The 144,179-nt window shown below is 41.8% G+C and overlaps 1 protein-coding gene across 1 annotated transcript; it reads left to right on the top strand.

Annotated features, from left to right (window-relative positions):
• Positions 1-82,545: 82,545 nt before the first annotated feature.
• LOC124722169 lies at positions 82,546-83,019 on the top strand. Its single transcript, XM_047247370.1, has one exon. The coding sequence runs from the start codon at positions 82,546-82,548 to the stop codon at positions 83,017-83,019; it is 474 nt and encodes a 157-aa protein (XP_047103326.1).
• Positions 83,020-144,179: the final 61,160 nt, after the last annotated feature.

Genomic DNA, 144,179 nt, shown 5'->3' with positions numbered 1-144,179 from the left:
GGGTGATGCTAAACGTTTTTTAATGTGTTTATACACATCTTCGACCTTTTGCTAAATTCTCTTAATCGTTTCGTGAAATTTTTCAGAGACTCCACATTAACACGTAATTTACGTTTCAGAACCTCGAAAGGAGGTGGCATCTATCTACCATATACCATTTCATACTGTGATAGACCTGTACTGTGTGTACTTTAAAATTATGCGCTAAGACGACGTATTAAAGGTAAGTGTGCCTGTTTTGGGTTGACTACTCACATAGTTGCTTAACATTTTCGAAATTGTACAATGAAGCTTTAGGAATAGCCATTTGCTTTTGGATGGAAGGGACTAGTGCTAGGTTTTTGTATATCAGGCAACACAACTCCTCCCAGTGTCCGCCCCGGTCGCTGAGTGGTCAGCGTGACAGACTGTCAATCCTAAGGGCCCGGGTTCGATTCCCGGCTGGGTCGGAGATTTTCTCCGCTCAGGGACTGGTTGTTGTGTTGTCCTAATCATCATCATTTCATCCCCATCGACGCGCGGGTCGCCGAAGTGGCGTCAAATCGAAAGACCTGCACCAGGCGAACGGTCTACCCGACGGGAGGCCCTAGCCACACGACATTTCCATTTATTTTACTGCTCCCAGTGGACAATCATAATATTTGTACTCTGATCTGTAATTACCGTATGAGGAACACGAAATGTTAGTATTCATTTATAAACCAGCGTGCTAGCGATTGTGTTCGCACGATGGTCCGGAATCGTTATCAGTGCCACTACCGGAAAAAGTCATCTGTTAGGATATTCTTATTTCCAGCTTCTGCCCTATTAAATAATCCTATAATATTGAAGTGAAACGTTTCTAAAGGTTTTGTCGCTTCTGGCAATTTTCGTAACGGTGTGCACTGGTGACTAAGATTTCCTCTTTGCGCACATGGTACACAGTCTATCACATAATGTTCAACCTCTTACTCTCTGGTTCTTCACCAAAATGTGTCAACCACATCTCTATCTGTCACTCTGTGTCCACCATGACTGGCCAACAGGTGGTCATGCGCCTGTTGCAATATTTTATTTCTCAGTGATGTGAAACGACCACTCTTGATCCGTAGTATATAGTTTTGCTTAGCAAGTAATCGTGTGTCACAAACAGTGGCTGGAACCTGAAAGCCCGCCAGTTTATATCAGGTACATGTGCCTTCTGCCTCTCTGACAAGTTCTTGCCTAGTGCTTTCAGGGTTCCAATTATCCTCCTTAACATGCCTGCACTAGTGTGCATGCTACCACACTTATGACTCACTTTATAATTAAACTTGCTTAGTTTCAAAGCCTACCATGTTAATCTACTGGAAGCGTCTTTCAATCCAAATGGTCACTTCAGGGATACATGATCTGTAATTATCTTAAATATTTGTCGGCAGAAATAATAGTGAAAGTAGTTATAACCCTAAATAACAGCTATCATTTCTGTTTCTGTCACTGAGTAGTAGCGTTCCAGCTTGCTCACTTGTCTAGAGGCATACGCCACTTTATGTTCCCTGTTATCCATGATTGGCTCTACATGCAGCTGACTTACTTATTGCTTGCGTCACAGGATAGGATAAAATCTTGATAAAAGTTAGGAAATACTAACACTGGACTCGATAAAAAAAAAAAAAAAAACATGTTTTAATTTCTCAGATGCAGCTTGATGCTCCGCTCACCATTCAGATTGCACTCTTTTTCTTAATAGATTATTCAAGGTCTCGACAGTTGATGCCTAAGAACGGCTGTGACTGCTTTGTAGTCTGCGGGCTAATGGCATACCACTGATAATTCACTTCTGTTTGAGAGAAATGGCACTTATTGACACTGAGTGTTAGGCGTGCTGCCGGTAGTCATTTAAAAACTTCTTCCAATTGATTCATGTGTTCTTCTAAATCCACTGAAAATACAATTATGTAATGAAGAAGCACCATGTATTTTTTAGATTTAAATTTCTCAGCACTCTATCCACGAGTCTCAGAAATGTAACCAACGCATTTTTCAGTGCAAATGGCATGTTACAGTACTGGTAATATCCCCATAGCGTGCAAAGAGTTGTCTTCGGCTGATCTTCTGGAAATACTTTGAGCTAGTGGCAGCTACCTATCTAACCCACAACATTGAGTGTGTACGTAATGTTTGGGATGCGATATGCATCAGTGACAGTCTTTGCTTTTAGGAAGCAATAATCACAACAGGATCTGTCTCTTTTGGAACCGTCCAATGACTTTTTTGAGCGCAAGGCCAATGTTTACACGCCTGGGCCTTTCACTATCCCAGCAGATTCCATCAATAAATTGCTGGTCAATGAAAGGCTGTAAACACTTTGGGACTTTGTAAGTCTTCATATATACTGCAGCATCGGTTTCTGTTGCTATCCTATGCCGTCAGTGGTAATGGACTCCCTGGATTGGACAAATCCGTTAATCTAGGCAGTGAAGCTTCCAAATCTTCACTATGTTTACCTTGCAAGTGTTTGAGTTTGCCATGTAGTGCAGAGTGGTTAACGGTATGCTGGTTGCTGACATCGTCCCCCGACACATCAGTATCGTCTTCTTCCAAGTCACTAAAACTGACAACCATTACTCCATTTGGCAGAATAACCTCGCCCTTTCCAGACTGCCCAAACTCATGTGAACCACACGCTCCTGTGCACCATACACATACTTATCTAACTCTACATTGCAGGTATATAGTTCTATCAAACATAACACCCCCGTTGAAAGTCCGGACGTATACTAACCGACATCAATTTTCTTGTACTTATCAATACTTTATCCTACGAAGTAATCTTTAGTGTGGAAGTAAGCAGTATAACTGCTAACACCTTCATGACTGGCACACCTTGTCACATTGATTCCCTAGCAGATCTCATCCATATAGAAACAGTCCCACCAAGTTCAGCCTATGCCGCGAAAGACCAAGTATAGCACGATGGTTATTCAGAAAATCGAGTCCGCAAATTGCACACTACCTCGCACCAACGTCTGGCGACTTCTCCGTACGCTCCTTAAGCCTCTCGGCTCAAATGATAAATGTGAGCATTGTTTTCGTCAATGATTCCACCTCACTGTTACCCACCTGCATAACTTATACCACTGAGAATGACATATTTTTCTACCTAAGTGGTTCAGCCCAACAACTAACACATAATGTCACTTATTATTCACCACGCCAATGAAGCAGCCGTCCGTCTCAGCAATCGTCATTGCAGCATACTCTTTTATTGGTTATAATCTCCGAAAGCGAAGGCACTCCCGTTCTCGTTTAACGGAAGCTTCTCCTTAATACACTTTCCTGCTTTCTGTGTTTCCAGTCACGCGACATACGCCCAACACAATCACATTCAAAGCACAGTGGCGGGCTACAATGCTTCTTCACGTGACCTCCTCGTACGCATCTGTATCATTTGACGTCAGAGAAGAAGACACCATGGTTCCGCCGTTTCTGGGTCACAATTTCTATCTCCTCTAGCTGTGTGGCTATTCTGACAGCTGAGGACAAATCATGGGATTTAGTATCCTCACCTGTTGCGGCATATACGATGATATAACCTTCTCGACTACACCTAATGTGCTATTGTCTGCCTCCCGCAAAGAGACTATATCGGCCTCTACATTGAGTGTCAGTAATTCGGCGAGTTCACCCTGCAAACTATGTCAGAAAATACGTCGCTGACGTACGGGGCTTTTGCATCAATCCCATAAGCCTTTCCCTGAAAAATCTGGCACTATTTTGCTAGTGATAGCGTTGGGTAAGACATTCGGCCAGATGGTCAAATGTCTGTATCTTATTAAAGATCCCATGGTATGTAAGATACGTTTCATCGTCAGCCGTTAATCGTAACGTCGCCAGAGACAAACAAGTCACATCAGAATAATTCACTAACCGAGCTGTTTCCCTCACATCGTCCTGTAAGGCTGATAAATCATCGGAATGTGTCCCAGACAAAGGCGTAATGAGACTAACTGCCAAAGGATCACTGCATTGGACAAGCATGTTAGTATTCCCTTCTTGCGATTGCGCCAACCCAACTGCGGAATGCACTGCTCATGCTTCCCTCTGAATCTCTTCACCAGCCTGATTTATTCTGGAATATCGCGGTTACCTAATGTTTCAAAACCTCAGTGGTCCCAGTTAATGTTGCTGCACACGTTTCTGTTCGTCGTATAACTTCCATTTCCAAATATAATATGGAACAAGTAGGAATCTCGTGTACCGACAGAGTATCAAAAAGCAGAAATCATTGCATTAATCTTTCCCACGTGTCGTTACCCAGCGGGACTCGCTACACATCACACTTAATGACCACAACTTCCACAAGTTTCAGACGTTACTGGCACTGCCTTAGTATACGGTAATTCGTGCCCTGATAAATTACAATACTGATATGTAGTCGGCCGTAACTACACTTCCCTACAGTTACCCCGGAACTGTGATAGATCTGCAGGTTCTCGTGGTCTAAACAATGTCACTTTCCAGTGCCTATCAACACCCTTCCGACTCAACATCATGTTGTCTAGAAGGAAGTAGCAACGCCACAAGATAATATAAATTTGCAGAATGACCGGCAGAGAACTGATGGACGGTGCAGGCTGTGGCAGTTGACCATGCATTGCAATGCAACATATTTGGCATACATAGGAAAAGAAATACACTATTTTACAAGTGTGCTATTGATGAAAAATTTGCAGGAAACAGTATCTACTGTAAAATATGTAGGTTTAACTATCCAGATCGACCCGAACCGGAATAGCCACATGAAACAAATAGTAGGAAAACCAAATGCCAGATAGATTCATAGGAATAATCTTAAGGAAATGTACCTCATCCACGAAGGAAGTGGATTACAAGGCGTCTGGTTCACCGATTCTTCAGTATTGTTCATCAGTCTGGGACCGTCACTAGGTAGGAATGATAGGAGAGATAGAGATGATACAAGTAAGAGCGGTACGTTTCGTCATGGGTTCATTACTTCGCTGTAAGAGCGTTACATAAATTTTCAACAAACTCCAGCGGCAGACGTTGCAAGAGAAACGGCGTACATCACGGAAAAGCTTACTAACGAAATTTTAAGTGAGCACTTTCCGCGAAGGGTCGGACAGCTTATTAATTCCTCCCACATACATCTCACGAAACGACCAAAACGAGCAAATTCGAGATATTATAGCTAATACGGAGGCTCACCGACAATCACCTTTCCCTCGCGTCATTCGTGAGTGGAATGGGTAAGTGGGGATAAGTTAGCGGTACCATTAGTACCCTCCACCGCACACCTTTAGATAGCATGCGAATTATGAAGTAGACGCAAATGTAGAGATTCGGAGGCATCAGAACCTTTCCAACTGTTATATAATCTTAAGACCGTGGCTTCGGAACCAGATTTTAAAAGTAAGACATTATCAGTGGCAGATGTGAACGCTGACCACAATATGAACTGCAGATTAAGACAGAAGATTCAGCAAAACTCTATCATTAAGCACACGTATCCTAGATAAACTGAAGGCATTAGAACTTGGTGAGGGTTTGAAGGGAACGATAAGCAACGATTGACTGCAACAGTAGAAGTTGAAGGGCAGGCTATGAGGGATGAAATACTGAAGGCAAGAGAGGATCATGTAGGTAAAAGGACCAGACCCAGTAAAAATAGTCCGTTATTACAGGAGGTACTGAATTTAATTTATGAAATGAGAAAATATAAAAATGCAGGAAATGAAGCCGATGGAACGGAATACAAGCGTCTAAAAATAAGACTTACCGGAAATGCGTAATTGCTAAGCATGAATTGCTAGTGGACACTATAATGACACACAAGCAAATTTAGTTCGGAGGAAGATAAATACCATACACAGGAAAGTTAAAGAGACGTCTGGAAAAAAATACAGCAGTTGCATGGATTTGAAAAACTCAAGACGAAAACGAGGACTAAGCAATGAAGGAAAAGCTAAGTGGAGGAAAGGTATGTAAGAGGGTAAAACAAGAGAAATTTTCTTAAAGGGTTTACCATACAAAGAGGTGAGGAAGTGAATAAAGATGAGAATGGTGATATGATAGTGTGGTAAGAATTTGACAGAGATCTGTAAGACTTTAGTCGTAACAAGGCCTCCAGAGTACATGACGTTCCCTCAGAAGTACTGATATCTTTACGAGAGCCAGCCATAAGAAAACTGTTCCGCTGATATGTATTACATAAGAAGCCGAAATACCCTCATCTTTCAAGAAGAATGTAATAATTCCAATTCCAAAGATAGGAGATGTAATACATTATGAAAGCCGACATCGAGAAGAATCACTTTGGATTCCGAATAAATGTAGGAACACGCGAAACAGTACCAATCCTACGACTTATCTTCGAATATAGGTTAAGTATAGGCAAACCTATGAGTAAATCTCTCCGTCAGAACAGGCCTCGGAGGGACCAACGGTTTCGTCCGACCACCGTGTCATCCTCTACCGATATCTGTCACTGTATGCCGCTAGAGAAGGGCATGTGTCTAGCACACCGCTTTCGCGGCCGTTCTCAGTTTTCCTGATCTAAGCCGCCACTTATTAACGCAGTAGCTCCTCAATTGGCCTCATAAGGACTGTGTGGACCCCTCTTGCCAACAGCGCTTGGCAGACATGGACTGTCATCCATTCAGCTGCTACCCAAGCCCGAGAGCGCTTAATTTCAGTGAGCTCACTGCAACCGGCGTTACCACTGCGGCAAGGCCGTTTGCAAACATACTTGTAGAGCTTTTGATAGTAGAGCTTTTGATAGTGTTCACTGGAATAAAGGTAAATGAAGTCCCATGCTACTTGAGAAAGCGTAGGGGAACGGTGCCGGAGAGCCACACCGCCCACGCAAGGTCCTAAAGGAGGTGGTTTGCCGTTGCCTTCCTCCGACCGTAATGGGAATGAACGATGATGATGAAGACGACAGAACAACATCCAGTCATCTCGGGGCAGGTGAAAATCCCTGACACGCCGGGAATTGAACCCGGGACCCCATGCACGGGAAGCGAAAGACTACGAGCTGCAGACTCATTGGAATAAACTTTTCAAAATTCTGCAGGTAACAGGAGCGAATGGTCTGTATAGAAATCAGACGGCAGCTTTAAGAGTAGAAAGGCATGAATGGAAAGCTGTGGTTGAGAAGGGAGTGAGACAGAGTTGTAGCCTATCCCCTACGTTATTCAATCTGTTCATAAAGCGAGCGGTAAAGGAAACCAAAGAAAAAATTGCAGAAGAAATGAGAATTCAGGTTGAGGCAATAAGAAATTTGTCACAGACAGTAATTGACTTTGAAAACCAATTGAACGCAATGTCCAGTGTATTGAACATCAACAAAATCAAAATAATGGTAAGCGAATGTAGTCGAACTAAATCATGCGCTGCTGAAGGAATTAAATGAGGAAACAAGATACTTAAAGCAGTACAAGGGGTTTGCTATTTGGGCCGTGAAGTAACTGATCATGGTCGAAGTAGAGAGAATATAAAATGAAGACTGCAATGGTGAGGAAAGTATTTCTGAAGAGGAGAAATATGCTAACGGCGAATAGAAATTAAAGCGTTAGAAAGTCTTTCCTGAAGGTATTTGTCTGTAATGTAGCCCTGTACACAAGTTAAACATGGACGATGAATATTTCGGACAAGAAGAGAGTCGAAGCATTTTAAAAGCAGTAATAAAGAATAATATTGAAGATTAAATGAGTAGATCAAGTAACTAATGAGGAGGCGCTAAACAGAACTGGAGAGAAGAGAAATTAGTGGCTTAACTTGACCAAAACATGTAATCGGTTGACAGGACACTTTCTGAGACATCTATGGATCGCCAGTTTAGTACAGGAGGGAAGTGTGGGCGGGATAAAATAATAGAGCGAGACCAGGAGGGGAATACAGTAAGCAGGTTCAAAGTGATGTAAGTTGCAATAGCTATTGCAAGATGAAGAGACTTGCACAGAATAGAATAGTGTGGATAGCTGCATCAAACCAGTCTGCGGACTGAAGACCGCAACAACAGCAACAACAAATGTGAGCTGTATGGATGTACTGTGAGTATCCTCCTGTTCCCTAAGGAATACTTCTATCTCGCACGTCCCCTTGGCAGTTTGGTCCACCAAGGCCGTTATGCCTCTGCTGTCTGCAGATTGTATGGATGCAGCCGATGTTCATCGACAACGCGCCACACGGCATTTCCACCCGTTGGCAGCGCCTTTGTCACCTGCAGAACTCTGGTGACTGGATACTCTTTGAGCATTGTCAGCAAGACTTTCTCCTACTGTAGAGCTCGAGCCAAGGGTTGACGACCCGCATGAAATGCACGAAGTGCTTTGCAATCCGCTTTGCCATAGGCAAGCACCATGTCGACCATTTTCGCAGCTGTGTACTGGTACATGTCACACTGCCTCGAACAATGTTACTGTACTGGCAGACCACACAAGGTCCACAGTAAGACGCACACATGGGCTGTGCAGGGGAATGTAGCGCATGCGCAGGAATGGTATTAGGTTCAGGTCGTCCATCCAAAGTACACACATGGCTAAAGGGTAGCACACTGTAAGTATTGAGACACCAAAACAAACTGTCGGAAGCGTTTGTTCTCAGATTTCGACGCTCTCCAGCGCCCAAGCCCTGAATTTCCGAAAAAGTGTTCCTGTTTAAAACCCGACCAGTTTTCCTCCTAGCACAACATACTAAGCGTTGTCGACGTTTTTGGGTCAACCTGCATACAGGCGAGGGCACTTACTACAGACCTTTGCACTCTGATGACATTGAAGTTTCACTTCAATCTTCTGTAGGTACGTGAGTGGTTGTGTCATGTATGCCGGCTTCTGAAAAGACTTCTGATGGTATTTTGATAGACCCAGAAAACACCGAAAATCCATGTTCGTATAGGCTATTTGCTGCTATAATTAATCTGGGATCAATCTCGACGCAGTTGTGACTAAGTGAATGTCCTAGATACTGTAACATCTGTAGCATGATGTGGCGCTCGTCAACACTAAGTGTTAGGTGAACAATGTGCACTGCGATAAACACTTCTTTTTGTCGTAACTGAAGCTCTTCCATGCCTAACATATAATCGCTATAAAGCTGAATCAACGCGGCACTGAAATGTTTTGGTGCACTTCTAATTCACATGCCATGCCCCGGTGCTGATAATGTCTTGGAGGGACTGTAAATGCTCTCTTTGGTTGATACTCTGGCGCTACTTTCTGATGAAGAGAAACACTCCGCAGGTCCATTGTAGAAAAATATCTACAATAACCATTATTATCCCATGTTTCCTTTACATTTGGTGCTGAATAATCTTCTGTAATGGTGCAATTAATAAGCTACTTATAACCACAAAAAACCATATTCTATCACCCCATTAGAACTTATTTTTGCAATGATAAGCACTGACGTTCCCCAGAGACTGGTACCTTCCTCAACAATACGGTCTCGTGACTGATAATTAATAAATTATTCCATTACCGGTAGGAGGAGATGTGGTATTCTGTGTAGTTTATAATACACAGGTAACTCATAGTCCCTTGAGATTTTATGCTACGTCATATGAGTTGCTGTAAAGACTCATGAGTTTCAAATAGACCCCATACTGTAGTAACTGCTACAATGTTAACTTACCTGCTCCTTCCATGTGTGCTAACTTCTTCATCTAACGCTGCATACGTAATCCGTAAGCTACCATACATTCCATGGCGCATGGTCTCTTATACCAATACTGGTCATCCCTTTTCCTGTTACACTCGTAACTGGAGTGGGGGAAAAACCACTATCTATATGTCTGCGTATGAAACAAATTTTCTTTTCTCTGGTCTTCGCAAATCTTACGCAATCTGATTGCTGGCGCTGGAAAATCGTTGTGCAGTCACCAGAAAAGCCGGTTCTCTAAATTTTCGCAGTAGCGTTTCGCAGAAAGAACATCATCCTCCCTCCGTGGATTCCGATTTGCGTTGTCTAAGGATTTCTGTAATATTAGTGTGTTCATCCAGCCTACTGGTAACATGTCTAGCAGTACACCTCTGAATTGCTTTCACATCTTCCATAAATTTGACCTGATTAGGATCCCAAATGCTCGGGTGGTACACGAGAATGCGTCACACTTGTGTTGTGTAGGTAATCTCCGTTATAGCTGAGCTACACTTTCCCAGATTTCTCCCTATAAACAGGTCACTCGTTTGCCTTAGCTACTACCGGCGATAGGTGCTCGTTCCATTTGATATCGATCCTAGCTTCAAATTTTAAATCTCTAAAAAAATTCTTATTCTTGTAAACTAAAATTACAAATTTCGTACCCCGGACTTGGAAGCCTACATCTAACCTAGCCTCATCTTTCAATTTCTTTTAGGAAATCATTTTTTACTTGACAAAATTGATGCAAATTTTAAAAACAAATTTTCAACATTTTAATAACTATTTCAACATTTTCAAATACAGGTTTCATGAAAATCTTTTGAAGTTATTTTTTCGCTTTTTTTGTTAAAAGGTACTGCGATTGGTGTCCTTCCATTTAATAATGGTATTTTATCCTGCGTTAGCCCAAGCACATCACTATAGCCGTCACATACATTTCCCTGGTTTTTGATTATGGCACCTTTGCATATCTCCGTTCTCCACGTATCTGTCCTTCCAGGGCTTACTAGTAACGTTGTCCCTGAAACCATACTTCTGTCTAAGACTACTTTCTATACATACATTCTAACACACAATCAGTTATTATTACAAGGAATTATATAAAAATTTTGTATTTCGTTTAACTTGATTTCAAATGAAAGTAAGTGAACAGAGTATTGCCTTTTTCCAGCAACATCACATGTACTAGAAAGTTTTTTCAAGAATTTATTTCCTTTAGAAGACTTACTGAGTTTTCTTTTTTTTTAAAAAAAAAAAAAAGTACATGCTATTGAAAGCAAAACTTAAACTTTTTCTTTACTTTAGATCAACCCGAGAAAATTTAATTGTGAAAGACAAATTTCACAGAAAACTATCATTTACAAACAATCTATAATACATAGTTACTACTTTTATGCAGTGCCTCTTTGCATCACTTCCTCTCCATATTTTTTTACCACTGTTGAACAGAAATCAAAAGTTTTTATTTAAGATTATATATATATATATATATATATATATATATATATATATATATATATATATATATATATAGTCTACACGATACAAGCCTGGAGAAAGTTAAACAGCCATAGAACACAAGGAAAATGGGAAGAATTCAACAATATACAGAAAAAAACCTAAAAAATGACGCTTCAAAAGACAAGATGGAACACTGGAGACAAATCCGAAGAAAAACTGTGAAATATTAGCTCGATACGTTGACACATTACTGAACTGTGATGAACCAAAACAGAGATTACAGTTTACAAAACAGAACCTAACCAAGACTCAGAACTCCCAACACACGAAAAAATAATGAATATAATAAAATCATTGAAAAATAAAAGAGCACAAGGAGAGGATGGACTGATTGCAGAAATATGGAAATCATACCATCTAAACATTACACCGAATATACACAGAGTAATCAAAAACGATACTGACCCTGCGACATATCTTAGAAGATAGATCGAGGAGAGGCAAACATTCATTTCTAGCATTTGTAGACTTAGAGAAAGCTTTTGACACTGTTGACTGGAAAACTCTCTTCTGAAGGTGGCAGGGGTAAAATACAGGGAGCGAAAGGCGCTTTACAATTTGTACAGAAAGCAGATGCCAGTTATAAGAGTCAAGGGACATGAGACGGAAGCAGTGGTTGGGAAGGGAGTCAGAAAGGGTTGTGGCTTCTCCCCGATGTTATTAAATCTGTATATTGAGGAAGCAGTAAAGGAAACAAAAGAACAATTCGGAGTAGAACTTGGAAGAGGAGTTGAACGGAATGGACAGTGTCTTGAAAGAAGGATATAAGATGAACATAAAAAAAAACGAGGATTATGGAATGTAGTCGAATTTAGTCGGGTGATACGGAGAGAATTAGATTAGGAAACGAGACACTTAAAGTGGTAAAGGAGTTTTGCTATTTGGGGAGCAAAATAACTAATGATGGTCGAAATAGAGAGGATATAAAACGTAGACTGGCAATGGCGTTCCTGAAGAAGAGAAATTTGCTAACATCGAGTATAGACTTAAGTGTCAGGAAGTCGTTCCTGAAATTATTTGTGTGGAGTGTAGCCAAGTATGGAAGTGAAACATGGACGATAAATAGTTTTAACAAGAAGAGAATAGAAGGTTTCGAAATGTGGTGCTACAGATGAATGCTGAAGATTAGATGGGTAGATGACACAACTAATGAGGAGGTATTGAATAGATTTGGGAAGAAGAGGAGTTTGTGGCACAACTTGACTAGAAGAAGGGATCGGTTGGTAGGACATGTTCTGAGGCATCAAGGGATCACCAGTTTAGTATTGGAGGGCAGCGTGGAGGGTAAAAATCGTAGAGGGAGACCAAGAGATGAATACACTAAGCAGATTCAGAAGGATGTAGGTTCCAGCAGGTAGTGGGAGATGAAGAAGCTTGCACACGATAGAGTAGCATGGAGAGTTGCATCAAACCAGTCTCAGGACAGAAGACTACAACATCAACAATGAAAAACATCTGGGAAACAGAAGGGTGCCAGAAGAATGGAGGTCAGCCAATATACACCCCCTCCAGAAGAAAGGATACAATACTGACCCTAATAAGTATAGCGGAATTTCGTTACTGCCTGTGACATACAAAATGCTATCCAAAGCTCTGTTAAATCGCCTACAAACTCAGACAGATCGACATATCGGAGAGTACCAAGCAGGGTTCAGGAAGGGAAGATCGTGCAGCGAACATATCTGGTGCCCGAGAACAATATTAACAACGAGAAAGTCCAGAAACACCACAATGGCATTTTTTGATCTCAAGAAGGCCTTCGATTCCATAGACAGAGAAACACTTTTCAGTACACTGGAAGAAGTTGAGGTAAACAACAAGACCAGGAGACTAATCCAGCAAACATTAGCAAATAAAGAATCCAAAGTGAAGTTCATGGGAGAGTTCTCGGAACCGTTCGAAATCAAGACAGGAGTGAGAAAGGGAAATGGCCCTTCACCTATTTTATTTAATGAAGTTTTAGTGAAAATAATCAGGACATGGGGCATAGGAGTCAATGGGGTAAATACAGGGAGACACAAAAATAGAACCACCAACATAAAATGTCTGCCCTTTGCCGATGATATAGCCATCATAACAAATAATAGAAAAGAAGCCAAAGAAGCCCTAGAGGCACTACATTAAATCAAAGCCAGAACAGGTCTACAAATTTCGTATGGTAAAACCCAGTACATGGACACAAAATCCACAGACAGAAACTCATTGGTAATAAAGTATGGAAAGATAGCATAAGTAGAAAGTTTCAAATACCTGGGAGAGAATATACAGAAAAAAGGACTAAATTCGACAGCCAATGAAGAAAGAGTTGCAAAGTTACAAAAAGCCTACAGACTTACGTGGAACCATTACAACAAAAGAACTATTTCCGTTAATGCCAAATTAAGACATAAAAAACAGTAGTCTTACCTGAAGCCCTGTATGCCTCAGAAACGACAGTAATCAGGAAAGAACGAAAATCAAGGAAATGGAAGAGCAAGAGAGAAATATTCTGAGAAAGATCTGCGGGTCAGTTCAGAGACAGGAGATATGTATAAAAAGACCGACAAAAGAACTGTAAAAATAGTCAGAGAAAATTACAGACAACATCAGAAATGGAAGGGCTAAATTCTATAGGCACATTTATAGGATGGACGAAAATAGGCTGATCAAGAAGTAACTGGGCAAAGGAAACCATGGAAGACCTCAAGAAACTAAATATCTCCACAGAAGAAATAAGGAAAAGTGAAAAATGCAGAGAAAAAAAATCAGGAAACACAAATTCGAGGAAACACCGAAAGAGAAGAAACCAGGAAAGAAGTGGACAGAAGAGAGGAAGAAGAAACACAGTGAATATATGAGAGGTTTTTGGGAACAGAAAAGAAGGAGACAAAAAAATATGCTATGGAAATTAATTGTGTTGTAATGCTTCCCTAAATGGGGAATTAACGATAACAATTATAATAATGTAGTCTCCACATTCATTCATATTCCTTTCATTAATAAAAGTTCTTCAGCTTTATTGAAGTGTATTTTTCGTCATGTTTGTTAAACTTCCTTTCACCTATGTGGCCAATGTGTATCCCATTCATCAATACAACATGCCTTTTCCTGACCACTAAACTTTAATGTTCATTATCAGAATTTCCTTTATTAACTGCACTTATCACATCCGGTTACTTTCATTTCCCTACATTTCACTCAACCCCCATTTTATTTTTACATATTAAAAAAACTGGTTCAAATGGCTCTGAGCGCTATGGGACTTAACGTCTGAGGTCATCAGTCCCCTAGAAATTAAAACTAGTTAAACCTAACTAACCTAAGGACATCACACACATCTATGCCCGAAGCAGGATAAGAATCTGCGACCGTAGCGGTCGCGCGGTCCCAGACTGAAGCGCCTAGAAGCGCTAGGCCATACCGCCCGGCTTTTACATATTCCAACGGGATATTTCTTCTTATCTACTGTTATTTTAATTGATACATTAGTGCTTCGTGCATTTCCAAATACCATGGAATAATTTCTCATATTAATAAATTCAGTCCTTACTGTCAGCCTTCAGCAGGATAATACACCCTTTTCCTACTTTCCCTTTCCGTCAACACCTTCGTACCTTAATTATTTTCCTACGTCAACATACCTATGTCGTCACTTGACTCCATTACAATTTGACCCCCATTTCTCTCACCATAAATCTTATTTCGTCATAGGACACCATAACACCCTCTGATGCTCTCAAACACTTTACCTTCACTGATGGAGAAGAAAATCAAAAATGATAAATTGTCCTCAGAGTGACAGAAGACGAAGATTGATAATACGAGAAGAAACTGAAATAGCATTTTCAATAACTCGAGCACCTGGTATTCATTAAACACCTGACATTGCATAGGTTGCAACACCTTTTGAGACTCTCAAGCGTAGTTCACATCTACCCTCGGACTAAGCTATCTTTCCAAATCGACTTTTTCTTTTACTACCTTCATTTCCCCAGGGTCCACCCCCACATTATCTCCATAGTCATAGTAGCCCTCTTAAATCTTCCATCCCTCTACAATACCTAATTGATATACTGCCTACTTCTCCTTTGGACAAATTATTTTTTCAAAAAAATGGTACAACTACATCTTCCCCATTTATTTAAAAAATTACCACATTGTCATTAAAATTTAATCTCCCCTTGTTCTAGTGAAAGTAGTCTACGCCAATTAGCATTTTTATTCATAGATAAGGGATTATAAGGAAGTTGTGGAGTACTACTACACCATTTATTTTTAATAGCAACAGAACTTCGTGTTTAACAGGTTTTTTTAACTTTTCCTGTAGCTACAATTATCTGCATCCCCGTTACTGGTAACATCACAAGTTCGTTATTATTTGGCAACGATTCTAACTAACTCTTGCTCAGAGCACATAAATCACTGCCACTATCTGCTAAACACTGTACTTCTTCGTTACACACTTGCAGACTAATAACTGGATGGCTCAACATCTTTCTCTCATTGCTAGTGTCGGAACAGTCCTCCAACATATCGTCCACAACCTCCCTTCTATCAAAACCTTCCCTGTTTCCTGAAATTACACAGAATTTTCCAGAATTACCCTCATCAGTATTCTCCCCCATACTAACTATTCTGTCCATCAACGACAGCTCAAAATTTTATTCCGGCTTTTCTCCATTCTTTTTCCCTCTCTCTCTTCCTTTTCTCCACAATTAGTTGACTGAGCCCCATTTTGGTCACCATTTTCCTGCCTCTCCCTTATAGCATCACAAATGTCGTCATTCATAGACGCTAATACTTCCTTTACACTGCCATCACTAATCTCCCGTAATTTAGCAGCTTCTGTACTTTCTTCTTCCCCAGAACATGACTCGACTTCAACGTGGTTGCTAAAGACTTTTTTGCCAGTCTGGTTCTCTTACATTTTCCGCTAACACATCACCCATTTCCTCAGCGATACAGTGCTTATTTTGCTTATGTCTGTCCAAAATATCCCCTACACCACCGTTAAATGTAAGGTTCTTATGTAGCTTGTTTCGTCTATTGTTACTACCTTCTTCTGCTCCTCACTTACAATCCCTGCCTGTTTAGTGCTAATATGCACAAAGGGTTTTCTCAGTGAGCTCAAATTACTACTTACCGTCTTGTAAACGCTAGCCCCTTCACAGACGGCCTTTAGTTTAACAGATTTTGAGATTTTGTCCCATTTCTTAGTTTTACCCCCATTTGCTGCCGCCTTGGTGCAACCTCATATTCTCGCGCCGGAGAATACGACCGATAATTCGGCACCTGCTCCCCATTATTTCGGCTATGATTTGTTGGTTAGCGTCACCTCCCGGCACATCTCCTCTTGCTGTTTCCACGGTAAACACCAGTTCTGTTAACGTTACATTCTACCGCGGTTCTACATTATTTGGTTGTCTAACATTACGATTTGCATGCGCAACAACTTCTCAACTCTCTCCAAATAAGTAATGAATTTATCCCTTGGAGCAGTAATATTTTTTTTTTCGCCAGGCCATGGTCAGTTTACCTTCCAGACCCGTAATAATTTGTTCTGGCTCGACTTTATGGTTTAAAAATGACATATTTGTCATCCACATTAGTGCAAACTTTCTTAGGCTTTCGTTTCTGGGATTAAATTTTTCCCCAGCCCAGAAGCTATTTAGCAACTCCATTTGGTTTTGCTTGCCTCAATATTCCTTAAATAGGTCTCTTTCAATTTATCTAGAGTATCATGCTCTTCAGTAGCGATAATCCCCCAAATTGTAGGCTCTCCTAAGAATTTAGGAGTAATAAACCCTACGTTTTGTCTGCCTGGCGATAAACTACGTAGAAGCCCTTCAAAGTCATTTCTTTTGGTTGTACGTTTCTTGTTCGATCAAAATGTAAAAATCGCCTGCTAGCGACATATGATATTTCAGACGATTCTGCTACAAAAGTACACCCACTACTGTTAGTTCCATGTCAGAGGTTAGTTTCAACTTGGCATAATCTACTGCTACGCTCATCCAACTTATTTTCAACCTCTTCTACCTGGTTAGTTAGCTGAAGAACATTTTCTTCAGACACACCCACTCAGTCAGACACACTTCTTACTTTATTCATACATTTGGGGTATTCAGAACTGATTTTGCTCTGTAACAATTTGTGATCATTTACACATATACACTCTACCGCCGCTATTTTGACCTCTGCTTTATGCACACTTTCTTTTATCAGATATACCCTTTGTTTGTTTCCATTAGCAACTTTTTTCAAGGTGTCTGTTAATTCACTTTTTACAGTCTTAATGGATTGTTGGCAGTTATTCTTAAGTTGAGTAATTTTGTATCCACTTTACTTTCTAACGACTTCAAATCATTCTTTTAAAACCGCAGTCTGCTTTTCAAGTTTTTCAGTAAAATCACTGGTTACGTTTTGAATTTTTCCATTAAAATCACAAGGGTTTTTCGAGTTTTTCATCGAGTTTACAGATTTTCTTAACACTTGTGTCACCAAAATTAGTATGTCCATCTTTTATAGAACCCATAATGCTGCTAACATTTCTTGCATGCTTCCAGGCTCTATTTTCTGCATTACTGTTTCATGTTCACCTTGTTCCACAAGTACTTTACCAAATTTGTTATCCACATGTAACACACTTGTTTCAGTAACAATACCAACGTTGTCATCACACAATTGGTTGTTACCGATTTCACGCTTAATGTCACTTTCAGGATCTACATTATGTCCACTAGTTACATTAATTGACATACTTGAAGCAGATTCTACTCCACTGTTTTTAAACAACAAAGAAATATCTTTTTTTTTTTTTTTCTTTATTGTAATTTGGACACCCCATACAAGGTGGGCTGGCAGCGGAACAGTGTACTCCGCTCTTCAGCCATAAGCAGTACAATAAAAAAGAAAGGGAGACAGACAAGTAACAGAATGGCGGTTTAAAAAACAGGAGATACAATAGTTAAAAAACATGAAGCCGTTCACACTTGACGAAACACACAAGAAAAACCGTCGGCACTGGGCACAAACACTGACGAGGTAGATGACACACGTGAACGAAGGAGCGTGGACGGCGAAAAACACTGAGGCACAGACACGACGGCACAGACACTAAACCGAGGGCGATGATCTCCGGCGCGCGAAAGTTCACGATGCGTGTGCGAGTCCGGGGACCTGCCAAGAGAGGAGGAGGAGGAGGAGGAGGAGGGAGAGTGGGAAAGCGAGAGGGGAGAGCAGGGACGCCACGGGCAGGGGAAAGAGGGGGGAGAAAGGAAGGGGGAGGGGAAGCCCGGAAGAAGAGGGGTGGAGGGAGGGGACGGGGGAAAAGGAAAGAGAAGGGAAGGGAAGAGAAAGGAGGGAGGGTGCCGAAGGGAAAGGACACCAGGAGGGAGGGGGGGCAGGGTCAAAGTTGATAGGAGGGGTAGATGGAGGGGACGAGGACATCATCAGGGAGAGGGAGCTGGCGGAAACCACCTTGGGAGAGGGTAAGGAGGGTGGAGAGGTGGAGACCGGGTGGGACATGGGAGTACAGGCGCGGCAGCGGGCGGGGGTGGGAGAGGATCGGGGAGACGAGCGGGTGAGGAGGATCGAGTTTACAGGAGGTGTATAGGATTCGTATCCTTTCGAGGAAGAGGAGGAGGTGGGGGAAGGGGATAAGGTCATACAGGATCCGCGTGGGGGAAGGGAGATGGATGCGATAGGCAAGGCGGAGAGCATGGCGTTCAAGGATTTGGAGGGATTTATAAAAGGAAGGGGGGGCGGAGATCCAGGCTGGATGGGCGTAACAGAGGATAGGGCGGATGAGGGACTTATAGGTGTGGAGGATGGTGGAGGGGTCCAGACCCCACGTTCGGCCGGAAAGGAGCTTGAGGAGACGGAGTCGGGAACGTGCCTTGGCTTGGATTGTCTGGAGATGGGGAGTCCAGGAGAGGCGACGGTCGAGGGTGACGCCAAGGTACTTAAGGGTGGGGGTGAGAGCGATGGGACGGCCATAAACGGTGAGATAGAAATCAAGGAGGCGGAAGGAGGGAGTGGTTTTGCCTACAATGATCGCCTGGGTTTTGGAAGGATTGACCTTGAGCAACCACTGGTTGCACCAAGCGGTGAACCGGTCAAGATGGGATTGGAGAAGGTGTTGGGAGCGTCGCAGGGTGGGGGCAAGGGCAAGGAAGGCGGTGTCATCGGCAAACTGGAGAAGGTGGACGGGGGGTGACGGCGGCGGCATGTCCGCCGTGTACAACAAGTACAGAAGGGGGGAGAGGACGGAGCCTTGGGGCACACAGGCGGAGGGGAAAAAGGTGTAGGAATCGGTGTTATGGATGGTGACATGGGAAGGACGGCGGGAGAGAAAGGAACCGATCAGACGAACGTAGTTAATCGGAAGGGCGAAGGTTTGGAGCTTGAAGAGGAGACCGGAATGCCATACGCGGTCATATGCGCGTTCGAGGTCAAGAGAGAGGAAGATTGCGGAGCGACGGGAATTGAGCTGTTCGGAAAGGAGATGAGTGAGGTGAAGGAGAAGATCGTCGGAAGAGAAGGACAGCCGAAAGCCATACTGGGTAACGGGGAGGAGGCGGTGCTGGCGGAGATGCTGGTGGATGCGGCGGGTGAGGATAGATTCCAGGACCTTGCTGAAGACCGAGGTAAGGCTGATGGGACGGTAGCAGGAGACGGCGGACGGCGGTTTGCCAGGTTTGAGGAACATGTGGATATGGGAGGTTTTCCACAGGTTGGGGTAGTAACCGGTGGACAGGACTACATTGTAGAGCCTGGCCAGGGTGGAGAGAAAAGAGACAGGAGCTTCACGAAGGTGACGGTAGGTGACACGATCGTGACCAGGAGCGGTGTTGCGTTTGGTGCGGAGTGTAGTGATGAGATCCTGTGTGGTGATGGGGGCATTAAGGTCCGTGTGTGGAATGTTGTCCAAGTACTGGAAACCAGGAGTGAGGGGAGGGACAGAGGTGTCAGTTCGATCACGGATATCTGGGAAGAGGGAGTAATCGAACTGGGGATCATCAGGGATGGAAAACACATTGGACAGGTAGGAGGCAAAGTGATTGGCCTTACTAAGGGCGTCAGGGAAGGGGTGATCATCGTGGAGAAGAGGATAGTAGGGGGAGGGTTTAGTTCCGGTAAGGCGACGGAAGGCGGTCCAGAACTTGGACGAGTTTATAGGGAGGGTAGCATTTAAACGGGTGCATGTCTGTCGCCAGTCCCGGCGTTTCTTAGCCACGAGCAAATTTCGAATGTGTCGCTGTAGTTGCCGGTGGCGTCGTAGGGTGTCCGGGTCACGCGTGCGGAGGAAGGCACGGTAGAGACGACGGGATTCACGGAGGAGGAGGACGGCCTGTGGTGGTAAAGTAGGACGGTGGGGGTGGATGGCAACAGTAGGGACGTGGGCCTCCACGGCCTCAGACAAGGTCTGCTGGAGAAAGGAGGCGGCATGGGTGACATCATTGGGACGGCGGTAGGCGAGAGGGTGGCTATCGACCTGAGTGGAGAGGGTATCCCGGTAGGCATTCCAGTTGGCATGGGAACAGTCATGGATGTACTTAGGGGGAGGGTCATGACGAGGGTCGGGGCGGGGGCGACGGCCGTCTGAAACGGTGAGGAGGACAGGGAGATGGTCGCTACCAATAGGCTCCAGGACATCCACCGTAATGCGACCAAGGAGGTTGGGGGAGGAGAGAATAACATCGGGAGTGGAGTTGGATTCGGGACGGGTGTGCTGGGGGATGGGGATGAGGTCGCCTTGAAGGGAGGAGAGGAACCGATGCCACCGCCGTAACTGGGCAGCGGAGCGACTATGGATATTGAGGTCGGCGGCGATCACATAGGAGGAGAAGGTACGGTCGATGTGGGAGAGGAAGTCGAAAGGAAGAGGGGCGTTGGGGCGGACATAGATGGTGGCACAGGTAATGGTAAGGCCGGGTAAGAAGAGACTAAGGATCAGGTGTTCGGTGGGGTCGGGAAGAAGAGGTTGGAGCCGAACGTGGATCTGGCGGTGGTGGCCAATGGCAACTCCGCCACGCGCAACTGGGAGGGGATTATCGGAGCGGTGGAGGAGATAGGGGGAGGTGTGGATGGAGTGGTGGGGTTGGAGGAAGGTTTCATTGAGGAGGAAGGCATCCACACGGTGCACAGCAAGGGTGTGCAGGAAGAGGTTCTTGTTGGCGGGAAGGGAGCGGATATTGTTGAAAAGGATACGATGCTGTCGCGCCATGATAAGGACTTATACGAGGGTGTCAAGGCGGGAGAAGGTGAAATGGGCCTGGTTATTGGAAAAGGTGGCGTACATTTTAAGGTGGAATATGGAACGGGCGGCGAGGGAGATCTGTTGTAAGGTGTGGGGGCGCTGAAAGGGATGGACGGTTTGGAGGACAATGGTGAGGAACCTGATGATGTCCTCAGCAGTGGGGGGGGGGGGGACGAAGGGAATTGCCAGGAGGGGTGGGGGCGTCCAGGGGACGGACAGGTACGGTGAGTTCAGGAGTGGTGGGAGGGGGTCGGGCTTTACACTTTTGGGAGTAGGTGGGGTGGGGGAGGCTGCAGGTATTACAGGAGGGAGGGGATTGGAGGTTGGGGCACTGCCAGAGGAAGTGCACTTGCCGACAATGCGGGCAGGTGGGGGCCTCGCGGCACTCTGCTGTTGGATGTGCATTGTAGCGCAGACATCTCTGGGAGCGCAGGGATTGAGGGGGGGAACGGGAGGGGTCGACCTTGGACCGCTGATTGAAGAGGAGGGCACCCTCCTTCAGGAGACGGTCAATGGAGGGGGGCGTCCTCAGAGAAAACCCGCATAAGGCGGGTGGGGCCGGTCGCGTTGAAAATGCGGCAGACTGCCCGCACCTCCAGGGTGGGATGGGCCTTCAGCTCCGCCAGCACCTCCTCCTCCGTGATCGACGGGCTAAGCCGAGTGATCACGGCGGTGAGGGTCGGCGGGCGACGCGGGGGTTGGGGTTGGCGGGTAGGAGATGGGGAGGGAGCAGGGGTGAGGGAGGCGTGAGGACCAAAACGGGTGATGGGGAGGCGGGAGAGGATGTCAGTATGGAGGGTCGGGCTGGGGGAGGAGATAAGAACAGAATCCCGTCTGGGAGTAAGGAGAGAGATGGGGGCGCCAGGGAAATGTTGGCGGAGGAGGAGGGAGAGATTCCGGGCCTCGAGGAAGGAAGGATCGGGACGGGACAGGAGATATTTGTAGAGACCGGGTGGGGAGGAGGAGGAGGAGGGAGCGGGGCCTGGTGGGGAGACGTCCATGGCATTTTGGGGTGGGGATGGGGGGCGGGGTGGAGCCTTTTTAGGAGCAGAGGAAGTGGAGGCGCCACTAGGGCGTTTGACAGCGGCAGATGGGCGGGTGGTGACATGAGGGACGGGAACGATGGGGAGGTGGTGGGAAGGGACAGGTCCCGGCACGGACGCAGCAGTCGGCGCCGGAGATAGTGACTGTGACGGTGCAGGCGAATGTGGCAGTGATGGTGATGGCGACGATGATGACGGTGGTGGCGGTGGCGGTGGCGGCGGTGATGGCGATGGCGACGGGGAGAGCTGGGCGTGGGCAGTGGCCCGACGGGCCACCACCCTAGCCGGAGCTGCAGTGACAGGCTGGGGGAGTGGGGGGAAAGGATCAGAACGAGAGGAAGAAGCGGGAGAGGGGGCGACAAAGAGCGAGGGCGAAGGGATAGAGAGGAGGGGAGGGATGGAAGGAGGGGGGTGGGACTGGGCACACCAAGTGATAGTGGTGGAGGCGGCGGAAGGGGACGTATACATGATGGCGGTGGTGGTAGTAGTGACGGTGGTGGTGGGGGCGGACATGACGACAAGAAGAAGAAAGAAAAAACACAGCACTAAAAGGACAGGACACACACTGGGAGACGATGGACGGCGACGGCGACGGCGACGGCGACGGCGACGGCGACGGCGACGGCGAGAGGCAGGGACGCTGCTGCCGCGGACGGGGCCGGGGCGGCGGCGGCGGCTGCTGCTGCTGCTGCTGCTGCTGCTGGCTGGACTGCTGCTGGCTGGACTGCTGCTGCCACCGGAGGGCTGGCGGGCTGGCTGGCTGGCAGGCTGGCTGGCTGGCTGGCTGCGGGACCACTGCTGCAGGCCGGGACCGGGAACTGCTGCTGCTGCTGCTGCTGGCTGGCTGGCTGGCTGGCTGGCACCTGGAACCCCTAGCACTTCGATGAGCGCGAAAATTGCACTATCGAAGGGCGGCAACCTTTCGGTGTACCGCCGGAGATGAAGAAATATCGTCAAAAACCTCCTATTTTACTTTAACATCTTCTCCTTCTCTCTGTTCAGACGTGCTAGCTTGTGAAGCACTTACCCTGAATGAGAGTCCCTCCTCTTTTATAGCACTTACAAAATCTTTATCACTTAGCATGTTACTCAGTCTTTCAGCACACACACACAACAAATGCAGCAACCTCGGCGTACTGAAACTGCGAGTCCGACCTCCTTCACCTGCCGTACGAGTATCATGGTCCCCGCTCGTTCTGCAAGACGGCAGCGCTGCCCTGCCATACTGCTGCTCGTAGATAGCGCTATGACGCCGTATGCTGCTTCTATGCGCCTTCGTTATTATTATGGCTGTTTAACATCTTCTTCTTTCTTGTATCTCCGGTGATTCAAAACGGTTTCCTTCCAAAATTCCGCCTCTTCCGATTTACAAAATTTTTCACTGTCGGTCGCTATACGGTCTTTCACAAAACTTCTCTCACCACGGATTCAATGTACTACGGCTTTTTAATGTTTTCTCGGCACATATGCACCATGTACGGTGCCGCGGTTTTTTCCGTCCTTTTTACCAGCAACTACCTGTGAACTGATCCCCAGTGGGAAAGCCGAGCAGAAACCTACCGTACTGCTACTCGCGCCAGGCTACATACAACGTAAATATTCTATGTTTCGGGAAAAGGTTTTAATTTTGGATGAAATGTGAAAATACTGGCAAAACTTTTGTATATTCTGAAGTCTAGAATTACAAGTTCACTGCCAAGCTCGTGTTATTCCTGACACAGTCATGCACAAACCTCACGTTAGCAAGTATATGGTAACGTATGTCCCGAAATCTGAACAGTTACTAAGCACGGATTGTTCTTAAATGAAAATGCCCGCCACATTATTAAGTTTATCAGCGTCTAATGCACTCAAGATTTTCGTCACTGATCTGCGCAATATGCCACGCGGAATTACTGTATTTTATCATACACAAAATTACTTAAAAAATCTGTACTTTCTAAAAAAAACACACCGGAATAAATATGTCTTCACTTTAAAGCACGCTTGAGGCATGTAGCACAACTAAAACCGGCGGACTATAACTTTCTTCGGAGCTCATACTACACACGACCGTAGCATTCAAAGGCTGGTCTCCGACTACCTAGACTGCTGTGAGCGCTCTCTATCTCCAAGAGAAAAGACGCGCGAAAAATACTCCGTTCTGATTGGTAAGTTTTCTTTTAGGCCATTAGCAAAACGTTATTTTCCCGCGTTAGTCGGCGCTTTTCGTGACTAACCAATCAACAAAATACACACTTTCGAACTGCACTTTTTCCCAAATCAAATATTTAACATTCTGAAATTTTGATTATACTTTACGTAAGTAAGTACTTGCATTTGCGCTCTAATTGACTTTAGTTTTACCATAAACTTATTTAACATACTGTGAGACAAAATTCACCGTCGTCCGCAATCACACTTCTTAAAAAATTCTCACGCTAGTTCGTACGGCGTTTGTCAATATGACAACGATTCACATATTTACTTTGGACGACATTCACGCATCTTCTTAGACGAATGATATTTTAAACGTGAAATTTAAAACTAGAGCCGTCATTCCGCTGTGTTCCATTGCCACACCAGACCGTTCGACGAATGACTCGTCGTGTTCAGGGCAAAGGCGTTTGCTAGGTGGAACGTAATCTAAATTTATGTTCAGAATGTGTCAAATTAAAAAAATTACGAGCAATTTCTTCTACCAGCTGTATGCCTGTCACGGAACATATCTGAATAAAGGTATTTGCCGGCCGGAGTGGCCGAGCGGTTCTAGGCGCTACAGTCTGGAGTCGCGCGACCGCTACGGTCGCAGGTTCCAATCCTGCATCGGGCATGGATGTGTGTGATGTCCTTATCCTGCATCGGGCATGGATGTGTGTGATGTCCTTAGGTTAGTTAGGTTTAAGTATCTCTAAGTTCTAGGGTACTGATGACCTCAGAAGTTAAGTCCCATAGTGCTCTAGGCCATTTCAAACATTTTTGAAGGTATTTAATGCAATAATTGTTAATACTTTTAAGCTGATTCATATTTGTCATGCTGTGAAAAACACTGAGTGACGTCATCTCAGGTTTAACAGATTTCTTCCAGTAAAATAATGTAAATGAGGTTATGAATGGGATCCACTTTGTGTTTTCCTTTTGTTGGACAAAGTGACCTTGCAACGTCGAGCCATGTGCGGACAGTGAAAAGCACATTTACAGATAGATAAGAAGTGGGTGCGGACGCGAGTCGATTTCCTCCCCACATTTGTAATGTTATGATTCCACAACTAGTGCGAGCAGATCTAATACCGGAAGTGGCAGCAGCAGATGGTGGTAAAAAATCGTCACTATTATTTAAGACACGCAACGCAAGATTTTCCGAACTAAAATACACTGCTTTCCAAAATTAGAGCAACGCACGAAAGTTTTGAAACGTTGTGTTTATTTTGTCACAAAACAGTATAAACAGGTGACAGCAAACTAGAAACAATGTAAAGAAGACATAACATGAACAGCTGCAACATGGTCTACCGTATCTTCCTTCGTCGTCGGCGTTGTCGATGTTGCCGTGAGGCACCGTTATACCAAGTGGAAAGGCGCGTCGATCTTAGAGCATGAGATATGGTAACCTTAAGTCATTGACAACACATAACGGTCACGGTAGCACCTGATTCCAGAACAGCTGCAGTAGTTAGGATCTACGAACTACCCCCTCTTGACCAGGTCCCCAAAACTTAACTCGTAACGAGATCCCTTCGAAGAAAGTTGTCATAACGATCGTCTATAAAGGCTTCGTACAACGATAAGAAATGTTACAGTTTATGGAATAATAACAGATACGACCAAAATGTCGTGTTCCTTCTGTTCCATTTAACATAACTATGTTCACCACTCATTCACCGAAACCCTTTCATGAACAGTTTTGGTTGCTTGACACCAACCGTCAATGATAATGACACAGTTTTTCTCCTTGTCATAAATTGAAGCCCGCTCTCCGTGATATAATAAAAACAAAAACGGTCTCAATACCGCGTCCCTGTAGGTGTATTCAGTTTAATGACCACACTTCGCTATCTGCGATTTCGTGTAACTAAATGTCCATTTGTTAGTCTGATTGTATAACGTAGTTATTTAAAACTCGCCCCTATATTTTTTCACAACGCACAATTAGCACTTCTTTACTTGTTTGTTTCTAAGAGTAAACGGAAAAAAAGACGCCGTATCATCAGCTTCGTCGATGTAAAGCAAAACACCTTAATATGCCCAATTTTACCTCTTCTTATAGGATCGACTACCTTACTCATTAATTTACCACATATTATTTCCAATAACACTAAACAGATATCGCCGTTATATTTTTTAATTGTATTCAAAAGCATGTTATTATTATTATGACTGACCAAATTGTAACAAATCACGCGGCGTGCGTTTTTAACGATAGCTTTACACTCGCCCAGCCTTTATTCAGGCAATGTTATATATAAATATATAGACAGGACCGAAATATCGATCTCTCTACCGTAACCAATAGAGGCAAATACGCTATTCAAGTTCCGTTACATTTATCTTGACTTGTAATGTTACACGTCCCCCCAGACTGTGATGTCTTGAAGTGGGTTCCAGACAGAACAGGCTTTTTTTTGTGTACTGTGACAGGAGAGGGTATTTGTTTCGGCGAATACACTCACTCTCAGATGCACTCAACAAATCAGTACATATATACTACAATATTTGAGTTAATGGGCTAGACAAAATGCCCTTAACTGAATTCCACATTTGTTTATAGGTTGTCTTAGAAGTACTTCGCACTAATCACTTCATATTCACACCACATTTTGTCTTGGATGAAGCCCTCAGTTCTTCAACTGACTGTGCAGGGCAGGGATCACAGCCGGGTTCGACGATTGGCATCCTAGGTCAAGACCCTTATCAAGATTTGGTCCTTTTCTTTTCCTCTTAATTCCACTTTTAAATCATCCATCCTCGCTGTTCGGTGAGAGGATAAATCGTATTTCAGCGTCGTCATTGTTGCTGATACCAAGAAGGTATCTCAGGGAAACCTTCGGTACTTTTTTTTATTTTCTTTGTAAGTTAGTATAAGTATGTCTATATCCTCAAGTGCTTTTATTTAGTCCACTCTGAGTGTAGTCTTGGTATCATTCAGTGCTTCTTGAATCTATATTTCGCTCATTATTGATAATACTTCTTCAGGTCTATGTGAGGGAACAAACCTTTAATCACATCAGTATCACAATCTGCCAGGAGGTTTCTCCCTTCATGAGGTATTTTCATTATTTTGTATGGACAAATATTGCCATATCTTATTCAGTCTTTTCCTGGTCGATGCTTTTGGGTGATTTCTCAATAAAAGTTCTTCCCCTACATCATATGTGACTACTTTCTGCACATTTTTATCAAAACGTGTTTTTCTCAATTGGGCTTGATGTTTCAGGTTTTCGTAGACCTTCTTCACCATATCTTCTTTCTTGATAATCTTTTGTTCTATCGCAGGCAATTTCTTCATCCATTCTGGCACAATGCTTTCACCATATACTATTTGGTTTGGTGAATAACCTGTCGATAAGTGCGGTAAGTCATTATACACTTTCTCAAATTCATAAATGCAATCGATCCATTTATAATGTTGTTTGGGTATGTACGTCCGTAAAAATAGGTTCAACTCTCGGAAGATTCTCTCAACCGGATTTCCACAAGGGTAAATTCTTGAGATGTAAATGTGCTGGATTCCTTGTTCTTTCACAGTGTCTCTCCATACTTTGCTTGTATAATAAGCAGCGTTGTCTGTCAAAATCATTATAGGTTTGCCAAGCTCAGTTATATAGTTGTTGATAAATTTGCGTAACATAGGTCGAACATGGAGATTTTTCAAAGGATATAATTTCACATATTTTGAAAAGAGATCATAGAAAGCCAAAACATATTTCAACCGTCCACGTGTCATGGGACATGGCCCACAGACGTCACATGACACCAACATTAAAGGTTGTTGTGGGATGATCGGATGTAATTCTATCTTCCGACAATAGTTTATGGGTTTTGCCTTCTGATATATTTTGCACTTCTTAAGAATATTTGTAGCTAGACGTCCCAAATTTGGATGATAGCAGTATTGTGCTATTTTGGCTGTACATTCAGCGGCACAAAAATGACCCCAATTCTAAATATTTATTTGGAACATAAACTTTCCAAACATCTTCTTCATCCTTCCTCCGATACAATATTCCGGATTTTAATTGACACTGTTCTTGAGAGTGACTTAGCATTTTGCTTTAAACAGCACGTCTAATGGCTTTTCACAACTTATCATCTTCTTGCAGTTGTGGAAGACTTCGACATAGCTGTCAAATCTGCCTCTCACAATATTGCCTTGATAAATTCATGACTTTAAAGTCAATAGTCCGTTCTTCACACTCGTCGTCATACTTTCTTTTCGGTAGTCTTGAAAGAGCATCGGCTATGATGTTGTCTTTCCCTCTGATGTATTTGATCGTAATATCATATTCTTGCAGTAGCAAGGCCCACAGGGTTAAACGTGAATGGAACATCCTTCCCCTTAAAATAAAAGATAAAGCTTTGTGGTCGCAGAATACAATCATCTTCTTTCCATATACAAAATAGCGAAACTTTCTAAGGGACCAGACCACGGCCAGTACTTCCAATTCAGTAGTACAATAAGCACGTTCACAGCTAGAGAATGTTCTGCTGGCAAACCCAATTATTTTGATGGTACTGATATCTTCTGGATTGTCCATCTGGAAAAGAGTGGCACCCAATCCTGTTTCAGAAGTATCCGCAGCAATATAAAAATCTTGATCAAGTCTCGGATGATGTAACGGTGGAGCATTAGTGAAAGCATTCGGAATTCCACTCCCACATGACATATTTTCTTAACAGCTGTAAAAAACAATCTTGGCTTCCTAACTGATTGGGTAAAAATCGTCGAAAAAAAGAAACTAAGCCGATAAACGACTTTAATTCCGTTCTATTCTTTGGATAAGCACATCTGTTAATTGGATCCATCTTTTTAGGATTTGGTTTCATCCCTTCAGGAGTAATTATATGTCCAAGAAATTTCAATTGGTTATGGGCAAAATTGGATTTGCTCAAATTTACAGTAACTCCGTATTCCAAATATTCGCAAAAACTCTTCTTAATAAGTCCAAATGTTCCTCCCAAGTTTCAGGAGCAATTAGCGAATCATCCACATATAAAGTAACTTCATTGAAAAGGTCTCTGCCCAGTACGGTATCTAATGCCGATATGAAAACACCACCGCTTATTTTCATCCGTAATGGCATGACGGTAAACTGGTAACCTTGGCCCAGAAAAACGAATGCAGTATATTTTCGAGATTCTTTCGATATTCTAGTTTGTCAATATGAATTACGCATATCCAAAGAAGTTAAGAAGCGGGCACCATAAAACTTTTGTACTAACTCTTCTATGTTCTCCGGTCGCGTTTGTAGAGGTATAATGATCTTATTGATCTCTCTGGCATCCAACACCAATCTGATGTCACCATTGGGTTTAATTACCGCCACAAGAGGGTTACAATATTCGGAATCTGAGGGCTCAATAGTACCCCATTCAAACATTTTATTGATTTCCTTTCTGACTACTTCTTTCTTTGTCCGTGGGATAGAATAGGAAGTACGACAAAAGGGTTTATGTGCATACGTCTTTATATGGTATTCAAAGTCTTTTATTATACCCGGACGTTTACTAAAAATCGATTGATATGCTTCCAACAAGTAGTACAATTAGTCACTCTGGATAACAGAAAATATTCTGATTCTAACACCTTTTCCTGCAATGACATTTTATCCACCATTTCTTCAGAACATGCAATAAGGCAGATATCATAAACATTTTCATCATCAATACTGACCTATTTTACCATTAGATTCATACACAATTCATTTGGAATTACTCGGCCCTTTCTCATGGTGGCTGTCAAAACATTACCATTGGAATTAAACATACATTCACCTTTCTCTAAATTAATGATTGCACCGGTCTCACATAAAATATCCAAACCCCAGATACATGGTACTGTCATTTTAGGAACAACCAGGAATGTACTTTCTACTTGAGCCCCCGGTATTGTAACGTCGACACGAACCTGTTTCACAACTTTTTGCATTTTTGCGCTGAACGCCCAAGACACGGTACATCCTGTGATAGGAAAAGTGAGCATTTTTAGCCCTCGGCTTATCTGTTTTAAACAGTCCAGCGTCATGACTCTAATAGTCGCTCCAGTATCAATTAATATTTCAGCACCAACATAGTTTATACTTGTTGGAATTATAGCCTGTAAAATTTGTCCGCATTTATTAGAGACTTCGGGTTTTTCTTCAATTAATTCATTCCTTATATCCTGATCATTATTGTACCTTAATTCTCCCAGTTCAAATTGATGCCTGCTTTCCTTCTCCTTTCCAGTCATCCTAAGAAGGCATTTGATAACTGGTTTTAGTTTAATCTATCTCGTTGAGTCATCGGTGGGGGTTCATGAACTTCCACAATCCGTACAGTATGATCCGAGTTATGGTATTCACCCCGTCGCACATTGAAGGATCGTTCGCCCATTGGTATAACTCCTTGTGCTGGATGAGGACTTGAGGCATTTGTTCCATCCTGTTGATGAACATTATACTTCGAATTACCTTCCCAAGGTCGAATACAATTGGGTTCATTACTTGGGTACCTGTTACTCATATTAATATCACTACTATGCACATTCGCGTCACCATATCGATGTTTACCTCTAGCACAGTAAGTATCTCTTCTGTATTCATTATAATCATTGTTTTTATTGCATCCAGAGGACGAAGATTGCCCACGCTCCTGTGGTGCGGGTTTGACCTGGTTTTCGGTATTATTATTATCATACATTAAATTATTATTATAATTATTCGTATTACTATGAGTGTGAGTCGATATTTGATTACTACTCATTTGTCTTGCGTCTTCCATAATCATATCTATAGAGTCAATCACCGACAACAATTGTTCTACATCGTGGTCAGGAACATTTATTAACTTTTCACGTATGTTTATGGGCAACCTTCCCTTCAAAATTCTGATCACTTCCTCGTGAGAAATCGGATCACTCCAGTAACGTGTCTTATTTATGTACTTTTCAAAATATTGCCTTAAAGTACTCCTTTTACTGTTAAAATACTCAGGTTGATAAACCTTTTTTCTTAATTTCTCTTGTTTACTCGACGACCACATAACACTTCTGTCCGCTACTGCTATACCATAACCTTAAAGTTGGAAGCAAAGTTGGCAACAATATGTATTCAATTGAAAACAAACAGTTCCTAAGCAAAGTCAAACAGTACACTACAGTAAATAAGCAACAACCTGCCAAAGGCCTCAAGATCAACAAAACAATAATTCACTTTCAGGTAACACTCAGATAGAATAAAGTTTAAGTCATGTATAACATTAACAGTATATATACATACAGCAGCCTGCCCCCAGTCTCTTTATTAACCAGGCAGTATTTTATGGTTCATAAAACAGTTACTTAAGTCTGATGGCTTTTTAGGCCTCCTATTTTCTACATCTTTCAGTAAGCTATTCAGATCTTGCCAACGTTTTGTTTCATCAGGTGGCTTTTTAGGTTTTGGAATTTTAATGTCTTTAGCAAGGTACAGCATCACCTGTTCTGCTATTATTTTATCAGGTGGTTCTTTTTGTTCCTGTATTTCACACTCCTTCAAAACATTTGTTAAGGCTTGGCCCAGTATAGTATCATCTGGAGGTTCCTGCAACTTCTGCCCCTGTGTTACATTACAGAATAATTCCTTCGGTTTTGGCCCAGTTTGACTTTCTGTATCTTTCTTTGGTAAAATGTCACTAATGTTTTCGTACCCTCTGCCAGTAAAAGTATATTCACTTTCGTTTACACCTGAAAAATTCATCTTCACTGGAGTCGTCACTACTCTCTTCCTCACCACCAGATTCAGTAAGTATGCGACTTTTGAACAATAGAGAAGGTTAGTATATTCATTCTTATCTGTATTCATATGCCCTTCATCATCTGAACTGTCACTGATTTCATTTTCGTAATCAGATTCGAGCAGGAAAGCAACTTTTAAACAGTGGAGCAGATTACCACTAGATGTTTCAGCCACTTCGTTTTTCGACTCATTTTCTACACACTGCACATCGTTTGGACACTCAGACACTTCAGCTGTATCACTTTGAACGATTTCAGCCTTAACTCCATACGTAGTATAATCGTCATGTACTTCGATAACCTTTATTTCATTTTCCCCTTTGTTATCATTCTCAGGTAAACGTGCGAAATTCCTACTAGGCCCTTCTGCATTAGAATCACAAAACACCTTTCCATCAACAATAACTTCACCTGCACTGCTTATAATGTCATGTTTACTATCGTCCTCCTTTACATCACTATCACCTATCATTAATTGAGCACACGTCTTTTGCGTGCCGTATTCTACCTTCCTTTCCTCTTTATTCATCATAACTTCCCCCATATCTACGTCTTTTACCTCATACACATCATTAACAGTACAAATATTCGCCTTTTCACTCGCCTTTTCTGGCTCCATTTCATTCTTTAATGATGCCTTTTCGCACGATTCCGATATTGAGTTATCTTTATCATATGAAATGTTAATTTTATTTTCAGTTTTACATTCATCTATTACTGAAACCGGCCAACGGAAGTGTCCGATCCCGCCTCTTCTGTTTCTCTCTACGGCAGCCATCTTGTTCTGACGTCTGCCATTTCTGTGTGCTCCAGCAAGCGCTGCCCCGAGCACAAACGGTCACGTGATTTCGCACTAGGCACGCCACTATGTATCACTCCGCGCCCGTCTTCCATAGGCGCGTCCTTAACCTTCCTGCCCCGTATTTTACATCTTTTCTTCTCGAATTTATTATTTGACATCTTTTCTTTGGGCTCAAAACCGGTTTCCGCGTGAATCTGGCCCGTGACACACGCGGTTTTCAGTTTTCCATTTCGTCTCTAGTTTGGAAATTCCGCGCCATGTATCCTCTGCCGCGCGTCGTATAATTTTCCCTACCTCTCGCACGACCTCTTTGAATCGTGTTTACACGAAATCTATCGTTTTCAGGTCGTTCGTTTTGCTCATTACTTTTACGCAAATAATTGTTATTGTGGGGACGGGTCTCGCAATTTCTTTGCCAGTGATCTTCATCGTCTACCCTTTCCAAGAACGCAGAAAAACTTCTGTGAGTACTCCCAACATATCGTTTAGAATCCTCAGACAGTTTATGCCAAAGAGCCCAAACGATCTCGGCTTCAGTCCTTCTTGCTTTTAGGTGTATCAGTTTTCTATACCACGATTCACGAAACGCTTTCATGGTTTGTCTACCCCTGGTATCATACAGCCTGGTCATTAGGAACTCACGCCACAACTGGTCTTGATTTTTTTCCGAGCAGTATTCGTCAATAAATTTTTGCTTAAAGTTTTCAAAAGACATCTGGTCAGTATCCAGATTCAGCCCCCACCTTTTTGCTTCTCCCGTTAAGGCATTGATTACCACATTAATTTTTTCCTGGTCAGATAAATATTCAGGAAAGTTTCTTTCGCAAATCTTCACAAAATCTAGGGGGTGCCATCCGTTATGCCTCTTTGCAGGGTCGAATTTTTCCTCGCCCTCTAAGATTTTACTGAAAGGCATTTTTTTCAGTAAAATGTGTAGGTCCTGATTGTATTTTTCTTTCCAAGTCATACATTTTGCCTTGGATTTGCGCAAGTAACAATCTGTTTGGTTAATTCTCTACTTGTTTCTGTTACAGATTGTTTAATCTGTGCAAATTCCGCATTACATTCTGTTTGTATTTCGGATTTAATACCGAATACCTTTTCGTCCACTTTAGTGATGACTAAGGGTTCTATTTGATATTGAATTTTAATTACTTCAGTGTCAAATCTTTCGTTAATGTCATCAATTTGTCCTTGTACATTGACAATTTTGCCATTGATGACAGCAATTTCGCTTTTAATACTTTTGATTTCCTACCTTTGAGTTGACTTCTTCAATTTGTTTACTAAGTCTGGTAACCTGCATTTTGATTTGTTTACTTTGTGTAGCATTTTGTTGCCCCAGTGCTGCGATTTGTGCCTTAATATTGTCATTTTGCGCAGACAGTATTCTAAGCAAGTCAGTCAGATCTAGCGTCTTTTCACTTTTAGATTCTACTGCCTTTTCGTGTTCAGATCCTACACCCCTTTCTGGTTTTGGTGCTCCAAACATATCCCTCGATTCATCAGCATAGACACTGTCTTCGACAACATCGCCTACATTGTCTTGCTTAGTACGCGCGACGTTCATAGCGTCTATCTGTTTATTTACCTCCGCGTGATAACGTACGTAATTTAACTCGCGCGTAATGCCATCTGGTGGTGTGCTGCCTGAACTGGTCTCGATTGCATTCTGTTCTCGCGTGTCTAAATTTATTTGTAGTTTCCTGTTCATTTTAATTACTGTTAAGTATCGATACCTTTTTTTTTCTCAATTTAACCTGAACTTGCAGTACCAGTTCTGTCAAATAAGTTACAGGTTCGTGCCGCTGGACGTTTTATGTTCACTCAATGTTTGTAAAATGCTAAATATTTATAATTTTTCCGGCTATAGGTGCAAACTGAACAACGTCCTGCCACGCGGCGCCACGTATAACACTTCCGTCCGCTACTGCTATACCATAACCTTGAAGTTGGAAGCAGGTCGTGAAATAAAACTATCTTGTTAAAGCAATTATGGGTATAAAGCAACAGAGCAGTGTTACCCTCTGAGAGGAACTTTGTTATGTTGACCGTGTTGTACCTAACAGAGGTGGCTTATCGGAAATGAAAGTCAGAATTGCGTAAATATTTGAACAGTAACAAACAAAATTTTGCCTATCTGCACTGTTTAACTGATAAAGAAAACGGTCGCCAACCTAACTAGGCAAGAGAATGATTAACATTCTCGTTCAAGAAAATAGTTATTAGTAACTTTATTGGATAAACACAACCTATACTTGGCCACACGCGAGTGCAATGAACTCTGACACATACATATGTTCACGTTAAGATTGAAGCTAACAACTGGAGCAGCACAAATTATTTGCAAAAATATAACAGATACCGAAACATACTATTACCTTCAGGGCTTGTTCAAACTGAACGGTCTTTATAACATTACTATCAACATTCACTGCAGGATCATAAATTGGACATAGGTTAAGTCTCTCTCAGTTAAATACTTTACTATTTAAAAATGAAAGTTAATTGGAATCCACTAACAGGTTGCTTCTCACTATCATTTGAATAAAGAAATTATGGTTTTCATAATTAGTGGTCTTTCCGTTACTTGTTACCGAACATTAACTCAATAGACAAACTGTGGATCCTGTTATACTGTTAATATGCGCTTCTAATACACAAGAGAGACAAACACTTAGTAAACATGAGTATATAACGTTTCACAACTGCAGTTTTCCACTTTTACTACAGTGAGACACAGAATTAACATATATGTAAGATACTGACTCACCTTCTGCGATTAATTTTGAAGTTGGGAACAACATATTACTAAGCAGTTTTAATAGAAAAATTATTTTCTGCACGCATCAATTACTTTAGTTCACTTTCTTGCCACATTAACTTTAACTTTCTTTTTTTCTACTATGTTCAAGAGGAATTAATTAGCAAGAACACTGGTATTTAATGTTCTTTCAGTAGGGACACTCGGTAATCATTTTAGTTCAAACGGAGAGGAACCTGAGAGGTGTTATGATAAGGAAATAATCAAGGTAGGTACATAAATTCAGTTATAAGTTACCTTATATTTGTGCACACTAAAACATCCGATGAGCTGATCCTTCACTGTACATTATTATAGCATTCCGATACAGTGATTGCGCAATGTGGTGGCAACTGCATGTTGGTAGGTGGATTTGCAGGCAGAATTGGTGGACTCTGTCCCTTCTTGGTGGCGATGATGAATATCAATTCCAGAATCGTTCCAGCTATTTATCCATCCATCCGAGGCTTTGGAAAGTAACAGAAAAAGCCTCTCTCTCGGAACCAGCACAATATGCAACTATTGCATGGCAGTACACAGTTTGGTAGCTCGTCCCCGACTCGTAGCTAGTCCCCGACTGACTCTTGTTCCACCTTTTCTACCTAGGCCAACCACAATTTGCGCGCGCTACACAGTTCCGTTCCCGAGGGGAACCACACTACCTTTTACATACAGAATAACTAAGAACCCTAAGTGAGGATCAGCAATTTACATAACAGGAAACAAACATTTTAAATAAAACAGAACATTTGCACATATTGACATTTCTACAAAAAATTATTCACACACAAATTACAATTATATACAGTAAGTTTGTTCCCTCCAAATGGGACAAAGAATTTAAATGACATATACACTACGCTGCATAGAACCAAACCATGACATCAAAGTTTTTACAAAGAAAGGAGTATACAATTTTATGTTATTGATTCAAACAAACACATTTACAGATACTCAATGTTATAACATTAAACCAAAGCGAAACGCAAAATAAATCCGTACAGCATTAGAGTCATGGTGTTACAACCAGTATTTAGAGAAAAAAGTTGTTCAAACTCAGCGCAAGTATGGCAACTTTCACTTACTTCGGCGGCCCATAATGCGGCTTCTGGGGTAATTTTGGATATTGTAAATTGAAGTCAGTCGTGTTCAGACCAACTACGTGGTAATATTCTTTTGAATTTATTGATAAAGATTTTCGGATGCAGGTTGTTCTTTTCAGTGGAGAATGTTGGCAATTGTCTAATTTTAAAAATGCTATTCTCCACCTTTAAAGAAGACAAATAACCTCGCTGGCCAAAAGAATCATCCTCTGTACCAACCGAATCATCAACTTCCCAATGCAAAATTTCACCACAGTTGTACTACATATTATCACATGTTCGGTTGTTTTTCGTCCTATTCTCCGAACGTTTGTCATCAGTCAACAAATTTTGTGACGACTTTCGTTCTAACTCTGCCAATTTATGATTGGTTTCCTTTTACCATTTAGGGAATTCATCAACTATTTTGTCTTTTATTTTCTGAATTTCGCTAGTGAACAGCTTAATTAATTCATCATTTCTACTTAGGTGCTCATCGGTATTTTCATTTGGTTGGGATCCAATAGTAGTCTTAACCTTGTCTACAATTTCATTTCCTTTTATATCTGTCCATACAGATAGATCTTCGTCAACTCTTTTAGTCTGATGTACCAAATACTTGTCAATACCTTTACGAACATCGGACTCAGACTCGACTATTTGTTTCGAAAGCTCTTCTATCTGTGCGCTAGCATTGAAACAGCTACTTTCACACTTAACCAACCTATTGGACAGGCCATCATATCTCTTCGAAACTACCTCATATTTCTTTTCTACATCACGAAGTTTTTCCATTAAATTATTATGTTGCCTTTCTAAGGTGTTAGAAAACTCTGTATCTAGTTCTCCAAACATCGCATTTAATTGAGTCTCCCAGTCCGCCTTTAATTATTTCTTGGTATTTTCCAGTTTATGATCAAATCATTTTACGTTCTAATGAACCAAATATGGCATCAAATTTTTCATTTAACTTTTGATTGTCCTCTTTTAATTGCTTATTACCTTTTTCTAGTGAACCAAGTCTTCCATTCATTACACTCATTTGAGTATTTATTGATACCAGCATATCAAACATTTTTTGATTAATATATCCATTTTGAGGATCAACTTGCTGATATACTACCGAAATCTCAAGATCTTTATGTTCTCCCATGCTGCTTACCTTATGTATCATTGTATTTGATTCTCCTAACGGCTCCAAATCAATAACTGTAATATTATCTGTACATGTCTCCTGTCCCACATTGAGCTCATGGGATGCGTCATCCATATCCTCCTCACTTTGCTCTCTCGCTCTCTCTCTCTCTCTCTCTCTCTCTCTCTCTACTCATTACTCTACTCAATTGCACATTATCATGTATTCTTTTGGTTCGTTTTGACATGATTATTCACTACCAAGACGTACACTTATTTTCACTATGTATTTATGTATATTTATCTACCTAAATCAGAAGTCTCAACTTCCTTTTTTTATATAATTATACTGTTATTTTAATCATACCTGGTAGTATCGCTCACTTTTAGCGTTTATGGAAGAATACCTCTCTCATTGGACAGATTTACTGGCTGCTGCAATATTTTCCAACTCTAGGGTTCGTGAATCAAATGGTTCAAATGGCTCTGAGCACTATGAGACTTAACATCTACGGTCATTAGTCCCCTAGAACTTACAACTACTTAAACCTAACTAACCGAAGGACCTCACACTACACCCAGTCATCACGAGGCAGAGAAAATCCCTGACCCCGCCGGGAATCGAACCCGGGAACCCGGGTGTGGGAGGCGAGAACGCTACCGCACGAACACGAGCTGCGGACGGTTCGTGAATACGGGACACTCGACTCAATGCAGAAACCCTCCTCGATCGAGCCGCACGTTGTGGCGCCACCTCTACCGTACCTTCCTTCGTCGTCGGCGTTGTCGTTGTCGCCGTGAGGCACCGTTATACCAAGTGGAAAGGCGCGTCGATCTCAGAGCATGAGATATGGTAACCTTAATCATTGACAACACACAACAGTCACGGTAGCACCTGATTCCAGAACAGCTGCAGTAGTTAGGATCTACGAACTACCCCCTCTTGACCAGGTCCCCAAAACTTAACTCGTAACGAGATCCCTTCGAAGCAAATTGCCATAACGATCGTCTATAAAGGCTTCGTACAACGATAAGAAATGTTACAGTTTATGGAATAATAACAGATACGACCAAACAGTCGTGTTTCTTCTGTTCCATTTAACATAACTTTGTTCACCACTCATTCACCGAAACCCTTTCATGAACAGTTTTGGTTGCTTGACACCAAACATCAATGATAATGACACAGTTTTTCTCCTTTTCATAAATTGAAGCCCGCTCTCCGTGATATTTAATTTAAAAAAAACTGTCTCAATACCGCGTCCCTCGTGAGATGCGTATAGATTTATACCGGAATTTATCGCCCTGTAGGTGTACTCAGTTTAATGACCACACTTCGCTATCTGCGATTTCGTGTAACTAAATGTCCATTTGTTAGTCTGATTGTATAACGTAGTTATTTAAAACTCGCCCCTATATTTTTTCACAACGCAGAATTAGCACTTCTTTATTTGTTTATTTCTAAGAGTAAACGGAAAAAAAGACGCCGTATCATCGGCTTCGTCGATGTAAAGCAAAACACCTTAACATGCCCAATTTTACCTCTTCTTATAGGATCGGCTACCTTACACATTAATTTAGCACATATTATTTCCAATGTTAAGTCCCATAGTGCTCAGAGCCAACCAACCTATTATTTCCAATAACACTAAACAGGTATCGCCGTTATATTTTAATTGTATTCAAAAGCATGTTATTATTATTATGACTGACCAAATTGTAACAAATCACGCGGCGTGCGTTTTTAACGATAGCTTTACACTCGCCCAGCCTTTATTCAGGCAATATTACATGTAAATATACAGACAGGACCGAAATATCGATCTCTCTACCGTAACCAATAGAGGCAAATACGCTATTCGAGTTCCGTTACATCAATCTTGACTCGTAGTGTTACAATGGGTAACAGTAGACGAAAATCTTCTTCGTTTTTCCTAACTTAACAGATTTGCACACACATTCTGACAACTGGTTAATGTGCTCACTGTGGGGTGTGAGCACCTCTGGCAGCAATACAAGCCTGACAGCGACGGAGCATGTTGTGAACAACGTTATCAATATCATGTTGACGAAATAATGCCCATTCTTACTCTGGAGCTGCTCGCAAGTCTTGGAGAGTGATTAGTGGATGCTTACGTGATGAAACCCATCTCCCTAGGGCATTCCACACATGTTCTAGGACATTCAAATCGATAGAACGAGCAGGCCATGCTATGCGCTCAATATCTCCAGTTTCCAAGATGCCATCAACCACTCGTGCTCTATGAGGTCGAGCGCTACCATCCATCACTAGGAAGTCTGGGAGCACAGCACCTCGCAACAACCGTACATGAGGCCAAAGACATCGTCACGATACTTGTCAGCAGTAAAACCTTTCTCAGTTTCATGAAGAGATGTTTGAATGATCGGCATAATCCCCGCCCTCAGCATTAGTGATCCTCCTCGATATCGGTCTCTTTCCACAAAGTTTGAGTCTCGAAAATGTGTTCCATATCTCCTTGAGATGCAAATCAGTCGTGAACCACTCTCCAGACCAAATCGGGATTCATCTGTTGAAAGAAGCATTGGGCCGCTTTTCGACTGTACATGTGGCATGCATGTTGACGAATCCAATCTAGAATTCCCCTTTTCTTAAAACACGTCGGAGGCACACATATAGCAGGTCTCCGACAATAAAGACCAATCTGTCGAAGCCTCCTCTGCACCGTTTGCCTCTATACAACACGTCCAGTGGAAGCTGCTAGGAGAGATGGCAGTAGCTGCGCAGCACTAAGGCGATGCCGTCGTGACTCTACAGCCACATAACGGTCCTCTCTTTATGATGTCACACGTGGTCAGCCCTGTCCTGGTCTTCGTGATGAAGTTTCGGTCTCTATAAACTATCGCAACATCCGGGAAACAACAGAACGATTCACGTTAAGCCACATGAGTTCGCGATTGTCCTGCTTCCATTACTCCTGCGGCCCTCCACCACAGAAATTCTAGTTGGAGTCTCCGCTGTGCCATACTGCACTGTCTGTGACCGTGTAGACAGAAACTGTGGATATTGGACTACCCATCAAACGGTACTCCGTTTGATAGATGCCCTGACGTCAACGCTGACGCGGTTTTCCGTTGACCGAAATGCCATCTTCCGTGCAGAACATTATCGAAAGGACATATGTTGACAGTTTGTATGATTATATCGTGAATTAGACACAGGAGGGGGAAATAGCGGTTTGCTGCTGTAATTTTGGACAGCAGTGCAGATAGCAATGCAACTATCAAGATCATAATGACGTTAACTAGCACAAGGTGTTGTTGTAATAACGGTCACCTGTACCAAGTCGAGAAGACATCATTCTTCAGCAACCTATTCTGAACAGCAGCATCTCCACATTTAAGTACTCAATAGAAGGCAGCTCTAGCGTTTGTTAGCAGTCTTCTGGTCTTTAAATTGTTATATAGCTTAAGAACTCTCATTGTACCTGTACTCAGTAAATTTGAATTATCAGTTCGAGTGTATAAATGTTTATCAGACGTTCACGGTTACGACAAAAACTTGTCATCATAAACATAGTGAGAATGCGATAATGAACATTCCCTCAGAGCTGTAGACCAGTTAATTAATTCTATGGGCACTTTTCTTAATTAGATTTGCTGAGAATACTTTCCAGTTAAAGTAAATTTTTTTACTGAAATTTCTAAGGTAATTATTAACATGGTAACATTTCTACCGACACTGGGAATGGTTGCACTGGTGGCGATTCGGCTACAGTTAAAGTCGGCACATCCATCTTGTGTTTGAATTTCCAGGAAAGCTTAACGTAGAATAGGTAAATAATTCAGTTTAACAATTTTTTTTAATAATTGTTTGAGTTAATTCATGTTTAGAAATTTAACAGCAGTCACATTTTCTTCAGAAACGTTGAATACAATCTGTTCCTTCAGAGCTGCAAACCAGTCTTCACAGTTTTAGTTCGATTTTTCAGGGTACGCCTTCCACCAAATGATCACTGCTCACGTCGAGTTTCACTGCGGCTAACTGCTGGTGCAGAAGCTGAGTGGAACAACAAACTCATAGAAGTTATGCGCAATGGTAGGCGGTGAGTTATTTCACGTGATTATGAAGGCATCGAACTATCCAATCAATTTTGCACTTTGGTGATCAAGTTCGATACTACAAAGAACCTTATCAGACTTGGCATATATTAGGAACACCGGAAAAATATTCAGTACATATTTCGTAACTTGAAAGCCTAGAAAGAATTAGTTTTGTCAAGTGCAGAAATACGTATGGGCCAAACTGGGCTAATGCAGGTAAATGCAGGCAGAGTAGTCACACACAAAAGTGGGCCAGGTAGACATTTTCTGTGACCAAGGGTTGAGTGGCTGGTCTCCGTAGCAAAAGCAGCCGTTCGCACAGGCAAAGTTTACAGTGCGTCGCCGTATATTCTGTTGATTTCCTCCAACGCAGAGAAAAATACGTCACTTAGTACAATTCTATCAGTAACTGTAACAATAAGTGCACAGGCCCACAAGCTACTGTTTATCAGATTTAAAAGTAAACTACAGCACTACAAAAAGAAATAGGAGATCACAGTTTTTTAACTTAAATTCCGAACCCATCAGGCATGTATTCGAATGAGATTTGTTGGAAGTTGCGACGACCAGTTTCGTTACACGTGGCGCTGCGTAACATGACTTAGTTACGTTTGTGTGTCGTCATAGCAAACTTTTCATTCACGTAACCTTCACTTTCGTAAACTTTGGTATACCAAAATGCATAAGTTTACGATGACAACCTATAAAACAGTAGATACAAGATGAATAACAACAAATAAGCGGTTAATAGCTGACTCTGTAAATATTTTATTTAAACACGAACACCGAGAAAGGCGGCGCAGTGGTTAGCACACTGGACTCGCATTCGGGAGGACGACGGTTCAATCCCGTCTCCAGCCATCCTGATTTAGGTTTTCCGTGATTTCCCTAAATCGTTTCAGGCAAATGCTGGGATGGTTCCATTCAAAGTGCACGGCCGATTTCCTTCCCCATCCTTCCCTAACCCGAGCTAGCGCTCCGTCTCTAATGACCTCGTTGTCGACGGGACGTTAAACAACACTAACCTAACCTAACCTAAACACGAACTAGAGCAGTAGAAATGGTGTAACGTCATAATGTACAAGATAAGACATTACCGATGGACCATGTGATGGCTAATGATAAAGTACGACAGAAAGACACTCTAGCTGACAAATCCAGCGTGCTCCAAAAAGCATCAGAAACAGAGAACACGTCGTTCTCGTCAGTAGCAAATTTAGATAGTGCAAGTGGCTTGTATCACCTGTTGAGACAATCTACCCAGATTCGAAACGTTGAGCAGGACATGATTCCGGTAGTAACTAAAGGTGAACTGAATCTAACAGTAGAGGCAGTACGGCTTGCTGGATACTGGTGTTAATTTAGTGAGTAACACCAGTATGGTGGCATATATGGACATTAATTTGATCCATATGAGTATACGTATTACAACACAGGAGGAAACAAAAATGAATTGATTGGAAACGAGCTTTCAAGTATGGCTTTTGAAACTGAAAAATTAAATCAAGACTCAGATGAAGACTGTGAATATTAAATTATAATCCATGATATCCGACTTAGATGCAATTCATTCGAGAAAAACCGATGTGAAATTAGCTGTTTCGAGAATGCAAAGTCAAAGAATCAGAGAAATAAGTAAATCAGTGGGTAATGCAAAAGCCGCAGTAATCAAAATTCAAACAAAATTCAAGTACCGAATCTGAGGAAAGGTTCTATTCTCAAATTTAGAGCATAGAGGAAACGGCGGGACGTGCAGTTGACTGGATATCATAGGTTATAGTACCCGCAGTTGTGGCAGAACGTTCGGAACAGACTGCATCTATATATGACGAGTTGTGTAACAATCCAATGAGTGAGCAACAAAACGTAGTTTCTTAGATACAGAAGCAAGAGGTGACGACATTACGTTAAGAGATGGAACTGTTACCATTGCAGGTCCATAGTGAGACACATAATAATTGCATACCAATGGTGATAAAAACTTAAATCTTGAGTAAACAGGATCCGCTGAGGAAATAGAGAGTTTGGCATCCAACCGCCTTCATCAAGAACTGTGAGCGTGTTTTACCCAAAGAAATGCTAGACAATCACACATTCAAACTGTGGAGTTATTTACTAGTAGGGAAAGCTAAGCATTGCATACAAAATTTGGATGTTGGTAAATTGAAACTATCATGTTTAAGAATAAATTTCTGGATGATTTTTGGTGCATTCAGAAGCAGCACAGTTCGTGGCGAGGACCTGTATTCACAAATGTGACAGAATGAACGTGGATCCATGAAAGAGAGTAGTGAATAGTGGTTCAAGAGACTGGAGTAATTGAGGAGTAGAAGGTCTGAACCAGAGATCACATGGAAGCCCTGGAAAAAGCTGCCTAATCATTCTAAGATATGTGTAGGGAGTTTTCATGCTACATTTCAACTGATCTATTTACCTTAGATCCTGTAACAGTGGTCCATGACTCGAAGTGGTATATGATACATAGCTGAAATAAAACAGCTGATGGTTGAAATGCATTTTCAAAAGCAGTTACCACAGTATGGGACTTCCATCAGTTAAAAATTTCCAATGGTGAAATAAGATGACTATGACATACTGACCATATGGCCTTGACATTCCCAAAAGGGCTGAACCTGCACAAATTCAATGTGGAAATTAGATATTCGAAGAACTAGATGCCTTACCAAGATTGTCTGAGTGCAGTGAAGCTTTAGAAAGACTAAGAGATAGTGATGGTACATCCAGTCATTGATATATATATATATATATATATATATATATATATATATATATATATTCAGATTTCAAGAAAGAGAATGATTCCGTTGACTGACAATCCTTGTTCAGCGTGTTGGAAGAACAGGGACTCGACCAAAAAACATCACGATTAATCAGGCAGACATTAGGTGACACAACACAGAAAGTTACATTAATGCTCGAAATCTCTGTCCCCTCGTGGTCAAAACTGGAGTGCGCCAAGGCGACGGATTATCCCCACTAATATTCAACCTAGTCCTGGACAAAGTAATGAGGGAAAGGGAAAAATAACTGAAAACTCAAGGACACAGGAAACCAAGACGACTGGGAAGACGCCTGGAAAAAATAGAAATATCAAAGCTAGAATTCGCAGACGACATGGCCATGCTGTCTGATAACGAATCAACATGAACCAAACAAATATAGATCCTAAAAGAATGCACGGAACATGTTGTGCTGCAAATGTCTTTCGAGAAGTCTGAATTTTTCTGCTCAGAATTAAACATAACAAAATTAGACACAAAATACAGCAAAATAAACAGAGATGCACACGTCAAGTATTTAGGTGAACTCTTTGATCCTACAGGAGAAAGAAAGGTCGCACAGAAGACTCGACTACAAAAAAAGGAGAGAACGTTCGGCAAGACACACCAAGTGTCTAAAAGAATGGATGCCCATTCACTCAAAAGTCAGACCTACAACACAGTAATCAAGACTGAAATACTGTATGCAGGTGAGACGCTAACAGTCCATACGAAAAATGACGTGTAAAGCATATTGAAGGAAGATAGGAAAATCATGAGGAAAATTCTCGGCGCAAAGGTCAAAGATGAAGGATACAGATTACACTCTAGGGAAACTGCAGAGAAGATGTCAAACATAGCAGCAGATTTCAGAAAAAGAATGTTGAAGCTCTATGGACACATCAGAAGGCTATCACAAAAACGACTCACGAAGAGAATTCTAACATACATACAAAGGACCAAATCAACTGTACCACGGATCACACAAGTTAAACTGGACCTAGTAACAGCATAAACCGATCCAATAAAAATTGAAGATAGAAATGTGTATAAGGAAAAGAAACACATGTGGAATGTGAGGTCAGAGAATGAAGTACCAAAGAAACCAGGCACAATGTGGACTGAAGATAGAAAGAATCTCCGTGGAGAAAAATGAGAGAATCGTGGAAGACCAGAAAGAACGCTCAAATGAGGCAGAATACTTTACGTGATCCTACAGTGTCTCGACGCAAATGTGTGTGTGTGTGTGTGTGTGTGTGTGTGTGTTTCACTTCTTCTCCTAAACCAATGGACCTGTTTCTACCAAAGTAGGTACACATACTCGTATAATTTACAGTCTGGAAAGAATCGCCGACGGAGGAAGAGCCACCTACATATCAGAGGGTAGGTTAAAAAAAGGGAGGTTAAAAAACAGTCTAGCCCACAAAGTTCGAAACACATAATTTAGCCACTCCATACATGAGAATGAGAGCACATAGTGCCTTTCAACTAACTCTTTGCACATAATTTCAATTCTCTATGAAACTTATTCTCCTTGACGACTCCCACAACACGAAGAAAGGTAAAATGTTTAATGCTGACTGCATTTTCGCTGTTCATGCAGTAAAGCTGTCACATAAAGCATGACGTTTCAATTTATAACTTCTTTACCACAAATAGTATTGGTGAAGAATTTTTGCAGAAAGCATTCACACATACCACTAAATGTCCAAGCAAAATTATATCATTGTACGATATATAGTTCAGGAGATATGATGTTAAAATCTACAGCAGCAAGCATGACTTTTAAATTCCTCTTTGCTACCAGTTAGATTCGCTACACATTTGATATAAAGTATCCACACATGTTGCTGAATGTACCTACAATAATATATTATTGCATGTGACATAATTGAGGAGATATGATGTGGAATAGTAATACATGGGCAAAACCGCTACACCATAGACGCAATTTTAATTTATTAAGTCTTTTCTAGTAGCTCTATTCACACTACATTTCGCAGATAGTAGCCACATGTATCAGTGGATGTACCTGCAAAATCACATCTTCCTACGACACGACAAGACGTCATAAACATTAAGCTGCATGAAAATGAAAGTGCAGGAAGAAATTTGCAAGCGATACAGATGAAATACGTGTGAAATACATTTAAAATATATGAAATATATTTCACATGTGCGTAAAGCCACAGTAAAAACCTGACCCTAAGCCCCTGGAAAAATGTCAAGCAAATTATTCACACACATTAGATAGGATCTGGAAATAAATAATGTGGCGTTAAGAACCACCAGCCTTCAATTAGGATGTCAGTGATAACCTGGGAGGGCAGAGAGAGGCGGAGATGAGTGTATGGAAAGGGTGAAAGAGGAGATGGACGCAGATAGGAGCGAGGAGGAGTTGGACAGAGGGAGGAGGAGAGGGGGACAGACTGAGAGAGGGAAGAGAAGGAGACAGACCGAGAAAGGAAGAGGATCAGATGGACACAGAAAGGTGGGAGGAGGTGATGGACAGCGCGAAAAGGAGGAGGCAATGGACAAAGGAAACAGGAGTACCCGGATAGATAGAGGGAAGAAAGGGAGATGGTGAGTCAAAGGACGGAGGAAAAGATGGATAGAGGAAGGAGAGGATAATCACTAAGACAGGCGTGGAGGAGATGAACAGGTAGAAGATAGGGGGAAGGAGAATGACAGGAAGGGGGCGGGAGGAGATGCATAGAGACAGAGGTGAGGAGGAGAACGGCAGAGAAATGTGGGGAGGAGGAAATGGACAGAACAAGGGGGAGGAGTAGATGTAATTCCATGGGGGAAGAGATGGACAGAGGTGGAAAGAGTAGGAAGACTGAGTGGAGAGGAATAAGGAAACAAGAGAGTAGATAAAGAGCATTTGGATAGTGCAAGGTATTGGAGAATATGGAGAGAGAGTGGCAGGAGTGGCAGGAAGAGATTTATCAGAGAAAGGGGAAGGAAGGGGTGGACAAAGAAAGTGGAGGAGGGAATGGAAATAGATGGGAGAGGAGGACAAGAATAGAGAGGGAAGGAGAAGATAGACAGAGGAGTGAGGAATAGATCGACAGAGGGAGGGAGAGAAGTAGATAGAAAAAGAATGGAGTATGACGAGATAGAGCAAGGTACATGTGGAGATAGAGAGTTGGGTGTGGAGGAGGTGGGCAGAGAGATGGGGTGAAGAAAAGGGACAGACGGAGGGGGAAGGAGCAGGTGGACTATTAGAAGACTGGAATAAAACATACCCTGACAATTATGCATACATAGCTGCTATGAAACAAATTATTTCAAGATTGTAGATGGAAAAGGAAAAATGCAAAAGGTATGTCACAACATGAGAAGATTTCAAAATTCCGACGATCTACTCAGTTTTGTCGTAATTAAATTTAATGATGCAGACGCTGCAGATATAAAAGCTTCATACATAATATACGAAGGAATGTTATATTTGAAGAAAATATGTAGGCCATTCTTATGCAGAGCGTGTTCTCCTTTGCAGCACAAAGAAGCAGCTGTAGACTGTGGACATTGTGGGCAAGGAAATATGACGAGAAATTGTCTGAGTTTGTGACATTCGGTAACATGGGGCGTAGGTTTCCACACCGTATAAAGTCGTGTGACCTTTACCAGAAACCAGAACTAACTGTTGGCACGAATTGAGCACGAATGCAAACCATAAAGCCAGAAGAGTACTTGATATCATGGCTGTTCAGTCTGTTGTCTTTTACCCAAGATAATGAGTGACATGGATAAAAAGTAGAGGAGGAATTAAAATCTGCTCTCTCTTCCTTATATCTAAAACAATGTCCGCCTGCTTAGCTGGATGGTAACGAGCTTTCCTTCCATGCAGCGGGCCCGGGTTCGATTAAGGGGCGGGTTGAGGATTTTCTCCGCTCGTGGACTGGGTGTTGTGTTGTCCTCATGATCATTTCATCCTCAGCACCGGCACGCGAGTCACACAATGTGCCGTCGACTGCAATAAGACTCGCACTTGGAGGTCGAACTTCCTCGTATGGGGCCTCCCGGCCAGCAATGCGATACGATCATTTCATCTAAAACAACACACGCACAACAATAAAACGCAGAAGAATTAGTTGTAGTCACCTATACGACACAGCTGCAACCCTTAGTTTGATAACCGGTTGGAAAAGGCATCTGCAAACCAACTTCATCCGCATCTTGATAGAGGACGGTGACGTGAGTGTACAGCATTGCTCCAAACGCTCAATGTATTAAAACAGCTGGCCTTCAGCCTGGGAAGGGAGAAACCATATACTTAAAAATCCTTGACAAAAGTCACTGATCACAGTGCTCTTACACAATGCACTAATTGTAAGAAGTGAACTTCATTTCTCCCTGTCAGCGGTTACAATGCATTCCGACACACTTCCCGAGGGTAATCCCAATAGTAAGGTCTCCTATTTTTTTATAAGTACATAGACCTGTTTGTCTCTACAATGGCTTACATCAGTTTACAGCTTGAACATTTATCTATTTTTCGACATAATCACCATTTTCGTCGATGCATTTTTGTAGACGCTGGGACAGTTTTTGTATGCCCATGTCATATCAGCTCGCCACCATACTGTTCAGAAAGTTATGAACCTCTTCTTTCAACTCGTGGTCGAAGCTGAATCGCTTTGCGGCCAAATGTTCTTTTAACCTAGGGAACAGGTGATAGTCACTGGGCCCCAAGTCAGGACTATAGGGTGGGTGGCTGATTATGTTACACTGAAACTGTTGCAGGAGGACAACGGTTTGCCGTGCGATGTGTGGGCGAGCGTTGTTATGGAGAATGTGTACGCCCTTGCTCAGCATTCCTCTTCTCAGGTTCTGAAATGCCCTTTTGAGTTTTTTCAGTGTCTCACAGTACCTGTCAGTGTTAATTGTGGTCCCAGCGATTCAGCTCCGACGACGAGATGAAAGAAAAGGTTCATAACTTTCTGAACATCACGGTGGCAAGCTGGTATGACATGGTCATACAAAAACTGCCACAGCATCTACAAAAATGAATCGACACAAATGGTGTTTATGTCGAAAAATAGCTAAATGTTCAAGCTGTAAACTGATGTAAACCATTATAGAAATAAAAAGGTCTATGTTCTTATAAAAAATAGTAGACCTTACTTTTGGTATTACCCTCGTATATCACCCGTCCCCTCATTCAAGTTACAGGGGTTGTGGCTAAATCTCTTGCGACTCAGAATGTTCTTTTATTATAGGTTGATGTAGTTTTCTGTAGAACTTTTACCCATTTGTTACTACCAGAACTTCATTAATTCATATAACAACGTAGAATCCGTGCTAGATTTGAGCTCCTTTACGAGTTTAAAACATATCAGTGTTTCATAGAAACTGCTATTGAATTTGTCCTGCATTTTATCAGTGTTCCTCTTTATGACAAGCGTACGGATGCCAGATGCAAGGAACGTTGGATGCGTAAGTATGTTAACACTGTGACAAGACCAGCTATACAATGCCATCGACAGAGAATTTGTAGTGAGAATCGCATTTCCGATAACTGTGTTAAGGCAACTGGAAACTAGTCAATCGCATTTCCCTCTGCCTGTTTTGCACGAGGAAACACCTCCCTCATAAAAATACAATGCATCCCCGGAAATTTCCAGTAATGTTCTGGGATATCTCGACATTATAACCTTGATTTCTCTACGCATAGTTCGCATACGAACGAAAACCGTAGCGTTGTACAGAAAAGTCTTAACGCAGTCGAATATTCCATTGTATCTATTTCGCACTTTACATCTAGTTGATAAAGTTTCTACCTGTCCCAAGGAACCGGAAAAGCACGAAAACGATCTACTGAGATCTTTTTTCTTAAATCACTTACAATAAATTGACAGGGAACTTGCCGTATGAGAGGGAAACCGTTTTGCTCTGTAAGCGACATGACGATTTTCATTTTGTATAACATACTGATAGAGCGCGACCACAAGTTTCAGACTAATAACAGACGTTATGATATGCTTCTACCTCATAGTTCCACTGTTAATCATTTCGAAGATGTTATCCAAATCATCTAAAAAAATGTTTCATTTTTCATGCGGTGAACTATGAGAAACATTAGGTAGAATCAGTAGAAGTGTTCGTTGACGAGGAATTAAATTAGACGTCAATTCCACATTGAAGAGTGCGAACTCCGGCAACGTATACTAATGAAACAAACCCGTGTGACATTACTGATATTGTCACACAGAGCTACTAAGACTCAGGATCCTAGCACAGTGATTGATCACCGCCAGATCTTCAGGCCACAAACAGGGGACTAAACATCCCTGAATTTGCGTTGTCAAGTAGTTTCCCCCACAAAATTGTCTCAAGATCTACTGAGTGACCGTAGCCACAGGTAAAGCATACAAAGTAAGAGACAGCAAACACAATTTCATTGAGTGGATGACAGCCATAGCTGTCGACTAGCTGGGATATCAAGATCTGATAGGATTCGATGTCCTATACGAATCGATATTTAAGTTACAAGGAGAATGCAAGAGCATGACTACTGTAGCTTCGTAGCACAGAAAAACGTCGCCTGTACTCATAGGTGTGATAACTGTTCGCGTTATTGTGAGTCTCACTTCATGATGTTTCGTAATAATAATGTCATACTGCCGACAGTTCTTTATGCCTAGCGCCTGCAGACTGACCACCTACTTGTGAAGTTCAATGTTTTATCATACTTCAGGAAAGGGCCTCTTGAAGATTCATTGATAGCCCTGGCTCTTCATTTTAAGCAGCTGTAACGCCGGAAATGCATATCCTCCTATTTCCATCTATTGTACAACAAACTTTTTCCATATTTTACTACCTGAAGATATGACATTTCGGTGCCTTTACATATATGTATATATATATATATATATATGCATTTACGTCGATGTATAATTGGTTTGTTTTGTAAATATGATTTGTATTTTTACGCTGTGTCTGGCCTAGGGAAAACTATGCTATCGAACGATTACATCGATAGGTCGGAGAACCAAAGTGTTTAGAATCTTTGGGAGTGTTAACTCTGCCGCATGAAGTGCGGGCAGAGGGAGTCTGGCTGGAGTAGGGCGGTGGAGCAGGTGTGTTGTGTGACTCTCCCGCGAGTTGCCGCGCTTTCGGGGTTTGGCAGCATGTAATTGCGCTCGACTTGCTATGATAGTTTCTGACATGGTGTAGCGAACGGGAAGCATTAGCTGGCGCACATCAAGAGCTCGTTTCGCCTAGTGACCGTGTCGAGAAGAAGGCGCGCCAACATCCAGCTTCTGCAACAGCGACGGCCGACAATGAGTGACTGTCGCCACGTCCCCGATCGACGACTGCAAACCTTCAGTCAACCAACAAGGAAGACTAAAAGCACGTTAAGTTTTAGAACTGTATGGCAGACCTCAGCTTTTCAAACTGTTGCATCACAAAAATACAGCAACTTAGCATGAACCTTTGTTGCTCATTGTCCCAATTCCATTACCAAGCAGGATCCCTTCCTTTTCTGGAATGAACCCGAGTGCCGTTGAAATTCATACGCCAGCTTTAAAGTAATATCATTCCATTTCACTGCTTTAATTTCAGAGTTCAGTTAAAGTATTCATAGCTGGCTACAATATTTAGATTACACAAGCAGAAATTAAGAGTGCGAGTTTTGTTACCATATTTTAGATTACCTGTGACTGCAGCTCAGCTTGGTACGTACTAAATTTTACTATTGTTAATTGTTCAGAATCATTTAATTCAAGTTCAAAGTTAAATATCTTATTTCTAAATTGCGTAGATTCAAGTAGCTTTTGAAGTGATTGTTGAGGTAGCCCAAGACTAACGTTATTTTACTGAATTTCGTAGTGCTTCAGAAACAGAGTTCGCTATTAATTTCAGTCACTAAATTAACATTCAATTTTCCGGTTTTATTAATTCTTTTGCTATATTAAGTCAGAGTGTAGCGAAATTTATTACTTCTGTCAAACATTCAGTTTTCACACAACACGTGTCAACCTTCAGTTGCCACGCTTTTAGTACTAATTATATGTGCATTAATCTTTCATTTTCAGTTATAGTCGTTGTCCATAGGACTGGCGACCGAAATTTTCCCCAAATCTCAAATATCTAATTAACGCCAATTAATTGTTAGCGTAACGATCGCACATTTACTTTCTTCATTAATTTTAGCCTTTTCTCAACATTAATTTCCACCAATTTCATTTGAATTTTTCCTTTCATTAAGATGTAACCCTTTCCTCCCTCTTTACAGCTAAATTAACTTCGATGACGATTGCTTTTCCCAAATTTCCATTAGGTACACACGGTTTAATTTTTCACTGTCATTAAGGTCGATAAGTGAGGGGGAGGTTACACAGCCAACATTTAAACTATGTGAACCACCGCTTCATTCAAGTGTACGTGGGAGTTCTATGAGAAAATAGATGGCGTAGCCGCGGGATTTCCAACAACTGCAGGGGTTGCAAATCTCTACATGGAGCACTTTTAGATAGTGAGCCTTACATTGACTCCTTAAATTCCTAGCATTTCTTCCCTAACGACGATACTACATTCGTGGTGGGGTACATGGCAGGCAGGCATTGCATCACCTCCACAGCATCTAACAAAATATCACATTCTGAAAGGAACTGTGTGTCTGTCTTTCTCGGATATCGTAATAAGGGAGGACGCTATGGTAGGTCATGTAGTTGATATGAAGAAGACCCACAAAGACATATACCAGCATGCAAAGAGCTGCCACCATCCAGACTAGAGGTATATAAAATTGGGCGTAAGTCATCTGCGACAAAGAAAGTCTCCCAGCCGACTAAAAGCGCCTGAAAATTGTGATGATCATAGGTTCATCGACGACGAAAGATGGAATTTGCACGCCAGTACCATAACGGGACGTCCTCTTAATGTCGACAGGTGGCTTTGTCAGATGGTCCCCATTTTAGGTTTCATCGATAGATGGCCGTTGGTATGTACAGTGTGAAACGTCTGAAACCAGACAACCTGCAACAGTTATTGTCTGGGGAATGTTTTCGTGGCATTATCCGGCTGAATTCGTCATTATGAAAGGCACAGTGGATCTACACAAGTATGCAAGCATCCCTACATGCAGTTTGACCCTCTTTGCCACGATGTGATCTGCCAGCGAAACAATGCCACGTGCAACACAGCTCAAAGTGTATGTGCGTGGCTCGATGAACACTAGAATGATTTTTCCGTACTTCCCTGTCAACCAAAATCCCCGGATTAAAACCTAATCGAGACACTGTGGGAGGACATTGATCGGGCTATTCACGCCATGTATCCTCAACCAAGAAATCTAGCGCATCTGGCCAAGACACTGGGGTCGGCATGGTTCCACCTCCCGGTCAGCACCTCATTGACTCTCGCCCTGCACGTCCGTGCTGCAAAAGATGTGTATTATGGCTTCTGACAGGTGGCCATATTAATATAGCTGGATAGTGTGATGTCCCACTAGCCAGACAGCAGTGATATATTCTTGTTGTCGGATTCATTATTAATGCAGGTGGAAACAGGGCGTGTGCCGTGTAAATGGTTTCGAAGTTCCTTGTCAGCAGTACAAGTCTATTCTTCATCCCGCTCCAGTTGCAGAAATGACCACAGCAAGCGAAACAGCGGGGAAGGATGGTGTAAACAAACCTGTACGATGCCTACGTAACGTCAGAAGTATACACTGATGAGCCAAAATATTATGAAAACCTGCTTAATTGCCGGGTTGTCAGTCTTTGCAAAGAAATACATCACCGATTCTGCGTATCAGCGATCCCATAGTTAGTTAGTAGATTAGTGGAGGTGTATGGCATTAGATATCTGTGCACAGGCCACGTAATTCGCATTAATAGCGGGCCCCTGGTTTGGTTACGCGATGATGGCACCCGATAGTGACCCAGATGGGTTCCATAAGATTCAGATAAGGCGAATTTGGTCGCCGAGACATCAAAGTGAGTTCACTATAATGTTCCGGAAACCATTGTGGCACGATTCTGGCTCCGAGACACGGACAGTAATACTGCTGAAACATGACATCAATCAAGAAGGGATGCAGGTGGTTCGCAGCTGGCAGCTTGTTTCCGATTACTACCACAGACCCCATTCAAGTGAAGGGCAATGTCCCCCATAGCATAATACTGCTCCCACCAGCCTGCGCCCACGGCGCGCTACGTGTTTGGAACCGCCGTTTGCCTCGATGACGGCGTTTGTGGAGACGATCATCTAACTAGTGTTAAAAAATGTGATTACCTGAGGAGCCGAAACGTTTCCACTGGCCGACGTTCGATCCCGATGGTCCCGTGTCCACTGTAGTAGTACTCAACGATGCCGCTGGGTCAACGTGTGAACACCTAGGGGTGGTCTGCTGCGGAACTCGATGTCCAACAATGCATTATGCCCCGCAACACTTGTGCGTGAAACAGCATTGTCCTCTTTCGACAGAGATGCCACAAGTTACCGTGTATCCTATTTTACAGAGCAGACAAGCGTCAGAACCACAAGTTCTGTGAACAGCCGTGGACGTCCTGCTATTTATCACCTAGTGATAGCCTCAAAGTCCTTCTACCTCTTTCCGTAGATGCTCACGACAGTAGCGCTCAATGATTCGACCTGCTTCACAGTTATCGAGATATGTGTCACACGCTCTCCGTAATAATAACCAGACCCTTGTCAAAGTCGCTTATCCCAGTGGATTTCCCCGTCTGCAACCCATATCTTCGCTAAGGTGGTCCCTGTTCCTGTCTACCTCGCTTACGTATCTTTGTTAGCATGTCACATGCCCGCAATGCCACCAGGCGGCAGCCAATGTCGATGTGGGCAGTAGTCATATTTTGTCTTAGCAGTGTATATTTTAAATGTTATGTTTGTCCACACAAACGGTTGCTTGTATTCTATATAGTTTGGTTTTTCCGTATTTTTCCATTCACGTTGAAATTCTATTATTATCGGGTAGTTCCACTTTGGGGACTAGAGTTCAAATGGTTCAGATGGCTTTGAGCACTGTGAGACTTAAAATCTCTGGTCATCAGTCCCCTAGAACTTAGAGCTACTTAAACCTAACTAACCTAAGGACATCACACACATCCATGCCCGAGGCAGGATTCGAACCTGCGATCGTAGCGGTAGCGCAGTTCCAGACTGAAGCGCCTAGAGACTAGAGTCTACGTAACTGATTTGGAAGTAGAGTTTCCTAATACGTATGTTTTAACTTGTAGATAATTTTGCTTACGTCGATTGTGGAATGGGTACTTTCTGGGTGCAGAGTTTTGAAAAGCTATTTGCGATATTACCAGAACTTTAATTTAATAGTGTTATCATTATCTTGCGGAACAACGCCGCTGATTTTCTGTTGAAATTAGTAACTTAGAGAGCAACAGGCTCCTTCGATTACGCCAGCGTATTACATGACAGTTTAAATCAGCTTCCATTCCACATGTATCGGTTAGTTGTCCCATTACACTGTATGGTTGTTGGAAAAGGAAGGAACTGGACGACACAGTATGCTTTGGAGATTACGTACGAGGCTGCGACTGTAATTTTCTCAGTTATTTCACAGCAAACCAATTATTTTCCACTTTTGCCACTTGAATCTTATTTTTTACACATCTCCAGTTTTTGGCCGCAATCTGTAGAGGTCGTCTGTTTAAGATATCTCTTAGAGTATTCCAATGATACGCAACTCGTGTCCGGGAATACAAGTAGGTTGTCGAATCATTGATGTTTAGGGCTTTAAGTTTCCGGTCACTTTATTTGCCACCTGAATCTGTTTGTCTCGATTCCTGGGCGCTATTAGGGCAGCGATGCCATCGGTATATGGTGTTACGTGTAGCGTTTGATCATACATTGAAATAGCTGGGAACGTTTCGTTAAAAAACTGTAGCAATGGGTCCTTGCGACAGCACGATAAGAAGCATAAAAAGTGGACTGCCCTGTGGCACACACCGCTGAATGAGAGAAGAATTTATTAACTGTGCATAACTTTTAACCTGCAGGTTATGCCAGAATTCATTTTCCGAATGATATATCCATTACTTCCGTAACATCACACGAAACCTCAAGGTATACCGTTAGTCATATCTATTTGAAATACAAAGGATAGCTTCACAGATCTGTTGATAAGATAATAACAAGCTTCTGAATAAAAGGAAACTCAAAGAAACCTTAACTGAGTGATATGCTCAAGTAAACTCAGTTCCAAAAATAACAGTCACTTGCTGAATTCGCTAGAGTCTGTATGAATGAAGTTTGTTATAATGGCACTAGATCCGTAACTGGCGAAGTGAGTGAGATGTAACAAAAACAGAATACCAAATCTTCTCCACTCAGCGGCGTCTAAATGCGAAAGTAGAGGAGTTGGTCACGGTAGGACGTCGTCCAGGCGAGGTCTACCCCTCGCCGGTGGCTGTGCTGGAGCTGGCGGATGTCGTCACGGCGCTGGACTAAACAGTCGTGTCGGTTAGCTTGCCTCAAACATAGTTTCGGCGGAAGTAGGAACTAGTTCAGCATGCGTACGGCGATCGGGGTTGCGTGAGCACTTTGGTACTGTTGCTGGCCCGACATCCGGTGCCGCCCTTTTTTGAACTGCTAGTAGCTGGCCGGTTTGAATTTCTGCTTTGCGTGGACTGGAACATAGCCGCTGTCATGCATGTTACGCGGATAGCTGTTGGTGCCTATTCCACTTGCTGTCACGACACCGAATGACCCTCCCCCAGACCCACGTTCTCCGTTGGTCTCAGCTCCACATCGATCACGGAGTAGAAGTCCTAGTAATGCCGTTGTATTTCATTTGTAGTCCCGTTTTGGTGAGTGAGTATATTGCCCTTCTCGCCTGAAAAACGTAAATCTACTGTTGATTTGTTGTTTGATGAGGTGATACATGGAAACTGTCATCGTTTTTACTTTGGATCTAGCTTTACATTTGATCTTCAGGCCATCAAGCTGTTTCTTTTCGATAATAGCGACTTCCGTTTTAATTTCCCTAAACTATTGCATGAGCTCTTTCGCGAATTTGAGTTTTTCGTATACAAACCTAATGATGGCGAAGTAACATTCCATGGCATTCCGGTTTTAGTTTTGGTATTGGTGTTACGTCCTTCATAACCGTAGTCTTAAGCATCTTTCACCGTTTGGACTACCAGTCTGATTTTGACTTGAAATTATTGAGTGAAAGTACGCAGTCAGCTCATGTTATTCTGAGAGCACCATGTAAGTCAGTGTCATCTAGATGGGGTACGTTTAACATATATTGACGTCTATACCATTTTGCGGGTTTTGTCTATGCTTAACGTAACAGGTAACATATAGCGGCCTGAAAATGAAACGGAGGTGACATGTGTAGTGAGTACTCACTGACCAATGTTCTCTGTTAAGTACATTATATCGGTTTGTCTACGTTAGCAGGTAAGTACAGGTATATTTCACAAATATAGAGTATTGTAATTTTCATGCATCCTTGAGCTGCAGGTTATTCACAAGGTAGTGTAGTTCATTACAGCAGTTAAAATTCGGTTGCTGGTCTATCGTATGAATTACATAGAAAAATCGCTTACTATAATTAGATCATGGGGTTTTCCTCTTAGATAATATATTGTTCAACTTTAAAAAAGACAGCTCGTTCAGCAATTTCGCTACTGTCAGAGAAGCTGTACACATTCAAAAGGATGAAACTGTAAATTTTACGCCGGCCGGAGTGGCCGAGCGGTTCTAGGCGCTACGTTCTGGAGCCGCGCGACCGCTGCGGTCGCAGGTTCGAATCCAGCCTCGGGCATAGATGTGTGTGATGTCCTTTGATTAGTTAGGTTTAAGTAGTTCTACGTCTAGGGGACTAATGACCTCCGAAATGAAGTCCCATAGTGCTCAGAGCCATTTTTTTGTATATTTTACACCGGATCCCTCTCCCAGACCCTAGTTACTCTGTATTTCTGACTGGAATACTTTCACGCCCTAGGTTAGCCATGCCAGCGATTTCTTACAGTGTGATGTTAACAATTGTTTGAAAATCAGATACATTCATGTTTATTTGTGTCACTTTTTGTAAGAGGATAATATTTGCTTATGGTTCTTATATGAATTGCTCCACTGCAGCTAGTTTTAAAAGGGGTGTAATTCTATTAATGTTCGGGGCAGGAAATGTGAATTACTTAACTAACTTCTTTTGTAATCTATTTTGTTACTTCAAGTCATCAGGTCACTCCTTTCCTGTGTCTTCCGCAGTACCGTATTCGTGACTTTGACTATATTTTATTTTGATTGTTTCATTCAAGTTGGTTTTCTCGATTACTTTAGTACGACTACGTGTTCCGATGTCACCTCGCACGATATATAAAGGTGACGAGAGGATCATACTGACAGTCTGTTCAAACTCCTAGTCTGTTACTACACATGTATGTATACCGGTTTGGAATTTTTCACCTGTTCTGTATTTACATAATAACTATCACTTTCCAACGTTGGCCGTGGTTTGCTCAAACGAAGATTTTAGTTTGCTGTACTATGATTCGTGACTTGCTTCGTTTCCTTACTCGCGTGTGTTGGTTCTGTTCGCTGGATTCTACCCGATCACAATATTATTGCACTTGGCCCCCGTGGCATTAAGCGGAAACGTCTACTGACGTTATAGTAAAGTACAGTGAGACTACAGAAAGCTAGAGTTGTAAAACCATCGTAGGCTACCATGGACTACAATAAGTAAGCCTGACTACGATAATTTTCGTAGTATTTTGGGTCAGTTAAGATCCTATCCACATTACCTTTACTCTGGGTGTGTTTGTAGGGAAGCAGCCTACTCACGCCATATAAGATTCATGTGGTTTGCACTGTGTGCATACCTAGTCCGCTGTAACTACCTACGACGTCACGAATGTTGAACAATACCTTAAAAATAAAGTAAATAATCTGAAAAGTTGATAACATTTAAGGAATGATGCTAAAACGATAATGTGTTAAGTTTCAGTTTAGTAACTTTTACACTTTTCGAAATTTAGACGTTTTACGTAAAAACCATCGGCGCAACAGGAAGCAGATTGAAACTTCAAAATTTATATTCGGATTCCTGTTTCATTGTAATTTAATGGAAACAGCATGCTGGATCTCACAAAGTAATATTTTGGCTGAAATTCATGATATTCAGTTTTTGTGTCGTGAAAGTTCGGAAGCAAGATAGATTAAGTAAGTGATTAGATAAAGCTAGGATGTTCACATTTATGTAGAATGGAGATACGCTATGATAAGAAAGATGTACGAAGTTTCAAAAAGGTAGCCAAAAAACTATAGCTGTAGCGTCTCTCCAAAGGGCAAGTACAGAGCTCATCTTTTGCGTGCAGTACAACTAAAACTATTCTCTCGCTAAAAGTATTTAACCTAGTCACGCGTTCTCGCTTGGCACGCCCGGGTTTCCGGGTTCGATTCCCAGCGGAGTCAGGGATTTTCTCTGCCTCGTGATAACTGGGTGTTGTGTGATGCCCTTAGGTTAGTTAGGTTTAAGTAGTTCTAAGTTCTAGGGGACTGATGACCATTGATGTTAAGTCCCATAATGTTCAGAGCCATTTAACCTAATCACATTAGAATTTTATTATAGATATTTACCTGTGTTTGAGTGCACAATTAAATCGAGAGCTTCATTGACCTTCAGCGAATGAAGCACTTAATTATTTAGTAAATTGAAGTGGTGTTTTGCTAGCCCAGAGCTAGTCAGTAAGGCAAATGTTGTCGGCTGCGCCTTTGGCGGTCCGCACCGCGGCCATATAAATAAGAGTGTGCGAGCTAGAGTAAGGCCCCAGTTTTCTTGTAGATTCGTATCAGCGTGCATTCCGTGTCGGAAGCCGCGTCGCGTTTGTGCAGTTGCCAGGAACAGCCTTGGATATCGTATTATTTAACTCGGTATGCACATAACAAGTTCGCAGTAGGGAGAAGGGTTAGTAACGGAACGACTCCAGTGATTTATTCTCAGTCTGCGTATGTCGTATATTCACGTGTCGCCGCAGGACAGACCTTCTATCATTACTAGCGTGGCGTTTCATGAGTATTAACATCAAATTTTGGCGAGCATTCACTCGGAAGAGCTGTGATAGTACAATAGCTGATATGGGTAATCTTTGTCTGGAATTTTACGCTTTATCGTTTTCAGAATATAGTGAAAAATGCTTAATAGTAAACTGCATTTTCTATGAATATCAGACATCATCCTAAATCCTCAGAGTAATGAACTTCAATAATCAATAATTTATTTCTCCATCAGAGTAGGCACAGTGAACTCTAATTACAGGCATGACGTTTTTGCTAATCACTTTCTGGTTGCCAAAATTGTAGTTATAGAGCCTGGGTTTAGAACGGCAATACAAATAACAGAAATAATAACTTTACTTTCCACCCGCCACCCCACATATGGCGCATCGGCCGGGAAAAAGACTGTTAAACTGAGTGAAAGTGATTTTAATTATTCGGATTCGTGAGTGAAACGCGATACGCAACTGAACAATAGGACAGTGATGAACAGTGTTACGTGTGCACATTGACGACGTAATTGCGTTAACGATGCCTTGGATTTCAACGCATCTGGATTGATAAAGCTGGCGCTGAACCTAGCTGTGCCGCCGGTATCGCAAGAAGCTAGTCTCGGCCCACTGTAGTCGTCAGTTGCGGTCGGAGCCGCGCCTGCTGTTGCTGCCCACACACACTGATACACACACACACACACACACACACACACACACACATACACACAGCAGCAGCCGTTGAGGTGGCGTCTGCTGTTCAACGCGCCGCGTCGCATCAGTAATCGTTACGCCGGGCCGGCATCGCCATATGTCATACAGAATGAACTAAGATAAGTGAAAAGCTGTTCAACTTTTTACTAACCTTTGCTAAAAAACTGCCAGCGATAGAACCGCTAAAGGAATTTGAGGTTAAAATTAAATCAGAACCAATGTCTGATGAAGAAAGTGCGAATGCAAACAACGGTTCAAATGTAAATCTGCTTGAAAATAGTGATGTTAAAGTGAAATCCGTACCATTGTCTCATGACAATAATGTGAAAAGAGGCAATGATTCAGTAATAGAAACTCCTGTAGTAAAGCAGAAATCAGAGATTCTTAATTTACTGGATGATAGTTTTTCTGATGATTTAAAAATTAAAAGGTCATCAAAGGTGGTAATGTTCAAAAAGGAGAAGTTGGATATTACAGATTTATCAGACGTTTCATTTAGTTTTGATAATTCTGGTATTGGGTCTAGTTTTACGTCACCTGACTGTGATAAGAAACCAGCAAATGAGCAACCCAAAGATACTGGGGCAATTGATTTAAATGTAATATTGCAGGAAATATCAGCCAGCCAAACAAATATGAATAAACGGTTTGAGGCTATGAACAATAAATTATAATCCAATAAAGCAGAATTAGAAACTTCCTTCAAGGCTAGCTACAAGAAGTTGAAAAAAGATTTAAAAGCAGAACTCAAAGCAGATATGGACAGTTTATATTATAAGATTGATTCCAACCATGCTGACACTAAGAAAAAGGTTGCTCAACAATTATCTGAGATGCATAAAAAGGTAAAGTTCGAAGTTGTCGAGGTTCGCAAAGACTTCCAAAAGGAAGATGCGACACAGGAGCCAAATTTAACAGAAAAGATAGAGGCGGAATCTGAACTGTACTCATATAGATTTAAAGTTGAAAATGTAAAAGTGAACATATGTCAAGCAGAGATAGAAGCACTTAAGACTGATACTACTCATGTTGTGCAAAGAGTAGGTAATGTTGAAATGAAAGGAGAAACTATTAGCACTAACATTGCCAAAATTGAGAGTAAAGTAGCTTCAGTAGCTTCTGGTAATTGTAGTGTACAAGCTGTAGTTGCAAACGCCGCTTTTATAGGGTGTCGACAGTTCTTTCGGTACGATCCAGACAAAACTACCCATCCGCTAGATTTCTGGAACGATGTTGAAATTGTGTCTCCATCAGTTTGGTCTGAACGCGAGAAAATTTCATTTATGAGAAGTCATATAGCCGGTGATGCAATGCGTTGGTCAGCTGATGTCACGTTGAAGTGTAGCACATTAGAGGAATTTAAGACAGCTTTCATTAATGAATACTGATCTATTCATAAGCAGAATGAGATGTTGAGAGAATTTTGGCGTGCGAAATGCTTCAATGCAAGTAGGGAATCTATCAAAGAGTTTGCCAGGTCCTGCATTTCACGTCTGTCACATTTGACGGAAAAGCTGAAACCACAAATCATAATACTAGATCTTGAAGCTAAATTGCCGTAGTATTGGCTAACTAGTATCATATCCGCCCCTAGAGACAATCTTGACAGTTTCATTGAATATCTGGAACGTGTACAGTGTGTTGCTGCCAATGAGGATAATAGAAGTAGTAATAGCACTAATAGTAATTTTAAGAATGAACAGAATGGCAATGTAACCAACCGAACATTAGGTGTTCGCCAACCTAAGAAAGGTAGGAAATGGAGAAATAATAACCATAACCAACAATGGCAACCTGATGATAGTAACTTTGTTCGTAACGAAAATGTGCAGGTAAACAACAGTGTTGAAAGCTATACTGTTCCAGTTGACTATAACGGCAATAAGGGAAGCAGTAGTTGGCAGTGGCAGGAAAACTAGTTCCCAGTAATTACTGCGATTGGTAAGACAGATCAAAATACTCAAACCGAGCATTTGAATGATGAGTCCGTAGCATCCCATGATACAGCATAAGTATTAAACCACTCACAGTAATTAATTGATACCGTGTTAGAGACGCTTTCTTAGTGGGAAGTGCAAGAGAAAGCGCAGCAACGTAATGTTAGGGAAGAGCTACAAAGTACTGAATTGTCAGGTGAAGAAGTAGAAGAAATTCACGCTAATATCTACGATCAGAATGATGTGCTCTTATCTAAAGTGCCTGCGCAGGGTGTTGACACTGTGCTGATAGATTTAGGGCAGGAGGTAAATGAAAATGTAGAGGGTAGCCTGTTGTGGGTCGATAAACCCAGTGGCTGTGACCAGTTGTCACTTGAGAAAGAATCCGACGATAATCTTGAAAGTGGTTCAGCTGTAACAAGTGTTATGCCCAGTTTGGAGGCGCAGAGTCGCTCCAACCACAATAATTTGGGTCACGTTCAACAAACTAAATGTAATGAAGCCGTGCGGTGCTTTGATTTGAAATTAGTAGACCGACGGGAGAAGGCAGCTGAAAATGTGGTTGAGGAAACCCCTACACACCTTGACCTAAATGTAATGAAGACAGATGTCGATCACTTTAGCTGGAGACAAATCCAAAAGGAACTGTTGGATGAGTTTGAGGAACCACCTGTACAACCTAGAATAACCCACCCTATAATACTAGTAAATATATTAGGTATCAATGTACGTTGTCTCTTAAATAGTGGCAGTGAGGCGAGTGCGTTACCTCAGTTTTCTTTGATGCCTTACCTGGTAAAGATAAGCTTACAGTAAGAGGGTATCCGGACTGAGAATAATTGGTGCTACTGGCAAGGTGTCAGAAACGGCAAAGCAAGAAGCTTTGCTGCCCTTTAATGTTAATGGTAATGAAATTGATCCTCCATGCTTAATAGTAAACAATCTCAGTATCGACATTCTAATTGGCATAGATTTCTTGTCAAAGTATCAGGGTGTTGTTGACTTTAAAAGAAGCCGGTTAAAAATTGTCTTCCCAATAACCGGAGTAATTTTTATTGACAAACACATAGTAACTAATGATGAGACTTGGGAGCTGCCTATATGAGTTTTGAAAATTAGAAGGTATTGCGACGAAGATGTTGATCTTAGTAAAGGTAGGTTGAACACTGCAGAACCAGAAATAAGGAAATTCATGTTCGTAAACAAAGGGCCTTTCAGGATTATAGGAAAACCGCATGCAAATGCGTATAGACTGCAGTACCCGAAGAGTAAAAAAGTATTGTTGTTGTTGTTGTTGTCTTCAGTCCTGAGACTGGTTTGATGCAGCTCTCCATGCTACTCTATCCTGTGCAAGCTTTTTCATCTCCCAGTACCTACTGCAACCTACATCCTTCTGAATCTGCTTAGTGTATTCATCTCTTGGTCTCCCTCTACGATTTTTACCCTCCACGCTGCCCTCCAATACTAAATTGGTGATCCCTTGATGCCTCAGAACATGTCCTACCAACCGATCCCTTCTTCTGGTCAAGTTGTGCCACAAACTTCTCTTCTTCCCAATCCTATTCAATACTTCCTCATTAGTTATGTGATCTACCCATCTAATCTTCAGCATTCTTCTGTAGCACCACATTTCGAAAGCTTCTATTCTCTTCTTGTCCAAACTATTTATCGTCCATGTTTCACTTCCATACATGGCTACACTCCATACAAATACTTTCAGAAATGACTTCCTGACACTTAAATCAATACTGGATGTTAACAAATTTCTCTTCTTCAGAAACGCTTTCCTACATTTTATATCCTCTCTACTTCGACCATCATCAGTTATTTTGCTCCCCAAATAGCAAAACTCCTTTACTACTTTAAGTGCCTCATTTCCTAATCTAATCCCCTCAGCATCACCCGACTTAATTCGACTACATTCCATTATCCTTGTTTTGCTTTTGTTAATGTTCATCTTATATCCTCCTTTCAAGACACTGTCCATTCCATTCAACTGCTCTTCCAAGTCCTTTGCTGCCTCTGACAGAATTACAATGTCATCGGCGAACCTCAAAGTTTTTATTTCTTCTCCATGAATTTTAGTACCTACTCCGAATTTTTCTTTTGTTTCCTTTACTGCTTGCTCAATATACAGATCGAACAACATCGGGGAGGGGCTACAACCCTGTCTTACTCCCTTCCCAACCACTGCTTCCCTTTCATGTCCCTCGACTCTTATAACTGCCATCTGGTTTCTGTACAAATTGTAAATAGCCTTTCGCTCCCTGTATTTTACCCCTGCCACCTTTAGAATTTGAAAGAGAGTATTCCAGTCAACATTGTCAAAAGCTTTCTCTAAGTCTACAAATGCTAGAAACGTAGGTTTGCCTTTCCTTAATCTTTCTTCTAAGATAAGTCGTAAGGTCAGCATGGCCTCACGTGTTCCAGTGTTTCTACGGAATCCAAACTGATCTTCCCCGAGGTTGGCTTCTACTAGTTTTTCCATTCGTCTGTAAAGAATTCGTGTTAGTATTTTGCAGCTGTGACTTATTAAGCTGATAGTTCGGTAATTTTCACATCTGTCAACACCTGCTTTCTTTGGGATTGGAATTATTATATTCTTCTTGAAGTCTGAGGGTATTTCGTCTGTTTCATACATCTTGCTCACCAGATGGTAGAGTTTTGTCAGGACTGGCTCTCCCACGGCCGTCAGTAGTTCCAATGGAATATTGTCTACTGCGGGGGCCTTGTTTCGACTCAGGTCTTTCAGTGCTCTGTCAAACTCTTCACGCAGTATCATATCTTCCGTTTCATCTTCATCTACATCCTCTTCCATTTCCATAATATTGTCCTCAAGTACATCGCCCTTGTATAGACCCTCTATATACTCCTTCCACCTTTCTGCTTTCCCTTATTTGCTTAGAACTGGGTTTCCATCTGAGCTCTTGATATTCATACAAGTCGTTCTCTTATCTCCAAAGGTCTCTTTAATTTTCCTGTAGGCGGTATCTATCTTACCCCTAGTGAGATAGGCCTCTACATTCTTACATTTGTCCTCTAGCCATCCCTGCTTAGCCATTTTGCACTTCCTGTCGATCTCATTTTTGAGACGTTTGTATTCCTTTTTGCCTGTTTCACTTACTGCATTTTTATATTTTCTCCTTTCATCAATTAAATTCAATATTTCTTCTGTTACCCAAGGATTTCTACTAGCCCTCGTCTTTTTACCTATTTGATCCTCTGCTGCCTTCACTACTTCATCCCTCAAAGCTATCCATTCTTCTTCTACTGTATTTATTTCCCCCATTCCTGTCAATTGCTCCCTTATGCTCTCCCTGAATCTCTGTACAACCTCTGGTTCTTTTAGTTTATCCAGGTCCCATCTCCTTAAATTCCCACCTTTTTGCAGTTTCTTCAGTTTTAATCTACAGGTCATAACCAATAGATTGTGGTCAGAGTCCACATCTGCCCCTGGAAATGTCTTACAATTTAAAACTTGGTTCCTAAATCTCTGTCTTACCATTATATAATCTATCTGATACCTTTTAGTATCTCCAGGGTTCTTCCATGTATACAACCTTCTTTCATGATTCTTAAACCAAGTGTTAGTTATGATTATGTTGTGCTCTGTGCAAAATTCGACCAGGCGGCTTCCTCTTTCATTTCTGTCCCCCAATCCATATTCACCTACTATGTTTCCTTCTCGCCCTTTTCCTACACTCGAATTCCAGTCACCCATGACTATTAAATTTTCGTCTCCCTTCACAATCTGAATAATTTCTTTTATTTCATCATACATTTCTTCAATTTCTTCGTCATCTGCAGAGCTAGTTGGCATATAAACTTGTACTACTGTAGTAGGCGTGGGCTTCGTATCTATCTTGGCCACAATAATGCGTTCACTATGCTGTTTGTAGTAGCTTACCCGCATTCCTATATTCCTATTCATTATTAAACCTACTCCTGCATTACCCCTATTTGATTTTGTGTTTATAACCCCGTAGTCACCTGACCAGAAGTCTTGTTCCTCCAGCCACCGAACTTCACTAATTCCCACTATATCTAACTTCAACCTATCCATTTCCCTTTTTAAATTTTCTAACCTACCTGCCCGATTAAAGGATCTGACATTCCACGCTCCGATCCGTAGAACGCCAGTTTTCTTTCTCCTGATAACGACATCCTCTTGAGTAGTCCCCGCCCGGAGATCCGAATGGGGGACTATTTTACCTCCGGAATATTTTACCCAAGAGGACGCCATCACCATGTAATCATACAGTAAAGCCGCATGCCCTCGGGAAAAATTACGGCTGTAGTTTCCCCTTGCTTTCAGCCGTTCGCAGTACCAGCACAGCAAGGCCGTTTTGGTTATTGTTACAAGGCCAGATCAGTCAATCATCCAGACTGTTGCCCTTGCAACTACTGAAAAGGCTGCTGCCCCTCTTCAGGAACCACACGTTTGTCTGGCCTCTCAACAGATACCCCTCCGTTGTGGTTGCACCTACGGTACGGCTATCTGTATCGCTGAGGCACGCAAGCCTCCCCACCAACGGCAAGGTCCATGGTTCATGGGGGGAAAAAGTATTAGGTCTCAGAAACATGATCGACCTAAAGAAATATATAGGTAGTGAATGAATTCTGTAGGGAGGAGGTTGTTCTGTAACGTCTACACAGTGTGGTAGCTGCGCAGTCCCAGCTGTATGAGATCTTCTTTCCCCACGCAAGCCTCCCCACCAACGGCAAGGTCCATGGTTCATGGGGGGAAAAAGTATTAGGTCTCAGAAACATGATCGACCTAAAGAAATATATAGGTAGTGAATGAATTCTGTAGGGAGGAGGTTGTTCTGTAACGTCTACACAGTGTGGTAGCTGCGCAGTCCCAGCTGTATGAGATCTTCTTTCCCCATTTCAGGTCTCACTCATTCATCTTTCCTATCCCAAAGATTTCGATTTCTTCTCCCCATAATAAATTATGCAAATGTTGCTAGTAACAAACCACGAGTTCGGTAACCATTCTATCCATTGATTAGTGAAGAAACTACTGGATGTGACAAACCTAACAATGACAAGTAAACAATAGAGAGGTATGAAGTAATGAAGACGTAAATGTATCTGAGTAGCAAGTATGTATTTATATGTTTTAGGAAGAGCCTTGATAATATTATAAGTAGAAAGTGTTGTTTTGTTGGAAATGGTTCCACAGTAAATTAAAAAGGTTCAAATAAGTTTTTAAACAGAAGCTGAAGTGGCGATGAGACCTATTGTCTGCATTAGCGCTAAATAGTAAATAGTGGAAGCGATTACTTAATGTTATGGAATATATGCAGATAAGTTTTAACGATGAACTCACCTTGTATAGCAAGGAATGGCAATAATAATGGAATTGAACAGTGTCTGTGGTTAAGACGTGAAGGATATGTCCTTGAAGTATTTATGAGGTTGGGGCTGGCCATTATTTTGGTGTAGTGTGTGCTAGGACACGCCTACACGTATTAAGGTTATGAGTTGGAGGCGTGAATGCGTCCGTAGGTGCCCTTATGTTAGATGAGACAAAGCCGCTTATGGTGTCCTATAGGTTTAAGCATTTTAGCATAGCGCATATTCATGATTACTTAATGTACTTTTAGTGGTAGTCGAGAGAGACTACCTGTGGTTTAAGCATCCGATCCAGTGGAAATGGATTGCCATGTCAGCAAACTGATCAGTTGCAATTCACCATAGAAATGAAAACAATGTGCTATCCTGTGCTTTAAACTGTTAATGCCGTGAGTATTACATAAGTACATACAGTAGCGCCGGCCGGTGTGACCGTGCGGTTCTAGGCGCTTCAGTCTGGAACCGTGTGACCGCTATGGTCGCATGTTCGAATACTGCCTGGGGCATGGATGTGTGTGATGTCTTTAAGTTAGTTAGGTTTAAGTAGTTCTAGGGGACTGACGACCTCAGATGTTAAGTCCCATAGTGCTCAGAGCCATTTGAAGCATACAGTAGCAACTTAATTGAATAACATAGCTGCAGGCATGGTATCATTAATAGCTCAGCATAATTAAACTTCAATGAAATGTGGAACTGACGTAGCAGCGAAAGACCAAGAAGTTAGTTTAGTAATTGGCTAAATATAGTGTGTTCTGAACACTCAGCAATTGTACTCCTATTACCACAAGTTACTCAAATGTACAGAGAAGCTAAGAATGACAACTAATAATTAAGTATAATCATACCGTCTCTATAAATGAGATAGTTGACGATGAGTCAGCCAGTAAATAAATACAGATGTGTCAGGAATGTACCGAGCAATGGTTTTGCGTTCTGGCCCAGAATTAATAATTTGATATTTAAAGATTTCATGATTGTATGCCTTGGGCATAGAATTTTCTTTAGTACATGATTAACGGCGTATTGAGCCATTTGTTTACCTTTAATTACGCTAAAGTAGCCATGAGATTGAAATATAAAACCGTTCTGTTAACTTTGTTTCAGAAACGAGTTGAGAGGTACACCGTATATATCCCCATTTCATTGTGACCCTTCCTTAGTAATTAAATCAACGGAGTCTCAGACACTCTTTTCGTTTGTTCTACAGGACAAACCAGATAACAGCAGACTGGTAGCTGCGTGAAAGTGTGGAGTGACTTGGACACAACTCACAGTGACACTTCCCCTTTCCCCGTTGTAGTAGAGAGTGGACATGAAGGACGCACACCATACCAACTTCCCTCTTCTACCCTTGTAAATCAAAATGTAGAACACCAGCCAAGGCGGCTGCAACAACGTATCAACGTATGTAAAAGTGGAAGTGATATCATTCGTGAAATTCTCTTTTAGATGTAGAAAAGACTCCTAAGATTCCATTATTTATTTATGTAACAAGAATAGCCATGTCAATTTCTTTGTACCAATGTATGTAAAAACATATACAGACAATTTAATAGGTCTAAGATTTTCACCTAATTAAGTGAAACTTCAGCCAGATATTTTCATAAAATTTCTTGTTTATATGTTTATGTATTTGAGGCAATATGTATGCCAAATTATTTCACTGATTTTCGGAACTACTAAAAATTTTGAGTGAATTTCTAGGCAGTATCAGGCCGTCTGTATAATACATGTTTCATGATTAATTTAATATTCAAGCCATTAGTGCCATGAATTTTGCAGACTTGCAATTTACGTATGTTATAGACGTTCTTATCAGTTTTGCAATTCTACTTAAGAGGCAGTGAACATGCCAGCGATCTAGATGATTGAACTAGATAATACGTTTTCTTTTAATATATCTAAATGTTTAAATTTCAAATTTTCCATTTCCATAGGGAGTTAAGCTGTACTCTTGCTTCCCTTTTTTGTAATCAATTTTTTTTAATTGACGTTAAAAAAATTAAGTAGAGGGTATGTAGGGAAGCAGCACACTCACGCCATATATAAAATTCATATGCTCTCCATTGTGTGCCAACCGAGTTCACTGTAACTAGCTATGACGTCACGAATGTTGCACAATACGTTAAAAATAAAGTACATAATCTGAAAAGTTGATGGCATGTTAGGAATGATGCTAAAATGATAATGTGTTTAGTTTCAGTTTAGTAACTTTTGCAGTTTTGGAAATTTGGACATTTTACGTAAAAATCGTTGGCGCAACAGGAAGGACCTAGATCCTTCAAAATTTATATTCGCATTCCTTTTACATTGTAATTTAATGGAAACAGCACGCTGGATCTAACAAAGTAATATTATAGGTTGAAATTCGTGATTTTCTGTTTTTGTGTTGTGAAAGTTCGGAAGGGAGATAGATTAAGAAAGTGATTAGATAAAGCTAGGATGTTTACATTTAGGCAGAATAGAGATACGCTATAATAACAAAGATGTGAGAAGTTTCAAAAAGGTAGCTATAAAATTATAGCTGTAGCGTCTCTCCAAAGGGCAAGTACAGAGCTCATCTATTGCGTGCAGTACAACTAAAATAATTCTCTCGAAAAAACTATTTAACCTAGCCACATTAGAATTTGTTATAGATATTTACTGTGTGCTGAGTGCACAATTAAATCTGGAGCTTCATTGGCCTTCAGTGAATGGAGCAATTAATTATTTAGTAAAGTGAAGTGGTGTTTTGCTAGCCCAATGGCTAGCCGGTAAGGCAAATGTTGTCGACTGCGCCTTTGGCGGTCCGCACCGCGGCTATATAAATAAAAGCGTGCAAGCTACAGTAAGGCCCCAGTTCTCTTCTAGATCCGTATCAGCGTGCACTCCGTGTCGGAAGCCGCGTCGCGTTTGTGCAGTTGCCAGGAACAGCCTTGGGTGTATTATTTAACTCGGTATGCACATAACTAGTTTGCATTGGGGTGAAGGGTCAGTAACGGAACGACTCCAGTGATTTATTCTCAGTTTGCGTATGTCGTATATTCACGTGTCGCCTCAGGACAGACCTTCTATCATTACTAGCGTGGCGTTTCATGAGTATTAACATCAAATTTTGTGCGAGCATTCACTTTGAACATTTACATCGATAACAGTTATTGAACAGTTCCGTTATCTAGGGATAATACGATATGCGCAATAGACTCTAAACAGCTCTGATAGTACAATAGCTGATATGGGTAATCATATGTCTGGAATTTTACACTTTATTGTTTTCAGAATATAGTGAAAAATGCTTGATAGTAAACTGCATTTTCTATGAATATCAGACATCATCCTAAATCCTCAGAGTAATGAACTTCAATAATCAATAATTTATTTCTCCATCAGAGTGGGCACAGTGAACTGTAATTACAGGCATCATGTTTTTGCTTATCACTTTCTGGTTGCCAACATTGTAGTTAGAGAGCCAGTGCTGAGAACGGCAGTACTAATAACAGAAATAATAACTTTAATTTCCACCCGCCGCCCCACATGTTTCATACATGCGGGCATTACTTCATAACGATCTCTCTCTTTGCGTATGTGATTAGTGCCTTACTAGATTCCCCTAAATGTCAGGAATGGGGAACTGTGTTATATAGTTATCTTCTCATTTGTTACTTAAGAATAAGCGGTACTTATAACAAAAATTAATTTATCAATGATTAATTTAAACATTATTCGAAAATTCTGAGTTTGTAACGTGAGACAGAGAGGAAACAACACAGATTTACCACAGTGTGCTGGAAACCGCTATTTCCTTAACAAAAAGGTAAAATTTACAGAAAAAGAAAACATAAAACAAAAAATGTCAAACATCGCTTCAATAGTTCGTCAATCCTATCGAAAACGTGTTTCTGTAATTAATAAGTAAGTTTCGCATAAATCAATAATAACAGGAAGTTTTTGCCTTTAATGATTGTGCAGAACGTTCTATTTAGCGCAAATTAACAATAGGAACTACATATAATTTTTCTTATTTTGAATGTAAGCTGCACTTCCATCAAAGTAATTTCTCTGGTTACTTAAAAGCGCAGAATTTACGTTATGAACTAATTTTTACCTTTGAGGATATAAAATACGCAATGGACCAACACTCAGTGGTGTGCGGTTCTATTTATGTGCAACAGAAACACCAAAAAAAAAAATGTTGACGACTCCCATTTCCTGTCTTACACATTCACTTCTGTCTCTTCACTACCAGTTCTGCCAATACTACCGGTAATCCTAACATTTTCTACATCATTTATGTAGTTTACCAAAATTATCGTATCGTAGTTTCTACAGCACACCTCTCTGTGAATGGTTTTAAGACAGCTGTGCATGTGCTACTAAGTGGTTAAGTATCTCCTCATGGAATATTACGATAAAAACTCAGGACAAGCCAACTGAACTCCCAGGTGAAATAAAATTGAGGTAGGGTGATACCTGGTGGTGGTCAAAACGTGCAGAAAGTGAGGGTGTGACTTCATGTTGTCGTGTTGTCGTCCCGGTTACAGGCTGAAATCGTGTGTCATGGTATCACTGACTACTTTATTATCTAAATAACGGAGAAATCCGGCGCTGACCGTGTATTTATTTATGTGAAGCTGTGCGTCCACGCCCGTATCTCGCTGAGTTTGGCATTCGGCTTAATGTTTATGGCGTCTCCTGAACTGTGTCGTACAATGATATAATTTTGTAGGTACGATTAGCGGAGTATTTAGATCCTGTACGCAAAATTTGTTGTGAATGGTGCAAGTACAAACGACATAATAAATTAAAACGTCATCACGATACTGCAGTTTTTCACCTATCTCATTGTTAATGACGTCGTATCTCCTGAAATATATGGCGGACAATGATATAACTTTTTAGGTACATTCAGTGGCATACTTGGATACTTTTTGCGAAGTCTATTCTGAATAGAGTTAGTAACAAAGAAGCAATAATTTTAAACATCATGCATAATAGAGCTGTTTATCAAGTGTCTCGTTGTATATGAGGTCATACCTTCGAATCTATATGTCGTACAGTGATACAATTTTGACGGATTTGCAGCATGCTGGGGTGCTGAAGGGTTAGAAACTTGCGATACAGCTTCAGAGTGATAAATAGCCAAAGTTGCAAAACAGTTTCGGGTTTTTGTTCATAACCCACTCTCATATCACCTATCCAATCAGAATAAATATTACTCCACATTACAAAAATCATAACAAACGTTATCCAAAGAAGTACAATGCAAATGATCATGAAACAGGATACAAACAGAAACTGTTTCTGTTTGTATCCTGTTTCACGACCACTTGCGTTGTATTCCTTTGGATCTTTTGGTACGTAAAGTAATATTTATTCTGATTGAATGGCTAATTTGAGAATGGGTTAATAATAAAAACCAGAAACCAGTTATCTTCAAGTAACAAAAAGAGCATTTTTGCTGATTTTGCTGTTTGTCGTACTGAGGTATTATATTACACGTATATTCAGTTGTATATGTATATGCCGTCTGCGAAATGTGTCGCGAATACAGTTCATAGTAAAGAAGTAATATACACTCCTGGAAATTGAAATAAGAACACCGTGAATTCATTGTCCCAGGAAGGGGAAACTTTATTGACACATTCCTGGGGTCAGATACATCACGTGATCACACTGACAGAACCACAGGCACATAGACACAGGCAACAGAGCACGCACAATGTCGGCACTAGTACAGTGTATATCCACCTTTCGCAGCAATGCAGGCTGCTATTCTCCCATGGAGACGATCGTAGAGATGCTGGATGTAGTCCTGTGGAACAGCTTGCCATGCCATTTCCACCTGGCGCCTCAGTTGGACCAGCGATCGTGCTGGACGTGCAGACCGCGTGAGACGACGCTTCATCCAGTCCCAAACATACTCAATGGGGGACAGATCCGGAGATCTGGCTGGCCAGGGTAGTTGACTTACACCTTCTAGAGCACGTTGGGTGGCACGGGATACATGCGGACGTGCATTGTCCTGTTGGAACAGCAAGTTCCCTTGCCGGTCTAGGAATGGTAGAACGAGGGGTTCGATGACGGTTTGGATGTACCGTGCACTATTCAGTGTCCCCTCGACGATCACCAGTGGTGTACGGTCAGTGTAGGAGATCGCTCCCCACACCATGATGCCGGGTGTTGGCCCTGTGTGCCTCGGTCATATGCAGTCCTGATTGTGACGCCCACCTGCACGGCGCCAAACACGCATACGACCATCATTGGCACCAAGGCAGAAGCGACTCTCATCGTTGAATACGACACGTCTCCATTCGTCCCTCCATTCACGCCTGTCGCGACACCACTGGAGGCGGGCTGCACGATGTTGGGGCGTGAGCGGAAGACGGCCTAACGGTGTGCGGGACCGTAGCCCAGCTTCATGGAGACGGTTGCGAATGGTCCTCGCCGATACCCCAGGAGCAACAGTGTCCCTAATTTGCTGGGAAGTGGCGGTGCGGTCCCCTACGGCACTGCGTAGGATCCTACGGTCTTGGCGTGCATCCGTGCGTCGCTGCGGTCCGGTCCCAGGTCGACGGGCACGTGCACCTTCCGCCGACCACTGGCGACAACATCGATGTACTGTGGAGAACTCACGCCCCATGTGTTGAGCAATTCGGCGGTACGTCCACCCGGCCTCCCGCGTGCCCACTATACGCCCTCACTCAAAGTCCGTCAACTGCACAGACGGTTCACGTCCACGCTGTCGCGGCATGCTACCAGTGTTAAAGACTGCGATGGAGCTCCGTATGCCACGGCAAACTGGCTGACACTGACGGCGGCGGTGCACAAATGCTGCGCAGCTAGCGCCATTCAACGGCCAACACCGCGGTTCCTGGTGTGTCCGCTGTGCCGTGCGTGTGATCATTGCTTGTACAGCCCTCTCGCAGTGTCCGGAGCAAGTATGGTGGGTCTGACACACCGGTGTCAATGTGTTCTTTTTTCCATTTCCAGGAGTGTATTATATCATCAGGCGGCACTTTGTCTGCATGAACAGCGCAAAAGTAGTAAGTAATATACATTTTTCCTTTCTTCATTTTGTAGAGGTTATCAGCTAAGATAAATTTTATATAAGTTGGAACTTATGTATAAAGTATATTGCAAGACAGTTAGTGCTCTCATTATCAAACACTGGATTAATAAATTGTGGGAATTTACATGTCGGGGGTTACGTTTCTTTCTCACCTACACTCCCACCCCTTTAATAAGTAGGTGGTTCTTACGCCCACAGCGATTGTTACCAGGCAGTAAGGTTTATGTTTACTAACATTGGTTGTAATCGGCACACTGATTTAGGGGAGATGTGGAACATCAATACACACACACACACACACACACACACACACACACACACACACACACACATACTTACACCCGTTTTTATAATATGTAGGGATACTGCTCCAGGCGCAGATTCTTGAGAGTCCGCTTTAGACGACTGCCCGTTTGGGTACTGGTGTCGTCGGTACTGTTCCCTTTATACTTTCATCGTCTCTTATTAGCTTTCACTTACGCCACTTTTTTAGTGATAGGCGGTTCGACATTGGGTCTGCTTACCAGTGGCGGAAAATCTTTGTGACCTAGTGTTTCAGATTTCTGTTGAATTCCGGATCGACTTTATTGAACTACATCAGATGCTTGTTTTTTAGCTACGAGCCCTGCTAAGGTTGGTTTCTTCCGTAGGTACAAAGAGCTTTTTTAAACTAAAACCGTTTTAGGGCACTTTTGACTAAAGTGACTGTTTTATTACATACATGTATTACACACGTAGAGACCTGACCTGCGTGTGAAACCAGCACCCTGTACCCTGCAGCCATGATTTTTATCTGCATTTTTACGGACAACATACCACCAAAATATTGCATATTATATTGGCCGGACCAGTGTTAAATTTTCATGTTTTCAACTTCACCATACTTTCTTAGTATTCCTTTCAGATAGCAGTTTTCTACTTCAGGGGGACATTTACTCACGAACAATTTTATAAAAAGGATCTCTACTGAAAAGAGAAACAGTACTTACAGTTCCCTCATCAGGATGTAATTCAATACCGCCTCAGTGTTTCATCGATAACTTGTCCAATAACATAGGATTCAGCAGTTTTAAAAATAAATTTTGCTGTTCTAGGTCATAATAAGCTGCGTGAACTTCATTGCTTAGGATTTATACTACGTCTGATATCCAGTCGTGTACTTCCTGGTGTGGACTTGTCGAATCTAAATTCCAAAGCATTTTCTTAGAAATATGTTAGACATCTTGCTTACGTTCCAAAGGTGTTAACAGCTAATTTACATTCAATAAGACAGTGAACTGAACAACAATATCAGACATAGTCGATGCGTGGACGTAGATGACACAAAACTAGTCAACAACTGAAGAATCCGGAGTACACAACAAGTTCGCACACAAGCTCGAGTCAGTCGGAACTGAACGACCTCTCGTCCGTATATAAAATGCATGCTAGTTAAACGTGGCTTATGGTGAGACTTACACCACTGTCATGAAAGACTGGGGGATCTTCTTGCTGGAGCAAGAACCCACTAGCTGTTCTATTCGATGGGTCGGTTCTATTCGATGGGTTGGTTGGCTTCATTGTGTTGGAGTGAATGGTGTGAGATACGTCATACCCGGGCAGTTGGATTCACCGACCTCAGATTATTGTTCCGTGTCTCCTGCTACTCCTCCTCCAAGAGATCCATGACTCTTTGGCTCAACAGCGAGATGACAGCCTGCATTGGAATGATATGTAGAGCTGTACTGAGTTCTGTGCAGGCTGCTACGTCCGCTAGCTGATGTCTCCGAATTCCTAAAAGTCCAGGTACCCAGCAAAATGGTACCTACTTCCCGTGCTGCCTAAGGAGCAGCAGTTTCACCTGCATCTATTGGACCATTTTCTCTTCCGAGGATGCTTGTAGGGTATTATGGTAATCGGAGTAGATGAGAAATTTCTTACTTCCAAAAGACGCAGCTCCAGCTCCATTGCCTTCACGAATTCATACAGCACAGTACTAAGAACTGTTAACCGACCGGGGAGTCGACACCTGAAGACATAGACTATGAAAACTGCTGAGTAACCAAGAGACGAACCTTATTTTTATCCCACTTCATATACTTCAGTTAAATTGTGGATCTTATTTAGAATGTTACAAGAAACAAAGAAAATGATTTGCAGTGTACTTTTTCTGAACATGGCCAACTCTAAAACAATTCAGTTTCTATTAAAAAGCTAAGGGGAGTTCATACACAAGTCTTGGCATAAATCACCAATATCTGCCGAACCCATTCCTGAAAGAAATTCTTTACACGACTCCCAAAAGGTCTGGTTACTAGAAGTCTGATGTTAAATGTTGTCTGGAGAGGTGGCTGAGCAATGGTGTGGTGCACAGGCGACAGGAGAAAGGAATGTAGGTTATTTGTCTGTCGATTCATGAGTCCCAGCCTGATGCGAAGTGCCTGCTCTCCAGCGTCGGCAACTGCAATTGAAACGGCATGGTTGCTAAATTCTTCATTGGTCAGCCTAGTTGCCTCACAGTGAACGCCAATCAGTATTTTTAATTACGAATCTGTCGCTGACCCACACACCATACATCCTGTCAAGCCGGGGTCTCAGTTCAGGCTAATTAAAAACGAAGTGTGAACAAGTAAAAAGAACACATAAATGAATATAGCGCCACAGGAAATATGGTCTAAGTTGGGAGAGAGTCTAAGGTAGAGTGTCTACATTTTTAGCAGTTAAGTCGCATAGTGCTCAGAGCCATTTGAACCATTTTGTATCAATTACTCTTTGAACATAACTACCATTAACTAGCAAAGACAGTGCAATAAAAATGTTGTACAACACAGTACATCGGACAAGGTGAGATGTTCACAAACTACTGCCTTAAATATTCACATAACTGATAAAATTTACTTCATATGTGTATTCAATTACTTTCGGAGTTACAGATGAATAATAGAAACTGAAAACTAAGTTAGCTATACCCTCACTCCAAGGCCCCATAAATACATTATGTTGTGATACACGCAGGAACATTTTGGTATCTTACACTACTGTGAAACACTCTTCAATAACACCAATATTTATGGAAATAAATAGATTGGTAAATCTACAGAGTATCCTGTTTCGGCCTATACTTTACGCCAGTTAAATTAATGTTATCTTTTAATTTGGTACATGATGAAGACAGAAAGTGACGTTCCCCGCAATTCGGTTATCGGCTATACGCACGTATTATACTGAAACGTGAGCTTGAATTCTGAGAACTTAAATCTTTGAATTAACATACCGTTTGCAAATGTTTTGGGTGTGCAGGTAAAAGTACTGGTACAGCATTTTCTTGGAGCCGTACTGTTGAAAGAGAAGTTCAGTGAATGTCCTCCTCTCGAAAATGATGAGAATCTATGGAGTTCCATTTAGACGCACACCAATTCTTCCTCCTCACGGCATTCTCCCACAGAAATTTCCGACTAAATCTTTAGGAAATCTAAAATCATAAAAGGGGAAAAAACGCTATAATACAAGTAAAGATGTTGTACACGTTCGTTCACAATGAAGTTGTAAAATCACACTTAGCGCGACACCTTACACATGAAATGTTATTCCTTCGATTTCGCCTCACAGTCAGACCGCTTCGTACACCTGAACACCGCACAAGTCAGCATAATAGCTCAAAGTCATTCCAAAAACGAGCGACAAGTCTGCTACACTCGGCTTCACTTAGCTTCGCAGCTGTGACGTCACGGCGTCTCCGTTTATTCTTACCTCCATGGTTTACATTATCAACATAAACCGGTATTGGGAAAGGTGTTTATGAAATTCGGTTTTGGGAGCACATGTAAACGGGGTGTATGTTGGCTCTGTTGTTTCCCTAAAGGAACATATAAAACTAACTTAATAAAAATTTGTTGTTATCGATATTAACTAATATAAGATTAATTTTATGTTTCATCTTGCTGGTAATGTTTTCAATTGGCTATACATATTGTCATTTATTGCTATGTATTAATATTGGATTGACAAACTTAAATTTCTGGCTTATATCTGAATATCGTAACAGTCCTTGGAGTAAGTGTCTTCGACTGAGATATCTGTGACGCTAAGAATTTTGATGTCACATCCAGTGGGCGTAAGATGTGGCTAGTCAGGGTCGGGATTTAGACTACGGATATGTTTGGAGGGGGGTGATGGGCGGGACTTGTTCCAGGTGAAATCCTGGCGCTAAGGGCACCTGCTGCTGGAGATTGTGGTGAGACAATGGAAAAGAGAACATCTCTCTCTCTCACTCTCTCTGCTTGCCGCCTCCTACCGCGTAACATGTTAATAGGCGAGTTATTCGTCCTCCTACTACTGGCATTGAGAAGAGCTGAATTTGATACATGTGGTGAGTGCAGGTCGGTGGGACGAGAGCTTCACGCTAGTTCCCCGGGCGTGTGCAGGTGCAGAAACGAGCAGTGTCACTGGAAATGGGTTAATCCCAACGCCTTTGTGCAGAAAACGTTACAAGAAATGACGGAGTGTCAGACAAATCTTAAAGATGGCTCAGTTACAGTTCTTTGAGATTCGACAATAACTAACATCGAATGTTAATGCAAATCTGCATACATATGAGAGCTCAGAAAAATGAGGAGCATCCAACATTTCTATGTCCTTAAAACTACAACTGTTAAATTTCACACGAAATAAACATTTCCACAATGAACTTCTGAATTAACAACTTTTAATCACTTCATGTGATTTCAACAAACAGTACCGCAGATGAAAGCATTGCACTATAGCTATCGTCTGTGAAAGCGACATATGTATAAAATATTTGATAATGCTGATTTATCAAAGTATGTTGGTACATTATATTATTCTGGTACAGTGCATTCTAATAATAATCCAATTAAAATAAAATGAAGTAAAGGCAACAATTATAATATTTGATAAAAGTAAGTTTGATATTTATTTTTCATAAAAATGGCAGTAAATTTCGAGTCCAAATGAAGCTTCTAAAGAAAAAGGGGTCAAGATTTTATTTAACAATTTACAGAAAACCAGTGTAGTATCTTTGGATGAATGATGTCCACCAATTAATCCAATGATTAAAAATAACCCATAGAGAAAAATTAGATTGAAATAAACACCATTACAATGAAAAAGTTAAAACAGAAAACTGTTAACAAATAAATTCAATGTTTTTATCATTAAAACTCAAAGGTGTTCCTTATCTAAACTGATTTTTCATTAATTTACCTTACAAGTTCAGGAAATTAGAAACTCATGGAAAACCATTAGTTGAACATCTCAGAGCAAAATATTACTATGCTCCACTTTTGTGTTTCTGAGAAAAATGCATTTCATAGTTTCAAAAATTTCTTTAAGTCAGATTTCGTACCTTTACTTGTGTATGTTTATGTTAGTTATACATGTTTTGATTTTGTAAAATGCCATATATATCTGAAAAACCTGATGCAGATGGCAATTAAAATAATGGGTGCATGATTAATGGTGACTTAGCACTTTCTTGCCTCAGACCTTGGCTTAATATGTCAGTAAGGAATTATATTTATTAATTATTATGAATTGTGTACAAAATAATTGGTAACATAAAAAAATTGTTCAAATGCGTGTGAAATCTTATGGGACTTAAGTGCTAAGGTTCTCAGTCCCTAAGCTTACACACTACTTAACCTAAATTATCCTAAGTACAGACACACACACCTATGCCTGAGTGAGAACTCGAACCTCCACCAGGACCAGTCGTAACATATAACAAAATTGAGTTTTAATGTGATATATGTGTCCCCCCTCAGGGAACACCACCTTAACATAGCAGCACTATCCATGCAGACGAGGAGTTTTGTGTACTCTGAATACAGAGGGCTATGCTGGCGGCAGCTTAGCTACCAGCAGAATCACCCATGCCGGACAGGCCAAAGAGGAAGAGCCAGATGAAGTGTTTCCAACAACGACCTGACTCCTATCCTATCCTATCCTATCCTAAACCTCTCCTTTTTCCTTACCACTATGAAACCATTGTCAGGGATATGGCGAAGTCCGTAATGGCAGCTACATTGGAGAAGAACATCTTTGGTACTGTGCAGCTTGTGGAGGAGGAACCCTTTCCCTCCTAAGGGCAAATGAGGAGTGGAACCACTGCTTCGTGGGGATCTTCAAAGGCTGAGGGAGTAAACACTGAAAGAAAATCCTCAGATCCATTAGGCTTAGCAGGCCAGCAGATGATAAGAAGTTGTCATTCCTTTCAATCAAACAACGAGCCTCAGACTGAAACTACCTAATGTAGACAGCACTTCTTGTTCCCCTGGAACGAATGACAGCTCTTCACAGCCTGAAGAAAATCTAAGGAACGCATGAAGATACACTAAACAAGAACAGAACACTAGAACCCTACAAAAAGACAAAAACCAGTTGAGAGTGGGAACATTAAATGAACTAACCTCGACGTGAAAGACTGAAGAGTTTGTAGAGATGATGTTGAGGAGAAAGAATCATAACCTTGGACTGAGTGACACCAAGTGGAAGGGGAAAAACTCCAAATTGCTGAGAGGTTGGTACAAATTGTACTGGCAGCGTCACAATAAAGAGGAGAAAAGTGGGGTGGTGTTTGTGTTTCACAAAGATATTGACCCAGTTACACATGTGAGCTTCGTAAGTGAAAGGATAACTAGAGCAAGGGTGAACTTGGGAAAGAGTAGTTTTACTATACTCCAAGTATACACACCTCAGCAAGGGTGCAGTGAGGAAGAGAAAACAAAATTCCTTGAAGAACTGGAAGACCAAGTAAGAGAGGATAACTTTATGATAACTGGGGATCTGAATGCTCAGATCGGCATGGACAGAAATGGATATGAAGAGGTGATGGGCCCTTTTGGATACGGAAAACGAAATGTTGAGGGTGAAGAAATTCTAAATCTGTGCATAAGGAATCCTCTTTTACTGTAGAATACATTCTTCAAGAAACAAGATAGCCATACTGTTACTAGATATGGCTGTGATGGCATATTTAGGCTACATATTAATGGACAAATAAATTGGAGGAAAAGTAAGGGACACTAAAGTCATACTAAGTGAGCACTTGGATAGCGACCACATGTTACTAGTAGCTGATCTAAATTACAAAATGAAAAGTCTGGATACTGTACAATGAATGCCAAAAATAAAGGTGTGGAAGTTTAAAGAAGAAGTAAATAAGAAAACTTTCCAAAATCTAGTAGCACGAAAATTGCCAAAAACTGAAAGGGATTCTATAGAGGAAGAGTGGAACCTATTTAAAATGGCAATAATTAACAGTGCTGTACAGATATGCGGCAAACAAAGGGTAAAGTGAAAGACAAAGAAACCAGTCAGTGGAACGATGGAGTAACAGATGCAATTAAAAAATGTAATTGGCAAAGAAAAACATGGAGTTAGAAGAAAGAAATCAGAACCAGGGTCTGGAAACAAAATATGAATGCAAGGTGACAACACTGGAGAAGGAATACCAACAAAAGAAACTACAAGCAAAGATAATTGTGAAAGAAGATATGGAGAAGACTTGGGAAATATTCAGCCAGAAACTAGAGTAGGATAGCAAAGGGAACCAAAAACTGCTTTATAGGTTAATGAAAGGTAAAAGATCTGATAGAAAAGACATAAAAGAGATCGGAACAGAGGATGGTGATATTATAAGGGACATGGAATGTGTCAGAGAAGAGATGAAGAATTATTTTGAAATCTTGCAGTATGGGGAAGTTGCACAAGAAAGTGACACCAAAGTCATTGAACTCGAGGAAGAGCAGGATCCAATCTCCTGCGTTGATACTGAGAATTCCCTGAAACAGATGAAGAGTGGGAAGGTGGCTGGACAAGATGAGATTAGAGCAGGTATGATTAAAGTCGCAGGAATCCATGGAATACAATGGTTACACCACATGCTGGTGCTGATATGGAAAGAAAGAAAAGTGTCTGACAAATGGAAAAAAGGAACTACACTCCTGGAAATTGAAATAAGAACACCGTGAATTCATTGTCCCAGGAAGGGGAAACGTTATTGACACAATCCTGGGGTCAGATACATCACATGATCACACTGACAGAACCACAGGCACATAGACACAGGCAACAGAGCATGCACAATGTCGGCACTAGTACAGTGTATATCCACCTTTCGCAGCAATGCAGGCTGCTATTCTCCCATGGAGACAATCGTAGAGATGCTGGATATAGTCCTGTGGAACGGCTTGCCGTGCCATTTCCACCTGGCGCCTCAGTTGGACCAGCGTTCGTGCTGGACGTGCAGACCGCGTGAGACGACGCTTCATCCAGTCCCAAACATGCTCAATGGGGGACAGATCCGGAGATCTTGCTGGCCAGGGTAGTTGACTTACACCTTCTAGAGCACGTTGGGTGGCACGGGATACATGCGGACGTGCATTGTCCTGTTGGAACAGCAAGTTCCCTTGCCGGTCTAGGAATGGTAGAATGATGGGTTCGATGACGGTTTGGATGTACCGTGCACTATTCAGTGTCCCCTCGACGATCACCAGTGGTGTACGGCCAGTGTAGGAGATCGCTCCCCACACCATGATGCCGGGTGTTGACCCTGTGTGCCTCGGTCGTATGCAGTCCTGATTGTGGCGCTCACCTGCACGGCGCCAAACACGCATACGACCATCATTGGCACCAAGGCAGAAGCGACTCTCATCGCTGAAGACGACACGTCTCCATTCGTCCCTCCATTCACGCCTGTCGCGACACCACTGGAGGCGGGCTGCACGATGTTGGGGCGTGAGCGGAAGACGGCCTAACGGTGTGCGGGACCGTAGCCCAGCTCCATGGAGACGGTTGCGAATGGTCCTCGCCGATACCCCAGGAGCAACAGTGTCCCTAATTTGCTGGGAAGTGGCGGTGCGGTCCCCTACGGCACTGCATAGGATCCTACGGTCTTGGCGTGCAGCCGTGCGTCGCTGCGGTACGGTCCCAGGTCGACGGGCACGTGCACCTTCCGCCGACCACTGGCGACAACATCGATGTACTGTGGAGACCTCACGCCCCACGTGTTGAGCAATTCGGCGGTACGTCCACCCGGCCTCCCGCATGCCCACTATACGCCCTCGCTCAAAGTCCGTCAACTGCACATACGGTTCACGTCCACGCTGTCGCGGCATGCTACCAGTGTTAAAGACTGCGATGGAGCTCCGTATGCCACGGCAAACTGGCTGACACTGACGGCGGTGGTGCACAAATGCTGCGCAGCTAGCGCCATTCGACGGCCAACACCGCGGTTCCTGGTGTGTCCGCTGTGCCGTGCGTGTGATCATTGCTTGTACAGCCCTCTCGCAGTGTCCGGAGCAAGTATGGTGGGTCTGACACACCGGTGTCAATGTGTTCTTTTTTCCATTTCCAGGAGTGTATAATACCATTGTTCAAGAAAGGTAGTAGAAAGAAATGCACCAACTATTGAGGAATCACACTTTAATAATACTGTCTGAAGATAATGGAAAAGGTCATAGAAGAAAGATTTCAGAAAATTCTAGAACAGCTATCAGAGAAAGAACAGCAAGGGTTCAGAAGTAATAAGGGAACAATGTATCTCATTTTGGGAAAAAGGAAGGGACTTGATAATAGTATTCATGGATTTGGAAAAAGCATATGGCAGTGTACCAGGGGATGCTTGAGAAAATATGTTGTTCCTGATTCATTAATTAAAAAAGTCCAGATGCTGTACAATGGTGGTGAGAGCGGTGTACAAGTAGGAGCCATTTGTGGAGAGACAGTTCAGAGGAGACTAGGTTACTGGAAGATAAAATTTAACAAATTCATGTTAACTCTAAGTAGGAACAAGACAGTGACAATGAAGACGACCAGGACACCTACACCTTACACATCATACTGGAGTGGGAGACGGTTGAATGCATGAAAAGATTCAATAATCTGGGTAGCATCACATCATGTGATGGAAGTTCCAAACTAGAAGTATTAAACAGTATAACAAAAGGGTCTAGCTTCTTCCCCCAAGTATGAAATCTAGTCTGGGATAAGGAAGTACCTCAAACAGTCAAACAGACCATGTATAATACTTATCTCCTGCCAATCATGATGTATAGTCTAGAGGTCTGTGTCATAAATAAGAGAGAAGAGAGTCAAATATAAGCATGTGAAATGAAGTTCTTTACGTCAGCTCTACAAAAAACTAGAAGAGATCGAGTCAGGAATGATTATATAAGGAAAGACCTGCAGGTGACATTGCATACGGAGGAGAGAATGAGTGCTTTGAGACTGAAGTGGTTCGGTCATCTGAAGCGAATGCACTCGACTCGAACTCCCCGCCAGTATTTGGAAATGGAAATAGCATGAAGAAGACCAATTGGGTGGCCTAGAAAGAGGTGGACAGACCAGTTTAAGAAAGATCTCAAGAGGAGAGGAGTAACACGGGATGTAGTGGAGAGAGAAAAGCTAAACCAGGACAGAAACCAATGGAGGCATATCATTCGCAAACGTCATACCCAGCTTGCAGGAAGTTAATCCTGATGATAATGATGATATGAAACAAATTTTGAGCAAATGAAAATATTCTTTCTCAGTTAAAAGAGCAGATTGTTCAGTCAGTGTTAAGAGGGCAATAATAATCACCACCCCTTTCTATGCCTTCCAACTCTTTGCACTCAACACTAATAAAATGAATGTTGAGCTGGCGGAATGAACTGGAGTAGATCCTGAAAATCCTTGAACATCTTCGAATCAAATTGAATTTATTCTATGTACTTCTGCCTGAGCTGAACATCTGCTGATCTTCCTTGCTTCACAGTTGTGAATGGAGCTCCTTAATCATGCACAGAATATTTCACATACAGTGTTCCTGGTGATTCACTCACAAATTTGGGACAGTGAATGTTGGGAACTTAAGAGTCATTTTGTCATCAGCAACTGTCCTCTTCCATATTATGTTCAAAAAGGTGTCATTTGCATTAAAATATTTTTCTTGCCATAGTGGGGATTTTGAAGAGTTTCCTATGCAGTTTGTTGAAATAGTATACACATTCCTGGGGACTACTTTGAAGGTCAGTAAAACTTTGAAACACATAACTATTTTGTACAAGCTGTAGATAAATAGTTGCCACTATTAAAGTTCCAACCATTGTAGATATAATAAAAATTTAGAAAAGAGACATGAAGCAGATAAGGAACATCAGTTACCTGAAAAGAAAAGAGTGTATGCCGAAGATTTTTCGTTGGACGCATAATTACCAGAAACAGCAGTTAGAGGACTAATGTAGCAAAAACGAGAATTAGACGTAGCGTTCAATGATATAGGTTGGGGGTTATAAATTTTAAAATATAATCAGTAACAATTCTTCCAGTCCATATGTGGCATACAGCAAACCAGTGCTTAACAGTACTGGTTAAAAACAGTCTTGGTTCCGATTTTTTTTTTATTTTTCAACGACATGTTTCGCCTTATTTAGGCATCTTCAGCTTATCTTTTCTAGATGGCTGCAAGAGGAACCAAGGTCTGCAGATAACCTGAAGATGCCTAAATAAGACGAAATGCGTCGTTGAAACATAAAAAAGAAATTACAACCAAGACTGTTTTTAACAAATACTATTCAGTAGCATCTCAGTAAACAACTTATTTGAATATTTTAATTATATTCTATTAGGTGTTTTCATTCAAAATTACATAAAACTTTTCATTTTATTCCATCAGGTGATTTTAAACAGACATTTTTAAACTTTTAATTCAATTCATTAAGGCGATTTCAATCAAAATTATTAAAAATGTTTTAATCTAAATAAACGAATACTCTTACAGCTGATTATACTTTGGTGCCAAGTGATAAAACTAAACCTACACTTATGCATAAGCAAAAAAAGAGATGAAAACTAGTAGAAATGTGCTTTTAACATTAGGTATTTAAATAACAAAAGGATTAATAAACATCTTATAAAAAAGGAAAAACAGTTATGAGCAAACAAAATACGAATTCATATTTTTACCTTTTTAATGACTCTGTGACCATGTTTAGCTGCTGTCAGGACAGTAGCCAGTACAGTATCAAAACAAAAGACAGATAATTTAAAGAACAACAAGACATAATGGAAAAGAACAGAACTGGAGTATAAAAACTTGCAGAGAATAACAAAAATTAATAAACTTTTGTCAAATTATGATACAGAAAATATCATTAAGGAATCTAAAATTTTAGAGGCATTCTTATGACTGACGAATTACCAAAAAAGACAAAAAATAGAATATAGTAGAATATGGTATAGTTTATTTAGATATCTCTGGTACTATAACTACTCATTCTATTTGGTATTATAAAACAAATAACACAAATATTTTTTTCTTTCATTTGGTGGAAATACAGTAAGAGAATTCATTAAATATTTAGGAGAAATTGATTTACATAAAGATATTCAAAGAATATAAAATTTTGATTAAGTTATTTGTGATAGTTTGTATTTATTTGTGTTAATTAAAAATGGCTCTAGGCACTATGGGATTTAACATCTGTGGTCATCAGTCCCCTAGACCTTAGAACTACCTAAACCTAACTAACCTTAGGACGTCACACACATCCATACGCGAGGCAGGATTCGAACCTGGCACCGTAGTGGTCATGCTGTTACAGACTGTAGCGCCTAGACCCACACAGCCACACCGGCTGGCATTTGTGTTATAACTGTTATCAAATAATTATAAATTTCATTATACCTTAAATTTAATAAATGGACAGTTTTTGGAAATAAACTAAAAGTAATACGTGAAGAATCAGAAAGAAAGAAACACTAGAATCAAAATTTAGAGAAAATGAGTTAGGAGAAACAAAATAAAAATTAATAAGGAATTAAAATAAAAAATTAATAGATATGAATTAGAGAAAATAAAAATGAAATAGATTTTTAAGAAATTCAATAATATGTAAATTGAAGTGTATTTCGTAATCTCTATGATATAACTACTGCTAAGGAATCAATAAAAAATTGCGAAAAACAAAGTTTTTGACTGCAGAACGAAATGATAAAGTTAAAACTCCTCCAGTATAAGTGGATTACGATTTTATATAAATGAATAACCTTAATTATCCTTTAGACAATTATATTTGGTGTCTCAAATGTAAAAAATTTACTGGTACACATCATCCAAAAAGAGAAACAACAAAAACGGAAAATAAGGAACTGAAGGAAATTATTCAGTTGTAAATCTAATAACAGAAAAATTTGTGAAAAAATTATATGTAATGGTTTACAATATCATTCTATTCATACAGAAATACTTAATGAATTACATAAATCAATTAGAAAAAATTTAGAAAGAAATAAGAGACAAAACTCGTAAAATTGTTTTAGATGCTTTTGAAATAATTTTACAGCACTCATCTCCTAGAAATTTACAAACAGGTAATGAGAAAAAGTTTAATGTTAAAGACTTCCAAAAATTGACAAAATAATTTTGATGAGTATTCAATTTTTAATGAATTAATAGCAGGTGTTGTTGAAAGACTTAATCACTTATGAGGAAATTATAAACGAATTCATTTACTTTCTAAATTAATTAATGAATGTAATAATACAAAATTTTCAACACTAAAAAAATATCCAGAAGACATCAAGAAAGAAAATGAAAAAAAGTATACTGCAAACCAGTTATGAAAAAATAATTGCATATACTAACCCTAAATAAAAAATATGCAGTGAACTAAGAATAACTGAGCTAAAAAGAATTTTCGAAAAAGGCTACAAAGCTAATTCTTCAACAAAAAGTTTTTTTAGTGAAACACTTATTTATTCTAAATCAAGGAGATGAAGTGAAAGAAATTTTCATGGACAAGAACACAAAAAACCGAATATCCAGTTGTATATTTTGTCAAAAATGATGTAAAAGAGAAAGGTTATACTGTTTTTGTTAAATAGCTTTTTTTTTGGTTTATTCTATAATTGTTGTGTATCTACAAATAATGTTATAATCTAATTTTTAACAAATTTTAATCTTTATCTATGAAAACAATTGACAGCTATCTGTTTCATTCTGTTCCACTGAATGTAAAAAGTAAATATAATTTAAATATTCCTAATTAAGATGGAGATATTAGTAAAAATATTGGTGATGGTTGTTTTCATTCCGATCATCTCCAACTGTATACGAATTTTGTAATCATTAAAACTGATGTTTCAGATTATCCTCTATAATACAGAAAATCTAATGAAACTCATTTTGTTAACAGTGTTGAAAATATTTGGGTTTTGTAACTGTAAACAAAAGGAAAATATATTTTATCAACAGTTTAACATCTATTTCATACTTCATCACTTTTATTAAATTTAACTTCGTCTCTTTGAGAAAAAATTTGAATGTAAGGACATATACTTGATAATGGTAAAACAAAAAGTAGAGAAAATGAACTATTTTACCCACTAGGAATATTAGTTTTTTAGGAAATATATTATAAAAAAGTACTGTTGGACGAAAATTTAACAGTTATTTTTACTTTCAGTTCACTAACTCTTCTTACTAATTATGAATTTGTTTTCTAACAGGAAAGATTAGGTTACTAATTATGTACATGAATTAGAACAGGGATGACTATAGTACAGTAGAACCGAGTGGGAGACACTGTTAAACTGGGAAATGTAGGTAGAACATGGATACTGATAGTGTTCTGTTACAGCTGACTGCAGGACGGTGCAGGCAAGCCTCGCCTTCCTCGTTATGGTAGAAACCGCATCGCTGTTGCCATCATTTGAGGTCCGACATTTCAGAATATATAAGCTTTACAACAGTGAAACGAGGTTTTCCGTCTCTGACTGTACCTCTAGTTTTCATTGCTACAAAAAAAACATACACGTACCACTTACTAATCATAAAATTTTGCTGAAACTTATGTTAGCTGATATTTTCGGATGTATATGGAGTGGCAAAGATAGGTGTCTCACTCTGTATATGCCATTTGTATTTCTCATATTGGATATGTGTGTATAGCAGGTTAAAGTTCCCATATGCCTCCTTCATGGTAACAGCATCTTGACCAGCAGTCTCGAGAAGGGAATCGATGTCATTACAGAAAACCATGTCATCTTGTTTGGATAAATATCCAGAAAAATAAGTATGGTGGGGACGATAAGCACTCATTTTCGCACCAGGAAGAAGAATGTTCCTTTCTTTCAGTCGTGAAACTAGAAGCTCCCGGTTTGCTTCGATAGTTTAAAATCACTAATAAGAGCATCGAGATCCCCTTGAGAAAAAAATGTCGTTTTATTCCCAGGAGGCGTGCAATGTTGACTGAGTGTGCTTGTCTTCATCGTAGTCTTCTATGTCTTCATGTCTGTATTGACCTTCACTCACTGTCACATTCTCATCAGCCAATTTGTCGCAAACTAACGGTCTGCTGTGCGATCAGTTGATTCCTTCCAAACCTGGGGCACCAAACGATATTCGACGTGATTCTTTTAAACACCTTGTCAGGAGTTTAACGCAAGTGAAACAGCATGCTGGGAGCGGGGGGCATTTTTTCTCGTGGTCGCCAATCCCTTGCTCCCAAAATTAAGTGCGTATCGTCGTTATTCAACACGATAAAGTTTTCGTTTTTACGATTTCAAAGTAAACTTACCACACATAAAACAAAAGGAATATGGGTTATTTATACAATTGCGAGACATATCTTCTTCTGGATTCAGACAAAATATAAATCTTCACCGAGCCAACAGCAACTCACTTCACTGCGTTAGAACTCTGTTACAGCTGAGATTGAAGCGACAAGCACAACGGGATACGATGCAACATGAGCGTGACTCATCGGTCTCCTCCGTATCCTGGTCGTGAATGTCGGAACTGAGGATCATCTATGGAATTCCATGTGTATATTTTGATTTTTTACTGACAATTACATCTGCGAAAACATAAACAGAAGTACATTAAACAAGCAATACCAAATGAACCAGTACTGAACATTCTCACCTTATCACGAAACCGGTGCCCAATAATCGAAAACGGATTTGATTTTAGAATTCGGTAGCAGGTACGTAGCTAGGAACACCATTGACATTCCTTCTAACAAATATGCTGTTGACCAGTGTGATTAACATTGTATGGACTTTTCATGTCATTTGTATTCTTTTCACTTTCGTAACCGACTAATATTTTGGATGTATTTACTTTGATAATAATAGCCGGAGTGAGAAACTTGGGGTGGGGAAGTAACAGCTCAGGGTTCAATACAGCCCTTACTTGATCAAGTCAGTCAGGTACGAGCAGAAACCTTAGAGTTTTATTGGAAACTGGAGCCTTTACGGGAGGAGAGAAGTGAACAGTTAGACTCGGGCCTCCCGTTGGATACACCACTCGCCTGGTGCCGCTGTTTAGATTTGATGCCACTTCGGCAACTTGCGCGTCGATGGGGATTAAATGATGATAATTAGGACAACACAACACCCAGTTCCTGAGCGGAGAAAATGTCCGACCCAGCCGAGAATCGAACCCAGGCCCTTATGATTGACATTCTGTCGCGCTGACCACTCAGGTACTGAGGGAGGACATTAGACTTGGTGAACTGGTTTTGATTTCCGTTAAGCACCTCCACATCACCGCGAAATTAGAGAGATGGAATTACGAGTAATTCTTGAGTGTAGTACCATTATGCTTAACATGGGATGCAAGAGAGTATTTTTTTGTGCTATGAGAGTTTTCGAAATAATTGTTTCTCCTACGATTTCCTGGAATGGTTGTTGGAGCACCTTCTGAGGTAATATTGGGAACAGCTAATCGGTAGAGCGTACAGAGAAGACCAGTCCACACCCAATACTTTGAAGAGATTTAGGAAATTAAATATTAATACCTATGATGTTACAGACAAAGAAAATACGGACACAACAAATCTACAGGAGACAGAGCAAAGGGTGCTGGAGGCATTCCAGTGGGGATTTCCAGCTGAAGTTTACGCCTAAGCTACGAGCGAAGTTTCCAAAGTCGTTAAATGAAGCTGTGGCTACTGCAATGGTTCTTGTGTAAAAGGATGCTGTGACCAGACCTAGAGAGAGGAGTGTGGCATTTAATACACAAGTCACATGTTTCCGACGGGCTCAACCTTGTCACAGCTGCAGGATATCTCTGTGTGGTAAAATGAAACGAGTTAAACATTCGGGGCGATAATGTCAGCATAGGTTTCCGCAAGTGCAGACAAGATGGACGCAAACATAGCTCTCACTCCGTCGTTAAACAGAAACAGGAGGGCTACTGCCACCTTGTGACATTCCCAATTAATGTGACCGCAAGAGAAATTTGTGCAGAATTAGTGGGGTTATTGTATGATCGTCTTTGTCAGAAGAAGACTATTCATGTATTCTTGAAAGAGTGGAGTAATGGTAGGTAGTGGAAAAGGTGCTTCCAATCCATACAGCAAGTGAGTGCAGTGACATCTAGTGACAGCTTCCACGAGACGGCTGTAGTAAGTCGGATTTGCTTATGAGAGACGTTTGAGCTGTGGTTGGATTTATGTTTTGCTGCAAATTCTTCTAAGATGGTTTCGAGCAACTAAAAGAGGTAAATAGGTAACTGTGGCTTTTTTTTAGTACCAAAGTGCCTCATGACTATTTCGGGATATTCAGGTCACAAAATATCCATTTTAGGAGCCTAAAATAGGCCCTTTCATTACCTCATTTAGGCTCTATTAAAACTAAAATATGTCTTAAAAAGTCTAAGGCAGAAAAATTAATCATAATATAAACCGCACAGTGTTGACATATGAGAGTATTATCATTAATTAAAAACAAGGGATATGGAAATATGCACAGATGCACAACGCAGTAAACAATGTACTACTTTAATGTTCAAACAGAAACTGCGAAGCACAAAAACATGACAAATAAACTTTTTGTTGCATGCTTGTTAGAATATCATTTGTCCACACGTCTTATAGCGCACAAACTGTGGCAGCCACAGTCCTACACAACTAGTATCTGAACTAGCTGTACTTGGCATTTCCTTCTGCTGAACAACGTCTCTATGAAACCAGAAGATATTTTGGCAATATACATACCACAATTGATACGTACTGTTTAACTTGGCGGGTAGATAACGAAAATTCAACTATAACATCTCGTTCCTGAAATGAGAGAGCGGGCATAACAAAGGAAAGAGGTGAGGTTTCTCTACTGTAATCTCTAGGCAGCCTTAACTCTGCTCTTGCGCAGTTTTCTTTTTTTTTCATCTGAGGTCAGTTCAACGATTACGAAAACTGTCTTTTTGGGAACAGGCAGTTGGCTAGGATTCTGTGAGCTGCAGATCCTTTTCTTTCACATTTCCAAATAATGCCTTCAGTCCTTCCACGTTCGATTCCTGTATGCATTTCTAATCCTTTAAAGCACAAGAACGTCATGGTACATTGAACAATAGGTATCATTAGAATTTTAAAGTTAAAACACGTAAAAATTGGCATTAATGTCGAAATTCGCTGTTTTGGTTTCTAAATAGTTAATGGTTTTAAGTTTGTCATTACACTCGTAAGCACAAGTTTATATGCAACTAGGAACTCACGATAAGAATAGGTTTTAACCTAAAGGTCTGCAGTCTGCTAATGATATTCCGTTAACTGTGGACTACAAATTGCTTGCTTTGCTTCGTTAGTTATACGTTCCGTTTCAATGTGAAAGGGAACAAATGAAAATGGCGCAACCTGGGATAATGGCACGCGTGCCGATACATAGCATTCCCTGCTGTGTATCATTGCCCTTCGCTTGTTGGAGAACTGATTGATTTTTACAGAAAATCTCTACATAATCAACATGTGAAATTTAATATGCTTTTAGTAATAGAATTATGTTATTTCACTATGAGTCGGAATTAAACCCCTAAAATTTCTATAGATTTGAGGACAAAAGAATAACTAGCTTCAGCTGTGACTGCAGTTAGAAGAGGAAAGGAAATTAGAGAAACAGGGCGACAGTTTGGAGAATGGTGTCACAGGTGGTGCAAAACTGGGCACAAAAGCAGTATGTAGTGAACAACAGGAGAAAGAACTTACTGCCCATTTTCCGATATTGGCGAAATAATTTTCTGTGTGAGTTTAGCAAATATAATGTGAACTGCTTACGAATTTGTCGAAGGAAACAAGTTAAAAGATGGTTTCATCCCTGTAACTAAATTAACTGGGAAAGACTAGGTATAAGGATTCTTCAGGACGCACCCAGTTCTAGGCCAATGAGCCAACAACTGTGAACAGAAATTTAGCAGTTAATAGCAAGATATGCAAGTACTCTGTGGTAACATCAAGGCTGTTCAAAGTCAGAAAGGACCACTGACGAGTTACTGGAAATGTACTCTCAGTTGCTAATACGTGTCGAAATGACGACAGTGACAGTTCGTGCCAGACCGCGACTTGAGCCCGGATTTCCCGCTTTACGCGAGCGGTCACCTTAACAGTTATTTATTTATTTATTTATTTATTTGCTTCTATTTTTTGTGGTGGCGCAGACTACGGTTCAGTAGTCTGAGTTTTCCAAAAATTAATAAGCTAATCATTTCTTTTTATGTACTTCCTGCCATCCGAGCATGAATGACGGTCGCACCCAAACTTTCATATGCCGTTGTCCATATGTCACGACCTGCACTCTTACGTTACGTACGAGTGCTGGCTGAGACACATGGACGATGACAAATGAAAGTCTGCGTCTGACCGTGACTCATGCTCGAATGGCTGAAGCAGTTAGGGCGACCGCTCGCGTAACGTGGAAATCTGGATTCCAATCCAGATCAGGCTCAACTTTTCATTACCATCATTCCAAAATACAGCTAAGGTGGTTCATATTTGCAGCTGTGAACACATTTCCTGAATTTCTCGACTATTGTAGTCCTTACGGTGCCTGTTCCGGCATCGTACTTCTTAACAACACCGACATTGGTATTTCATATTTAATATCCAGTTCCAGCCCCTCGACTCTCAATAAATATGTCCTTCCTGGACGAGAATATACGTAACGTACGAGTATAAGTGGTGACACACTGACGACGACATATGAAAGTTTGGGTCTGGCCATGATTCGTGTTCGGATGGTCGAAGCAGATCAGGTGACTGTTCGCATGAAGCCGCAAAATCGGTTTTCAGTCCTGGTCTGGTAGAAATATTCGTTATCATCATTACAATATACAGCCCAAAGAGGTTCATATTCGCAATTAAGAATACGATTCCTGTATTGCTTGACAGGTGCGGTCGCTGCAGTGCCTATTCCTTCGGACATTCATGCTTGTCGGAAGGAACATTGTATCGTACTTATTAATAACACAGGCATTGCAATTTCGTAATGATGAATTGTTGCTAGGACGGCTGAGACGTATCACAGAAGAGACACAGTCTTCACATGCAGATCCAACCCTTCCGATAATGGATAGTCATTTATGTCACATATCCAAAGTGTGTTACAATTGCCGCGCGGTCTAGGGCGCCTTGCACGGTCCGCGCGGCTCTCCCCGTCGGAGGTTCGAGTCCTCCCTCGGGCATGTGTTTGAGTGTTGTCCTTAGCGTGAGTTGGGTTAAGTAGTCTGCAAGCTTAGGGAGCGATGACCTCAGCAATTTGGTCCCATAAGACCTTGCCACAAATTTACAAAATAAAATTGTGTTACAATTTCTGCAAAGAAAATATCAATATAGTGGTGCCCTTGCTACCACTTACTTCCCATACATTGCAGCCATTACATGGTTTCTTTCTACTGACCTCTTAAGGTGCTTACAACGAAGAGTGGTCCATATCAAAGGATTTGCAAGGCCGACGTCCACGTTTTATTTCAAACTGCATACAACACGGTTGCATAAACATAAACCCGTTTGTGGCTTTAAAAAGACAGGAATCTTTCCTGTAATTTCAGATGTGTTTTCAGAAAAGGACTCTGTTCTAGTGAATGAATCACCTGTTGACGTACAGGCAGCTGAAAGGAGAGATTACCGTAGATGTTGTGCCTTGTTAAAGAAGAGCATCGGTGTCTGTTCTAGACATTTGTCTAGTACCTAGGATGACTACAAACCCTGCAGACTCAAGTAGATCAAGGCCTAAACAACATGCAGAAATTCTAACGTCCACTCTAATGAAAAGTATTTCGGAAGAAGCGAAAGTGAGTTAGGTCAGTAAGAAATGTTCCGCTAAAACAGAAAAAGAGAAGCAAGTTTAAAGGGAAAGCAATAGAATAATAAGAAATAGATATTTTTTTTATGAGGATAACAGCTTGTCAGATGAAACTGATGACGAAGCGGTACTTTGTCAAGATGATGAAGTGGCAGACTGGACATTCATGAACTAGCCTCCGGCATTTCACAGACTAATGACACATGTGACGTGTGCCTCCCTGTGGAAAATTTGGTCGTGATGAGAACTGTGGTATCAACACATCATGTTTTCTGGATGGGTTCACGCTGACTACAGTGCAGTTAATTCCACAGAAAACTTCAAATGTGACTACTACCTTAGTAATAATGAAATTTAAAAAGACGTATAAGGGGTTCATAATTAGCATTACATTTTATTGAGGATAACAATCTTCGTCTATCAACATTAACAATTAAACTTTAAGAGCGTCGTGTCTGTTTGAACACACTGATCTCCAAAACTACTGGACGAGTTTTCATGGGGTTTTCACAATGAACCTGAGAGAGGCTTCAGGTAACGTACGAGCGTTATTACATCAAAAACAGTCAGGGGGATAAAGATATCATGATGTAAAGTTTAACCTAAAACCGTCATAGCTGTCTGTTTGCACGTGGTAATCTGCAAAATTACTATACGATTTTTCATGGGATTTTCGCGGGTAACTTGAGTGCAGCTTGTGGAAACACACAGTCTTTCTTTCATCGAAATCGTAACACGAAGAAAGAGATATCGTAATTTAAAATTTAATCTAAAATTGCTTGCTCTGTTTAGTGGATCCTATGTATAATCATCACTGCGTATTACACCACAGAACCAGTAGATGGCGCCGTTAATTCTTTCATCTTTTTAACTCAATGACATGTATTTTCGGAAATTTGAGTCAGTGACAAAATTAAGAGCCGCAATGTTATCTTACGAATACAAACTTACATTGAATTTACTTGGCTATGATACACAAATTTACTGATTTCGCTTTGTGTGTCAAAAAGTGAACGACATTACTTGGCTTCTTTTGGTATGTTTTATTTACGTTCTTTGCGGGGGGAAACCAATTTATTAAGTTGGCTTTGCGATTTGGTGCCTTCACAACACATCAGGATTTCGTTTGTGTTTGAACATTAAGAATTACCTCGACGAAAACAATACAGTGACACAAATCTGCACGGACTCACAAAATATCGTTCTTGTACAACACAGCTAGCTCTATATTCATGTGAAGTAACGAGTGCTATCGACAGTTGACGTCAGATTTATGGCATTTTTCTAGATATGCAGAAGGCTTTAGATACCGTTTCTCATAAACGGTTTCTAATGAAATTACGTCCCTATTAAGTATCGTCTGTGTTATGCGACTGGATTCGTGATTTCCTGTCAGAAAGGTCACAATTGGTAGTAACTGACGAAAAGTCGTAGGGTAAAAGCTAAATTAAATCTGACTCTGCCCAGTTAGGTATTATAGGTGTTCTGCTCTTTCACATCTATATAAATGATTTAGAATACAACATGAGCAACCCACTTAGACTGTTTCCTGATGATGCTGTCGATTACCGCCTTGTAAAGCCAGCTGACGATCAAAACGAATTCCGAAATCATTGAGACACGCTATTTGTATGGTGGAAAAAGTGGAAACTGGCTATAAATAATGAAAAGAGTGAAGTCATCCACGTGAGTACTAAAAGCTATACGATAAACCACACAAATCATGAGGCTGTAAACTCAAGTATGTACTTGGGGATTACAATTACGAATAACTGAAACTGGTATAACCACACAGATAACGTTTTCTGGAAGGAGAATCAAAGACTATGTGTTATTGACAGAATACTTAAAACATTCAACAAATATACTTAAGAGACATCCTACATTGCACTTGCTAATCTTCTCCCAGTGTATTGCTGTGCGGTACGGGATCCTTAACAAATATCGTTGACGAACGGCATCGAGAAAGTTCAACGACGGCGAGCTCGTTTTGCTTAGCGGGCAGATTATCCTTGATAAGATATGCGTGAATAGGTGGCAATCATTAATACAATGGCTCTTTCGTTGCTGCGAAATTTCAATTTCTCCTCCGAATGCGAAAATATTGTTTTTACGAAGCCCACATACATAGGGGGAAATGCCTAGGACGAGAAGACTTAAGAATTCGTTTTTACCGCCCCCTGTTTGAGACTGGGACGGTTAAGATATAGTGTGCAAGTGGTTGGAATAGTTTTCTACCAGGTTCTAATATGAGATCCGCAGAGCAGTTACGTGGATCCAGATGGGTGATTAGAGGCACAACTGTAACGAGTTGCACTGTTAGCCAACATAGAGGCACTGGGGGAAGATTATTTGGATAGAGAGTTAAATATAGAGTACACTGAGCCCTTACAGTTAGCCAATTCAGCCGCACAGCCAGACGAAAGTCACACTTATAGCCCAACGTTGTCTTTTACTTATCGCAGCATTACTATAATACACCTGCTTGGTTGCAAAATGAACAGAATATCACGTTCACCCGAGACCTGTTTTGTTTTTGTAGTTCCGACGAAATGAAGGAACACCATGGACTAATCATATCTACTGAATGAGGATCTCCTTGCTTTCGTTTCTTACAGAAAGCTAACTTAATACCTCGTTCACTACAGCATATCCTCCTGAATATCTTTCCCAGAAGTCTCCTTTTGGCACTCAGGTAGTTCTTCTCTCCTTTTTGCAGGATGATGAAAAATTTGCACACACAGATAAAGGCCAGTATATGTTGGCCAGCAGTAAACAGAGTGGTCGAAGTATCCCTCAGGGAGAGGTATGACTCCGTGACGTATGCATTACACAATTGCGCCAGCTATGTACGAAAGTAGCACACGGCCAGATAGTACGACTGCTAACTGTCAATGACAAAAGAACAAGTCATTGAAAGCATGAGTTTTCAATTAAATCTGACACGGCAGATATCTGAAATGCATCTGTGGTATCGTCATGTGTCTTATGGGGCGCATATTCAGCATCAGTGAAAGGTAAACAAAAACTCTATCACACGGTATGTACTCAAGGTTGTATGTGCATACGTGCAATAGATATGGTATTTTAATATAGGAATATCCATTTCAAAATAAAAACTTTGTTGTCCTACGCATATGTTGAAACTTACACCAAAGTTTGATCCGCATTCATGGAAAATGTACAGTTTTGTGAAATCGGATGAAACATCCTTTTCTACCTAATTCGATTAGACGTTTTGTAGCTGATCTTCTACATTACGTTACACATTATGTATTACATACAGGTATTATATTACACTCCTCACCAGATTTTACTTGGCAGTTTTCCATGTTGAGGTGAAATCCATCGACCCTACAGCTGCGTTCTCGGTTTCGTAGGAGAATTTTCTTCAATAAGCAGCTACAAAAATTTATTACTGTATTCAGAATGAGATTTTCACTCTGCAGCGGAGTGTGCGCTGATATGAAACTTCCTGGCATATTAAAATTGTGTGCCGGACCGAGACCCGAACTCCGGACCTTTGCCTTTCGCGGGCAAGTGCACTACCGACTAAGCTACCCAAGCACGACTCACGCCCCGCCCTCACAGCTTTACTTCTGCCAGTACCTCGTCTCCTACCTTCCTAACTTTACAGAAGCTCTCGGTCCGGCACACATTTTTAATCTGCCAGGAAGTTTCATATCAGCGCACACTCCACTGCAGAGTGAAAATCTCATTCTGGAAACATCCCCCAGGCTGTGGCTAAGCCATGTCTCCGCAATATCCTTTCTTTCGGGAGTGCTAGTTCTGAAAGGTTCGCAGGAGAGCTTCTGTAAAGGTTGGAAGGTAGGAGACGAGGTACTGAAAGAAATAAAGCATTGAGGACGGGGCGTGAGTCGTGCTTGGGTAGCTCAGTCGGTAGAGCACTTGCCCGCGAAAGGCAAAGGTCCCGAGTTCGTGCCTCGGTCTGGCACACAGTTTTAATCTGCCAGGAAGTTTCATTAATGTATTGTTTTACTGCAGCTCGATTTGAAATGCCACAATTCTTTTTTTTAAATTGTAGTATTGCTAAACTTGTATTCCACCATTAATTGCAATGAAAAGATATTCACGCACCGATGACAATTTAGTTACATTAAACATACAACAATATTAATAAAAAGTTAAAGTACTGATCGCCTTTTCCAAAATCAATTCATAATAAAATAACGCTTAAACACAGTTGACTCCAATAACAACGAAAGGCAAAAGTGACCTTTAAGGACAAGAAAGAAACTGCAAAAACTGCAAGCCGAATCGAAAACCATCAAATACGTTAATTTATGCATTCCTCTAAAGCAAATACCTGAGATTTTTGAAGTAACAGAACACATGACAGATTCGCCTAAGGAACACTATAGTGTCTGTAACTGATAAACTCATTTTGAAATGCCTCAGATTCCTGAGACTGTGATCGAATAAGTCCCCTGAGGTTACTTGATTCAACAAATCCACTTCATGGAAGGTCTTAGATTATTCCAAACTCGAAATCACATGGAATCAGACTGGGCAGTAAAATTGTTAATAAACATTGATTCACAACAGCTAGAATTTTAGCATTTAAAAACTGGCAACATACGAGTATATTTGATCGCTAAAATTTTTTAACCATCAAAGTCGTTATCAATTCAAAATACTAATCTCATAATCATATCTTAAACTGGAATCATATAACCAAATTATAATGTATGTACGTAATACAGGGTGATTCAGCTGCCCCTAACTATGGGTTTTATCCAGATCCCAACGCCTTCAAACACGAATCACATGTTTTTCGTATTCACGCTCTCGCTATGGGCAAACAACGAGGGCTATTCGAAGAGTAAGTTCTGATCGGTAGCGAAATGTGAACCACTGTGGAAATCCGATGAAGTTTTACACAGACGTGTTCCGTAGTGTCTCTAGTACGACCGTCGATCGCGGCACAGTTCTGACTGCACAGTTGACAAGAAAAGAAGCCTAGAAAATAATGTCTCCCACCGAGTATGAGGGCCTGGTCAGAGATTTCGCCTGATGTCATGCAGCTCACATAGCATAACTGTCATGCATTTCATTCTTCATCACAATTCTGGACTGCAGTCTGCAAGGGGAATGAAGGTGCTCCAGCTACATTGTTCGATGGGGAGTGTTTGGTCATTCAGAACACAGCCCCTGATTGTCTGCTTCTGAGTTTCACCTCTACTCACATGAACCACTGGCTATGATGACATTTTGGCACTGACAGTGAGTTCTAGACTTGCATAGAAAATAGGTGGAAAGCACAGACTGATGCCTGCTACAATGAGGGCATTGAAAGTAGTGGGACAACGACTGCATCAGGGCGTTTTGTTAGTGAGGATTGTCTAAATTCAGGGGCAAGCATACGTTCAGGGGCAAACTTATTCTTCTCTTTGTCTTGACAGGTCCATAAACTATAGTTCTGCTAAATGGAGTATGACTACCTGACAAGTTCTTGAACTATTTCTTGGTTAACTGATTTTTACAAGAGGTCACCACCCTTCCACCTCCCCCACATCCTCCCCCTCTCACCCTCCTCCCCATCCCTCTGGGAATTGGCCTAACCGATACAAGCATACTTTTAATATCAATTTCATTGGATAATTAAATTAACCGATCAATTACATAAATCCTCAACCTGTGGGAAGCCCGCAAATCTCCCTGTCATCTCCCCAACCTGGAAATTGGCGGGAAAAACATTCAGTTGACTGATCGTTTGGCTAGAAGACGATGGCAGTATATGAAATACTGTTTAAAGAAGTCTGACGATTTGTGGAATATTGTTTATTTAAACAATGTATGTGATGCAAGATGGTGTTTGGAAATAAGTTAATTTAGTTAGGTAAGGAACTTGTCTGGAAATTGACTTCCATGTATGGAATACCGTTTACTTAAATAGTTTACAGGATACAAGGTGGTATAAGGAATATAGTTTATTTAGAGATTTTGCCAGGAAATCAACTGCAGTGTGGTATATTTAAACAGTTATAGCACTTTTTTGTTCTGATAGCTCACAGAAACGATGAGTTGGCTCAATTTATATTCGCCACCGGAATTGTAGATGTCAAGGCAATTGTTTTTTTATTTTCCTCACTTTTTGAAGCAAGCTGCTGTCTAAGCACAGATGGGAAAATCAGAACAGCTACATATCTAAGAGTTCATGACATATTTCGAAACCAACCGCCATTTTCAGCAGATGTGCAAATTACTACAATGTCAGCATCAAACTATTTAGTACAGATCGAGAAAAGTAGATTAACCACATTGCACTCACAGTTAAACCAAAACTGGAGATGGAGTTCTGCATTTCTCCTCAGAATACAGTGTCTTATTGGGAAATGCTGGAGACAAATGGAGAGATGACACGATTTCAATATCAAAATAGAGTGAAATAAACCATTTGCATTACCCTATCAAATTAGAAGTTCAACAATTTACAGGAGTCAAACATTTCGCTTAAAACACTCACCTCCACCTTACTGTGATCCCTTTTCGTAATAAAACATGTTTTAAACGTTTGAGTATCATACAAAAACATTATGCAAATCAAGTAATGAAATTTCCACCACAAATAGGTGGTAGCGATAAATATTTCTGAGGTCTTGTACACACCAACATCTTAGATCACAAACACCCTCCTCTTCCACAATGTTCCACTAGACATATCCGGAGAAAAAAAAATCCTACCGATCACACAAGCTAAAGATCTTGAGGCACGCTCCGTTCACCGTCAACAGGGTAGTCCACATCCACACTGGTTGGGAGGGAGACCCACACCCACGCAGGCCAGGCCAGTCCATACAGAATGCACGTTTGTATGCAATACACCTATCAGAAAGAATAAATTGATCAGTCAGGAATTTGTCGTGATTAGGATTTTAAAAGTACTGTAGAATTCCTAACTAGGTTCTCTCTCCTACATTCTGAAGGAGGAGGAGGAGTAGGAGGAGGAAGGTTCAACCCTGTGATACACTAGATACAATAGGAAATACCACAGCAAGACAGAGTCCAGTGTGATATATTCACAAGCAGTAAACATGACACACACAAACCACAATCCAGTCCATAACAGTAGTTGTCATTGCTAGATGTCGGAGATCACTGAAACACTCAGATGTACCATGTACTCATGTGCTGATTTCCACATGCAGTCCACTAATCCTCTCATACACCACCATTGCTAACGCAAGAGGTAGATGAAAACCACCACTGCAATCGCATCTGCAGTCGTGGACGCGCATTTATGCTAGAGCGCACAACGCCTGGCCATTTAGGGCATCTTGGGATGGTTGGAGTGATAGGAATTCGGATGATATCAATACATCCAGAGCAGACATCTATCATTTTCAATCTTCTCTCACGCAACACAAAAATCAGCTTCTGTCACTATCACCCAGCACATTGGTCACTTTCTCAGCCATTGCTGCCATGGGAAGCATCAGACAGGTCGGCGCATTCACTGTACCCATCAGAGGCTGAGCTAATCTGTTACTTCCGGTTGCCAGCCGGAAGGCACTGCAAAACAGGCAGCTGCAGCTTGTATGTATACAGTAGTAATAAACGATTCCACCCCGACATAAAACCCCAGTTTAAATAAAACCACTTTACCCAATTCTAAGCAGCGATTTTTTTGACCATAAACCTCGGATTTCACATGTGAAATGTAGACTTCTCCCGTTTATGCAAGTTATTTTCGAAGACAAAAGAAATCGAGGCATACATGCTTTATCACATCGTTGAGGTATCGTTACTTGCTGTGAAAATTATGTAACAGTATGGCATAAGCTACACTTCCTCTAGGTATTTTCTCATGAGGTAGAGAAAAATCATTCCTTATCTATTACCTCATGCATCACAGAGCTAGAATACTAAATTCATTTTTGACTCATGATGCAGTGCCAAGATCTACCACTGTCACAGGACTCATCCTCACTATCAGACGCTCTTATAGTAATCAAATGACTTGTAACGTTCCAAGTCTCCGAAGGTAACAGCACAGAGGAGTTGCAAATATAGCATTTATACTATATCACCTTATAGATTCGGTAATACATCTGATTTTATTACGATTGTCACCTCTCCCTCTGTAGGTGAGACATTCAAATACCGTTAAAAATATTGTAACAACCCAAAAAACACCAAGTCACGAGTCATATGCATGGTGCCCTAGCCACCGAGCCCACACGCCAGGTGGCATGTTACTGATATCGAACTGATAGGCTACTTAATTAAACTGATCATTGGGGTCACTTTGCAGAACGAGTAATTTTTCTTTTCCAGTTGTCAGATTACACTCACCAGATAGTTCGAACGGGAATCCCTGGAGGGAAGAGGATGTTCTTTCTGATGGAACACTACTCAGAACCAACATTTGAAGCTGACCACATAAGGATTCCTTCGCCTGAAACATACATTTCGCCTAAGGACCTCGCTTTACAAACACGATCAGTATGACTATGTTACCGACATCTTGCATAAAAAGCGATCTTAGTTCTATCGGCATACACTAGAGTCGCCAAGAGAGTTACACTTTCTGACAGAAATACTGTCTGCGATTTGTAATCACGTCTCTCCATTGAACCATATACTTGCGTTGGATTCTAAGGAGACGTTTTTTCATGATTACAGCCACTGGTGAGTCATATTTGTACCACCCTCGTATCTTGAGAGCAGTAAACTTTTTCGAACCTATCCGCTACAGCAAAACTCTAACGTGGATTTAGATAGTCTCTCTCCACATTTTAACCGTTACTCAGTCTCCACCCCACCCCCCATGCAGCTTTGTCCATTTGATCGTCCCAATTGAAGATGGAACAGAGAGGAAGATGGAGAGCATTGTATCTACAGCCTTCCGCATTTTGTGGAGAAACCGGCTGAGCTGAATTAATGCAACAGCACAGTCTTTTTTCACCGTTGGTCCAAATTGGGACATTTTGTCATACCTCCGCTAATGGTATACAATGTTTGAGGTCAGTGCGAAAACGAACGTTTCTCCTGCAACACGAGGCAGTATAAAAGACAGTGTGGAAGCTGGGAGAAGCACTGGAAGGAGCCCAGGTGTTATGCTACTGAATTGCTGTGCATCTCCAAGCAACAGACAGGTATTGTAGTCTGAAGGAGATTAGCTGCCATCAGTGTGCATTTACGTCTGTCACCCAAACATTCTATCATCGTTAGTTTGTACCATCCAACAGAGTAAAAATGTGAACTATAAATCTTCGCTAAAATCATCCGACAGAGAAATCGATTATACTTCACTGCATCTCTATCTTCCGATATGTCGAAAACAAGTTCTGTCTTTGTGCTGGCACTGAACCTATGTGGTGATGTTATTAAATATACGGGTATTGACCCACTAAAGCAGGTGGCCAGTGATCGAAGTCGCTTGCACAGCTCAATGTAAGGTTTCATCACCTCTGCTGTATATCCCACAGATCATCAGTCGCTAGAGAAGATCCCCGCTTTGTTGTCTCATACATTGTTTTTTCTTCTGTAACTCGTCCAAGCAGTGAAATACTACAGCTTTGTACACCATCATACATTTTGTTTTTTCCACCATGACTTCGAGGTCTGTGTGAGGTTCTAAACTGACAGGAACATGTTTTATCCCTTGGCTCTCACAGAAAATAGGATATTGCACAGTGAACAACATTTTGTTGGTACTCTCACACTGTATACATACTAATGAATTAAAATAAAAGACTTGCACAATGTGAGGAAACTGGAAGATTCTTAGGACATTGTGAAGCGTTCCCAAATAGCTGCCCTAATGTCATTAAATGACCTCTACATTTAAACTCATCTGAAACAGTGAGAGCTTAGGAGACGGCTCGATATTCCATTCTGACTGACCTTCATTCTGCGGTCACGTATACGAGCACTACTTCAGTGCTGCCCAACCTCGGAATGTGTTACACCTCCACCAAGACTCTTTCTCTACCTCAAACAAGTGATGTCAGCCAGTCATTATTTGGTAATCAACAGTGTACTAATGGACAGTTGGGATAGACGCCATCGATGTATTGTAATAAGCACCACAGTTGATAGTGCGATCAGTTTTAGCAATTTATCAGCTTTTCCTGTGATTTCAAAGCCGATCAATTACTCTGCAGCATGCTTCCCAATTTCTGTATCATCGCTAAACAGCTCCTCCACTACTTTTCAAGTACGATATATACCAGATTACCAATGTAGATAGATGTCCTTGCAGTACGTCCATTCATTGTTAATTCTCGAACATCTATATACCAAAGTATACCAGACCTAGCCCGTATTTCTAGCACTTCGATCATTTATGATTGTCCATCTGTCCCTATGTGGGTGGGAGTGACAGAGTACTCCCTCATTCTTAAGATAAAGTTAGGGATTGAAAGAGCTCTTCGCATTGTCTTTGACCAACACTCCCTGCAACACTATCACCGATTTAATTTGTAGTTGACCAGAAATAGACCGCTACATTCTACGCCTAGTGAAGCAAAAGAGCTCTTCTGCACCAATCTTACTCACAGCACCCATCCATGTATGCAAGATTCTCGAGATGCGTGCATGTGGATTAGGTTAGCACCTCGTATCGATGTGTAGTAGATATGTCAGTGTTATGGTGATATAAAAGACGGTTATGGAGAAGAAAAGCGTGGTTTTTATGCATGATGTAGCACGAGATGGACGTAGTTTGTAAGCATTTTGTGTAAACCAGCTGCGCTATAAATTCTGTAGTAGTGATCTAGTGTCTGAGGTCAGTTCAAATGGTTCAAATGGCTCTGAGCACTATGGGACTTAACTACTGTGGTCATCAGTCCCCTAGAACTTAGAACTACTTAAACCTAACTAACCTAAGGACATCACACACACCCATGCCCGAGGCAGGATTCGAACCTGCGACCGTAGCAGTCTGAGGTCAGTACCAAAAGGGTATTGCTAAGAGGGAAATTATTGTGGAACATGAACACATACATTCCTAAGGTTACACAGTTCTGTACTTAAAACATGCTATAATACTAGAGTGGTGCAGCTTCCAACCTCTTAGTCATGAGGAATGCAGCGCTGTTAATATTCGAATGTAATAAATATATCCTCAGCTAATGACGTACATTCTCCATGCAAGTTTCTCTGCGATAGGCTGTGATGACAAACAGTAAGACTATATAGCTACTACATTGTACATGAAAGAAAATATTGACCCTTTGAAACACGAACACTAAATAGGTTGCGAGAGGTGTATGACGCATGCTGTTTACGAAGATCAACCCGATTATGGTTTGGAAATTCTGATATGGTCACAACAGCAATATAAAGTGATAGTTGACATCCGAAAATGCATACGAAAGAACAGTGACATCTTAAGAGGATATAAACACCACAGTCAGTAGCCAGAGAAGATGTAACAGTCTTACTGCAGTTTAGCACTGCCCTTAGTAATCTGCCTCTTGGACACAGAAGTCATAGCTCAATGTTAGGCTATATTGCTCACATGCAAGATAATATTTGCATTTCGCCTTGATGTCCCATCTCTAGGATGTCTCCTCTCTCCACTATTGAGGTGTACATATGTAGCAACAGTCTGCTCTCCTCCTCCAAAGGTTTCTGTATGTTGGAGTTCGACAAAAACAAGTGTGCTACAGCTGTTCAACGGATGTTTAGAACCAAGTAGCCGGCCGCGGTGGCCGTGCGGTTCTAGGCGCTCCACTCCGGAGCCGCGCTGCTGCTACGGTCGCAGGTTCGAATCCTGCCTCGGGCATGGGTGTGTGTGATGTCCTTAGGTTAGATAGGTTTAAGTAGTTCTAAGTTCTAGGGGACTGATGACCACAGCAGTTGAGTCCCATAGTGCTCAGAGCCATTTGATCCATTTAGAACCAAGTACGATAAGAAGCCACCAAAAAGGAAGGCCATTTACCACTGGCACATCAAATTCGTTACGATGGGTTGCTTGTGCTCGGCAAAGAGAGGCAGACGTCCCAGTGTGAGTGAAGTGAATGTGGAGTGCGTACGAGAGACATTCATAAGGAGTCCTAAGAAATTGGTGCGTCGTGCATTCCGTGAATCGAAATAACTCCAATGTCAGTGTGGAAAGTCCTGTGACAGAAGCTGTCTATGAAACCATTCAAATTGGAGCTAGTGCAGAAGCTCAATGACGACAACAAAGACAAACGTTTTGAGTGTTGTTCGCAGTTGCAAAAATTGAATGACGATGGGCGTGGAATTGTTGATCGCTTAATTTTTGACGACAAAGCCACTTTTCACACTAATGGGAAAGTGAACAGGCATAATTGTTGAATCTGTGGTAGAAAGCAGCCACACTAATGAACTGAGTTAGAGCGTGATTCCCCAAAGGTAAATGTTTTTCGAGCGTTATTATGTCGAAAACTGTACAGGCCATTCTTCTTCGCCGGGAGCACTGTCACTGGATATTCATATTTGGACATGTTGCAGCAATGACTGATGCCTCAAATGCAATCGGACTCTCCGTTCATCTCTCAGCAGGATGGGGCTCCCCATTTTCTTCGGGAAGTTCGTGGGTACCTGAACACGGAGCTGCGGCATCAATGGATTGGCCATGATACAGAAGTGGATAGCTGTTTCATGAAATGGCCTCCCCGATCACCAGATCCCACTCCGTGTGACTTTTTTGTGTGGGCACACACTGAAGATCTAATGTATGTACCACCTGTACCACGTGACGTAGCAGAACTCTGGGAAAGAGTACGGAAAGCGACTGCCACAGTCGATGATGCCATGCTTGATGGGTATGGCAAGAATTCGATTACCATACCATGTCTGCAGGTCATTTTTTTTAAAAAATCAGACTTTCTCTGCAAAATGTAATATGTATGACATCTTTACAATATTTAGTTCTTGTGTAATAAATAATTGAAAGTGTTCCTGGACTTTATGTATACCCTGTATATATCGTCATATTTCTGAAATACCCATGGGCTGTTTGACTTTATATGAGAAACTTTGCACATCTTATACTCCAACCTACTAAAAAACATTAGACTAGCTCTCTCCCCAATGATCCAATTGCATGCATTTACGATTGATGTACAAGATGGGAAAAAATTTATTTAGCAAAGATTTAACATTCAACAGACTAAATTTTCCACTTAAAAATTTAAGAAATACTAAAATTCTGAAATTTACTCAAATTGAATAGTATGAATCAAACGAACTTCATTTTATTTTCTACATCGATATATAAAATTCAATCACATTGTTTTCTCTAATTTATCATCGTCTTCTGAAAATATTTTAGTATAACGATCTGGAAGAGTAATTTTACATTTACTATCTAAGCTTAATAAAGCTTTTTCATCTTATTTAGTTACCAAACCTTCAGCTCTTGGAATATTGTAAATTTTTTGTCTTCAGTTCTGTTAATTTAGAGAACACAGCTGCACAATCATTACTGTAAGGTGTATGGTAATCAACATCACTGCCTCGGATTTGGTAAAGTGGATTTTTTAAACGGAGGGGGGGAGGGGGAGGTGGAAGTGCGGGCTGGTGGGGTGTCATTTCCAGGGTGGAATTGTAAACAACTACTGTATATATCCAAGCTGCAGCCACTATTTTACCGAGCGAGGTGGCGCAGTGGTTAGACACTGGACTCGCATTCGGGAGGACGACGGTTCAATCCCGCGTCCGGCCATCCTGATTTAGGTTTTCCGTGATTTCCCTAAATCACTCCAGGCAAACGCCTGGATGGTTCCTCTAAAAGGGCACGGCCGACTTCCTTCCCTAATCCGATGAGACCGATGACCACGCTGTCTGGTCTCCTTCCCCAAACCAACCAACCAATCAACCAACCAGCCACTATTTTCGCTGTGTATAATGGCTGGCTGCAGCAGGGATCACAAGGAGTCGTAACCGGAAGTAACAGATTAGCTCAGCCTGTGACGGGTTTAGGGAATGCGCCGACCTGTCTGATCTTGCCCACGGCAATGAAGGCTGGCGAAAAGACCAGTGTGCTGGGTTAGCGCGACAAAAGCGGATGTGTGTGTGTTGCGTGAGAGAACATTCAAAACGATTGATCCTTGCCCTGGACGTATTGATATCATCCGAGTTTCCTACTACTCCAGTTATCCCCAGATTCCCTCCATAGCCATGGGTGGTGCCATCTGGCACACACGTGCGTCCACGACTGCAGCTGCGATAGCGGTGGTAGTTTACGTCTATCACTGAATGTTGGCGTCCGTGGCGTACGAGAGAATGGGCTCATTGAGTGTGGATCTAGGGATATGAACACATCATGTATGCGAGTGTTTCAGCGGGTCCGGGACATGAGCACATGGTATATGAGAGTGTTCCAGCGATCTCTAACATCTAGCCATGGAAACTACTCCTACGGACAGAATTGTGGCTTAATTGTATCATGTTTACTGCTTCTCAGTACATGACACTTGACTCTGTCTCGCAGTGGTATTTGCTGTTGTCTCTATTGTACCACACAGTAGAACCTTCCTCCTCCTCCTCCTTCTGAATGTAGCATAGAGAACCATGTTAGGACGTTTGCAGTACTTTTAAAAACCCAGTCACGAGAGAAATTCCTGATTGATCAATTTATTGTTTCTGATAATTATATTGCATGGACGCATGCATTCTGTAGAGGCTGGCATGGGCTGGGTGTGTGTGGGTGAACCTTCCAGCCAGTGCAGACGGGAGCTACCCTGTAGATGGCGAAAAGCGCGCGCCTTGCGCTAGTCTGTGTGATCGGTAGGATTTTTCTCCTCCAGATATGTGTAGTGGAACGTTGTGGTGGAGGAGGGTGTTTGTGCTCTCAAATGTTGGTGTGTCAAGACCTCGGATATATTTAGCCGTATGAATTATTTGAGATGGAAATTTCATTACTTGATTTGCATAATGTTTGTGTGTGATACTAAAACGTTGAAAATTGCTTTATTACGAAAAATCATTGTAAGGTTGAGTGTTTTAAGCGATCTATTTGACTCCTATAAAATATTAAACATCTAATTTGATAGGGTAGTGCAAATGGCTTATTTCACTCTGTTTTAGTATCGAAATTGCATCAGCTCACCCTTTGTCGCCAGCATTGGCCAATAAGAACACTGTATTCTGAGAAGAGATGTAAACCTCCATCTCCATGTTTCGGGACGTCGGTTCACATAGACAAACAGTGAGTGACCTCCAGAGAATGACAGAGACAGGAAGCGAGTCTCGAATTTCCTGATCAACAGAATTCTCCCACTTGATGCTTTGGTTCGGCAACGCGAGATCAGAGGACCGCAATAAATGGTCATATTTAGTAATGTGATCTGTAACACTGGGCTGTTTTGACCTTCGTTGCGGTGCCAGACGATAGACAAACGGCCATGAGACCCAAAACGATGGCTACTAAAGGTCACTTAATTCCATTCGTGATCTATAGACACCTTTTGCAGGGTTTGACTGTCAGTGCAATGTGACTACTGTATGTTTCTCGATCTGTACAAAATGGATTGACACTGAGATTCTAGTAACTTTTACATCTGCAGAAAGTGATGGTGGGTTTCGAAATATGTCATGTACTTTTAGATATGTAATTGTTCTAATTTTCCCATCTATGCTTAGACAACAGTGTTCTTCTAAAAGTGAGGAAAATATGTATAAGAGCTCTTGCATCCCTGATTCCGGCAGCAAATATAAATTAGGCATGCTCAGCATTTACAAGAAAGCAGAATAAAAAACCACCGCAAGAGTTTAAATAACCCACCCTGCAATCGATTTCCTGACAAATTCCTTAAATAAACTACATTCCCTACACCACCTTGTATCCTGTTTAAATAAACAGTATTCCATACATTGTAGTCAATTTCTCGACAAATATTCCTTAACTAAATAAATAAACTTCAATCCAAACATGACATTGTATTATATAAATTGTTTAAATAAATAATATTCCAAATATTGTCTATATTGTTTTACCAATATTCCATACACCGCAGTCGAATTCCGACCAAATGGCGAATCAACTGATTCTTTTCTCCATCAATCTACAGGTGGAGCAGGTGAGGGGGAGGGCTGGGGGTTTCTCAGAGGTGAAGGTGTTAACTAATTGGTTGATTTAATCAACTAATCAATGAAATTGATATCAAAAGTGTGCTGGTATCGGTTAGGGGAGTTCCCAGAGGGATGCAGGAGGAGGATGTGGAGGGGGAAGCAGAGGGGGAGGAGGATGTGTGAGGGTTTCTTGTAAAAACGACTTATCTGTAGGTTAAGGACCTGTCAATGAAAAGGATGGATTATCCACAGGGGTCATAAACCATTAGCAGAGGTATAGGTTAAAGACGTGCTAATTTAAAGAGTGCGACAGTTTTGTCACTGATTGTAAGCTTGTCCCTGGCAACCCGCAGTAAAATAAAGGTCTTTATGCCATTGCTGTCCAACTACTATTGGAAACTGCGTACCACACTATGAGAAATGTCCAGGTAAGGTGTAGCTAACTATTGCAAATAAAACATTTTTGATTTTCACAGTGGTTTCCATTCAATGACCAATATTAATGTCCCTCGTACTAGTTCTACAGAAAAACGAACATGATGTTATATAGTAAATTTAATGTAGTTAAATGTTGCGCTGAAATACGTTCCCATTGGACGTGACACTCTTAGTGTTATTTATGGAAGAAAATTACATTACGTTTTCTGCAAAAAGATCGCGTTTTTTTCTGTGAGAGTTTGCGTGTCAAGAGCGAGAGAATATCAATATTCGACATGTGGCAACTGAAGGCCTTGTGAGTTGCATGAAACAGAGCGGTAGCGGCTGCTGTGTAACCTGTTATGGAGACCTAATACCAGGCAGATGTTAACAGTGTCTTGAAGTGTACTAGTTGAGTGCACTTGCCCTGATATGACTGTATTAGAATCTGCTATTAGTCCATCTCCTCCTCCTTCCTCTCTCTATCTCATCCTTTATCCTCTATCTCCTTCTACCCCTGTCTCTATCCATGATCGCAATTTCTGTCACTCACCTCTTCCCCTACCTATCTCTGTCTATATATTCTTCCTCTCCCTCTGACCATCTCCTCCCCTCTTCTATCAGCAGTCAATCAAATACTGGATGAGTAGAGTCTGGATACTTTGCACTCCGTTTTACGAAAAACTTTTTTCAGCGCGTCTTACAAATACGTATCGTATGTTTACAACGTCATACCTCCTGAATTATGTGTTGTAGAATGATATATAATTTTTCAATTCCATCCCTTGTTATGTGTGGATACTGTCCGCAAAATACGCTGCGAATAACGTAGCTAGTAAAGAAATATTGAATTAAAATGTCAAGCCTGGTGAGGAAGATTTTCCCGTATATCACTGTTTATGACGTCGTATCTCCTGAAGTGTATATCGTATAATGATATGAGTTTGCAGGAAAATTTAGAAATATATTTGGATAGCGTCTGCAAAACTTGTGGCGAATAGAATTAGCAGTAACAACGTAACAAATTAGAACGTCATGCCTGAAGAGACTGTTTCACTACATGTACAAAGAAATGTAGAAAGTGAAAAACCATTTCCCCTTCATCATTTAGCGGAGAGTGTCAGCAAGACTAATTTTCGTAATGGTTCGAAATTACGTGTGCAGTTCGTTGTCAGTCACTGAGTGACCTCATTCTCAAAGAATGGATGAATAAAATGAGGGTATTTACGTGCAGTAAGTTCCTCTACTTTTTCATCCCCACTCCCATCGCTTCTTTCAGGTGGTTAGTGTTATTTATACCAAGTTTGTCTGAATTCGATCCTGTAGTTTAGGAGATGATGATGAAAGTAGTTACATACACATGTACACACAAACATTTTTGTAAGATACAGAGAGTCAGAAGACCTGCCATACGAACTCTACATACCATATGTGGTATACACCATACGATGACTACTATGAGTAAAAAAATTGTAATAACTAGTCAAAACACTACAGTTGTTGAAAATCTTCATGCGGAAAATATGGCACCCATTTGCAACGTTTCCTTTCTCAGTTGCTATCAACATCGAAAAATGTGAAGCATCTTTTTTGGGAACCCGTTTCGCATACAATCTTACAGCTATCCTACCATCGCTATCAACTTCGCTGCATGCAAGCAGCATATTAGACAGTCTATTACTTCGTTATTTAATGTCACAATGTCGTGCATTTCTTTAATTTACTGCTACCCACCACAAGTATCAAATGAGAACAGGAAAAAATGCCATGGAAAGTGGCAAGAATGATGTCCATCATAACGCTGATGGCTAGCGAATAAACACATTATCAAGGCTCATTGACGTCACTGTTTCCCAAATTCGACGTTCCACTGGCACGAACTGTTTGTATCTGGTCAGGTTTTGACTCTTGACATATCTTTAACAAGTTCAACCAATTTTTGAAACACAGTAGGTTTCATTTAGTTTACTTGTTCCACGTACCCGAGGAACACCACGCTCGAAACAGTGGGTTATAAGAATCAGACATCTGATTCATATCTGTAAGAAAAAGAAAAGAAGAAATCACGCGTTTTCGAAGCACTGTAGAGTTGCTCATAGGGCCCTGGGGCCTGCAGCCGCCGTGTTTCATTGGGATTACTTAAATAAAACACTCTACTCCTTTATCAGTAAGGGTACCTGGAGGAACGAACTTTTACGTAAGTCAATGCGAATATGTCAGTCCATTATTACGACGTACCACATAATTTGCAGCGACATTTTTCTTTTTCGTGTCTGACTGATATTTACTCATTTTCAATCAAGGCAACTGTTTATCATGATACTGAGGCATTACATTCCTGAGCAGATAACAAATATTATTCTACGGACTCTGACATCTCAGTAAAACTAAAAACCTATGTGTTTAAGCTGTTCGAGAGACAAATACGCCATCTATAAAATATCACGTGCCGTGTCATAAATAAGACCATCGTGATAAGGAAACTGCAACCTTTACTTTCATCTTTTCCCCACTGCCCATTTAAAACTGGAAATTACGAGCGGAAATTGTATGCCCATGGGGAAGAGTGAACCGGCAGAGCAGTGCATTAACCGAATCGATTAATTTGCAAGGGCCATCGTTCCTTGCTCCTGCCTGTTTGGCGATGCCTGTCAGGCCAAGTCAATCGATCACTGGAGCTTTTATTAATTAATCAAATGGCTTCAGCACGATCACTGCCGCTGACCCTCTCAAGGACGGGCAGAGATTCTGGTACTTTAGCTGTAATTACGCTAAATGCTGTTATCCATTGTGTGGCTGCTGTATAAACCGGTCAAACGTTCTCGATTCCAGTCGCTCTCTATTTTAGTGTATGCCCAGAGATATATATATCTGTAATGCAGCATTTTTCTTAGTCTATGGGGAACAGTTAATTTCTTTTTCTACGTAAAACTTAGAAAACTACAGAAAAAATTTTATTCGGGATTTCAATGGTAAAAACAGTGTAGCGTAATACATGTATCCATCTCTTCTATCTTTTCATAAAATAGTGGTAATTTATGTAGACCACTGGACGTAATAATTAATGAGGCACCAAATTACACTTCAAAATGTATCATAAAACAAATACAGATAAATTTTATAACTCTGGTATCTGAATCGCTAAATGTAATAAGTATACATCACGATATGATTCTGAGAAAGGCCTGAACATCCAGTTCATATCAGAGTTTGGATTTTGTGTTGGATCTTCCCGTGCAATAAATATAAATAACTGTATGGAGGTTCGAAGGAATGGATACCGTTAGACGCATATCTAATAATCCTACACTGATCTGTGAACAATAGTTAGAAACGTAGCTGATTTGAAACTCAAAGTTTTTACGGATAAAGTCAAGACAGAACTAAAAAAAAAAACTTCTAAACGCAGATGGTTAGCAAAAATGTATCAAAAATGCTTCAAATGGCTCTGAGCACTATGGGACTTGACAAGGTGTAACATATTTTCAAATAAGACACGATAACGTGGAAGACTCTGCCACTTCCAAAATATGGTTCAAATGACTCTGAGCACTATGGGACTTAACATCTGTGGTCATCAGTCCCCTAGAACTTAGAACTACTTAAACCAAACTAACATAAGGACATCACACATATCCATACCCGAGGCAGGATTCGAACCTGCGACCGTAGCGGTCGTGCGGTTTCAGACTGTAGCGCCTAGACCCGCTTGGCCAAAAAATGTATCAATTTCAGTTCATAGAAGTAACAGTTTGTGCTCTTGTAGATGTCCAACAACTCATCTGTCCTGATGTCAATGTGATGTTTGCTCATATTTGACTGTGACTAAGCATAAAATTGAAGAACCAAAACTGATAAAATTGCAACTAGTGTTACGGTAGCAAGTACATTTCACAAAATCCAAAACAGTTTTATAAAAAGAAATAAACAATTTCAAAAATTAAAAGTATTTATAGTCCCAGAACATCAAGAGATTGAAAAAGATCGAAAAACTTCTGGATTGTTTGGAACAATTAAGAAATGCTCTTCTACTTTAAATAACAAAAACTATTATTCCTGTCTTAAAATTGGATTTCATAGTGTTTCTAAGACACACGTGTTTCGGATAGTTTATTACACGTCTTCACTGTGATAAAACAGAAATTATCATTCCAATTATTCGGTTAACATAAATTAATTGTTCTACGCTCAGTTACGATATGTAGTAGGCATCTATAAACTCAGTAGATACTGCTGGCTATTAACAGTACACAAACAGAAGGAAAGATAGAAAATAACAACAATTTACCTTTCGTGCGTACGCAGAATAGTAAGGAAAACGTATGATAAAAAATGGCTCTGAGCACTATGGGACTCAACTGCTGAGGTCATTAGACCCCTAGAACTTAGAACTAGTTAAACCTAACTAACCTAAGGACATCACAAACATCCATGCCCGAGGCAGGATTCGAACCTGCGACCGTAGCGGTCTTGCGGTCCCAGACTGCAGCGCCTTTAACCGCACGGCCACTTCGGCCGGCAAACGTATGATAAAAACTGTAGATGATTTTTCAGGGGTACAAGGTGACAAACGTGGGCCCAGACCCGTCACGTATGGCAGCACCAGCGGGTCGCAGATAGGATGAGCGTTGATTTTATCTGACTTTTGGAAACAAATACCAATGAGTCATTCATACTGCACATATGGACTTGCGTCATATTTTTGAAATATTATGTCACACAGACTTCGAATACAGGGCACTGCCACTGGCCCAAACAAGTCATGAATTTAAGTACTGCTTTCCAAATTACCGACTGTACGAACCGGAATCTGCTGAGGCCATATGAAGATGGCGAATGCTATCTGGCAATGTTAGTGGTTATTGCAACGTCAACACACGGATCCATCTATTACGATGCTGTTGGCAGAACCGAGACACGCCTGAAAAGACGAGTTTGTACAAGTCTCGTGTCCAGTGATGTACTTAGTGTGGCACCGCGGCCGTGCCTCTCTTTACTGACACGCCATGGTAGGCTGTAACGATGGGCGCCATGTTGACAGTACATGGTACTGTAGACGTAGTTGCAGTGTACATGTGAATACTTGTACTGCTCAATAATACCCGTTACTTGATTCAAGGTAGGTGACATGGTGTGACTATATGATCCTGCGTGGTCAAGGAAACGCGACACCTGTCTACTGGGTAATAGTCGCATTAGGTTTTTGAGACCCTGCAAGATTATTTAGTATGGTCTTTCTGAACACATAGCTTTCATGTTCGCATAAGAGTCGTAGATGCCTGGCCAAAACGAGCAGCAATATCGTGAAACGTTCACCTATTTCCAACTTTCAAATGCACTTTCTGGTTTAGAAACCAGTTGTGTAAACTTCTCATATATGAAGTTTGATGATCACTTTACTCCTATATACTTAGTGCGGTGGCGCAGAAATGTAGTGGTAGAAATGCCCAAACATGTAGTACACATCATGCCAATTTTACGTTTGTTGCATGACGTCTTCGTGGAGTTACAAGTCTGTACAACTGATTTCCAAGGTCACCCTTAACTCTTTCTGCTATAGGAAAGTCTGAAGTATACCTGGTAATTCTAACCTCTATCGCCACTTGTAATTTACAAGCAGTTCCTGATACTAGAATCATTCGTACATTACCCGTCCTGTATTTAGGGGTCCTCTAGATCGCAAGGCTGAATGTGGAAGCCAACAGTAGCATCCTAGGTAAATAAGCTATAATACGTGGAGCTATCAGTCACAAACTTTAGAAACAGCAGAACTATCACACCCTACATGGTACAGGTCTGTCCACACCAAAGAGGTCGATGAGGCACTGAATGAGACCTACAGACTTATTATTGGTAGTGTGCGGGCGACACAACTTGCGATGGTACTTCAGCTGGTAGCTGTTGTATCGCCATATTTCTATTGTGAGGTTTCTGTCACACTGGGTAGAATGAACCTAGTCATCGCAATAAGTTTACAGTCATTATGACAGTTGCTAGATGGTTTTTTTATTGTAGGCTAGAAGTTTTTTATGAACGTACAGTGTCTAGTAAGGCGTTCATCTTATCATTGGCACCAGTGGTTTGTTTTTCCTTTCGGAATACTCTTTCTCGATGTTTACGTAGCACGGGATTCATCCTAGTGATTTTGAGTAAAACATGTTTAACATGCGTTTCGTCCATCTGGAACCGTTAATTCTTCTTACACCGCCATAAAAACGAACTCTGCGTTTGTGTATTGTGTATGTATTTTTGTATTTTAGAACATGCTTTTGTCCTGACTTTGTTTGGACTTTTTCTAATTCCGCAGTTATCATCTCTCAAAGAGGATAGAAAACTAAGCTGATATAGACACGATTGTCTTATGACAGTTGTAATAATCAATTTTGCTATTAATGGAAAAGAACTTTGTGACCTAAAAGTAGCGTGTGATTGAGAAAGCTACTTACTTCGCTTATTATGGCGCCTGCTTTCGAAATGCCTCTTTATCTAACCCTCTGGCTATATTCCAATCAACCAGATATATAAACTTTCTATTGTTATCTTTACGTTGTTCATCTGAATTTATTGCCCTTCATTTTGCAAGTAAGTTTCTTCTGATACTTCTTTCAGTACTTCAATTGATCGAGTCACTGTTTCCAAATCTTTAGTCATAATGGCTATATCACCTGCAAACAGTCTATTTGTACACCGTTCGTCGTAACTTCATTTCTTGATGGTTTACACAGATTCTGAAGTTTCAGTTTCTTGGGACATTCTCGTAATATTTTTTTCGAATACGCAACGGAAGAAGAGCGGTGAATGTCGATTTCTCAGTTGAACTCCGGTATTGATCTCATGACATTTAGGGGAACATCCTTGAAAGATAATTTTCTCCACGCGTGTCCTTCCTATCAACACCGATCCGACTGTATGTTATGAATAACGTCATATGCCTTTTCAAAATAAACGAAAGTCGGTACATATTGTCTTCCTCGCGGCACATGTTACTAATTTTTATTCGATCGGCTTGAAGAACGATGCCTCTCCTCAAAGCAGTGTTCTAAAATTGTACTTCATTAAGTACTGCTGGTTTCCAGCTTGGTTCATCTTCACTCGTATTTATAACAGATGTGGATACATCACTCTTACCAAAAACCCGCTTGCCGTAAGTGATTGACATAGCATTCTTGTCAATGAGCACGATGTCTCACGATGAGACTGTGCTCCACTGTCGACCGACCTTTTCGGGACCCTCGTTCATATTATCCCACTTTATTCTTGCTTTTTGCTCTAATCGTTTGAAGGTGGACAGTGAGAAGATCTTTAACGTTAGTGGTAGTAATAAGAATCAACGGAAATTATTCACTTCTGCAGTGCTTCCTTTGCCATTCAGATTACGAATAAAGGCTAATTTGCAATTACCTTACTGTTTTTCTTCCTGCTACGCATACTGTCTGAACAGAAGTATCCGTACACTTACTAGTTCCACGCTAGTGAGCGGAGTGGACGTTTTTACTCATGAGCAAGGTGTTACACTGGATTCAAGTCGGCACTCTGGGCTGACCAGTGTATTGCACGAATTTTATTGACCACAAACTATTGCACCACAGATGCTATCTTATGAGAGGGTGCGTTGTCATGATGATGCAGTCAAACAGACAACGTCTCAGAACTGTTCCTCTACTGGAATCAATATACATTTCCGTAACATCGTTTCCTATCCTTCCACACTTAACGCATCCTTAAGCGTAACGACGCAACTAACCACCACAAGCACCTCCACAATGTAACACTACCTCTTCCGCACTTCACTGTTAGCACTACAGATGATGGTAGGTGAAATTCTTCAGGGATTCGCCAAACCCCAACCCTTCCATCCGGTTGCTACAGGGTGTAGCGTAGTTTGTCGTTCCAAATTACTCGTTTACAGTCACCACTGTGCAGTAGTGTCGCTCTTTTCACCTCACTTAACACTGACTACAGAGAGGTGTAGCTGCCCGACCATTGTACTCCCTACACACAATCACTGAGCTGTATAGACTTTCGATTTCACAAGTAATTCCTTCCGCAGATGTCATGCGTTTTCTTACAGCTAACTTCCACAGTGCACGAACGTCCCTGCCAACAGTACACCGGGTCGACCTCGTCTAGACTGAGCTGTGTTCGTTCCTTCGTGTTTCCAGTTCGCAGTCACATCACCAACAGGCGACTTGGGGAGCCTTAGATACAATGAAATATCCCTGATGGATCTGTTACTCGGGTGACATCCAATGGTTAGTCCATATTCGAAGCCACTGAGCTCTCCTGAGCCACCCATGCTTCTCTTATTGCTTCTCTACAGACAGCAAAATACTCACCGGCTCATTTTATACTGGCGGATCATCGTATGGTGATATCTAGTGGTCATTTCGAGATATTTTTGTAAAGGTAGTGTAAATTTTACGTAGAGACTGTGAATTAACGGCCGTGCGGGATTAGCCGAGCAGTCTAAGTCGCTGCAGTCATGGACTGTGCGGCTGGTCCCGGCGGAGGTTCGAGTCCTCCCTCAGGCATGGTTCAAATGGCTCTGAGCACTGTGGGACTTAACTGCTGAGGTCATCAGTCCCATAGAGCTTAGAACTACTTAAACCTAACTAACCTAAGGACATCATACACATCCATGCCCGAGGCAGGATTCGAACCTGCGACCGTAGCGTTCGCACGGCTCCAGACTGTAGGGCCTAAAACCGCTCGGCCACTCCGGCCGGCTCCCTCGGGCATGGACTTATCAGTTGAGTCCCGTAAGATTTCACACCCATTTGAATTAACTGTGAAGTGTTCATAATATTTTGCGGAAGATATGTGCTGAGTCACCATCAGTATTTCATGGAGACACAGGGCTGGCACCATAAACATAAAAATAATGCCGAAACATGTATCACGTGAAAACAACTATAATCGTTCATCCGAAATATGGCAATGAAAATTCCGAAGGAAATTTTTAAATGTCCCAGAGAACAGAAACAATTAAGATATATACCTTTCAGATAGAGCGGGAAAGGGGGGGGGGGGGTGCGTGGAGGGGAGCTTCTCGAGGTTTGTTTCTGTACGATGTACAAATTCCGCCCAAACTCCGACGGGAATCATGATTTACGAGTAAAGGGTTTAATGCTCGATTGACGCTGATTTGCAGCTTGCGATATATTAGAAATTTGTTTTTGTCAGAGACTGTGTCAGGATAGCCGAAGCAGACAATTCCCGCTTCGCACGCCGGCCGAGTAGGTTCCGCCTGCTGCCACCTCTATTGTTGGCTGCGATAGCTTCCTTGTTTTCCTTGGTGTCGTGTGAGTCGTTGTGAGTGTCACCTCGTTGTTTGTCTCTCGGCGTCTCGTGTTTGTGATTCCTTTTTGACCCGGCGCTGCCTAGCACCGTGATGTCGTCAATGGCTCCCAGTAATTTTCCACGGCTTACTTCGATTCCGAATCGTATGTGTTTTATGCCAAGTTCATAGACCCGCTTCAGTCTGACCGGCTCCTTTTGCGGCAGAGGAAACAAGTCCCTTTCACTTATCGTGATGGCTTTAATAGCATAGTTATTCTGGCGAACGCGGAATGTTAGCGTGTTTAATCTTCATCCCGGAAGATGATGACAGTTTCCTCAAGACCGTCCTGCTTCCGAGTGGAGACATACAAACTATACGGTAGAAACACTGGTCCGCTTAACATCGTTTACAAGTTTATAGTGGAGCTCGAGCGGTGGACACGGTGGTCATACGGAATATTCCCTCTAATTTGCAGGTGTGTTGATACCAGGTGCATGTAATTTATACAGGACAAGAAGGGACCTATTTTATGTGTAATGAGAGTGGAAATCTCCGTACTAATTGCCTGCGTCGTGTCACGGTCTGAAAATCCAGTTATGAACAACGTAAAAGGCTAACTTTAGCGGATCTGGTTCCCCAAGTGTGCCGCGATCGGCCCAAGTGTACCAGCGGCATATGTGGATACTGTAAAAGACAAAGCGTCAATTTCCGATACCGTTGATTCCCAGGAGTTGCACTGCACACCTATAGCTCATACACAGGAACCCTGCCCCCCTCACCCCCCCACTCCCACGGTGTCTCATACGGCAGTCACGCACAGTTGCAACAAACAACGTTTTCAACCTGGACAGCGGCATCGCAAAAAAAGGAAAACACAGAAAGAGGGTGAAAGAGAGGGATCCACCTCTTTACACTTAGTTTCATACGTTGATACTGCCATGGACTCTTGACGGTTATTTGCAAGTAATCAGCCGCATAGTTCTGGTAATCGATAAATTCAGGCCTATACCTTTCGGTGCTGCGACAATTTATTTACGATTCAGGTGCTGACGTCATATTTTTGCAAGGACCGTTTTTTGAAACTTTTTCTATTCCCGGCTTTTATACTTTCCTTAATTTGTCTCCTGAACTGTCTGCTGATGCTGCGTCATTTTACACAGAGGAAATAACACTGCCTGATTTCGAAGTTCTTTATAACGGCGGAAAAATAGGCTACACTTTTTGTGACCTTACTTTGATTCTTCTTTATGGCCCTTCAGGATCTGATCGTTCTACATATCGTGTGCGTTTTCATAAAATGAATATAGTTTATTTATTTCGTAAAGCTCCGCAGAAACTTCTGTTGGGCGGAGATTTTAAATGTGATTTGCGTCCTGGGAATAAGACCACTAATTTTAATTTCAGTAAGTAACTAGACGATTTGGTGCGTCTTCGAAAATACGAGATGCGTGGATCTGTCAATAGGCCACACTCGTCAGGTAAACACGTTTTACAGCTTCTTCCGCCGGCCGGTGTGGCCGAGCGGTTCTAGGCGCTTCAGTCTGGAACCGCGCGACCGCTACGGTCGCGGATTCAAATCCTGCCTCGGGCATGGATGTGTGTGATGTCTTTAAGTTAGTTAGGTTTAAGTAGTTCTAAGTTCTAGGGGACTGATGACCTCAGATGTTAAGTCCCATAGTGCTCAGAGCCATTTGAACCATTTGAACAGCTACTTCCAGCAGCCAATTTGACCACTTTCACCTTTCTGCCTCTTTATGTGGATAGCTGTTAGCGATAGACGTGTTACCCGCTTGTTTCACTGAACACTGAGCCGTACCCATATCTTTAAATCATATGCAGCAACCAGTAAAACTGTATCGCCTCGCTGGATGTTGAACACATCCCTCTTAAAGGATCCTTCCCTCAAGATTATCGTTCGAGAGGTTTGGGGCCGTTGTTTGTGTTCGTAGTACTGCTATCCTTCTCCTATGGAATGGTGATCAGGGCATGCCAAACCTTTTCTCCGGAAAGGGCAAATGCTTTACGGCGTTGAGAGGGTGAAGGATTTCCGTCGGATCCAGGAATGTTATTATTCCGTCTTCCGTCGAATATATGATGATGCCAGACAAGCTCCGTTGCGGATTATGGATGTCCTCCACGTTAAGGCGGAACTTCTTCAGTTAAAGAGGCAATAACTGGAAGGAATCAGGGTGCGCTACTTCTTACAGCATGAGCCGACCTCCTTATATCACTTTATCCGGTTGTGGACGCGTCGCAAACGAGCATGTATCACATCCCTTACTCACACCAATGGACACATACTGACATCTTTACGTGACATTCCCACAGCCCTGTAGAATTACTTTACTGACCTTTATCATGACCCTGCTACTGATACGATTGTCCCTGGTGGGTTTACTCCTCTCCTCGATTGCGTGGTTACTCCCGCATTAAATGAATTTCTAAGTGACTTTACTTGCGATGGTATATTTAGTTTTATTGCTGTTTCGCCATCGAAAAAATCGCCGGGACTCGACGGTATTCCCAAGTAATTTTATGTACATTTTTGGCCTCTTATAGATGATATCATTACGTCACTGGGAAATAATGTGATCCAGGGAGGTGTTTGATTCCTGACTGCTTCAAGGTTGGTAAAATCGTTGTAATTCCGCAGTAAACCGGACGTCCCGACACTGATAAATTCTGTCCGATCACACTTTTCGATTACAAAACTGTCGCCCTGGCGGCTAAAAGCCGTTTGTCGATACTGATAAACACAATTCTTGCAGTCTGCGAAAGCTGTGTGCTTGAGTGCACGATTCTGACGTCTAGAGTCCAAAGCCGTGACGTTTCCTTGGTGGCTGCAGCGACTTCTGTCTCTGGACCCTTGCTTTTTATTGATTTTAATACTGCGTTTGTTGGGTCAGTTATGGTTTCTTGATGCAGGTGCTCACGGCGACCGGTCTCCATACTACGTTTCAGGTATTATCCATTCTTTTTACTGGTATTCACGCATATGTCTTAGTGAATGGACAACCTACTCCCCAGATCACCATCCGATGGGGCTTACCGCAGGAGAGCCCCCTCTCCTCGTCACTTTGTGTCTTGTCCTTAGAATCTCTGCTTCTCCGTATTGCTGATCAATTAATTGACTGGAAGATATTAGGGGAAACCTTCTCGGTATGACCGTACGCGGATGATGCTATGGTATTGTTACGTCAAGTTGATAATATACCCTTGCTCAAGCACATACAGGATTCCTTCTGTTCTCTCTCTAGGGCCCGCATTAATGAACGGAAATGTACCCTGTTACATTTGCTGGGTTTCTCCGCACGTTGTCATTCCATGGGCCACGTTTTTTGCTCACCACAGATCACTGCGCATTACCGTGGATCGCTGTCCGATGAAAATGCCTGCACTCCGTTGGCGGGACGTGACGAATCGAATACAAGGGCGCAATTCGTGTACATGAATGTAGTTAGTTTTCTTCACAAAGTGCAGATTTTCGATTCCTACATTTTGAGCAAAGTGTACTATGTTGCACACGTATTCCCGCCCCCGCCATTATGGTGCGCAAATTGATGCAGATGTCCGGTCGTTTCCTTTGGAAAGTCATATTTTTCTCCTTCGGTATTAGGTGGTTGCTGGGTCCCACCCCTTGAAGGATTGGGACTTTCCAGTATGAAAGTGAAGGCTTCAGTATTGTTTATATGGCGTACCGTTTTAACATGTACTCCAGCAACTCATTCTATTACATCTCGCTTATTTACGTGTCTTCAAATAGGCCAGTCTGACTCCGGCTGCCGATGTTTTACGGATCAACTCTAAATTGCGTCACGTACGTGAATTTAATATTATAATAAGGTTTCGGGGAGCTGACATTTTATCAGTGACACATCTTATCACCAGATCCTTGCTTTTTCGTTGGGGAGTAGAATCGTCCCTCTTCCTAGTTGAAATGGCCACGCCATTGGTATCATGGAAAACTGTGTCGTTTCATGTTATTCTTTATAGGGTCATTCAAAATCTGATCCCACCCAACAAACGCCTCCATCGCATTGGTCTTAGTCCGACTGGTTTTTGCGACTCATGTCATCAACTTGATACATTACTACACAGGTTTGTCTCTTGTGGTTGAGAACACTGGCAATGGATTCGCCGACAATTGGCTTTCCATTCCAGATCAGCTGAAGCTGCTTTCTCGGTTAATCTCCTTCTGTGTACAGAGTTTTCCTCTTCCTCTCTGACTAAGACTTATTTGATCGTATGGCTCCTCAGATACTACGGCCACTATGTAGTTGGGTGTGACAACGTAGCCGGCCGCTGTGGCCGAGCGGTTTTAGGCGCTTCAGACCGGAACCGCTTTGCTACTACGTTAGGTTTAAATAGTTCTAAGTCTAGGGGACTGATGAATTCAGATGCTGAGTGCCATAGTGCTTAGAGCCATTTGGATCTTTTTTTGAGACAATGATCCCGACCTTGTATTTCGCCAATATGTGGTGACTGCTCATTGGAAGTGGCGCGCGACCGCTACAGTCGCAGGTTCGAATCCTGCCTCGGCTATGGATGTGTGTGATGTCCTTAGGTTACTTAGATTTAATTAGTTCTAAGTTCTAGGGGACTGATGACCACAGATGTTAAGTCCCATAGTGCTCAGCGTCATTTGAACCATATTTTGGAAGTGGCAGAGTCTTCCACGTTATCGTGTCTTATTTGAAAATATGTTACACCTTGTCAAGGAATTTGGCACCCTGCAGCCTTCTCAAATTGTGTCCTTCCTTGAGAAATTAATTCTTTCCCTTTGAGTCGAGGAACTTCGAAATTTTTGTCTAGCAAGTTCTCTTTTCAGAAAACATACAGAGACAAAAATGAAGAACAAATTTAAGAAAATATCAAAAATAAAGTAAAAAACGATATAAAAAACCCATCCTAGTACCATGTTCATGTGAGGGACCAGCACAGTGCCAGGTGGGGAGGGGTGCCGGGAAGGGGGGAGGGGGTGGAGGCATCGTGGCCAGGTCTCGGGTTTCGACCCCTGCCCACCTTCTCTCCACCTGGCCTTAAGCTGACTGCGTCATTCATTCCTGCAGATAAAAAAATGGTAAGTCGACCGTTCGCGATAACAAAAGGAGAAAAAAAAAAGTTGCTAAGGCAACCGCTCCTAAGAAGCAGCAAATCCGAGATCGAGTCCCGGTCCGTTACAAATTTTCAACTTCTGTCATTGCATTATCACAATGCCCTGTGCGGCTAGCCGTTGATATTTCCCGTGCTACCTTTCCCTTTCCCCTTTCTTCCGCTTTCTACATATCACGTTTACATACCTCTTCATTCTGTCGTTTTCTCTGGAGTATTTCATCACGCAGGAATCAACAACGGTGAGCGACTGACATGTCTTCATCTGATATGGTTATTACTACAGATCTTATAGTGATATTCATGATATATTAAGTTGTCTTGCTGCGAACATCCACACAACCCACTTAGCAGGCTTTCTCCTTTATGACTGCATGTGCTTGTGTTCTAGCCATTGGGCTGTCTAATAACGGTGTGTCAACATACTGTTTCGAAGTAATCAGCTACTTTATCGGATTCACAGTTGCTTACTGTAGTCAAGCACCATTTTTTGTTCGTACTTCATGTATTTTGAAGTGATGGCATCTGGTAAACAATCAGAGTCAACAGCTTAGAATTAAATTTTAACTTACAGGAATTGAAGCGAGGGAACAGGCGATACCGTAATAACACCATCTTCAGGTTATCTCATCTAGTGCGATCAATACCTTCGCGATTTCCATATACAGAGTGTCTCAGGTGGAACAGAAAATAATTTAGAAGATTATAATACACAGTAACGAAAATGAAATATTTTATATAATATTTATCCAATTGTTATTATTAAGAGAGGTACAGTTGTCCGAATCCAACACAAATAAATAGTTACGGTAGATCTTAAGCGAAGCCGAAAATTAAGTTCACATCTGAGTTTTACACTTTCAACTCTAGCTTCACTGCACTTTCGAATTATCTCGAAAACACCGTCTGCAGGTCTTTTTGGTGGTCCTATGTGTCTTCTATGACGGTAGCACTACTCAGAATCCGGAAGATCAGTTCGTCTCTTCAGTTTATATTTTGTTTGTAGCTTTCGCCTTTCAACGATACGGACACGCAAAAATGTATCGGGATCGGGGCCTTAGTGACCAAGAACTTCCCTCGAACCTTCTTCTGAGGGAAATTTGGTTTATATAATGTGCACCTGACGATTACAGTGTGCACGCGCCTCGTCATCCTGGAAGAATATATCCGTCTTGTAGCCAAAGGCAACTCTTCCAATAATGGTGGAGGTATAGATAACAGGTCTCTGTAGGGCGATGGGGTAAAACGATAGGCGCAATCACCTGTCTGTCTGCCATAAGATACCATATACTTACCGGGCAGCGTTTTTGAAAGAGTCTCTCAGCAATATGTGTGTTTTTTTGTCAGGTCACCAGTACTGGTTACGAGTGTTACTCAAACCGTCACGAGTGAAAGCGATTTCACCGGTATGCAATATTAATGGAACTAATTAATGATTCACAACTACACAAGAACGAAGTTCAAATCCCCTGCAGGGTCCTAGGTTCGTGACCTGGTGTGGCAAACAGTTCCTAATCTGCCAGGGAGTGTCACATCAGTGCATACTCCGCTACGGAGTGAAAATTCATTCCGAAATTTGTAGTATTCTACCCTCATTTCCTACTGGAAGGCGATGCGTCCTCTTTAAATGATAAAGATAAATCCGATGCACACATAAGGCGTGTGAGTTTCTTGTATCTGGAACACTGATACGTACAGCTATTTGCCGGCCGAAGTGGCCGTGCGGTTAAAGGCGCTGCAGTCTGGAACCGCGAGACCGCTACGGTCGCAGGTTCGAATCCTGCCTCGGGCATGGATGTTTGTGATGTCCTTAGGTTAGTTAGGTTTAACTAGTTCTAAGTTCTAGGGGACTAATGACCTCAGCTGTTGAGTCCCATAGTGCTCAGAGCCATTTCGTACAGATATTTTGAGTGAGCTTCTTGAAGGACTATGGTATATCAACTGAATAATGTTTGGGTACAACCCAGTAATTGTATGAACACCCCCCACTGTCATTCATACCGTGAACCGCATGAATATTTACTATTAATTTTTGTTGTCTTCCTATGTCGTTAAGATTTTACATTCGATACCTGTTCGTTCCAGCCAGCTACACATGTCGCTGTATGTATGCCGACTAGTCCAAGACGCAGCATAATCCAGCGTACTGTAAACAACCGGAGAGGAAGAGTGGGACAGAGGCAATGATACTGCCTGCTGAGAGTTGCTACTCAAGGTCGCTCTCTTGTGAGCCGGTTGCCCTACAGAGCAGACAGATTTATTCCACCTATTTGTGCGCCAATCTCTATTACTTAGCAGTCACCCTGTTATACTGAATCACTGTTCCTTTTAACATATTTTAACTTCTGGCCATACACCCTTTTTCCGATGCCACTGGCATATGTTGTTCCTGGAGGGTCATTTGTAAACTGTATTGGCGACAGTAACCAGGAACTTTCTTGGGTTTTATGTATTCCGTTGGCACTGACAATGCCTTCCTCCATGCCACTCTTCCAGTGGCTAGCGTTGCTGCCTTTGGATCACGGGGTCCCGGGTTCGGTTCCCTACCGAGTTGGCGATTTTCTCTGTCCGTTGACTGGGTGTTTGTGGTGTCATTATCCGTGACAGTGGTTAGAGCGGACTGTGAATGGAAATTAGACTTTGTACGGGCGCTGATGACCGCGCAGTTGAGCGCCCCATAAACCAAACATCAGCATCAACCATCACCATCCATTCCACCCACATCACTTTCGTGCCATTTTGTGCATCTTCTACTGCAATCACGGTCCGTGCATTTTCACATCCAGGTGAAATGTGTTTCCTAGGCATGGCACTATTCTCCCTCAGTTTCCTGAATAGGTGAGTAAATACTTTTGAATCCGGTATGCTGTGATTATGAAGTAGTCTGCCGTATTCTCTGTAAGCAGAAGCAGCGCTTCCTTTAAAACACCCTTACACAAGAAGCACATCGGTATACTCAGCAGCTGTAAATGCTTAAACGATAAAGAAAACTCAAGCAATCACGATCATATTCACCAGTAAGAAATTCAATTATGTAAACGGAAGCGCTACTCAGCGACATAAGCTTCAAAACAAGAACTATTATCGTTAAATAAACGTACAGCAACTGGGGTATCAACAACCGAAGACTTTTTTCTGCAACCAGCTGTATCCCTGTAACCAATGACATTCGGTCACTGGTAATATATAATGTTTTATTAGAATTAGTCTATACTATCACCTTCTGAATTATTTACCACATCGCCAAAAAGACCGTTTATCAAATAAGAGAACAAGCGTTTTGGAAGCAGCAAAACCAAAATTTCGTCTTGGTGACCTGATTAAAAAAGTCGTCAAAGCTAGTAACACACTGCAAATGACAACAGTAATTATGTTATTAGTAACGTAATTTAACATTTAATGCAGTAGAATTTCTCGAGGTGTTGATGCTCCAGCCTATTTATCTTGGTCTTTTACTGTGGTAGCGCCCCTTCTGCTTGGCGGTGCTGTTGCGCGGCGTTTCTTCCAACTACGAGACAGTCTTATTAACACAATGAGACAACTGCCTAATTAATAACGCCAGTGTGCGGCTGCAAGACAGACGGCTGGCTTCGTGAAATACGGCGCCCAGCATCGGTTCCGCTAGAATTATTGCAGCTCCTTAACAGAGGCTGCGATGAGGCGTAAAAACAAGAGGGAACTCACACGCAGCTGCGAGCGGCGCCTCGCACCGCGCGCGGCCAAGATGGATGGGAGGTGTGCTCCTTCCGTGCCGCACGCGAAATCTCCATCGAATGAGGGAGAAGAAAAGTTGTTTCCTCAGAGGGACTTTGCTCTGGTGTGCATGAGAGCCACCTGGAGGCGAAAGCTCGTACGTCATTGTGAATATGCGTACGTTTCCGCCGAGACTGAAGTGTTGAGTTTCTACTTCGTTAGCATTGTTCATAACTTAAAATTGATACGAAATACTTTCATATTTGTGAGACGGGAAGCGAAAAGTGACCTCTTGTCGGAGAAATAAAATTTTCTGTACAAGCGAAAAGCCCGACAATGTAAAAAGGATCTATTTTCGGTTTTTTGCTTATTGTGGTAATTTACTTCATTCTGTAAATACGCATATCTATTTTAAAGTTCTTTGAATCCAACAGCAGTCAATAACATGATTAAAAGCAATTGACGTCAGTCTTCTGAAAAGAGACTACTTGTCGTTGTGGGGAAATAAAACTGGCCCAACAAGAGACTCCTTTTCTAAATCTCGCAGCTGCACATGCAATACTTCACAAAATGGTATCTCCCAAATTTTATAGGCATTTTAAGGAGTCCAGGATAGATTTTCTTATAAAGGAATAACGTTTTCTGAATACATCGCATCTTTCCCGAAGAAAATGGAACTGTAGGGTTTCCTCGTGCAGTAATTCCGGCTGGGATAACTAGACAACGAAAAGATTATCTTCTTAAAAACATCACGTTCTACTTCAAAGGCGTGTAAAAAAACATTCTGTTTCCTAAAGTAGAACCAGAACCTGAACTAGAACCTCAAGTCAGTGATATGAGGATCCAAGGACCAACCCCACCAGCCAGATACTGCAGAGCCAAAAAAGACGCGTAAACGTTTTTTGTGAACGATGTTGAACCTCTTCAGATACAAGTATTTGAGAAGTAGAAAATTAAATTTTCTGTCCACTATAAAACTTGGGATATCAGTAATCTACTTTTGGATGTTTTGTCAATTCAAAATTTTAGGTGGCTCTGTTCCCGTTAACGTCTTCAAAATCAAACTTTGGTCTAAAACGTGCCAAAACACAGAGCAAAAATAGCAAACTTTAGCCACAAAACTCTGAACATGGTAGGCTTGTTTTTATCAACTGGAGGCCAATTTATTTGGTCTCAAATGTTTTTACACGGTAATGTGCTATACGTCAGAATGGGTTAATCGTTTGATGTGTAATGTTAACATAATGAAGTCTTTGTGAAATCAAAGGAATTTTTAAGGTTAATTTATATGGAGAAGCTATTTCTTAAATACATAAAATTAAACAACCGCAACGAAGTGAAACTTTAAAACACATTACCTAAAAACACCGATTTTCCATCACCAGTATTCAATTTAAAGATAGAAATCTATATTTTTGCAAACTTTTCAGATTTTCATGGTGAACGTAAAAGTTAGAATAGCTCTTTTCGCTTTCCGTCTCCTATTCCTCTCATATAGGTCGTATAGTTTGTCTGTGCTTTAAACTTATTCTGTGCTTGGAACTCTTTTTAATTTCCATAAACTAAGATGTACGGCTCACATTCGACAACATTCAAGTCTTATTTCATTACTGCCGATGATTGTCATTCTGACGAAATTAATCACGTGGGCTCACTGAATGCTTAACTATGGCGAACAATAGTGATCTATTGTGTAAGTGAAATGATTCCTGCTCCTAACAAGCATAATCGGAAACCAGTGTGACCCTACGACTTACGAAATTAGTTCGCTTTGATATTTAGAGGATTTCCGATTTCGACATCTAAAAGAATCGTAAGTTCCTCATTCTCAACCAGTTTTACGCAGCAGCTACAGCTATACTCTCTAAATCAGTCTGAAGTGCGTGACAGTGTGTACTTCCCACTGGGATCCTACGGTCCTGGCGTGCATCCGTGCGTCGCTGCGGTCCGGTCCCAGGTCGACGGGCACGTGCACCTTCCGCCGACCACTGGCGACAACATCGATGTACTGTGGAGACCTCACGCTCCACGTGTTGAGCAATTCGGCGGTACGTCCACCCGGCCTCCCGCATGCCCACTATACGCCCTCGCTCAAAGTCCGTCAACTGCACATACGGTTCACGTCCACGCTGTCGCGGCATGCTACCAGTGTTAAAGACTGCGATGGAGCTCCGTATGCCACGGCAAACTGGCTGACACTGACGGCGGCGGTGCACAAATGCTGCGCAGCTAGCGCCATTCGACGGCCAACACCGCGGTTCCTGGAGTGTCCGCTATGCCGTGCGTGTGATCATTGCTTGTACAGCCCTCTCGCAGTGTCCGGAGCAAGTATGGTGGGTCTGACACACCGGTGTCAATGTGTGCTTTTTTCCATTTCCAGGAGTGTAGTTGCTCTATATTCCAATACCATTCTGTCATGGGGTCGTCATAGCAGGCATCGGTTGGCAGAGGAAAAAAGTTCCAATATCATCATGAGAGAGAGAGAGAGAGAGAGAGAGAGAGAGAGAGAGAGAGAGGGAGAGAGAAGGAAAAGACAAGACAAGACGTCATGTCTCACCGAAAGCCAGAGGCAGTCCATCGTTCGGTCCGGCGCCCTGGCCACATCTCGCAAACTCTACGTGATTTTCCTCCCACTGTAAGAGGGAGTCTTGGGGATTTATTACGCAATAGTGGGGCCTTAAATATGAAAGAGGAAATTTTCAAAATCCTCTAGTGGTTTAAGACTCTATAAAAGGCTGAATTCAAGCTAACATCATTTTACAGACAATCTCATAGAATTGACAAATTAAGTTTATCTCGTTCTGACTAAAACGTTCATAACAGTGCACACCGCATTATTAAAAGATATTTAAGGAAAGCGGTACAATATCTGTTGTATACTTCGTTTAAAAACATTCCGAAACAATTTCAATTAATTTTTTCATCTTTTTGTTCATGATATTCTTACCACAAACACTAAATCTGTCTAGATAATTTTTGAAATGTAGCATTGTTGTGCTATTTGATAAACAGCATAGTAGGTAAAGATCTTTGTGATAATTATATAATTTATGATCTGCATGACACCAGTCAACGCCAGAGTAAAATGTTCAGTGCAACGATGATCATTTTAAAGGTTAATGATCGACCTAACTGTAAAAGCTTATTCCTTCCTTCACTTAAAACCATTTTAAGTCAACGCAAGGGAGTCTTACTAAATAAGTACCACATCTGTATTCCAGTTTCATGCGAACAAAACTTTTCAAACATTCCAGCATGGTTACACTAAATTAACCGGCATCATCGTAATATGTACCTGATACATCATAGTTTATACGGTGATCTTAAAACAATAAAGTTGTCTTCATAATTAAAGCGTAATCCATAAAAAGTCCCTTCCACATGTCTTTCCTGTATTCTTAAATAAAGTAGAGTTTTAATACAAAGTTATACATTAACAAAATTAAACAAGAATTAGATACGTATTATCTTCCTGATAATGGTTTACAAGCTAATGGTAGGGTTTGAGTATGTATGGTCAACATCCAGGTAGCCTCCACTCATGATAGTTATCGGCCAAGAGTATTTCAGGGAGAACCATCTGTGGGGAATGACGGAGCTGCTTACAATATCTTTGATTTTATAGCAGTCCCACAGACGGTCCATATATGAATATAGCAACAACGAAGAAGCAAAAGACTCCAGCATCACTGTGAGGACAATGATTTTTCTGGTTTATGTTGGTAATACGTGGAACAGCACGATCCTGCCATACGTTACGGTTATAATCTAGCTGGGATGAAAGTTTAATAGGTAGCTGCCACACTAGGCTCGGTGCATGCGATGAGTGCCTCACTGATTCGCCAGCGGGGTGCCACACGAGCTCACTGTGTTGTGAACAGATTATATTGTTTTCGGAATGAAGTTATCACTTTGCAACGGAGTTTGTCCTGATATGGAACTTTTCGGCTGATTAAACTGTGATCGGGACGGAGACTCAAACCAGGATTCGAATCCCCGTCCAGTACACAGTTTCAATCAACCAGGAAGTTTCATATCAGCACACACTCCGCTGCACAACTCTCAAAGCCATCCACCAGACAGTACATAAGCCATGTCTTCTCAGTATTCTTTCTGCCAGGAATGTTGCCGCCAGAAGTTTCGCAGAAAAACTACTGTGAATCTTGGAAGCTAGGAGATGAAGTACTGCTGGAAATAAAGCTATGAGGGCAGACCGTGCACCGCGCTCTGGTATGTCAGTTGATAGAGCACTTGCTAGCAAAAGTTATAGTTCCCGGGTTCGAGCAGCGACTTGGTAAACAGTTTTAATTCGCTAGGAAGTTTCAGGTTATATTGTCCTTCAAAAGGCGGCAGCCAATTGCCATTCTCAAACTGACCCATTCATTGGATGTACTGAATACATATTATTGTGTCTGATCTACACCTTCAGGCTTTGATTGGTTTTTCTTTTTTTTCTTGAAGTTGGCTGCAAATACCTGAAAGAGATGTTTCTCCTCCTCATCCTGTCTCTTATGAAAATTGGAGGCATTTCCATCCTGAAGATAACAATCATTTGCCTCAAGAGTATGAGCTATAGGTGCTTCCAAGTCTGCTGATTTTGTGGCAGTTACAGGTAATAGAACGTATCAGATATCAAAATATACATATTTCTCCAGGAGAAGTATTGTTGGAGGGTTTCCTCTTGTTGAGCTACATTTGCCATAACCTCGACCATTCGGATTCAGTTCAACCTCTTCCATTCTGCTTTGTTGGAGATGAATAATTTGCTCCAGAAGACAACATGCAACATCCGTCAAGTGGAAAACATTTGACAGAGAAAGGAAGATTTTGTAATTACAGGTTATCGAGTACTGCATCGCCTTTTAAATGTGATGGATGACCTCTGTGCTGTAATAATGGAGCATGTTGCGTGCTACACAACTTTTTTCGCGAAAGAAACATGTTCAAGTTGGATGAAACTGGCCTATATTTTCGAAGTCAAGAACAAATTATTACGCATCTGGTCGCAGGCATTACATTTTGCGATCTAAGTCCTGTAACGCTAATTGCCTGTATCCCAAATTACAGGTTGACATTCTACTTCCATGGTGAAATGTTCCAACTCGAAAGAGTTGCAGAGAAGAGCATAAAATTTTTTAAAACGACGCAGAAAATTCACCTCACTCAACAGTCACAAAGCGCTAACAAACAACAAATGCAATACGAACACGCGAGGCAGCAACTGTTAACCCTCGCCCTTTGAAACCGTACTGCTACACCGCCACTTTTGAACGGGTCAAACAGCTGCTGAATCGCCGCTATCAGTCGCGGAGACCTGCAAGTGCGCAGTGGATTGCTCATGCAAATCGCCAGTGTGTATGGCCTTATGGGAACTGCCTATTAAATGAAGGACGCGACTCCTCCACGTGAGAAAGTCGCGCGACCAAATCGCCAGTGTATAAGTGGTCTTTCGCAGCAGCTGCGTCTTCAGCAGCCGCTCACTGCTTCTTCCTTCGCACCGTTCCGGCTGTCGGCGAACTGAGTAATGCTGAACCACCGATTATACGCACTTATCCTACCAACCTGTGGCACGTCTTAGGCTAATTTGAAGTACTGGAGATGCAACAGCCCGTAGGACCCTCCGGTAGTGTCTGTAAAGTCCTGAAGAGTATGCTGAGAGCAGCGTCAGTTTACGTTATATTCCATATTGAATTTCATCCCACAAATGACCGACGCGTTACCTATCTGGCAGGTGCCGCCGGCATTGAAGATGTCATTAAGAGGGTGTGTAGTTCGCAAATCGTATGTAATGATCAATGGAAATAAAGGAAAATCAAAATCTAATGCAAGACAGTTTAATATGGTCTGTATTTTTCCCATATGTCCCGCTTTTTTCCGTAGAATAGCAGAGATCTCGAAAGGAGCGAAATTCAAATCATGGGTGAGCAATACAGATATCAGCATTTCGATGTTTCCTTAAACTGCTTCAGTTAAAAACGGAAAAATGCACCTCCGATTTCTGTGCACATCATTGTTTAATCCGAGCTGAACAGTAGTTAAACCATAATCTTTACCATGGCAGAAAGTAGGCCCGTTACTGAATACGAAACAACGCGTTATCTCATGGATGGTTAAAATGTCACTGATTTTGAGTTCCACCGTGTGAAGGTGTTACAATGTGTAGGCGTGACTCATTAGATTTAGTTTTCGTTCCACAAACCTAAAGATGAGACAATCCTCGTCGGTGTGGGACAAGTCAGAAAGTTAAACATAAAAAAAACATGTCATTTGAAGATGATACTCGTTACCCCAATCATATGTCAGGAGATTATCAAAACAGGTATATACATTACAGTAAGCAACTAATAATATTTACAGATTTAATACACTGTAAGAATGAAACATAGTTATGAACTTTTAATAAATTTATCATACACAAAGTAGATAATATTGACTGTTCTGACCAAGTGCTGTCAAAATGATATCTGACGTTTCCACTTAAGCATCTTCCTAGGATTGATACTATGTACTGAGCTATTAAACAACCCTGGGTTCGGTGTAGGACAGCGGTGGGGTGGCTGGACTGCTGTGTCCTGTTGCGGGGTTGTGAACCACTGAGGGCTACGGCGGAACGAAGTCTCTCCGTCGTTTGTAGGTCTCCGTTTTAATATGCACACAATACACAATGAGCTATTGGTTCGAAATAGAGATATATTACTTGCCACTGACTGAATGCTCAAAGGTAAATACGAAAGTTATTGTTTAACTTCCCGAAGAGGACGATGTAATTAGACAAGGATCACAAGACTGCAACTGGTACGGCTCGTAAAAGGAGTCTGTCACGTCAATTCGAAAGAGACGATCTTAACTTTCACCCTAATCTACTCTGCGCAACAAATTTAAAGGGCCATTCTTTCAAAACTTCGTAACTGTCTCCCACTGCAAAGCATGAGTTTGAATTCTGGGTAAAAATTGTATACAATCATCCTTCGTAATGGTGCAAAAGGGTGTTACCCTGCGACGTCACGCTAGGGCTCTGCGAGGCTCCGAATAGCAAGGTGTCGACACGTGGGAAAGGAGGGCCATACCTCAGAAATTCATGTGAACTGTAAGGTGAGTTAATTACGCTGAAGCGCCAAAGAAATTGGTATAGGCATGCATATTCAAATATAGTGATATGTAAAGAGGCAGAATGCGGGACTGCGGTCGGCTACGCATATATACGACAACACGTGTCTGGCGCCGTTGTTACATCGGTTATTGCTGCTACAATGGCCGGTTATCAGAATGGAAGAGAGTGTGAACGTGGGGTTACAGTCGGCGCACGAGTGATGGGACACAGCATTTCCGAGGTAGCAATGAAGTGAGGATTTTCCCCTACGACAATTTCACGAATGAACCGTGAATATCAGGTATCCGGTAATTCAACTATTCTCCGACATCGCTGCGGCCGGAAAAAGATGCTGCAAAAACGGGACCAACGACGACTAAAGAGAATCGTTCAGCGTGACAGAACTGCAACTCTTTCTCAAATTGCTCCTGACTTCAGTGCTGGGCCATTAACATGTGTCACCGTGCGAAACATTAAACGAAACATCATCGATATGGACTTTCGGAGCCGAAGGCCCCCTCGTGTACCCTTGAAGACTGCACGACACACAGCTTTACGCCTTGCCTGGGCCCGTCAACACCGACACTGGACTGTTGATAACTCGAAACAAATTGCCTGGTCGGACGAGTCTCGTTTGAAATTGCATCGAGCGGACGGACGTGTACGAGTATGGAGACAACTTCATGAATCAATGAACCCTGCATGTGAGCAGGGGACTCTTCCAGCTGGTGGAGGCTGTGTAATGGTGTGGGGTGTGTGCAGTTGGAGTGATATTGGACCCCTGATACATCTAGATACGACTCTGACAGGTGACACAAACGTAAGCACCCTGTCTGATCACCTGCGCCCATTCATGTCCATTGTGCATTCCGACGGACTTGGGCAATGCAATTCCAGCAAGACGACGCGACACCTCACAAGTCTAGAAGTGCTACAGAGTGGCTCCAGGAATACTCTTCTGAGTTTAAACACTTCCGCTAGTCACCAAACTCCCCAGACCAGAACATTATTGAGCATAAATGGGATTCCCTGCAACGTGCTGTTCAGAAGAGATCTCCACCCCCTCGTACTCTTACGGATGTATGGACAGCCCTGCAGGTTTCTTGATGTCAATTCTCTCCAGCACTACTTCAGACATTAATAGAGTCCATGCCATGTCGTGTTGCGACACTTCTGCGTGCTCGCGGGGGATCTACACGATACTAGGGAGGTGTGCCATTTTCCCTGGCTCTTCAGTGTATTGTACATTGGCACCGAATTTCAACAAAATTTTGCCGAATGCCACCGTGGACGTGTCACACGATAGCAGATTCGTCACACCCCCTCCTATCCACATTTCACCTGTTATTGTGACGCCTCTGCGATAGAGGACAGAAAACCGCTACGCTCATAGTGGAAATTACGTGGATGTCATATGGATGGCCGTAGAAAGCATTAATTCTACACTCCATTGCAGAGATGTCCAAAAATGGGGTGAAATGTGGGTAAGAGGAGGTGTGACAAAGTTCTCATCGTGTGACACCTTCACAATGGATTTCGGCAGAACTGTGGAGAAATTTTGTGCCAATGTGGCATCAATAACGCAACTTAAAGCTCATCTCAACTTCTGAGGTGTGGTCTTCTGTTGCATATATCACAATGGGAGAAAATTACAGGGGTTCCTAACAGAGGTCCTTTAATTTTGTTGCGCAGAGTATTAAAAATTTAACTTTATGTTTGGTCAAAGATTTGAATTTCATTATTCACGATTCAAAACAGCGCTCTAATCCATGAACCGTCTCGTCCTCTGATATAATAAGTTATCCGAAAGTTCCAGCCCCTGAAAAGTAATGAAGTCTTATAAAGTATGTATGAACATGCTATCTTTTCCTGCGGACATGTCAGACTGGGACTCGAACCCGGGATCTCCTGCTTACATGGCAGATGCTCTATCCATCTGAGCCACCGAGGACACAGAGGATAGTGCGACTGCAGGGACTTACCTCTGGCACGCCTCCCGTGGGACCCACATTTGCAGCTTACTGCCCCGCACTATATTCATAGTGCCTCTGCCCATCATACTCATTATTCGCGGCTTTACCGCCGATTCCCGTAAGAGTTCGGGCACTGTTTGTGCATCTGTACAGTAGAAGATGGTCAAATAGCCGATGAATCTTAACTATATATAAATGAAGATGTTATCTGTTCTTTCGGACATGGTTGTAGCCCTGACAACACAGTGATGACTATACTGATGCATGCGCCATTAACTCCCCACGTATACCAAGGAGGAGATGCCCGTCACCCTGGGGCATTGGGACTCCCGGCCTTTGCTGCGGCTGGGTGGCACCCATGGGGAAGGCCCTTGGTCAGAGTGGGTTTCATCAGGGCGGATGACACGCAATGGAGCGTGGCACATCTCCTCTTACTGGTGGCCAACGACCAGCAGTCTCTAAGCGTTTGAGGGCTCAATTCAATGCGCAGAAGTATAACCGAAAATCTTGCCCTTCCCTGGCCACACCATGGGAGGAACTAAAGGATAAGGATGGCAGTGAAGCTTATTCGCCCCAGTACCTTTTATGTACAAGGGCTGATGCTGAGTTTTTCATGACGATGAAGCCTCAGATCTTTGTAAAGCATTTAGAGGACAAGTTTGGGGAGGTAGAGGACTTGCCCAAATTGTGTTCTGGGTCAGTTTGATAACAACAGCATCCTCTGCCAAGTCACGAGCATTACTCCCTTGTGTCGAGTATAGGGATGTTTCTGTTACCGTCACGCCCCATAAAAGCTTAAATACGGTCCAGGGTATTATATTCCACAGGGACCTTCTTTTGCACTATGATGACGAGCTGGGCGCCAATTTAGAGTTGGGAGCTATTCATTTCGTCTGGCTCATTCATCGGGGTCCGAGGGCTAATCAGGTAGCCATCAGTGCCTTCATCTTGGCTTTCCTTGTTGATACATTGCCTGAGAAGGTAGAGGTGATGGTCTACCGCTATGAAGTCAAGCCCTATGTCCCTCCACCGATGCACTGCTTTAAGTGCTGTTAAGTTCGGCCATACGTCTTCCCGCTGTACTTCGAGCCTCACTTGTCAAGATTGCGGATGCCCATCGCATGTCAATACTCCATGTGCCTGCCCAGCCTCCCATCTGTGCCAACTGTGGAGAGAATCATTCACCTTGCTAGTCAGACTGCAAGATTTTACAGAAAGAGAGGAATATCACGGAATGTAAGACCCTGAACCGACTGAACTACACTGAGGGTAAGCAGAAGTTTGAACACCTCCATCCTGCTCATGCCCTCTACAACTGTTCTACCCCATCAGCTCCACCTGCCCCAGTCTTCTTTCAGAGCCAGATGGCTACACCTGCCCCATTGATGGTAGGGGGGGGGGGGGGAGGCAGTTCCCTCCTGGTGGCGCCTGCACCACCAACTTTCGGAGCAACACCACACAACCATTGGGGACGTCCATCCTAACTTCTAAGCTGGAGAAGCGTCCAACTTCTTCAGCTCCTCTCGCTTGGTAGAGGTTCCTTGGGTCCCTCCATTCCCGGGTTTCCACCAGTGGCAAAGATGACGCCTGCCAGTGGCTGAAGTACCCAAAAGTAGCTGGTCGCAGGGCTTCATGATACTCCTTAGTCCCAGAGACTGAATCAGTAATGCCCTCCCAGCCAGAGAAACATGAGCAGCGAAAATAGTCCGAGAAGAAGACCCCTAAGAACAAGGGATTTGCTGTGGCACTCACCCACCACTACAAACAAGCTCTGCATCAGAGGATGATGTGGAGATTCTGGTGTCCACAGAGAACCTGAATCTCGCCAGACCCTGGGACACAATGGATATCAACGCCTCAGGAAATCAGTCAGTGGCAACAGGTGACGATGAGGTGTAAACCACCTCATTGAATTTTCAGTGCCTTCCCTGCCTCACAATCATATTATCTTCCACTGGAAATGCGGCGGTTTTTTCCACCACCTTGCTTAGCTCCGACTACTTATCAGCCTTCACCCTTTCCTCAGCAATGCTCTCCAGGAATCTTGTTTTCAGGTGATGCAAGCCCAGCCCTCAGTGACTATCGGGATTATTATAAAAATTGGGCACCTTATGCGAGGATATCTGGTGGAGTCTGCATCTACGTCCTTAATTCTTTCTACAGCGAGTTTTTACCTCATAAAACACCTTTAGAGGCTGTCGCTGTTAGGGTGTGGATGCCTCAGGCTGTTACTGTCTGCAGTATCTACCTTCCACCGGATAATGATGTCCCACAGCTTGTACTTGCTGCGCTGGTAGCCCAATTGCCGCCACCTTTTCTATTACTGGGTGACTTTCATACCCATAAGCCTTGTGGGGTGGATTGGTGGCAACAGGCCGGGGCTCCGTCATTGAGCAAGTGTTGGCCCAGTTCGACCTCTCTCTCTCTAATAATGGTGCCTCCACACATTTCAGTGTGGCACATGACATGTACTCAGCCACTGACCTTTTGGTCAACAGCCCTGGCAATGTGTGTGCATGACGACTAGTGCAGTAGTGACCACTTTCAGATCTTTCTGTCACTGCCACAGCGTTGCTGTTTGGGCACTTCCCCAGATCAGCCTCGAATATGACTGACTGGGACTCATTCGCCTCCATTGCCACTACTGAGCCTCTTTCTCATGGCGCCATAGATACGGTGGTTCACATCATAACCACCGGCATTGTTTCTGCAGTGGAATCTGCTATTCCCTGTTCTTCTCTGTCCTCTCAGCGGAGGACTGTGCCTTCGCAGTCACCAGAGATCGCTGAGGTAATTAGAGATCGCTGGTGGGCCCTCCAACATCATAAGTGGCACCCATCTCTGGAACACCTCATTGCCTTCAAGCGGCTCTGTGCCCGAGCCTGACACCTTATTCACCGACAGAAGCTGGAGTGCTGGGAAATGCATGTCTCCACCATTGGCATCCATACCTCTCCATCACAGGTTTGGGCCAAGATTAGGTGACTCTAAGGATAACAGACCCCCGTCAGCATACCTGGGCTTTCCCTGAATGGAGCAGAATGTACTGAAACAGACATGATTGCAGAAGTCCTTACAGAGCATTATGCTCAGAGTTCTGCTTCTACACATTACCTGCTGGCCTTCCACTGCCTGAAAGAGCGATTAGAATGTAGGAGACTTTCATTCCATACACGCCACCCCGAGTTGTACAATGTTCTGCTCAGTGATTGGAAATTCTAAAGTACCCTAGCTGCTTGCCCTGACGTGGTTACTGGGCTGGATCGCATCCACTATAAGATGCTCAATCACGTCTTAGTGGACTACCAGTGACACCTCCTAGACCTTTTCAACTGATCTTGGTAGAGGTTGAGTTCCTATCACAATGGGCGGGAAACCATCGTCATACCAGTGTTGAAACCTGGCAAGAACCCACAAGGAGCTGGACTGCTACCGC

This window comes from Schistocerca piceifrons, chromosome X, assembly GCF_021461385.2.
Source record: "Schistocerca piceifrons isolate TAMUIC-IGC-003096 chromosome X, iqSchPice1.1, whole genome shotgun sequence".
NCBI lineage: Eukaryota > Metazoa > Arthropoda > Insecta > Orthoptera > Acrididae > Schistocerca > Schistocerca piceifrons.
The sequence above is the reverse complement of the archived record's forward strand: the minus strand, read 5'-3'. Positions and strand labels throughout refer to the sequence as shown.

What these genes read in the sequence shown, in the direction of transcription:
- LOC124722169 (XM_047247370.1), top strand. Translation starts at nt 82,546, where the DNA reads ATGATGTTGAGGAGAAAGAATCATAACCTTGGACTGAGTGACACCAAG.